The 144,179-nt window shown below is 37.8% G+C and overlaps 1 protein-coding gene across 1 annotated transcript; it reads right to left on the bottom strand.

Annotated features, from left to right (window-relative positions):
• Positions 1 to 127,744: 127,744 nt before the first annotated feature.
• On the bottom strand, positions 127,745 to 130,581 carry LOC145010622 (protein FAR1-RELATED SEQUENCE 5-like). Its single transcript, XM_078969142.1, has 6 exons — positions 130,425 to 130,581; positions 130,068 to 130,153; positions 129,357 to 129,502; positions 129,021 to 129,279; positions 128,471 to 128,818; positions 127,745 to 128,149 (listed from the first exon to the last, which is right to left on the bottom strand). Exons 1-6 carry the CDS (start codon positions 130,579 to 130,581, stop codon positions 127,745 to 127,747), a joined length of 1,401 nt encoding a protein of 466 aa, XP_078825268.1.
• Between the last annotated feature and the right edge of the window lie 13,598 nt (positions 130,582 to 144,179).

Below are 144,179 nucleotides of genomic sequence, written 5' to 3'. Positions count from 1 at the left end.
ATCAATCGTGCGAATGTATGTTATACATTCGCTAAAGTTCGTTACATCAAAGGTGACCTTTTGACATAGGCTCATCAAAGTGAATAAACTAGCAGCAGCGTTGTTAGCGTTCGACATCTACAATAGAAAGGACAAAGATTGATTAGAATGTGAATCCCTAATTATCACCCAATAAGAAAAATTAGGGCCAGGATCCAACAACAATATTTACGCATTAGAAAAGGGGTGTCATAATCTAATATGCAAACAATTTGAAGCTAAGTGAATGACGATTCACTAATTCTCCACCATGAAAAACATAACTTTAAGTCCTAAATGTATTGAGAATTCCTAGGTTCATTGAAACTTTTCAATGGCATGTTTAAATCTTGATATGCCCCTCTTGTTTGTGACTGGGATACCGACGATCACAAAGCGGGTGTGAATTACCATGCAAATTCACATGGTGCCTTCATTGTAACGATCACCTATTTGATGTGCCGGTAAACCAAACACACTCCATCGAACTATGATAAACAATGAATCACCCTTTGCCACCTTCGCTTAGAACCAACTAGTGTGCCGGTAAACCACACACACTCCACTAACTTCTTAGCAAGGTGCAAAGTGTAATTTCATTGGATTGCATCAATTCACTTTTCTTAAAGTAACTAAGATTGGGAAATTTTAAGAAAACATGTAGCTACATTGTATTTCTTATTATACTTTTAATGAGAGGATGAGGTTGCCCTATCCTAACCGTTCGGCTAACGACCCTCCACCGATCAAGCAAACGGTGGGTGTGAGTGTACACCCATTAAGCGCCATTTTATAGGCCGCAACCTTATACCCACCTTATACATCGGCTTCATGAATGAGGCCTACTAATGGTAAGACTAGCATTTAAGTTATACATATATAGATATTAATCTTGTAATATTATATTAGTATAGGGTTGGATTTTAAACTTGTAAAATTCTAGGGTTTGAAATTTAAATTGTCTAAATTAAACTTTTAATCACAAAATATAAATTTCAAAACTACAGGGTAAGTTTTAAACATTTAAAACATAAAAGGATCACATAACAAATAATTCAAATTAACAATTAATCACATAATTATCCATATTTGATTTATTTATGATTTCTTGAAAAACAATTTACCAATTTAATCAAAATAATTAATAATTATCATATAAGGAAATTAAATATTTTATTAATTGATAAATATCTTCAATTAGATTAAAAATATAGTCATATATATCATAAAATCGGATTTGGGTTGATCTAATATGATTAAGGTAAGTTTCCATAAGATTAATACGAAAAAATCCTGTTTTTGGCTCTTCCTGACGCTCGGACTCGCCGAGTACCCAAACTGGACACGCCGAGTTAGGCCAACTCGTCGAGTCCACTATGGGACTCGCCGAGTCCATGACTCAGAACCACAAAAATCGAATTTTGCAGTTAACATTCAAACAATTAAGCATCAATTTAATAGAAACCAATCTAGGCTCTGATACCACTAATGGGTTTTGTACATAAGAACGTTTCTATGTGCGCATACAAAACCTAATTCTTGGATCTAGGTTTCTCTAATTAAACACGCATTGAATCCAAGACTCCTAATGGTTAATTAGGTATAAGAACAATACAAAACTAGAGTTAGAAGCATACCTTGAAACACTTGTTTGATCTTCTTGTTCTTGGAGCTTTAGAAGCACAATTGTCACTCCTCTAATGGCTTACAAACACTAACTAGCAAAGAGAATTATTTGAGAGAGAGGAGAGAGGAGGAAATCGGCCAGGGTATCCTTGCTGTAGAGGAGGTGCTGATTTCCCTATCCCAAGGGGTGTATTTATACTTGTAAGGCTCCTAGGGTTTCACCCTTAAACCCTAATTGGATAACTTAGACTCTAGGCAATCCTAATCCTTTCCATAGATAAGCCATGGATGAATTTTGAGGCTATCCCAAGCCCTAGAATTCATCCAACCCATATCCTTAAAGGATTTACAGCCTAAAGTGTAACTATCAAACAATTGACAGTTTATACCCTGTTATTTAATTAATCTCTTTAATACTAATTAATATATGGCTTATATTAATCAAATAATAATATTATTATTCATTATATTATTCTCATAATATATTAATGATATCTATTCTCTCATAATAAATCATCCTACCAAGTTGCTATGGTGAAGGCAACCCAAAAGGACCATGCACAATCGGGTCACATACTTGCCTAATATAGTTGCAGCCTTAGACACTATTCCAACAAGTTCGGAGGACAAGAAAGAGGAGTCTTACATTTGGGGGTTATCCTCTTGATCCAGGTGATGGTCAAATCTGCCAACCCGAGCACCCTCGATAGTGACATGTGCCTGGCACAAACTCTTGTCACCAGGGAGTTCGCCAAGGCATCATAACCCCTACGCCAGAACAACAAAAAGGAGGTGACAACAAGAGGATGTTTTAGAACAAAACGAAAGGACAACCCGCTCAAGACCCAGAAAAGAAGCAACAACCTGTGGTTATCCATGCCATCACCACCCCTACCACTCCTACCGCCCCTGCGCCAGCCAAGCAATATGTTGGAACACTTTTGAAGTGTGACGAGTGCAACTACCACCTCCGTGGACCCTGTTGAGAAATGTTATGTAACAATTGCAATAGGAAGGGGCGCACACTCTATTTCTCCAAAGCACCTGGACAACAAACCAACCAGGACGCTAATGATGGGGTGAGTCGCGCATGCTACGGTTGTTGTTAGACCGACAATTTCATGAGGGACTGCCCGAAGGCACAAAATAGAAATAGCGGAGGTGTATGAAGAGTTCTGATGATGGGACATGAGGAGGCCATGAACGATCCCAAAGTAGTTACTGGTACACTCCTCCTAAACGACTCATATGCATGCATACTATTTGATAGTGGTGCGGAGAAAAGCTTCGTGAGCCACCAGTTGAAATACTTACTCAAACAGAAACCCCAAATAGTAAACGAAACATTCACCATAGAAATGGCCAACGGAACTACAGAAAGCACTAAAGATATATTTGTAGGATGCACACTAACTCTAAACAATCATTCCTTCTGAATCGACCTTATGTCGGTCAGAATCGACCTTATGTCGGTCACAATAAGTAGCTTTGATGTTATCATTGGTATGGGTTAGTTAAGTTCTCACCATGTTGATAATCTGTGTTACAAAAAGGTCGTTCACCTTAACCTACCAAATCACGAAACCCTAGTTATTTATGGCGACAAACCCGATGCAAATCCAAAAATCATCTCCCGCTTCAAGGCTCAGGAATATATGTGCAAAGAATAATACACCTTCTTAACCCACGTAGTGGCTGAGAAACAAAAGGTGAAAGACATCAAGGATTGAAACACCCCAACTTTCGTATTTATGAAAGACCCAAACTTTCATACTATTTCAAAAGATTTCTTAAGTTACTTCATCAAAACATGCTACATGCATATTTATAAAACAATATTTTATATATTAATAAAGTGATTACAAAGGATTGGATACAAACCGAATAAGTTTTATTACATTTAATATCTACCCAGGAATCTACTATTCATATACATACATGACCATTAAAATACAGAGAAATAGTATTAACTATTCTAAGTCTTTCAGCAGTATAAAACTATATTGGATACTCATCACCTGCAATTGTTAAACATTGATAGGAATAAGCGATAACGCTTAGTGAATTCAATAAATAGATACAGTATAATCTTATGACTTACATATACCAATATGACAGAAGCAGAAGGGAACAAGAAGACATATGTGAAATCATGTGACAAGCGTTCATATAAATCAAAGACTTTATTCAAAGATATATTTTTCAATGAGACATAACGATTTCAATACTTGATATGCATCAATAAAGCTTTGGCCTAAATGCACAGAAGACATATAATTTCTGATTATCAATTTGATAGATTTCAGGTTTTCACGCCCTGCTTATCATTTCAGTATATTTCAGGTTTTCACGCCCTATTTAATCATTTCAGTAGATTTCAGGTTTTCACGCCTTGTTTAACCATTTGCTAATACCATAGAATAGAGTTCAATTCCCTTACGGAGTCATACTCTACATGGTCGGAGGCTACATACCATTTCTATCTAACTTTCTGCCAATGTCATAGCATAGAAGTCATTCTCTTACGGAGACATGTTCTACATGGCCAGAGGCTACGTACCAGTACCAATGTGAATCTACGTCCTTTCACTGATCACATGGTCAAAGGTATTATATTTGCTATAAACATAGCGAATAAAATAACACGGGAGAATAACTCAGAATAATAACACTGAGAAGTACATAGCACATATAACACATAACATCCAATTTTTCCTATATATTGAACTCACCTTAAGGTAACCGGGGGTTAAAATAGTAATTTGGACAGCATCTCGGCTTTAAATATGTCTTTCTATGTTGAAAACTGGGAGCTTAATTCAAAATCGGGCTTTGCGAAGGTAGGGCTTCAAAACCAAAAAGATAAAATTTTCGGGCTTCTCGGGGGTCTCGGGATGTGTTTCGGGTGCTAAAATTGATACCGGGGCTTCGGGAAAAGTCAAAATGAAGAAAATATGGAAAAAGGGGCCAAAAATGGAAATTTTCTAAAATTACCCGGAAGATCTCGCAGGCTTCTATTTATAGGGCGTGTAGCTCGGATCCGAGGGCTGAGATGAAAACACGTCGTGCCTGCAAGGTTCGGTCAGGAGGGAGAAGACGTGGCAGCTGCGAGCTTTGGACATCTGGCAGGAGGAGCGAAGGCCACGAGGCCGCTGCAAGGCTCGGACATGGCGTCTGCGAAACCGAGCATGTGGCTCGCATGCGAGATGGGTGTTGCGGTGGCGAAGCAAGGTTCGGACACGTATAGAGGCAGGTGTCACTGCAAGGCGAGGCCACGTCTCTAGTGACGCACCTGCTTCGTGCGAGGTGACGTGGCTGCTTCGTGGCAGTTACTGTTCATGCAAAAATCTTTGGATTTTGAGCCCCGAACTTCTAAAATCCATAACTTTCCCATACGAGCTCCGTTTTTTACGTTCTTTATCTGCACGCGTAGCTAAAATTACGCTCTATAACTTTCGTTTAGACTTCGTTGGCTAATTTTGACTTTATTTTTAATATTGTTATTTTTAACAGACCGGGACAGGAAAATCCGTTAAAAATTCATAACTTCTTCATCCGACATCCGTTTTCGTCAGACTTTTTACCGTTGTACTACATATGACGAGACATTCGATTCTCGTTTAGGATGTATTGGTCAAATATCGCTTGACCTAAAATTCGAGTTTTTAGCTGTCTACTGCTAAGTTGAAACTTCGAAAAATCATAACTTCCTCATACGAAGTCAGATTTTGGCGTTCTTTTTATTGAATTTCTCGGTTTAACGAATACTACAACGTTCATTTAGATTTCTAAGGCTAAAAAGTAGTTTATCAAAAACTCACTTTTTATGTCATTCGGCGCCATGCCGGTTTTGTCGTGGATCTTCGGTTGGTCATAACTTCTTCGTTATAACTCGGATTTCGACGAGGTTTTCGTCTACAAGTTTCTAACAAGATTCTCTACCACATCAAATAATAAAATTTTACTTATTTAAGATTTTATATTTTTGCTAAATTTCACTATTTGGCTATTAATTGGAATCTCATAAGACTTCCAATATTTTATGAGTGATTCTAAACATAATTTTACTTCATTCTTAGTAAAAACTATCCATTAGAACTCAACACTCAATTTCACAAAATATTATTCTCTTTTATAATTTACTATACACAATTTTGTCCCCGAAATTATAACGATTAAGACAATTAGGGATACTTCACTTTTATTTCATTCTTATTTTTCCCAAGTATAATTTGGGACTCCATGGTGTTTCCACTTGAGAAGCACCAACTTCAGTTCTTGATTACGTAAATTAGTCGTTCTTTCATTTACGATCTCTTCTACTTATTATCCAGTTTCACCTTGGATAATAGAACAATTTCATCATATATGCTTAACCTTTACACAGATAGCTCACATGAAATACTTCATGAATATCTGTCAAATCTTCAGGCAATTCCAAGCAGTATGCTTACTTACCAACCATCCTTTCTTCCAAAGTAGTATAACGTCTTTTCATGAAATACCTTCAGTATTACTAAATCATCCACATGGAATTCTATGGGTCGTCTTCTCTTTTCTGCATAGGGAATTTATCGATCCTGGGCCGCTTTCATTCTTTCTCGGAAAATTTGTATCTTTTTAGTGATGTCTTGAATCATTTTAGATCCTCTAAAGATCTTCCGTCTTACGTCACGCCAACATATTTGAGTATTACATTTATGCTCATACAGTACTTTATATACGTTCAGTATATTTTCTATTGTTCAGATTCCTCTCTTCTTTTGATCATTTGTCTGAGGATGATAAGTTGTACTAAGAGCAACTCGAAATCCTAATTCATGCGTCATTCTCAGCCAAAAGTGAGGAGTGAAACGGCTATCACAGTCAGAAATAATCTATAGTGGTGCTTCATGACTTGCCATAATTTCGTTTAGGTAACTTACGCGTATTTCTCCAATGGATTCGTTTCACAGGTGGCGAGAATATATGCACTCTTCATCAGCCGGTCGATAATTATTCAAAGGTTATCATTCACAGTTTTCGTCTCCTCTTTCAAGGTATTAACTGTATAAGCCGGATAAGTAGAATATCCCTTCGACATAATTTACGAGTTTTTAAGAATGAATTTATTACTTTCATCGTAGACATAAATAGGGTCTTCCCTTTAGATAGGGATGCATATCATCTCTTTCTAGATCAAGAGCTTTGTGTGGTTCTTTAACAACCAATCCATGTCGAGAATAATATCAAAGATAGGAATTAGGTTAGTAGGAATATTAGAACTTTCAATTCCTATAACACTAACTCTATAGGCTTTATCAGCAAGTAATGATATATTTCTTATGTTATCTATATGAAATGATTGGACAACTGCGTAACAAGCAATTTAAAAAAAGTATGCGAATTTATAAGGCACGAAAGACTTTGAGGCATTGAAATCAAATAAGATGTGAGTAGATCTAGAGTTTACAAGAAAATTACTAGTCACAACATTCGAGTTATTAACTTACTCCCTTTGTGATAATCTTAAATGTACGATATTTAACTTTTAGTTTACCAAACGATTGTCAAATTCTTCAAACTTCCTAATTACTGGCGTTGTTCAAACTTGCACCCACTCTTCATTCTCTATTGAACATTCAATCTTAATCTTTGAGTTAAAACTCAATTCTCACTGCAGATTCCTGCTCCTTCTTGGTTTATATGCTAAACCCAAGATAAGGTCTTTACTTTTGCTATAACAACAACTCGAATGGTCATATTCTAATGACCTTTGATTTTATCTCGCACAAGACACAAAACGATCCAAACTCTTGTATTAGAATCAGATCAAATAAATCGAGCTGATAGAATAACGAAAACAAAAAGAGTTGGATCAATACGTAGATGCTTTGGAACAGAAAGAATAGCACCACGTATCTCTAATTTGTGCTTTCGGACCTACACATCTTTTAACTTTTGGCACCTCCTCCTTTTTAGTTGGAGTACTCTTTGATTGTTGAATGACAACTTGACTTCCCGCCATTTGACTAGTAAGAGTAGGGCAGAAACATTTCTTGTGGTCAGTAACACCACATAGCAAGTCTCATCTCTGGCTAATGATTGCTCAATTCTTTAATGAAGATTGTTATATTTCTATCGACTATCTCGACCATTTACTTCTTCAGTATTCCTACTGAAGTTTTATCACTATATAAGACATGGTTCTCTGAACCAATCAACTCCTTTCGCGGATTTATACTAATCGGACTCGATTCCTTATGACATTAAAATTTGAACGATAATTATCTTCTTAGTCATTACCGCAACGAAGGTAACGACACACTTGAATAAAACGAAATCATTAACTAGCTTCTTGGTAACCTTGTGACTTTTCCTGATCCAAGTGTGAGTCCTGTGCTTCCAGTAGTATAGGCCTCTACTACTATTCACACCTACTCATACTCATCCCAAGTATTGTCTCGCAGTTACCAAGTCACCAATCAAAAGTTTTCACAAAGCAACTTATCACACATGAACGTGTTTAAACAAATACATACAACAATTTATCCTAGACTCAACTAGGGTTTTCATGTTTCTATCAAACATATATTGGATTACCTATACTCGCCTTCTAGGATTCTTCTCATGCATATGCTTGATTTAATATATCCTAATACTTTTCCATAGGTCGACAGAAATTTTACTTCCATTTCTTCATACTAATTCTTTCTTGAATAGTGTCTACTCTACAAGACACACTATTCCAAAATTTACTTTAGCAGCATGGAGATAAATGGTCTTCTACTACCTGCATCATCTTCTAACTCGTGCAATCCATCATGTACTTTTGTTCATTTCATTATTCTTCCTTGACATCGTTATTCTTGTATCTGAGTAATTCTAAGTCTACTTCATAGGAGTCTATCCTAAGAAGTCTGCCTCTTAGCTGCATCTCAGCAGGCTTTACTAGCTTCAACTTGGTTCTATGTCATTCCTGACTACAACATCTCTTCATACGATACTATGGGTGTATTTCTTCTTCAATTAAGCATTCTTCCTTACTTAAACAAGTAAGTTGCTTAACCATTTACCACTAAATGACTTAATTCACCATCCCAATCTTATATGTTAAAGTCGGCTTAACACACAATGGAACTTTATATCACAAAGTCTCGGCCTATTGAGTTTAAAAACTTCATTAGCCTTTCTTTTGATCTTCATTTAATTCTTCTAATATTGTACCACATCAATTGAGATACTATTGAAGTATTGATCGCCATCTTCGGTTCTTTCGACTTTCTAAACACTCACTGCTTCAATCTGAACAACGGTAGAACAACTTCGTGGATTTGTACCAACACATTTATCTTGCCCAAACGTGTTTCAAACGCACATCTTTCTTCCAAAGATGTTATTATAAATCAGACATACTTTAAATGTATATTACCACTCTATTGGTATTAATACACTTATTACGATAACAATTCATATTATTTCACGATATCTCGCGATCGTTTATTTATAAACTTATCGATGTCGACTATCATAAGTCTCTTTATCACTCCGAAAAATTCTATTATGAAAATTCTTAAAATTTTCTAAACCATGGTCGGCAACAGACCTTAAGCTTTCTAACATAATAGAGTATAAGGCATATCTCTTCTCTATATTCATTTATCATTTAGCACATAATAGAATATAAGGCATATCTCCTCTTAATATTCTAATGCGTGCCTCCATTAGGTATTCAACCTAAAATATATCATATCATCTTTACCTAATAATTCTTGTTTAAGTTTAGAAATTCTTAAAATTTCTAGGTCACTTAAACTCATTTTCTTAAAATTCTGAAGTAACTTAATATCTTAGTATACTAGGGTTTATCATTACCCAATCCCCCACTTAAATATTTCCTATGGTTTGTATCCATATACTTATTATGAATCAGCTCATATATCGAGCTTCCAACAGTTTAAGTCTAAATATCAATCCATGATATTTAGTTCACTTAAACCATTGCTCTGATACGATGATTGAAAGACCCCAACTTTTGTATTTATTAAAGACCCAAACTTTCATACTATTTCAAAAGATTTCTTAAGTTACTTCATCAAAACATGCTACATGCATATTTATAAAACAATATTTTACATATTGATAAAGTGATTATAGAGGATTGTATACAAACCGACTATGTTTTATTACATTTCATATCTACCCAAGAATCTACTATTCATATACATACATGAACATTAAAATACAGAGAAATAGTATTAACTATTCTAAATCTTTCAGCAGTATAAAACTATATTGGATACTCATCACCTGCAATTGTTAAACATTGATATGAATAAGCGATAACGCTTAGTGAATTCAATAAATAGATACAATATAATCTTATCCCTTACATACACCAATATGACATAAGCAAAAGGGAACAAGAAGACATATGTGAAATCATGTGTCAAGCGTTCATATCAATCAAAGACTTTATTCAAAGATATACTTTTCAATGAGACATAACGATTTCAATACTTCATATGCATCAATAAAGCTTTGGCCCAAATGGCACAGAAGACATATAATTTATGATTATCAATTTGATAGATTTTAGGTTTTCACGCCCTGCTTAGCATTTCAGTAGATTTCAGGTTCTCACGCCCTGTTTAATCATTTCGGTAGATTTTAGGTTTTCACGCCCTGTTTAACTATTTGCTAATACCATAGAATAGAGTTTAATTCCCTTACGGAGCCACGCTCTACATGGTCAGAGGCTACATACCATTTCTATCTAACTTTCTGCCAATACCATAGAATAGAAGTCATTCTCTTACGGAGACATGTTCTACATGGCCAGAGGCTACGTACCAGTACCAATGTCAATCTAAGTCCTTTCACTGATCACATGGTCAAAGGTATTATATTTGCTATAAACATAGCAAATAAAATAACACGGGAGAATAACTCAGAATAATAACACTGAGAAGTACATAGCACATATAACACATAACATACAATTGTTCCTATATATTGAACTCAGCTTAAGTTAACCGGGGGTTAAAATAGTAATTTGGACAACATTTCGGCTTTAAATATGTCTTTCTATGTTGAAAACTGGGAGCTTAATTGAAAACCGGGCTTTGCAAAGGTAGGGCTTCAAAACCGAAAAGATAAAATTTTTGGGCTTCTCGGGGGTCTGGGGACGTGTTTTGGGTGCTAAAATTGATATCGGGGCTTCGGGAAAAGTCAAAATGAATAAAATATGGAAAAAGGGGCCAAAAATGGCAATTTTTAGGGAGAGGGGCTCGGATCCGAGGGCTGAGAAGGAAACACGTCGTGCCTGCGAGGTTCAGTCAGGAGGGAGAAGATGTGGCATCTACGAGCTTTGGACATCTGGCAGGAGGAGCGAAGGCCACGAGGCCGCTGCGAGGCTCGTACGTGGCGTCTGCGAAACCGAGCACGTGGATCGCATGCGAGATGGGTGCGGTAGTGGTGAAGCGAGGTTCGGAGACGTGTAGAGGCAGGTGTCGCTGCGAGGCAAGGCCACGCCTCCGGAGACGCACCTGCTTCGTGCGAGGTGACGTGGCTGCTTCGGATTTTGAGCCCCGAATTGTAAAATCCATAACTTTCCCATACGAGCCCCGTTTTTGACGTTCTATATCTGCACGCGTAGCTAAAACTACGCTCTACAACTTTCGTTTAGACTTCGTTGGCTAATTTTGAATTTATTTTTAATATTATTATTTTTAACAGACCGGGATAGGAAAATCCGTTAAAAATTCATAACTTCTTCAACCGACATCCGTTTTCATCAGACTTTTTACCGTTGTACTACATATTACGAGACCTTCGATTCTCGTTTAGGATGTACCGTTCAAATATCGCTCGATCTAAAATTCGAGTTTTTAGTTGTCTACTACTAAGTTGAAACTTCGAAAAATCCTAACTTCCTCATATGAAGTCAGATTTTGGCGTTCTTTTTATCGAATTTCTCGGTTTAACGAATACTACGACTTTCATTTAGATATCTAAGGCTAAAAAGTAGTTTATCAAAAACTCACTTTTTACGTTATTCGGCGTCGTTCCGGTTTTGTCGCGGATCTTCGGTTGGTCATAACTTCTTCGTTATAAACTCGGATTTCAACGAGGTTTTCGCCTACAAGTTTCTAACGAGATTCTCTACAACATCAAATAATAAAATTTTACTTATTTAAAATTTTATATTTTTGCTAAATTTCACTATTTGGCTATTAATTGGAATCTCATAAGACTTCCAATATTTTATGAGTGATTCTAAACATAGTTTTACTTCATTCTTAGTAAAAACTATCCGTTAGAACTCAACACTCAATTTCACATAATATTCTTCTCTTTTATAATTTACAATACACGATTTCAAAACGTGTATGTTACAAGGATATTCCCGAGTTCTGTAACTTCCCCGATGTATTTCCAGAAGACCTTCTGGGAATACCCCCAAACGCCAAGTCGAGTTCAGAATCGACTTGATTCCATGAGCCGCACCCATAGCCAGATCCCGATACCTCTTAGCACCTGCCAAAATGCTGGAACTGTCCAGCCAATTGAACGAATAGCTAAGCAACAGATTCATTCGAACGAGCTTCTCACCTTGGGGAGCACCGGTCTTGAAACTGAAAAAGAAGGACAGATCATTCCGCATGTACATAGACTATCGAGAACTCAAAAAACTCACTATAAAAAACCTTTATCCCCTACATTGAATCGACGACTTATTTGATCATTTGCAATATCGAGCTACTTATCAAAGATTGATCGATGGTCGAGGTATCATCAACTACGAATTCAGGAGGAAGATGTTCCTAAACAAAATTTAGAACTTGCTATGGTCACCACGAGTTTGTAGTGATGCCTTTTGGTTTGAATAATGCACCTATAGTGTTCATGGACTTAATGAACCATGTGTGTCGACCTTAGTTGGATAAATTTGTGACAGTATTCATCACCAATATACTAATCTACTCACGAAGTAAGGAGGAACATAGTCAACATCTACAACAGGTCTTGGAGACGTAAGGGCCAAAAAGCTATACGCAAAGCTCTCAAAGTGCGAGTTCTGGATTCGAAAAGTAGACTTCTTGCGACACGTAGTGTGACATCCCATTTTCACGACCAGAAAAGACCGATTTTGTTTATGCTTTATAAAAATCAGAGTACTTCTTTTAATAAAAATTTTTTCCCAGAAAAACATGATAAATACGTTATCAAAGCATATTCGAAGAAATGTATTTTTATTCATTTAAAACATTTGGGATGTCATCGTCAATACAGAAACATAAGCATAAACAGAACTTACATTCATTTACATTAGTGATCTACATCTCTTTTAAATCTCTCAGTGCAAAGTAGCTTCATATCGACACCTGTGATAGAAATAAGCTGGAGTGGGTCAGGTTGGGAGACTTGGTGAGTACATAGGGTTTTCAACCCACAATAATATAATTATTATATTTAAACATCAAACAATCAACCCGATTACCCATCCCCATTATCTTCTTTGATATTCCTTAAAGAATTATCTTAAGGGTCATCTCCTATATCATATTTACCTCTCATCTTTTTACCTCACATTTCATTATATGCTCATTCCTAAGGCATGAATACGTAGTTACAATGTCGCCTGAACTCATAATTCATAGTAAGGGTTAGAGTATCATCACATGAATATACAGTCACAACATCACCTGGACGCGTAATTCATCACTTACAGGTTATAAGTCCGCTGGTGTTTCCACGGGTTGTCTAGAATAGTCCGTGGTCGCCATCTATACTTTAGTAAATGACTGCATCTCCAAATTGCCGGACAAGGTTATAGTATCTTTCATCCTACATCACCGATTCATCATCACCTAATTATCATCACCTTCCTATCATCACCTATCTCTCATCATTTTTTTCATCACACACCAACTATTTCATCTACCCATGTTTTATCGCAACATATTTGTATATATAAAATAAATATATATTTAAATCATTTAAAACATGTATAAAATCATTTATCCATCATAGACAGCAAGTATTCAGATAATATGCACACATAGCACGTAATTTATATAAAATACTTCATATATATGTGTAAGATGAAAGGGACCATGCACTCATGTGAAAAGGTGGTGAATTCGAACTCAGGCAGCGCTTCGCTTCTTAAAAATAATTTCCTTCGACGAAACCTAGTATTATTACCATTAGAGTTTAGTCTATTATTCGCCGAGACTAATTAATAGTTTAGATATTATTACTATTATATAAGTGTTAAACAATACTTATATAAACCATAATAATAGCCCAAGTACTTATTATAAGTTCCTAAGAACGTTACTATAATTAAATAAACGATATATTAAAAATAGCGTAGGCGTAGCTCACTTATAGCGGGTTTTATAGAAAACCAGGCTTTGCTTGGAGCATCGTTCTCGAGCCAAAAATCTCTTCTTCTTGGAGCGGTCGAGCACTCCTGGGCTTCCGTCTCGTGCTAGGGAGGTTCCCTAGGCTTTTCGGGGGGTTTCGGGGTTAGAGAGAGGTTCTAGAGAGAGAGTAAAGAGAAGAAAGAATGGGAAATGTGTGAAGAAAATGAGGGTGGGAGAGGTTCTATTTATAGGGGAAAATGGCTGAACTTGGTACCACATGTCACCATCTAGTGGCAAGACTTGGGGAGAAAGCAATGGCTCAGATTGTGCAACATCATCCATTTTCGCACAGCACACTTCCAACTTCTAAAATCCGTGACTTTCACATATGACCTTCGTTTTTGACGTTCTTTATATCCACACGTAGATAAAAATAAGATCAACAACTTTCATTTTGACTCCGTCAGCTAATTCTCGACCGATCTTAAATTTAACAGTACGAGGAGATTATAATGTTAAATGTCCGCATAAAATTCATAACTTCTACATACGGACTTTGTTTTCATTTGTATTTTTACCGTTGAGTTCCTATTAATGAGATCTTCAATTCTCATTTAGGTCGCGTAGGCCAAAAACCGCTCAAACTAAAATTCGAGTTTCGGGCCGTGCACTACTATGCCAAATCTTAGAAAATTCATAACTTCCTCATACGAAGTCAGATTTGGGTGTTCTTTTTTTGTATGTTCTCGGTTTAATGTATACTACAAATTTTATTTAGATCACTAAGGCTAAAAATTCCTTTACAAAAAATTCACTATTTACGTTTCCCGGTGTCGTGCCGGTTTTGCAATAAAACTTCGATGGGCCATAATTTTTTCGTTATAACTCGGATTTCGGAGTTCTTTATATGTACAACATGATGGGTTTTAGGTAAAACAAATAAACTAGAAAACAATTCCTAAGTTCACATGCAACCTACTTTGGATCTATGTTTTATCTATTGAACATACAACTTTGAATTGCAAAACAAGAACCCTAGAGGGGAGAGGCTATAATTGAAATTTACAAACTAGGTTTTAGTAATTACATACCTTTCAATTGTTATAGTAAACAATTGATGATTCCCTTGACCTTGATCTTGATCTTCTTGGAAACTTAGCACCACAAGTGTAATGCCTCTAATGGAATCACACCCAAACTAGCAAGAAGGATATTAGAGGAGAAAGGGAAGAGGGAGTATGAAAAATTTTGGCCCTTAGGGTTTCTTCAAAAGAAAAGAGTGACCAAAACATGAACCAGGAGGCTCCTTATATAGATGAGGGATCTAGGGTTTAGGGGAAACCCTAGTTATCTTTTGGTTAGGGCCTAAGCAAACCCAAGGGCCTTATCCAAGCCCCTATGGACGAAATTATTAGGGCTTCCCCTAAAGAGTTCGCCCACCCTTATCCAAGGGGGTTCTAGAGCCTTCCACTCAACTATTAGATAATTGCAAACTAGTCCCTGCACCTTATAATTAATTCTTTTAACCCTGAAATTAATTCTAATTAATTTCTGGCTAACAACTAATTAAACAAAATGATTTCTTATTAATATATTAATCTTTTAACATATTAATAAATTCATTTATATTAATTTATTAATCTTATAATAAATTAATATCTCTCCTTTCATAATTTCCTTGTCCGGTTGCTAGGTTTGAGGGCAACCCAAAAGGACTGTGCTGCTATCAATTCAAGTACATACCAATTATAGTTATGGGCTTAGACACCTAATCCAACAGTCTCCCACTTGGATAAGTCTGTAACTATAATTGCTAGTATGCCTTCTAAATTTGACCAGCAAATTGTAGCTTCCAAAAAGCTGCTGCCGAACTCTGACCCAGTCAGTTACGTGTCCTAAGATAAGTGATCATATAATCCTTCGTTCTGCTAGATATCCCTAGACAAAAGACATGGAATGCAATCAACCTCTTTGTCCAAAATCTATGTTTCCCAATTCCTGATTAGTGATGATGTAGGACTTCTAATTGAACACATCAATTTAGCCCAGCACATAAGTCAACACCAAATCATCGAGGGGCCTACAGATATCGCTTTTTCCCATTAAGGAAAAAGGAACGAATAAACATTGACTCATATGCTTGTATCTTTTACTCATCAAACCATACATGACAATACGTTTTATAACACCAAGTTACTGATGCGTTTTTGTATTACCAATGCATAGCCGACTTGCAAATTACAACTCATATATCTCCGTTTCAAGATTATAAGATATTATCGTCTCTGTATTACTCGTGATGAATTCCATGAAGTAATAATCTGAGCGAGGGTTTATCCAATACTCAAATCTCAATTTCTGAGTACTCATGAACATTGCAGCAAAAACTATTTCCATGTCTATCCTTAGACAATCTACAATCCAGTTCATGACAGTCTTGATTCACTACTTACTTCCAAAAGTACGAGTGCCTGTGGGGTTTGAATAATCTTATTATTCGAGAAGTAAAACATGCAAAAATGAAACACAATAATAAACAATTGACAAAAGGTAGAACCCAAACTTATAAATAATACTTTATTATTTAATCACCAAAAGTCAATTACATTTATTTTGTTACAAGTTTCAGAACAAAACTAATCTAACTACTAAAACTAATATCATTTTTCAGTCCTATGCTCCGAGCATGCTGAATATGCTTAGCCCTACTCAGACCCTTTGTGAGGGGATCTGCTGGGTTATCTTCAGATGACACCCTCTTCACTATAAGATGGCCTTTTTCTACTCTCTGTCTGATGAAATGGTACTTTCTGTCGATATGTCTAGTTTTACAATGATCTCTTGGTTCCTTTGTCAAGGAAACCGCTCCGTCATTATCGCAGAACAGTTCCATAGGCTCCTGGATGGTTGGAACAACTCCGAGATCCCCGATGAAGTTCTTCAACCAAGCTGCTTCTTTCGACGCTTCACTTGCTGCTATGTACTCTTATTCATAAGTAGAATAACCCACCGTATCTTGCTTGGAACTCTTCCAAGTAACTGCTCCTCCATTTAATAAGAATACCCAGCCTGACTGAGAACGGAAGTTATCTCTATCCGTCTGAAAGATGGCATCACTGTAACCATCTACTCTCAAAGTATCATTGCCACCAAGTACAAGGACCCAGTCCTTCGTTCTTCGCAAATACTTGAGTATATTCTTCACGGCTATCCAATGAGCTCTACCTAGGTGTCCCTGATAGCGACTGACCATGCTCAAAGCAAATGCCACATCAGGGCGAGTACATGTCATAGCGTACATGATCGATCCGACAGCGGAAGCATAAGGTACACGGCTCATGTCATCTATTTCCTCATCTGTACTCGGGCATTGAGTCTTACTCAATTTGGTATTGCTCTGGATAGGTAGCTTTCCCTTCTTGGAATTTTCCATACTAAACCTCTTTAGTACCTTATCCAAGTATGTGCTCTGACTAATTCCAATTACTCTCTTCTTTCTATCTCTCAATATTCTAATCCCAAGAATATAGGTGGCTTCTCCTAGGTCTTTCATGGCAAAACACTTTCCAAGCCAAGACTTAACTTCATTCAAGATTGGAACGTCGTTACCAATGAGTAATATGTCATCGACATATCACACCAGAAAAGTTACTATACTCCCACTAGCGTTGATATACACACAAAACTCATCTTCACTTCTAGAGAAACCAAACTCTTTGACTTTCTCATGGAAGCAAAGATTCCAGCTGCGAGATGCTTGTTTCAATCCATAAATGGATTTCTAAAGCTTGCATACTCTATTAGGAAACTTTGCATCAACAAAACCCTCTGGCTGACTCATGTAGACATCCTCAGCCAACTTCCCGTTAAGGAAGGCAGTCTTGACATCCATCTGCCAGATTTCATAGTCATGAAAGGCAGTTATGGCGAGCAATATCCTAATAGATATAATCTTAGCCACCGGCGAAAAAGTCTCATCATAGTCAACCCCTGGGGTTTGAGTGAAACCTTTTTCAACCAGTCGAGCCTTGAACGTATGCACATTCCCATCCATGTCTGTCTTCTTCTTGAAGATCCATTTACACCCAACTATCTTCCAACCTGGTGCACTATCAACCAAATTCTAAACTTGGTTGCCATACATGGACTTAATCTCGCTGTCCATTGCTTCTTTCCACTAGGAAGCCTCTGGGCCTGCCATTTCTTCCTTATAAGTGACTGGTTCATCTAAGTTTACCAGTGTTCTGTCACTTATGAATGTGTCACCATCTGAAGTAATATGAAAACCATACAACTCAGGTGGCACACTCACCCTAGTGGATCTTCGAAGCGACAATGATTTATCAATCGGTTCAACAGGAACTGTTTCCTCTGGTTGAGTGCTAGTGTCATCTAAGGTTCCTTCATTGGTTGACTCTTGAATCTCTTCAAGGTCAATGGTACTCCCACTGTCCTCTTTGAATATGAGCTCTCTTTCCATAAAGACTCCTCTTCGAGCTACAAACACCACGTTTTCACTAGGTCTGTAGAACAAATATCCAAAAGACTGCTTTGGGTAACCAATGAAAACACATTTCTCACTTCTAGCTGCTAGCTTGTCATGAGTCTCTCATCTTACGAAAGCTTCACAACCCTATACTTTAATATGTGCTAACGAGGGAACTTTCCCTGTCCACATTTCGTGAGATGTTTTGGAAACCTTCTTTGTAGGGACAAGATTGAGGATGTGGGTGGCTGTCTCTAAGGCATACCCCCAGAAGTGAATAGGAAGCGAGGCACGACTCATCATAGAACGAACCATGTCTAACAAGGTTCGATTACGCCTCTCAGCTACACCATTTAACTGTGGTGTCCTAGGAGGAGTCAATGGTGAGACTATCCCACATTCTTTCAGATAGTCGTTGAACTCGGTACTAAGATACTCCCCGCCTCTATCGGATCTAAGTATCTTGATCTTTCTGCCTAATTGATTTTCGACTTCATGCTTAAACTCTTTGAACTTTTCAAAGGTTTCTGACTTATGTTTGATTAAGTAGATGTAACCATATCTGCTATAATCGTCAGTGAAAGTCACATAGAATCGATTAGCATCCCTTGTGGTTGATCTGAAGGGCCCACACACATCTGTGTGTATGAGATCCAACAGACCTTCACCTCTTTCACAAGACCCTGTGAATGGTGATTTTGTCATCTTTCCCAAAAGAGAAGATTCACACATATCATCTGATTTTAGGTCAAATGATTCCAACACTCCATCCTTTTGGAGTTGGGCTATTTGTTTCTTGTTAATGTGTCCAAGACGACAATGCCACAAGCATGCCTTGTCTACACTATTAGACAAGTCAATATTAAGTACACTATTTCCTAAGCTATCAACACAAGTCACTGTTTCATACACACCATCACAAGGTAAAGCTTCAAACACAAAAACACCATTCTTATAAACAGAAATTGAACCATTCAAATCATTAAAAGAATATTTAAAGCCTTGTCTGAACAATGCATGAAATGAAATAATGTTTCCCGTCATCTCAGACGAATAGTAACAATTTATTAAGTCTAATCTAACATCATTACTAAGCAATAGTTGATAAACTTCGATCTTGGTCACTGGTGAAGACTTTCTGTTCCCCATGATCAAGTTTATCCTCCCATGCTCTATCTCCTCACTTTCCTTTAGCCCCTGCAAATCAGAACAGATATGAAAACCACATCCTGTATCAAGGACCCATGAACGAGAAGATAATGAGTTATTAGCAGAAATAGAGTAAATACCTGCCGAGGATGGCTTCACTTTGCCATCCTTGATATCTTGCAGATATTGTGGGCAAGATCTCTTCCAATGCCCCTTTTGATTGCAGTAAAAGCAAATTACCTCTTTTGGATCAGAAACATGGGGAGTGGAACCATTGGGCTTAGCCTTCGGGCCATTACTAGATGACACAGCTTGAGCCTTGCTCTTCCAGTTTTGCTTGGGAGGACCTTTCCTCTTCTTCCCCTTTCCCTGTCCAATGGCCAAGACAGGGGCACTTGCAGGTGTGGAGGGTATACTTTTACCCTTCATACCTGCCTCAGCTGTCTGCAACAAGTTGTGCAATTGGGCCAAAGTCTGCTCGGTGTTGTTCAAATGGTAAGTTAAGATAAACTGACCATAACAATCAGGCAACGAGTTCAAGACCATGTCAATGGTCAATTCCTCATCAAAGTGAATGTTGAGCTTGACCAAACGCTCTATGTAGCGTTGCATTCTTTGCACATGAGATACAACTGATTCCCCCTCTTTCATCTTGCAAGCCATGAGTGACTTGACTACCTCAAACTTTTCTTGACGAGCTCGCTTATGGTAATTTTCCATAAGGTCCTTGTTCATCTCAAAAGGCCAGTAGTCTTCATAGTACCTCTGCAATTATGGGGACATGGTTGCAACCATGATGCATGCCACTTTGGTAGCATCATCATAGTGTTTCTTGTAGGCAGCATACTCTTCGGGAGTGGCTTTTGACTCATCAAGTTCTTTGAGCTCCTTTTCAAGGACATACTCTTTGTCCTCGAATCTAAGCGCCATCTTGATGTTACGCATCCAATCGTTATAGTTGGAGCCATCCATAATGACTTTGGAGCAGATGTTTAGTAGAGAGAAGTTGTGGCTGGAGGATGATGAAGCAGAAGTGTTTCCAGGAGTAGACATCTGAAAAGAAAGATAGTTTTAGTTAGATTCCAAGATACCTCAATATAATAACCCAAAGATATCATATCAAGGCTAGGACCCAACTATGATGATTTACAACTTAGAAATAGGATGCCGAGATCCAAGTTCAAATGTCATAAAGGTGGGTGAATGACGATTCACCAATTCCACCATTAGACAAAATAAACGAAGTGAAATTCCTAATTCTTTTGAGATACATTAAAACTATTTAATGGCATGTTTTAATCTCGGATTATGCTCTACTATTTGTGACTGGGATACCGAGGATCACAAACTAGATGTGAATAACCATGCAAATGTGCTTGGTAACCTTATTGTCTTTATCATTAACTATTGATGTGCCGGTAAACCACACACGCTCCATCAAAATGATAATTATAAGATACCCATTACTACTCTTTATTAGTGCCTTTTAGTGTGCCGGTTAACCACACACGCTCCACTAACAACAAATAAAGCATAATGTGAAATTTCATGGATTAGCATACTTTTCACATTTTTCCTAAAGTAACTAGAGTTGGGGTTTTGAAAAATAGTGTTCTAGTACTTTCTTTAATAACATTATACTTTTAATGAGGAGTAGTTGTCCTATCAAATCCGTTCTGCTAACGACCCTCCACTAATCAAGGAAGCGGTGGGTGAGAGTGGACACCCATTCAACTACCATTTTATAGGCAGTTTCCTTATACCCCCCTTATAGACTAGCTTCGTGAATCAGGCATACTAGCGATTTGACTGACCATATTCTTATACATATATAATGTTTAACTTTTAATTATAATATATATATATATATATATATATATATATATATATATATATATATATATAAGGTGTGTTTTAAAACATTTTAAAACTCCAAGGGTTTTTATAAATTTTTGAAATTTAAACTATTAAATTTTAAATTTAAATAAACCAATCAATTAGATTTAATATTTATCTATTAATTAACTTTTAATTAATTTATTAAATCTTGTAAGGATTATCTAATCAAATTAATCAATTAATTTAATCCTAATCCTTATCCCTCTAAATTTCGAAAATTATGGGTAAAGGATAATTATCCAATTAATCTAATCAAGTAATAATTATCCAAAACAAGAAACCCTAAAATCTCTACGATATTTCGAAATTCACAAGGGAGGAGGCTAGGGTTTTCAAAACCCTAACCCTAATTTCGATTAGGGTTCTTTGGAGGCTAGGGTTTTCAAAAAAACCTTTGATCCATAATCCAAAAAAATCGAGAAAATGGCCTTTAGGGTTTAATAGCTAAAAACCCTAATTTGCAATTCAACAATTATGACAATTCAATTTAAAACAAACAATGGCTCTGATACCACTGATGGGTTTTAGGTAAAACAAATAAACTAGAAAACAATTCCTAAGTTCACATGCAACCTACTTTGGATCTATGTTTTATCTATTGAACATACAACTTTGAATTGCAAAACAAGAACCCTAGAGGAGAGAGGCTATAATCGAAATTTACAAACTAGGGTTTAGTAATTCCGTACCTTTCAATTGTTATAGTAAACAATTGATGATTCCCTTGATCTTGATCTTGATCTTCTTGGAAGGTTAGCACCACAAGTGTAATGCCTCTAATGGAATCACACCCAAACTAGCAAGAAGGATATTAGAGGAGAGAGGGAAGAGGGAGTATGCAAAAATTCGGCCCTTAGGGTTTCTTCAAAAGAAAAGAGTGACCAAAACATGAACCAGGAGGCTCCTTATATAGCTGAGGGATCTAGGGTTTAGGGAAACCCTAGTTATCTTTTGCTTAGGGCCTAAGCAAACCCAAGGGCCTTATCCAAGAACCTATGGACGAAATTATTAGGGTTTCCCCTAAAGATTTCATCCACCCTTATCCAAGGGGGTTCTAGAGCCTTACACTCAACTATTAGATAATTGCAAACTAGTCCCTGCACCTTATAATTAATTCTTTTAACCCCGAAATTAATTCTAATTAATTTCTGGCTAACAACTAATTAAACAAAATGATTTCTTATTAATATATTAATCTTTTAACATATTAATAAATTCATTTATATTAATTTATTAATCTTATAATAAATTAATATCTCTCCTTTCATAATTTCCTTATCCGGTTGCTAGGTTTGAGGGCAACCCAAAAGGACTGTGCTGCTATCAATTCAAGTACATACCAATTATAGTTATGGGCTTAGAAACCTAATCCAACACAACATCCTTGATACATGTTCTACAACTTGGTTAAGATTATTTATTCTAAATAATATTTTGTCAAAAAGTCGTTTTCGACCCCTATTATCTCTAAATTGACTAGCTCGGATCTGCGGGCGGTACACGTAGTCAGCGAGGAAGGGATACACATGGACCCTTCTAAAGACAAGCCGATCGAAAACTGGGCAACACCAAGAACACCGACAAAGATCCACCAGTTTTACGCCTTGCTGGATACTACCGAAGATTCTTAAAAAACTTCTCCAGGATTGCAAAGCCACTCACTACCTTGACCCATAAGGGAGTGACATTCAGTTGGGGGAATAAAGAAGAAGTCACCTTCCAAATGCTTAAGTAAGCTATATGCAACACTCCAATCTTGTCTCTCCCTGAAGGGACCGAAGACTTTGTGGTCTACTGTGATACCTCCAAGCAGGGCCTAGGGTGTGTGCTTATGCAACGAGGAAAGGTAATCGCCTATGCCTCAAGACAACTTAAGACACATGAGGTAAATTACACCACGCACAACCTTGAATTAGGAGCAGTGGTGTTTGCCATGGAGATCTAGAGACACTACCTGTACGGTACCAAATGCACCATCTTCACAGATCATAAGAGTCTACAACACATCCTCAATCAAAAGGAGCTCAACATGAGACAACGACGATTAGTTGAGCTGCTAAATGACTATGAATGTCAAATTCGTTATCATCTAGGCAAGGCCAATGTAATAGAAGACACCGTAAGTCGAAAGGAATACTTGGGCCACTGAGTAAAATCATTAACCATAACAATCCACTCTCACCTGTCTTCGCGTATCAAAGAGGCTCGGTGGGAAGCCTTGATACTCGAAAATGTCATAAAAGAAGCCTTGTGAAGAATGGATAAAAACCTTGTAGTCAAGGATGAAGGAGCTTACCGCCTCATGGATCGAATCTGGACACCAAAGTTTGGTGGGTATAGAGACATTGTCATGAACGAGCCTCACAAGACAAGATACTGCATTCATCTTGGCTCAAACAAGATGTATCTAGACATGAAGAAATGCTATTGGTGGCCGAACATGAAAGCTGAGATCGCTACCTATGTGGGCAAGTGCCTGAAGTGTGCCAAGGTCAAGGTAGAATATCAAAAGCCCTCAAGTTTGCTTCTACAACCGAATATACTTGAGTGGAAGTGGGAGCGGATAACCATGGACTTCATAACAAAGTTGCCGAAGACAGCGGGTGGACTTGACACTACATGGATGACCTTTGATAGGTTAACCAAATCCACACACTTCCTACAAGTTAAAGAGACCGACAAGATGGAGAATCTAAGCAGGACGTACATTAAAGAAATCGTGCGACTACATGGGATGCCAATATCTATCATCTCCAACAAAGATAGTAGGTTCACCTCATGGTTCTGGAAGTCTCTACAAAAGTGCTTCGGAACCAAACTCGACATGAATATAGCTTACCACCCTCACACAGATGGTCAAAGTGAGACCATTTAGACGTTGGAAGACATGTTGAGAGCAAGTGTGAATTGCGATAGACTTTAGTAAGGACTGTTATACCCATTTACCACTCATTGAATTCTCATACAATAACAACTATCACACTAGCATCAAAGTCGTGTTGTTCGGAGCCATCTACGGACGAAAGTGCAGATCACCTCTGTGGTCAGCTGAAGTGGGTGACACACAACTAGCAAAGAGGAAAGTGCCTAATAGCACACTCACCGTAATGGAGATCATACAAGAAGCTACGGAAAATATCATTCAGATATGTGGACGATTAAGTGTAACTCTGGATCAGCAGAAGAGCTATACTGATAAGCGACAAAAACCCTTAGAGTTCTAGGTCGGTGACCGCCTATTGAAGGTCTCGCTGAGGAAGGGAATGATATGCTTTGGAAAACGTGGGAAGCTAAATCCAAGGTATATCAGGCCATTCGAGATCCTTGCTGGGATCGGCCCACTGGCTTACAAGCTTCGAATGCCACAAGAACTCAACAATGTACATCCTGTTTTCCACGTATCTGTCACACCCCAAAACCGGAATGGCGGAAACGTTCTAGGGTGGATGATGTCATGTCAAGTATCACAACACATGCATTATAGTAATCAAAGTACAACAAAACATTGAATTAATAGTAATAGTTTTACATGGTTTACAATACATCAAAGTAATACAAGTAATGAAATAAATACAGCGTAGTACTAAGCTATCTTCATCAACAACCCCTGCAATGTACCTGTCTAATGCTAACCTAAGAAGACAAGTTATTTGAAAAGCGAGTATCAGCATTTTTACAAATGTTGGTGAGTTCATAAGTAATTAGTGACATTTTATTCAAATAACTTTATAATGTAGTAGTTTAATAGTTTACAGTGTATTAGAGTTCTTTCCAGAAAATCCTATATTTTCTTTAATAGAAGAAGCCTTCTACCAAGACTAGACGGAGTTATGTGGTAAAAAGTAGTTTTCCCTTAATCGCTATCATTATCAAAATACTGAATTTGATTATGAAAGGAAGCGAGAGAAGTCAGGGAAATAAGATATGTCTAAGCAGTGAGGACTGCTGACTAAGGAGAAGGAATCATAGACTCCAGGAGAGTATCGAACGAACGTCAGGCCTGGTTCCGTCTAACAAATGGAGATACAGACCCCAGAAGGTACCAATATGAAAGGTACAGCTGGTAAGGTCTAAAATAGAGAATACAGACCGCAGACAGTATCAAATGAAAGATGCATCTTGCAAGGTCAAAACAGAGAATACAGACCGCAGACAGTATCAAATGAAAGATACATCTTGCAAGGTCAAAACAGAGAATGCAGACCACAGACAGTATCAAATGAAAGATACATCTTGCAAGGTCAAAACAGAGAATATAGACCGCAGACAGTATCAAATGAAAGATACATCTTGCAAAATCAAAACAGTGTGACTCTAAAAATGAGTTACCAGCATAAAGTGTAAATTTCTGGTGAAATACTGTTATATAATATGACATTTGTCACCCCTTGGCTTGGTGGGCCGTGGACTGTAGCTACCAGTCAGGGTGCGGGGGTGTTAATCCCGTATAGATCTATACACACAATGTCCGCTCTCCTTACAGGAGACTCTGGTTACCAACTAGACGACGAAGAAGGCTGTGTCCCGAAGATGCATCCCAAATAGTGGGTAGTGGGTTTCATATGCAAGAGCTGAACTAGGGGTAGAGACTCATAACTGTACTGACTAATGTAAACCTATATGTCTATACTCGTATACATAACATACAACAAATGAACCAAACGACCTTCGGACGGCCATCCGATCCCACCAGACCACATCTCAACGAAGAGAAGGAAATAGGGCGGACAAACCTTCCTAAGTCCTTCAATCATTATTTATATGCACCTATACAAGTACAGACATACATCTAACTACGATTGAGTGTGTAACAAGTCCAAACACGTCGTGATATATAATTGGGTCGCGGTGTGTAAATGTACAGAGTGGAATAACCGAATCGTGATGTATAATGTACAGTGTGAGTGAATAGTGTGGAATAACTGAATCATATAGTGTGAGCGAATAGTGTGGAATAACTGAATCATACAGTGTGAGCGAATAGTGTGGAATAATCGAATCGTGAAGTATAAGTGCAACAAGTATAAGTCTATCACGAAGTGGAATCGACAACTAATGAAGTAGAAGCGTCTAACAAGTATAAGTGACTACAAGTATAAGCGAAATAGAGGCAATAACAGGTATAAGTGTATCAAGAAGTGAAAGCGTTATCAAGTAGGAGTTTACAATAAATGAAAGCGAAGCAGCGGTAACTAACAAGTATAAGTATACGACGTGAAGGAGAAATTTGACAAAAACCTTGGAAAACCTTTATACTTAGGAAAATCACATTTTGGTATTCTTTGGTAAAATAAGTTTGAAAACCTGTAGAAATCTTTGGAAACTTTCATAAACTAGATTAAAGTGAACATTGATAAAACAGTATAAGTAAGAGTGATGAGCAAGTGAAAACATTTTAGAAAACCATTCATAGCATCCTACTCGGTAAAACAGTTTACAGTATGGTAAATTCTTGTGCATGCGGGTTATCAATCACATGTGATTGATATGATAACTGGCATGTTTAACTTGTATTCCCCCCCCCCTATAAAACATGTAAAAATATTTAAAAGGTTCATTCATGGGTATGAACTCACCTGGTGTAAGTAGGTCCGACGGAGGTGCCGGTTGGGTGTTCGGTGTCACGTAAAGACTCGAACACACTCAATGACCTATTTAACATATGATAACATATGTTCACACACAATTAGTATATTTAATACTAATTAAGATGTATATGCACTCAAAGGATCGGATAACACTCTGGTCAAGTGTTTGGGGTGTCCCGGGTAGCGTCTAAAGGTGTGTATGGCTTAGGAATGGAGTTTACTATCCGAGAGTAAACTCTCAATACTATGTTTATGGCCCAGGGACATCTCACCATCAGTTTACAGCTGTAAACTCATGGTGAGGGGTTCTAGTGTGTTTTAAGGCTTCTAACTTGTTCATGGAATTATTCTAGGTTCAAATCTATATAGTATGAATGGGTTTAAGGTCTTTAAGGGCATCATTAGGGAGTTCACGGCCCATGACCCATCCCTAAGGGAGTTCACGGCCGTGAACTCTCATTCCTTGAGTTTCTTGAAGTTTAAAGCCCTTAATACCTTCCTAGCATTTTATAGTAATAGTCTAAGGCCATTTGGGGAATAAAAACCAACATTTTGGCATGTTTGAAGGTGTTTGGGGCATTTTGACAAGGTTTAGATGTGTTTACAACCAAAGCATGTGCTTGGGCCGTAAACTCTCTTTTATGCCCTAAAATCCTATGTTTTAATGATTAAACACTCCTAGACAAATTCCTTAATTGGTTCCTAGGCTCAATGGGACAAGTTCGGGTCATTTTGGCCACATTTAAGGGGTTTACGGCCCTAGAGTGTTCCTGGGCTGTAAACTCCTCTTTGACATCTTATATGGTCGAATTTTGGGGTATAATCACAAGTCATAATGTTTAGAATAAGCTAGGGTAAGTGGACTTACGATTTGGAAGCGTTTGGTTGCGGATTCGGGTCAAAAACGAGTCTAGAGCTAGAGGGTGGAAAAGGCTCAAATGGAGTTTACTCCCCCTTATATATGGGTGGGAGTTGGAGCTTAGTAATTTTCTGCCCAATACTGTCGTTTAATGGGGCATTTGGTCACACCCGATTTAGTGGTTGGAATAATAAAAACTAACTTTTTCCAATTAAATGGAAATGTGTATTATGAGTTGTTATTTCTCTTATCACGACTTAACGACATAAATAAATGAAATATTTATTTAGTTGGCGACCTCTGATTAACGGAACTTTATTACAGTGGAATATTTCGTTAATGCTAACGGGGTTATGTAACGGAATAACTTTGGGTTGTCACATCATCCCCCCGTTAGAGGGAATTTCATCCTAAAATTCAGGTCTAGGCAAGGTAATTGGTATGAATGACCGAGTAGACACAGGAGGGTACTTCCTATTCGGTTTTTCCTTGCACTCCCAAGTGAACTCTGGCTTGTGTTTGTCATTCCAACAGACCTTCACGTACGGGATGCAGATTTCGACTCGTGTAGCTAGTGGGTTCCAACTGGTGTATCTACGAGGTTAGAGTTCTCAATGGTTTCTATTAGGATGAGTGGGGTACGGAGAGTAACGTCGAGTAACCACGTATCAGGTCTAAGAAGTGGATCGATCGGGTGTGAATCTTGTGGAATATCCGAAGGTAGTGGCGGCCTAAAAAGGGTTGGACCAAGTCTTCATGAGGATTCTCATATGGTCCTAAGCTCTCGAAATGGTAGAGCTTTTTCCGTACTCAGAACATAGTGTACTCCTATGGCGAAATCATCACTGACGTGATTGCCATTACGAAGTTTCTAACGTTCTCACTCGTACTGAATGTGTAGTCCTTCAGGTTGGTTCTTAGAAATCTCGGGTTGTCTTTGGTCTCGTGCATCCTGTCAATTGGCTTTTAGAGGCTTTCTAGGTCATCGGATGGGCTGCGTATCTACTCAATGACCTATTTAACATATGATAACATATGTCAATTGGCTTTTAGAGGCTTTTTAGGTCATCCAGTTTGTCGTCTAGGTCATCGGATTGGACACTTCAAGAAGGACTCCTGTGTCTTTGGTCTCATGCATCCTGTCAATTGGCTTTCAGCAGTCCTTCTTGAAGTGTCCAATCTCACCACATAGACGACAAACTGGATTGGCTGCCAAATTAGTGGTTGATGTAATGAACTCAATCGGGGTTCTGCAGATGCGGGCATTATGCCCCAACATGTGCCACCTAGCACAATAGAGTTCCCAGCATATACCATGATGATGCTAGCTGCACTTGCTGCAATGGGGAAGGTTTCCTAGGTATGGTCTTTTTGAAGTAGGGATGGAAGAGTTGGCAGGGATATTGACTTTCTCAGCTCGTTGCCCTTCGGAAGGTCCTTGAGTCGAGGTACTTCCCTCCTCGATCTTGATCTTTCTCTTCAGTGGATTTGAGTGAGGTTCTTGGGTGGCTGGGTATGAAGGTGTTGGTTGCTGTTGTCCATTGCTAGGATCGGAAATCCCGATAGGCACCTTGCTAACATTGGCATTGTTAGCATTCAGGTGAGCCATGACAGCTGCTACGGCTCTTGAGACTGCAACATGGAACGTAGCTTCATCGAATAAGAGTGTAGGTTTCTTTTTTGTGGATTGGTTACGCTTCTTCGGAGGCCTGGTTTTCCTACACGGAAAGGAACGCATGAAAATGAGAGACGATGGCTAAACCCTGGACATATCTGTCCTAACTGTATTAGGCATAAATTTTTCCCATGCCTAGAGTACTGGTTGTCTGAGTGTCGACCTACATCCCTATGATGTAGTCCTGGTGTACAAGGTAAGAGTGTGAGTACAGGAAAAAGGCCATAAGATGCGAGTCGTTCGTACTACGTTTCCTTTATACTGGGAAGGTTTCACTCTCCGTCCTGGAAAGATTTAATAACAGTTCGGAACGAACACCGCGGAAAGAGAGGCTCATGAAGACTTATGGCTAAACAACCTCAATAGAGGTGTGGGGGTCCACTCTAATCGTGTTACTGGCAACGGGAAACGATGATTTACCTAACACATAGTGTGAGTAGTGCAACCAGTAACTCACTAAATTGTATTATTTTAAGGGTGTATTGGCGTGACGAACACGAGGGTAAGATTCTTCTTGGGTTCCAGGTACTGGCTCCCTCTGTCTGCCTCGTAGCTTTGACTGGAATCGGCGTTGGTTTCCTTCGGGTAGCTACCTAGGGTTCTCTCCTCGTATGGACATATTGCATTTCTACTCCGCCTTCCTTCTGATTCCAACTCTGGGTGTCATCACTTCATGATGGATGACTGGAATCTCGGAAGTTTAGGCGAATTTCTTCAGTGGTGTCCCTAAAAGATATAGGCACTTGGTGAATTCAATAGTCTCGACCTAGTTCATTCGTTTCTGAGTTGGAAATCTTCTCAATGAACTTCTTCGGGGTTGGAATCAACTCTTCTATCGAGTATTGAAGTGGATAGCGTTTTCTACAGGGTTCGTGCGAGAATGGAAATGTCTAAAGAATCCTAAGAGATTATTAACATTTCACTGAGTGATCCATACCGAGTCCTTCTACGATTACATAGGGTATACAAATCATATATAGCTTAGATCCGATAGGCCTTCGAATATGTGATACTAGTCTAGATCCACATCCCAACGAGGAAAAGGAAATAGGGCGAAACCACACATTCTTAGCCTATGGGATCCTTATTATATATAACCTTGGAAGTATACTCTCTGTAATTGTAGGTATATCGATAAGGATCATTTTAGTTCTTCACATAAGGTTAGTTATGGATCCTAAAATACCCCTATGGTATTTTAAATTTCTTGTTTGTTTCTTATCTTCTGAATATGATTCTAGGATTAGTGTGAGTCTTTTAGTATTCCAAAATACTCCTAGAGTATTTTAAACTTTATGTTTGGTCTAGAATTCCTAGTTGGTAAGTTTCAGACCTCTTGTAACACCACTATCACTCCCAAGCACACGTTCATCGCATCTCGAATAAATGTAGTTGATCAGGTTACATTTATTCCAGCGTACGATTACATAATTGCCCAGGTTTGACTGTAATGCTCAACATCCGAAGACTTTTATTATTGTTCTTCTTGTGATACTTGTGTTCAAGTGTTTAGATTCTGGATGTTAATATACTTTGGTAAAATATTGTTATATTTTAAAGTATAATTCTTGGTCAGAGTGTTTTATCCCTTGTATTTATAGGCTGTATATCTTTTATGAATTGATATACTTAGCTCACTATAAACAATGCTCTAATATCAATCTATCACACCCCAAAACCGGAAGGGCGGAAACGTTCTGGGGTGGATGACGTCATGTCAAGTATCACAACACATGCATTATAGTAATCAAAGTACAACAAAGCATTGCATTAATAGTAATAGTTTTACATGGTTTACAATACATCAAAGTAATACAAGTAATGAAATAAATACAGCGTGGTACTAAGCTATCTTCATCAACAGCTCCTGGAATGTACATGTCTAATTCTAACCTGAGAATACAAGTTATTTGAAAAGCGAGTATCAACATTTTTACAAATGCTGGTGAGTTCATAAGTAATTAGTGACATTTTATTCAAATAACTTTATAATGTAGTAGTTTAAGAGTTTACAGTGTATTAGAGTTCTTTCCAGAAAATCCTATATTTTCTTTAATAAAAGCAGCCTTCTACCAAGACTTGACGAAGTTATGTGGTAAAAAGTAGTTTTCCCTTAATCGCTATCATTATCAAAATACTGAATTTGATTATTAAAGGAAGCGAGAGAAGTCAGGGAAATAACATATGCCTCAGCAGTGAGGACTGCTGACTAAGGCGAAGGAATCATAGACTCCAGGAGAGTATCGAACGAACGTCACACTTGGTTCCATCTAACAAATGGAGATACAGACCCCAGAAGGTACCAATATGAACGCTATAGCTGGTAAGGTCTAAATCAGAGAATACAGACCACAGACAGTATCAAATGAAAGATACATCTTGCAAGGTCAAAACAGAGAATGTAGGCCGCACACAGTATCAAATGAATGATACATCTTGCAAGGTCAAAACAGAGAATACAGACCGCAAACAGTATCAAATGAAATATACATCTTGCAAGGTCAAAACAGTGTGACTCTGAAAATGAGTTACCAGCATACAGTGTAAATTGCTGGTGAAATACAGTTACCTTAAGGCCATGAATTATAAGGCAACCTGGGATACTCGTAACAATACTAACCGAGACTAGAGTACCTGACGCCCTACAAGCTTCTATATAATATGACATTTTTCACCCCTTGGCTTGGTGGGCCGTGGACTGTAGCTAGCAGTCAGGGTGCGAGGTGTCAATCCTTTATAGATCTATATACACAATGTCCGCTCTCCCTACAGGAGACCCTGGTTACCAACTAGACGACGGAGAAGGCCGTGTTGTTGCAATCGTCAATCTAGAGTCAAGTCAATTCATCAAGTCAAACCGGTCAACTTGATTAAACCTTGTGTATTAGGGTTTGTGTTATGTACATACTATATAACTTGCTATATTAATGGAAAAACATCACTTGGGAAAAGTTCTTGTGTTAAAATTTCCTGAGCCTTAGTGCTAATCAATGAAATAAACTGATAAAACCATCTTGCATACTCATCGGGAGTGTGTAGGATCCTTAATCATGACTGAACGGGGCTCAAGAACCTTGCGTTGCGGAGCCAAACACTCACAATTGTCACATAAGGAACCTCTCTCAATCGTTTTCACTCTATGTCTCTCTATGTCAAATCTCTCCCAAATCTCTCCAAGTATGTGAAATCTCAAATATCTCTTTGTATGAGGAATCTCTCCAAGAATGTCAAATCTCTCCCAAATCTCTCCAAGTATGTGAAATCTCTCTCAAATATCTCTTTGTATGAGGAATCTCTCCAAGAATGTCAAATCTCTCCCAAATCTCTCCAAGCATGTGAAATCTCTCTCAAAAGTTTCTTGGACTTTTTATAGTCTTTCGGGCCATCCCGACCCTTAACCAGGTCAAAAACGGCTTAAAACGGGGTAAAAACGAGAAAAATGGACCTTAGGAACCGAAACCTCCTTATAAGAGCCGAAGCCTCTTAGGACCCGAAGGTCCTCTTAGGGACCGAGACCAAGGAGGAGCCGAACCCGAGACCAAGGAGGAACCGAACCCGAGACCAAGGAGGAACCGAACCCAAAGGTCCTCTCAGGGTCGAACCTCGCCCAGGAAGAACCGAACCCGAAGGCTACTGTTCATTCGGCTCATTTCGGTTCTGACCATCTTCGCCTCTTATCTCCAGACCGAGCCTTCCCTTCGCTTCCTCGCCTCCTCTCGCTTCCTCGCCTCCCTTCGTTTCCGGCTCAGCATCAGCGAGGACCGAACCTCGGCCTAGGACCGAGAGGTCTCGCTGGGAATGCTTTTCTTCCCGGTTTTCGCGTAGTTTTGCGTTTAAGGCCCATTTTTAATTATTTTAACGCGGGATTTTCACCCAAAATTATATTTTAACATAATGAACCCTAAATATTCACAATTTAATCATATTTTCATGAAAATCTTTATTTAAATAATAAAAGTTAGTGGGTAAAGTACAAAGAGGTGGAGTGTTGACTTTGCTTTACCTTATGACACAAGCAACCACTCCCACACCCACTCTATGACTAGCCACACCTCCCCACCTTACCTAGGTCACATCAATATCCCTTACAATCAATTACCACCCATTTCCACGTTTTTGAGAGCTGAATATTCATCCTCTCTCCTCACTTCTCTCATTTGCTCTCATTTCACCAAGAATCAAGCACCACTTTTCTCTCAAACTTCTTCTCTCCATTTAAAGTCTCCAAGGCTGATTATCAAATTTTCATCCACTCTTGGTAAGTATAATTTATCCTCCTTGTGATTATTACACTTCATTCTACTCAAATCATTGATTGCTTACACAAACTCCATAAACTATGATGTTAGATTCTCGAAAATCTTCAAGGCATCTCCAAGTGTTCTTGAGTTAAACACTTCCATTCTTCAACAATCATATACTGAAATCACTTAAGGTGAGTTCATACCCCTACATTTTCATGTTTTCTCAAGTTTTTATGGGGGGGGGGGGGGGAATACAAGTTAAAACACCAAGAACATAACTAAGTTTTTCTAACAGCCTTCATCAGAAAAGTTCAACTCTATTCACGGACTGTTTTGGGCAACTTAAACATTTTTGTTTTCAAAACTGTATAAGGTGAAAATAGTTGAAGTTCTTAGCTTTAAAATGACTACTTGCACATCTCCATACGATTTTTCTACAATTTATGGTGAGTTTTACAAAACTGCCTATCATTTCAAACAACAATCCGGACCAGTCTGTGATTTTTCGACTTCGTATGATTTTTCGACTTCGTATGATTTTTCTATGATTTTTCCAAAACAATGCAGAATGGCTAAATTTAGCCAACATCATGTAAATATCATAACACTTTGTATTATGTTGAGCAAAGTGTATAATCATAAGTTCTAATTATTGAATATGTTTCTTTGTCAGTTTATCATCATGAACTGAAACTAAGTCATTTATATTAAATATTATTCATTCATTTTAGAACACGTATATTAAACTATAAAAAGTATAGTTTAATGAATTCATAACACTAATACATTTCCATAAAAGAGTTCTTACATATTACAAACGTTTTAGATAAACCATAATAGGTATAGTTTATGATATATTGCATAACACACTCGTACTAAAAGGGTACATTCATACAGAAAAGATTTACACTCACACACCTTATACGTAAACTTGTTCCCCTAAATTGTGAGACAATCTCTCTTTCCGTACGTCTGAGTGCGGAATATAATTCCTGGTAGTTATAATCAGAGTCTCCTAGAGGGAGAACATGATACTTGTATATAGATCTATATTGGGTTTGACACCCCACACCTTGCTGCTAGCTACAGTGGGACCTGCAGGTCTACGGGTGACAAATGTCATTTCATTTTCGCGACGCCTGAGAAACGTCGTGGCAGGTTCACATAGTCATAGTATGATTATAGCGACTCACATAGGGAGATAACACTTCATAAAGTTTACCGGATTTCATAAAACCTAAGTAGGTTTTAGGTTGATTTAAATTCACTTTTTATATCAATTCAAACTGATGACATTTCTACTAAGTAAGAATGATTTCTTATACATTTTGGTCTTTGGTCATAAGGCTACATTATACGGATTTCAAGGAAAATATCGGATTTTTATGAAACAAACGCGACATTTACATGAGAAAGACTTCTATTAAGTTTTATAGCAAAAACTTATGAACTCACCAACCTTTGTGTTGACACTTTTCAAACAACTTGTATTCTCAGGAAATCACAAAACAGGTAATCAAGTGCTTTTGAGGATAGGACGTTAAGGCGTCAAACTTTTCATATTTTGTCAACATATTGTAATTGATTTTGAAACATGTAATTCGTACAAATGATGTAAAATTTTAAATTATATATATGTTGGTTGTGTTTGCTTAAATTACTATTGAAATTGTGGTTATGATACTATACATGAAGTCCTCCACCCCCGGACGTTTCCGCCATCCTTGGTTTGGGGGTGTAACACGTGTCCCGAAGATGCATCCCAAATAGTGGGTAGTGGGTTTCATATGTAAGTGCTGAACTAGGGGTAGAGACTCATAACTGGACTGACTAATGTAAACCTGTATGTCTATACTCGTATACATAACATACAACAAATGAACCAAACGACCTTCGGATGGCCATCCGATCCCACCAGACCACATCTCAATGAAGAAAAGGAAATAGGGCGCACAAACCTTCCTAAGTCCTTCAATCATTATTTATATGCACCTATACAAGTACAGGCATACATCTAACTACGATGAAGTGTGTAACAAGTGGAAACGCATCGTGATGTATAATTGGGTCGCAGTGTGTAAACGTACAGTGTGGAATAACCGAATCGTGATGTATAATGTACAGTGTGAGTGAATAGTGTGGAATAACTGAATCATACATTGTGAGCGAATAGTGTGGAATAACTGAATCATACAGTGTGAGCGAATAGTGTGGAATAATCGAATCGTGAAGTATAAGTGCACCAAGTATAAGTCTATCACGAAGTGGAATCGACAACTAATGAAGTAGAAGCGTCTAACAAGTATAAGTGACTAGAAGTATAAGCGAAATAGAGGCAATAACAAGTATAAGCGTATCAAGAAGTGAAAGAGTTATCAAGTAGGATTTTACAATAAGTGAAAGCGAAGCAGCGGTAACTAACAAGTATAAGTATACAACGTGAAGGAGAAATTTGACAAAAACCTTGGAAAACCTTTATACTTAGGAAAATCACATTTTGGTATTCTTTAGTAAAATAAGTTTGAAAACATGTAGAAATCCTTGGAAACTTTCATAAACTAGATTAAAGTGAACTTTGATAAAACAATATAAGTAAGAGTGATGAGCAAGTGAAAACATTTTAGAAAACCATTCATAGCATCCTACTCGGTAAAACAGTTTACAGTGTGGTAAATTCTGGTGCATGCGGGTTATCAATCACATGTGATTGATATGATAACTGGCATGTTTAACTTGTATCCCCCCCTATAAAACATGTAAAAACATTTAAAAGGTTCATTCAGGGGTATGAACTCACCTGGTGTAAGTAGGTCCAATGGAGGTGCCGGTTGGGTGTTCGGTGTCACGTAAAGACTCGAACACACTCATTGACCTATTTAACATATGATAACATATGTTCACTTACAATTAGTATATTTAATACTAATTAACACGTATACGCACTCATAGGAGCGGATAACACTTTAGTCAAGTGTTTGGGGTGTCCCGGGTAGGATCTAGTGTGTTTTAAGGCTTCTAACTTGTTCATGGAATTATTCTAGGTTCAAATCTATATAGTATGAATGGGTTTAAGGTCTTTAAGGGCATCATTAGGGATTTTACGGCCCATGAACCATCCCTAAGGGAGTTCACGGCCGTGAACTCTCATTCCTTGAGTTTATTGAAGTTTCAAGCCCTTAATACCTTCCTAGCGTTTTATAGTAATAGTCTAAGGCCATTTGGGGAATAAAAACCAAGATTTTGGCATGTTTGAAGGTGTTTACGGCCTTGTCACATGTATGGTCCGTAAACTCCTTTTTCCCTTTCAATTCATGGAGTTCAATTGATCTAAACCCGAAATAGCAAGCCCCTAATTCATGTGTTAAGCCTAAGGGTGTTTTAGGAGTGTGTTTGGGGAATTTTGACAAGGTTTAGATGTTTTTATGGCCTAAGCATGTGCTTGGGCCATAAACTCTCTTTTATGCCCTAAAATCCTACGTTTTGATGATTAAACACTCCTAGACAAATTCCTTAATTGGTTCCTAGGCTCAATGGGACAAGTTCGGGTCATTTTGGCCACATTTAAGGGGTTTACGGCCCTAGAGTGTTCCTGGGCCGTAAACTCCTCTTTGACATCTTATATGGTCGAATTTGGGGGTATAATCACAAGTCATAATGTTTAGAACAAGTTAGGGTAAGTGAACTTACGATTTGGAAGCGTTTGGTTGCGGATTCGGGTCAAAAACGAGTCTAGAGAGAAAGTATAGAGAGAGAGGGTGGAAAAGGCTCAAATGGAGTTTACTCCCCCTTATATATGGGTGGGAGTTGGAGCTAAGTGATTTTCTACCCGATACTGTCGTTTAATGGGGCTTTTGGTCACACCCGATTTAGTGGTCGTAATAATAAAACTAACTTTTTCCAATTAAATGGAAATGTGTATTATGAGTTTTTATTTCTCTTATCACAACTTAACGACATAAATAAATGAAATATTTATTTAGTTGGTGACCTAAAATTAACGGAAATTTTATACAGTGGAATATTCCATTAACAGTAACGGGGTTATGTAACGGAATAACTTTGGGTTGTCAGAGTATCCAACCTGAAGAAGTGTTTGTCCGATGAGACTCTGGTGGTCCCACTCGATGAGATCGAGGTAAATGAGAGTCTACACTTCATAGAGGAACCTGTGGAAATCATGGACAAGGAAGTCAAAAGGAAGAAATAAAGCCATATACCAATATTGTAGGTCCGTTGGAACGCCAAGCTAGGGCTCAAATTCAATTGGGAACGGGAAGATCAAATGAAATAGAAGTACCCACAACTTTTCCTTTAAGATGCAAGAACCTATTGAAGATGCAAATTTCAGGATGAAATTCCTTCTAACGGGGGGATGATGTGACAACTGGAAAATTTTGAGTAAAGCAAAGTCTAAAGGGTTGTGTGTATAAGTGTAGCCACAACTTATATATGTTGCATTAAAAATCATTGAAAGCCAAGAAAGCATCATTTGTGTGATTTAAATATATATTCTTTGAAAATCATATTTGTAATAAACACTTGAAATTTAATAAGATAGACCACGAATTTCAAAAATTCCATTAGAACTTAAAGTGTTTTAAGCCTACAACCGAGAACCCTCCCTATGCCGAGAACTCCCTTGGCCGAGAACCCTAAACCGAGTACTCACAAGACCGAAGACTCTAGTGTTCTCGATCTCTATTGGACCGAAATCCCTACATGTTCTCGATGGAACCTAAGGGCAAAAACCCATGTTCTCGGTAGAGCATAAAAGGTTTTCGTAGGGAGAGAAAAGGGAGAGTTGACTTTGTGAAGTGATAAATGCCTTGGATTTCCCATAAAAATTATTAACCAACATATAACCAAGTTATTATCCCTCATATAACAATTTAAACATCCCATCCACCTTCACCCATTTATTTTCGGCCGAATGCACTTCACCCACCATCATCTTCTTCTTTCATCTTCATTCATCCTTTTTCTCTCAAGAACAAGCTCAAGTTCTTCCAAGATCATCACCTCCAAGTTGGTTCTTAGCATTTTTTGTAAGAAATTCGTGATAATCTAGTGTTTTAATACTTTTTCATGTCAATTTCATCTTATTTACACACATTATTATGTGTTAAAACCCTTAGGATAATATCATTTCCAAGAAGTTCATCAACTCCATTCAAGTGTTTAGGCTTGAAATCTTCACATCATCTCTTAAAACAACTCACATATCCACTCAAGGTGAGTTCATACCCCCATATTTTGAAGTTTTTCATGCTTTTAGGGAGGGGAGGGTAGGAGGAATACAAGTAAATTTAGATTTTACATAAATATTTGTATCTTTCATCTCTATGATAAATAAGATAATATTTGCATGAGTTATGGTTGTTACTAGTTTTTATACAAAATACTTGTGATAAACTAGTTTTCATATGCAAAAATAACAAGAACAAAACATAATCTATGTTATAAAAATCATAAAAAAAATTATGATTTGTAAATCTATAAGGTTTTTGGAAGTTTTTTACTAAAAATATAGCTTTTCTAACAAAAAGGAATGCATTCTAGTTATTTCACTATTTTGTGGGTTATCACCCACAAATATGATGTTTAACCTTACATGCTGAAACTAGACAAGATGACTACTATGTATTTGTATAAAAGATTATATAAATAGTTTCGACAAACAAATATGATAAACGAATTGATATAGTTTGGGAGTCACAAAACTACACTATCATTTCGGAAGAAACATACAATTATTTAAAGTTATAATTATTTCATTTACAAGAAAAAAAAAAGAGTATTTAGTTCTCGTAAATCAATTGATACTGGTTGTGAGACATTGGCTTCACCGTACCTAATAGAGTACACAACTTAGATCTGCAATATAACCAGAGTCTCTTATAGGGAGAACGTGACACTTGTATATAGATCTATACAGGATTAACAACCACGCACCTAAACTGTTAGCTACAGTTAGACTGGCAGGTCCGGGGTGACAAATATCGTAACAGTTTCGGCGTCCGAAGCGCGTCGTTCAAGCCACTAGTTGCATTAGTATCGTTATAATAACTCACATAGGATATCGACAACACGTTTGATTTAGGGTTAAAATACATTAAAGTAGTTTTATATAAAGATAAAACTTGATAACATTACTTTACAGTACATCATTACTTACATTTTTAGTCTTTCGATTAAGACTTACATGTAGATGTCAAATTTAGCTGTGAGGTGTCGAATCTTGTTGATAGCTTCGTTATTTTGTAATCTTATTACAAGGGCATTTTAGTGTTCAGAGTTTAGCGTATTAGTCTCTTGTATTTTTTTTGTTCACTTTCATCTTTCCTATAAATATGGAAGTGTACTAGAGTAGATAAGAACTTCACATTTGCTCATTCATGTAATCTTGTCTATTCTCTTTGTACTTGTTGAAAACTAATTAGGGCCAAACATATTATATTTACTTATTGTGTTCATCAATCATACTTTACTCTGATCTTGTTATTTAATCTCGATTTCTTTGCAACTTCATTACAACTCAGTGATAAAGAAAATATTAGATATCTGGAAGTATACACTATCATTTTACACAAAACAGTTACAAATTTTTCTCATACAAACCGGTTATGAATTCACCAACTTAATTGTTGATACTTTTCAAAATCACTTATATTTTCAGGAACTTAGTAAGCAGCTAATCAAAGCGTTTTTGGAGGATCAAGCATCGCCGAATCACCGCATCACGTTATTCATTTTTTTCATATGCACTTGATGTTATGTAAACAGTACTTTGAGTACGATGTAACTTACTAAATATTCAATACAATGGTTGTAATGCTTTGATCTTTATTATTTAATTGTTATGATATTATACATGAAGTCATCCGTCCCGAGACGGTTCCACCGTTCTGGTTTGAGGGTGTGACACCCAAAACCAAGACCTTGCTAAATTATTATGGATTTTGACTATAATAATATAAAATAGGATATAATTTACATATCTGGGTTTTAGAATTTATTATTTATTAGCTTATTTTATTTTAATTTCAAACGGAGTGCTACAATAATTGCCTCGGATATACATACAAACGGTGTGCTACAATAATTGCCTCGGATACACATAAATGCATACTTTTTGCCTCAAAAGTAATTTTCTCGGATATACCATTCATTAAAGGCACTACTAATGGTTACACACGTAGGTACTTCATAACTGATAACGATTAAAAAAGTACTGACTATAATAAATAATAATGATTTGATTTTTAATAATTTTAAAAATTATTGACTATAATAAATAATAATCAGTTAATTTTACGATAAAGAGTTTTTGAAGTTATCAAGTTGCAAACACTTGAGTATAATACTTTAGACAATTTTTAAACACTACGACCTGTATGTTTATGGTATAGTTTAGAAAAATATAGACAAATACTATAAAAACCACAACATTTTCACATGTAATTGGAAAAAATTCTATTATCTTTTTTTGGTTGGTTCTAACAAAAAATGGGACATAGAGTTATCACTCTAGCTCATTTAACCGGTTTAATGGTTAACATTTTTTTTTTTTTTTTTTTTTTTTTTTTTTTTTTTTTTTTTGTAGAATTTGTCTTAAAATTGGTTTAAAGTTCAGATTTGATCCTTGTAGTTTGCAAAAACTTACACAGTATGTTTAAAACTCGATTTTATGTTTTTTAACTTTTTATTTTAATTTCTTTTTTTATTTTTTAGTCAAAACTAAACTTGTTATATATATATATATATATATATATATATATATATATATATATATATATATATATATATATATATATATATATATCTTTTGTATTTTTTTGTGTTTTTTTTTACATTTTTCATATTTTTTTTTATATTTTTTTCGTATTTTTTTTAAAAAAAATTTCGTATTTTTAATTTGTCTCTTTTTTCGTTTTATTTTTCATGAATTAGTTAACTTTTTCTTGAAAATAAAGAAGTTAAAAAAATATAAAACCAAAAAAAAAAAGCAAAATGTAAAAAAAAAAACATAAAATATATGAAAAACTATGAAAAAAATAAATACGAACAAAACCAAAAAAATACGAAAAACGTAAAAAAAAAAAAAGAAAATATGAAAAAATACGAAAAATATTAAAAAATGAATATATATATATATATATATATATATATATATATATATATATATATATATATATATATATATATATATATATATATATATATATATATAAAAGCAAGTTTAGTTTTGACTAAAGAATAAAATATAAATGAAAATAACGAAGTTAAAAAACATAAACTGTATGTTGGACATGTGATGTATTGTTTTTTGCAAACAAGTATGATTAAATTTGAACTTTAAACCTAATTTTAATTTTGCAAAAAAGATACGAGTTAACTATGAAACCTTTTAAATAGACTAAAATGATAACCCTATATCTCATTTGTGGCTAGAGCCAACCAAAAAAAAATATGATTTTTTTGAATTACTTTTTGAAAGTGTTGTGACTTTTACTATGTTTGCCAAAAAAATATATCACAAAACTGATCCATTTTAACTAATACACCCATTTATTACATTTTTGTTTCTTTATCTAAATAACTCTTTTTCAATTTATCAGTTAATGGTTTTGGTTCATGCTTACATATTTGTCTACACCAAGGGGCTGTTTGTTTTTTTGTTTAGATCTGCACTACCATTTTTGTCTGCGCCGTGTAGACAACGCGCAAACATATGTAATGACAGAGTGTTTGTTTTTTGAAAATGCGCAGAACAAAAAATGTCTGCGCGAGATCTTCCTGATGCAGATACGAGCTACTGTCTTCAAAGGTTTTCACGCCTCATTTTAACCTAAACAAAAAAAATGTCGCGTATCTTTTTTGCTGAAAATGACATTTTTATGTTTATGAAATGAAATTAAGTTTGAAAAATCAGTTTATTTTAATATTTGCACATGTTAGATAACAAACAGTCTTTTTATTGCAGACTGCGGATATTTGGTCTACTTCTTCTACTGCAGAGACTTACAGATATGGTCCGCAGACGGTAGACATGTTTAGACAAAAATAACATGAATACACGTACGTGATTGATTGTAGTCGGTAGAAACACAATCATTTAATCAAAAAGAAAATAATAAATAAATAAATAAACTAAAATCAACCTAAAGTTACTTTAAAATTTAAAGACACCCTTCCTAATCTTTTTTTTTTCTTTTTTTTTTTTTAATTTTATTTTTTATATTCCGTTTTCTATTTATCTTCTTTTATTCTACGTTTTTATAAATTTTTGCTAGTGTTTATTTTTTCTTTGTGTTGATTTGGTTCCATTTTTAGTTTGATTTTAAAGATGAAAATTGGTTTTTAGAGGATTAGGTTAAGTTAAAGGCATGCTACCAAAACGTAAAAATAGATGATATTTACTTATTTAGCATTTTTTTTTTGAACGGCCGATGATAAGCTATTCATCATCTATTGCTATTCGCTTAATAGTTATAAAAATCGGGCACAATTTAAACATCTTATCCACAATACTTAGCACACCATCTTCAACTTCTATAATCCAATCTTAACTTTCTTATATTAAATATTCTACTATTGCAAATGGGTAAGAAAATATATAGGAATAAAAATAAGAAGATTTAGTTTCTAAAACAAAAACTTTGGAGTTCAAACCTATTTTTCATATTTTTTCATTTTACAAATATCATGAGTGGAATTATCTCAAATAATGTACCAAAAAGTGGATCATCAAAAAGCACATACACAATGGAATATGCATGTAACGATAGTAATAACACAATTTTAAAATAACATTAAATTTTTGAGGTTCAATGGTAAAAATGTTGGAAATATGTTCATGATTACAACATGTTAGTAATATTTATATAAATAGGAAAGTTCTTTTAGGTTACACAAAATATAATTCAAGCATAACATGAAAAATTAAATGATCAGTTTATTAATTTATATGAGTTAATTAGAAGTTAGTAAAGCCATGTGGTTAAACTGTAATTATCCATAATTTTAAATTTGGATGAAGATAACACTTTGGTCTAGTCAATGATAAGGAAGATAAGGACTATATAAATAAGAGAACCCAAGCCACTATCTTAGAAAACCGATCACTCTTTACCTATCTTTTCTTTTTGCTATTGGTTTCCTATTGTACTCTGTACGTAACATATGTTTTTCTGGTTAGTAATTTTAATTATTTAATTTTGAGTAGATTAATTTAGGTTTTTTTTTATTATAGCGGCGCGACCGAAGGGTCTCGGCACATCAACTTCATAACACAAAATTTAATGAAGCTCGCGATGCGATGGGTCTTCTAGGCCAAACCCCAGAGGTTTCGAGTTTTGGGTCTATTTAATGTCACAAACCCCTAGGGTTTCGTCATCCACTGAACCTCCGTCTCAGAGAAATTTCCCATGCAAACCTTAGCCTCTTCTTGAGTTTTTAAAGTGTTTTTCTTTCCTTTGGTGAAGCTTGAAGGTGTCCTTTTGTTGCAAAAAGTTATGTGCAAGCCAAATCTAATAAGAATCAACCATTCTACCTTGATTATAACCTCTGTGAGTATTTAAGTTCCATGCTTTACGTTTCATGAAGGATATATCTAGGTTTTTGGATTGGTGTTGGTTCTTTCTAGTTGTTTGGGTGGAGTTTGGAAAAATCCTAGTCCAAAGGTTGAATTTTGGGGCCTTCTGGACCCTTTGTGACCGATTGTTATGTTTCTTATCATACATTTGATCCCACACAAGGTTATGAGCTCATTTTGGTCCCTTTTAACCTAAGTTTAGAGATCTTGGCAACTAAGGCTTCTAAATGCATAAATTTGGAACTTTATCCATTAATACAAGGTTTTAGTAAGTTCTAGAAGTTTAGACTTTGATTCTTGAAGGATTAAGACCTTAGGGAACAAGTGGTTGCTAATTTTTAATTAGCGGTACGACTAACATGAGCTCACATAACTACCTTTAGGGTTTTCTCAAATTTCTCATTTAGTGGTCACGACGTGACTAGTAACTGGTCACAACATGATGGTTGTTGACTTTTGTTGACAGTTAACTTTTTGGTCAAATTGACTTTTGATCAAACATATGGTTTAAGGTTATAGATTGAGGTTTGACCTTTGATTGGTTTAGGTGGTGCATGTCTCTGATCTTATGTAGGACACTAGGTGGCATGATATGCTTGTTTTCTTTGTGACTCTTGCTTTTATTATGATATGCTCATTGTATTGGGCCGTTGGGTTGGGAGCGCTTGGTTGAAATATACCGTTAGCTAAGACCCGCTATGTTGTATGGTATGTGGTATCTTGGAGAACTCACTAAACTTTGTGCTTATAATTTTAAGTTTAAAATATTTCAAGTTATTCTAGTAGCAAGGAAAAGGGCATTACTTGATTGAATCACATCCATTAGAGATTTATGTACTATATGAATCTTATGTTTATTATTCTAATGTTGGTTTTTGGAATTTCAGAATTGTGCTTTTTGGTTATACACTTATCTTGGAATGAAATTGGGATGGTTTTGTTATTATTAAATATGAAAAAGTTTGTTCTATGTTTTGGGGACGTTACACTCTCGCCTTTCTCTCATACTCAAACTAGGGTTTCAGTTTTGGCCTAAAGGAAGAAGGAGAAGTCATTTAGCTAGCTGATCATCGACTTGGGGTACTACTATAAGAAAAGAGTTTTATTTGGGCTCTAAAAACATTAGAGAAACTAAGAATTTTGATGAAAAGAATGGTATTCTTTTGATCTTCACTTTTTAGGGTTACTTTTGTTGCATGAAATCCATAAACTTGTGATCATGTGATTATTGTTTTATACTTTACTTGCATTGATGTGTTTTAATTTTATAAAAGAATCACCAAAATTTCATAGTGATATTAAAGCCATCAGTTAATCTTTCTTGCACAAAAGAGTAATCATTTTGTATGTGTAACGACCCAATTTTCACGTCCGAAAATTTCGTTTTAAAACATTACTTTAGAAAACATTAATAATTAAAAGCATTGTTTGATCACACCACAACACAACGTAAACCATGTTTAAAAAGTCAAACCATACAACCCATCAAAATATCAGAGTACAAATCCCAGTGAATCTCGTAAATACGGAAACCAGAGTGTGTGCATGATGTGCCGCTACCGCGCCAGCTCCTTCCCCTTCGAAGAAGAGGTACCTGAAAACAAAACTGTAAAACGTAAGCATAAAGCTTAGTGAGTTCCCCTACTATACCACATACCACATAATCACATAACATACGTAAATTTGTCAGGCATATCTGGGTGCCCGACTTACCCCTTCGGTCCTCTCGACCGGATACTGCCTAGCATATCTGGGTGCTGGCCTCCCCTTCGGTCTTTTCGACCGGATACTGCCTAGCATATCTGGGTGCTGGCCTCCCCTTCGCACCTTTCGACCGGATACTGGGGACTATTTCACCCCTACTACTACCACATAACACATATATCACATAGTCTATCTAGCATGGCTGGGCATAACCGCCCCTTCGGCCCTATCGACCGGTATTCTGGGGGACTATCTCCCCCTACTGTCACTAACACTTAACATAACACAGTAATAGCAACCCTAGATGAATATCACAAAGACAATCATCAAATCACACATCTCCTACTGGTGGGTCGGCATTGTGGCCTTAGACCCACCGCTACTGGAAGGTAACTCACCTCAAAGTAGCTGCTGAACTGATCGAGAACTGACTCACTGCTGCTGCTGCTCCGGAAATCCTCCGACTGCAATTCCCACAACATACTCAATCACACACTACTAACTGTCCTTTGGGTAAAAGGACCATTTTACCACTGGTCTAGCCCTAAGTCAAAGGCAGAGTCAACTTTCAGTTGACACGACTCGCCGAGTTGGCTCTCCAACTCCCCGAGTCCCTATCCAGACGATTGTCCTGAGTCCTTGATCCTACTCGTCGAGTTAGGCTATGACTCGACGAGTTCTTCTTCTAAACTGACATTGAAGTTCTTCGTCCTACTCGCCGAGTTGTATGAACAACTCGTCGAGTTCATCTTCATCCGATGAACACTCATGCTTAGACTCGCCAAGTTGTATGAACAACTCGTCGAGTCTGTTCTTGATCTATGAAGATTGCCTTGGACTCGCCGAGCCAGGCCATGACTCGCCGAGTCCTACCATGGGTGAGTTCAGCTTCCAACTCACCGAGTCACACCCTGTGACTCACTGCTCAAACTCGATACATCATAAAGGGACAAATTCGGTGACTCGCGAGCAGACTCGCCGAGTCACATGAACGACTCGCCGAGTCGTCGTGATGCATCCATTAAATACACCGATTTGTTCGATTTCAGTCCATGACATTCATAGATCTGGGCTTCTAAGACACAAATCACACGTAAAGTTTCCAACTTTACGTGTAGATATTCACCAATATGAATTTCAGGGTTCAAAATGCTTCAAAAGATTAGATCTAGGATGAACAAGCCACATGGGTCCATAAAGCTAACAGATCTGAGCTCCTGGAGCTCAATCTTGCCTAGATCTAGAGGCCACTCAACTTATTACGAAGCATTATGCACATACTAGCTTGGGGAATGGCTCAAGAATGTCTTAAATGAAACCTTAAGCATAGAAATAGGGGGAAAATGGGATATACCTCAATGAAACTGCTGAAAAACACAATGATGCTTGGATGGCTCTCCTTCCTCTTGATCTTCTTCCCCTTCTTGCCTCAAAGCCTTCAAGAACACACACAATAGCCTCAAACTCTGAAGGAACAAGCTTAGAACGAGGGTTGGAAGCTCTGGGGGTGAATGGGGGCTGGTAAGGGGCGGATATGAGGTTTAAATAGGGTGCAAACCCCTGAAACTTAGGGTTTCATCCAACAGTGGTGACTCGCCGATTCCAGGATATGGACTCGCCGAGTCACCAACTTAAACGTGTCTAGGGTCTCGTCCCTACTCGGCGAGTTGGACCTATGACTCGCCGAGTGCAAGGCTAAAAATGGAAAATACTCAAATAAGATTTACATACCAGGAACCAGGTGCTACAAATCTCCCCCACTTTTTTTAGGCTTCGTCCTCGAAGTCTGCTGCTCGATCCTGAAACAGCTCGGGGTAATGCTCCATCATCTCGTCCATCGGCTCCTAAGTCCATTCCGAACCCTTGCGGTGCTGCCATTGCACCTTCACTAGTTCTACCCTCTTGTTCCTCAAATCCTTCGACTTCCTGTCGAGAATTGCAACTGGGCGCTCAATGTAATTCAGGCTGTCATCAACCTGAATATCCTCTAACGGTACTACCGCTGAATCGTCCACTAGGCACTTCCGCAGCTGAGAAACATGGAAAGTGCAGTGGATCTAGCTGAGCTCGGTTAGCAGCTCCAGCCTATACGCCACCTTGCCCACCCGGGCTACAACCCTGAACGGTCCGATGAATCTTGGGCCCAACTTGCCCCGCTTCCTGAATCGAATGACGCCTTTCCAAGGCGACACCTTCAGGAGAACCATATCCCTGACTTGGAACTCCAGGTCGGATCGGCGCTTGTCGGCGTAACTTTTCTGCCGACTCTGAGCAGTCTGAAGTCTGCTCCGAACCTACTGGATCCTCTCAGTCGTCTCGAGCACCACCTCGGTGCTTCCCATGACTCTCTGGCCAACTTCACCCCAGCATATCGGGGTTCTGCACCTCCGCTCGTACAACATCTCGAATGGTGGTCGGTCAATACTCGCATGGTAGTTGCTGTTGTATGAGAACTCAACCAAGGGAAGATAGGTATCCCAGCTACCACCGAAATCTAACACACATGCCCGCAACATGTCCTCCAAAGTCTGGATGGTCCGCTCACTCTGACCATCCGTCTGCGGGTGAAAGGCGGTGCTAAAATGCAAGCGGGTGCCCAACTCATCATGAAACTTCTTCCAAAATCTGGAAGTGAATCGCACATCCCTGTCCGAGATCACCGATACCGGCACCTCGTGCCGCGCCACGATCTCCCTGATATAGATGTCGGCCAATTTCTCGGCCGATATGCTCTCCTGAATCGGATTAAAGTGAGCACTCTTGGTCAGTCGATCCACGATGACCCAAATCGAATCCACTCCACGTGCGGTCCTGGGAAGCTTTGTAATAAAATCCATTGTGATATCTTCCCATTTCCACAGTGGAATGTCCAATGGCTGCATCTTACCATGCGGTTCTGATGTTCGGCCTTGACCTTCCTGCAGGTCAAGCACTGCTCAATGTACCATGCCACATCCCACATCATGCAGGGCCACCAATAGTCCAGACGGAGATCCCTATACATCTTCGTCGCCCCGGGATGAATAGAGAATCGGGACTTGTGCGCTTCATCCATCAAAATCTGGCACACGCCCCCGTGATACGGCACCCACACCCTATGGTGTAGTGTCAAAAGTCCCCGGCTATCATAATCAAAGGAGGATACCTGACCCACCACGCGCTCGCTCTTCCGATGCACCTCCTTGATAGCCGCCTATTGAGCCTCCCGAATTCGCTCCAATAGGGGAGTCACTATGGTCATCCTCATGCATACGTCCCTGATCGGCGCCGCCTTGCGGTTAAGCGCATCGGCCACCACGTTGGCCTTCCCCAGGTGGTAAAGGATCTCGGAATCATAATACTTCACCACATCCAACCACCGAAGTTGCCTCATGTTCAGATTCGGCTTATCCATGAGATACCTCAGACTCTTGTGGTCCGTGTAGATGGTACAACGAACCCCGTAGAGGTAATGTCGTCAAGTCTTGAGGGCGAAGACCACAGCCCCCAACTCCAAATCGTGCGTCGGGTAGTTCGCCTCGTGAGGCTTGAGCTGCCTCGAAGCGTAGGCAATGACATGCCACCTCTGCATCAGAACTGCGCCCAACCCTGAAATGGACGCATCACAGTAAACCACAAAATCTTCTACGCCCTCTGGCAGGGCTAGGATCGGCGCCTCGCACAATCTCTGTCTCAGCGTCTCAAATGCAGCCTGCTGCTCGGGTCCCCACCGAAAGACCACGACTTTCTTCGTCAGTCGCATCAGGGGTACGGCTATCTTGGAGAAATCCTGGATAAATCTCTGATAGTAACTCGCTAATCCCAGGAAACTCCGAATCTCAGATGGAGACTTCGGAACCTTCCATCTCATCACGGCCTCGACCTTGACCGGATCCACCAGAATCCCGTTCTGGTTGACGAGGTGCCCAAGAAATTGCACCTCGCGCAGCCAGAACTCACACTTGGAGAACTTGGCATACAAGCTCTCCCTCATCAGGGCCTCCAACACCTCTCTCAGATGCTCCTCATGCTCCTCCTGAGTCTTGGAATAAACCAGGATGTCATCGATAAAGACTATCATAGACCGATCCAGCAACGGTCTGCATACGCGGTTCATGAGGTCCATGAACGCGGCAGGAGCATTGGTGAGCCCAAACGGCATCACCACAAACTCATAGTGGCCATAACGTGTCTGAAACGCGGTCGTCTGCGTATCCTCCTCCCTGACTCTCATCTGATGATAACCTGAACGCAAGTCAATTTTGGAGAACCAAGATGCTCCCTGAAGCTGGTCAAAGAGGTCATCAATCTTCGGGAGTGGGTAACGGTTCTTCACCGTCACCTTGTTCAACTCCTGGTAATCTATACACATCCGATGCGACCCATCCTTCTTCTTCACAAATAGAATCGGGGCTCCCCAAGGCGAACTGCTCGGACGAATGAATCCCTTGTCTAGCAGCTCCTGCAGCTGCGTAGACAACTCCTGCATCTCGGGAGGAGCCAACCGAAACGGTGCTTTGGCTATCGGAGCTGCACCGGGGATAAGGTGAATCCTGAACTCCACCTGTCACTCCGGAGGTATCCCAGGTAGCTCCTCCGGGAAAACATCTGCAAATTCTCGAACCACCGGAACCTCGCTCACTGTCGCTTTACCCGCCTCCTGGGTATCCATCACATACGCGACATATCCTGTGCATCCCTGCTGAAGATAGCGCCTAGCCCTCGCTACTGAACATACAGTGGGTCCACACTGTGGACTTTCGCCATGAATCACTAACTCTCCCCCGCGTGGGGTCCTGACTCGCACTATCTGCTGCGCGCAATCTATCACCGCCCCATTAGGGCTCAACCAATCCATGCCAACAATCACCTTGTTCCCACGCAATGGAATGGGAACCAAGTCCACCAGGTAACGCTCCTCAAACAGTCGCAGAACGCAATCTCGAAACACCATCGATGCTCGCACTGATCGATCATCAGCAATCTCTACCTCTAAAGGGCAATCTAACTCGCCTGAAGTCTCATGAAACCTATTACTAAGCGCAAGAGAAACGAACGATCGGGATGCACCCGATTCGAACAATACCTGAACTGGGATGCCGTTCACATGGAATGATCCTAATGCATATATATACACACAGAGCACATATCAATATCATAACATCATAACACAAAAGATAGAAGGAAAGAATCATACCCGTCACCACATCGGGTGCGGCGCGTGCCTCCTTGGTAGTCAGCTGGAATGCTCGGCTCCTCACCACCGGTGCCTCTGCCTTGCCCTGTCGGCCATCCGTGATCCGCAGGGTCGCTGGAGCTAGCGCCTTCACCGACGCTGAAACTGTCAACTGGGGGCAATTGGCCTTCTTGTGGCCCCTCTGGTTGCAGTGGAAACACAGCAAATCCGATGTCTGAATAACTGCTGCAGGAGCAGTGCAACCCCTGCTGATGTGCCCAAACTTGCCGCACTTGTAGCAGCCTGATGATCCCATCCTGCACGCCCCCTCGTGTGCCTTGCCGCATCTCCGGCCGTGTCCCCGTCCCTGTTGCCCTTTCGACCCCATATCCGATCCCTTGGGCTTCTTTCCCGAATCCCCTCCTATCGTCCCTCCTCTAATTTCCGTTTCCAGATGTGCTCCAAATCTATCTCCCTGTCCCTCGCCCTGGCAATCATAGAGTCCAAGGTAGGGCAAGCCGAAAAGCTAACATGCTCCTGGATGTCAGCTCGAAGCATATCGTGATAACGAGTCCTCCTCATATCCTCATCACCAGCATACTGGGGCACCAACAAAGCCCTCTCTCGGAACTTGGCGGTGATCTCCGCCACAGTCTCCGTCGTCTGTCTCATATCCAGAAACTCCCTGGCCAGCTGCTGAAGCTCGACAGCCGGCGCAAACACTGCCTTGAACCTGGTCACAAAATCTGACCAGGTCATAGTCTCGATAGCTGAGGCTCCCAATGAGTCACCCACTGACTCCCACCAATCCCGGGCTCGGTCCCGTAACACCCCGCTGCATATCTCACCTTCGACCCCTCGGGGCAGAAGCTAGTATACTGTGCAGACTCGACGTCTGCAATCCATCGCCTGGTAGCAATGGGGTCCTTTACCCCATGGAAATTTGGTGCACCACTGCCCCTGAAGTCCTTGAAGGACAATGTGCGTGACCCTGACTGGCTAGAGGCCAAATCACTCCTGAATGCCCGCAGGTGATCCTCCATCAACTCCATGATCCCTTCCTTGATCGACCCGAAGATAATGGGAGTCGACTCAAGGATACCCCTGGTGATCTCTGACGCGATGAACTCACGTAGCCCCTCATCTACCGGCTCGGAACCTGATCCCGAACCTGATCCCTCTCCAGAACCGCCATCCACTGGCCTCGATCGAAGTACCACCATTCTGCAATACATCACAACAATCACTAGATATACTGATGCTTCCTGAGGGATCACAGCTACTTACAAGTTCCCTGGTCTTGTCTTGGCCTTCCTTGGTTCGGGTACAAATCCTCTGCTTTCAGTAGTATGGGCCCATACTACCTTCCACATCTATCCATACCTTCTTCAAGAACTGCCTCGACTCCACCAGGTCACTTACGCTAAGGCTGGTTACTACTATACTCATCCTAGGCTCACCCTAGGGAAATCTCCGGCTCTACTGGATCCAGTCCTCAGCTGCTGCAGCCGTCCTCGTAATGCCAATTAGCCATCACCCAAATACCATCACATGCGACGAGACTCAGATAATCCTTTGAGTACCCGACTCGTCCCTACAACGGTTGGACTCAAACAAGAGCTACATAGTAGGATCAAATCCGGTACTCTAAGATTATTCAACTCTGATCACATGTGATGTGACGTATTCGCCTAATGGCTAATTCCCATTATTCGGAGTCCCACGTAGCACGAAGCAAGCAACATTCAGACGAGGGAAACAACGTCAAGCAATTCCGCTCTCGTAGAGAAAAACTAAACTAGCACACTGTGCTAACTCATACTACCAGGCACACCCTAACAGGATACCCTTCTGCTGTCTACTCTATACTAGCATGCAATTCTCATATAGGTGGAACACATAAGGCATCATTCCTAGATCATTAGTCCTATTCTAGCATGGTGTTCTACAAAAGCTGATAAACATAATCATACACTTGTATGGGTACTTTGGGGAATACTTACTTGAGCTCGACCGGTTGCGCACATCACACACACTTTTGTTCTTTCTTAAACTCTTTTCTCCATTTTAGAAAACATCCTCTTTTAAAAATCTTTTAATCCCTCGATTTGAGTTCAGACACCCCCGAAGGTAATTCCGATTCCCTCAAACCAGGGCTCTGATACCAACTTGTAACGACCCAATTTTCACGTCCGAAAATTTCGTTTTAAAACATTACTTTAGAAAACATTAATAATTAAAAGCATTGTTTGATTACACCACAACACAACGTAAACCATGTTTAAAAAGTCAAACCATACAACCCATCAAAATATCAGAGTACAAATCCCAGTGAATCTCGTAAATGCGGAAACCAGAGTGTGTGCATGATGTGCCGCTACCGCGCCAACTCCTTCCCCTTCGAAGAAGAGGTACCTGAAAACAAAACTGTAAAACGTAAGCACAAAGCTTAGTGAGTTCCCCCACTGTACCACATACCACATAATCACATAACATACGTTAATTTGTCAGGCATATCTGGGTGCCCGACCTACCCCTTCGGTCCTCTCGACCGGATACTGCCTAGCATATCTGGGTGCTGGCCTCCCCTTCGGTCCTTTCGACCGGATACTGCCTAGCATATCTGGGTGCTGGCCTCCCCTTCGGTCCTTTCGACTGGATACTACCTAGCATATCTGGGTGCTGGCCTCCCCTTCGGTCCTTTCGACCGGATACTGGGGACTATTTCACCCCCTACTACTACCACATAACACATATATCACATAGTCTATCTAGCATGGCTGGGCATAACCGTCCCTTCGGCCCTATCGACCGGTATTCTGGGGGACTATCTCCCCTACTGTCACTAACACTTAACATAACACAGTAATAGCAACCCTAGATGAATATCACAAAGACAATCATCAAATCACACATCTCCTACTGGTGGGCCAACATTGTGGCCTTAGACCCACCGCTACTGGAAGGTAACTCACCTCAAAGTAGCTGCTGAACTGATCGGGAACTGACTGACTGCTGTTGCTGCTCCGGAAATCCTCCGACTGCAATTCCCACAACATACTCAATCACACACTGCTAACTGTCCTTTGGGTAAAAGAACCGTTTTACCCTTGGTCTAGCCCTAAGTCAAAGTCAGAGTCAACTTTCAGTTGACCCGACTCGCCGAGTTGGCTCTCCAACTCACCGAGTCCCTATCCAGACGATTATCCTGAGTCCCTGATCCTACTCGTCGAGTTAGGCTATGACTCGACGTGTTCTTTTTCTAAACTGACATTGAAGTTCTTCGTCCTACTCGCCGAGTTGTATGAACAACTCGTCGAGTTCATCTTCATCCTATGAACACTCATGCTTAGACACGCTGAGTTGTATGAACAACTCGTCGAGTCTGTTCTTGATCTATGAAGATTGCCTTGGACTCGCCGAGCCAGGCCATGACTCGCCGAGTCCTACCATGGGTGAGTTCAGCTTCCAACTCACCGAGTCACACCCTGTGACTCACTGCTCAAACTCGATACATCATAAAGGGACAAACTCGGTGACTTGCGAGCAGACTCGCCGAGTCACATGAACGACTCGCCGAGTCGTCGCCACGCATCCATTAAATACACTGATTTGTTCGATTTTAGTCCATGCCATTCATAGATCTGGGCTTCTAAGACACGAATCACACGTAAAGTTTCCAACTTTACGTGTAGATATTCACCAATATGGATTTTAGGGTTCAAAATGTCTCAAAAGGGTAGATCTAGGATGAACAAGCCACATGGGTCCATAAAGCTAACAGATATGAGCTCCTAGAGCTCAATCTTGCCTAGATCTAGAGGCCAATCAACTTATTACGAAACATTATGAACATACTAGCTTGGGGAATGGCTCAAGAATGTCTTAAATGAAACCTTAAGCATAGAAACAGGGGGAAAATGGGATATACCTCAATGAAACTGCTGAAAAACACAATGATGCTTGGATGGCTCTCCTTCCTCTTGATCTTCTTCCCCTTCTTGCCTCAAAGCCTTCAAGAACACACACAATAGCCTCAAACTTTCAAGGAACAAGCTTAGAACGTGGGTTGGGAGCTCTGGGGGGTGAATGGGGGCTGGCAAGGGGCGGATATGAGGTTTAAATAGGGTACAAACCCCTGAAACTTAGGGTTTCATCCAACAACGGTGACTCGCCGAGTCCCGGATATGGACTCGCTGAGTCGCCAACTTAAACGTGTCCTGGGTCTCGTCCCTACTCGGCGAGTCGGACCTATGACTCGCCGAGTGCAAGGCTAAAAATGGAAAATACTCAAATAAGATTTACATACCAGGAACCAGGTGCTACAGTATGAATATTATGAGGTATAGATTGTAGAAACTAATTATAAATGTCATGGTTTTTAAAGGAAATGAAAACATTGGTTTCAAATTATTTTTTTCTTCAAACCTTTTGAAGTATATCACCCTTTGATGTATATCATAATTTTGATTTGTTTAACTATAGTTACATTAATAGAGTGATATATATATATATATATATAGAGAGAGAGAGAGAAAGAGAGAGAGAGATTTAGATTTATATGTAGATGGACAACTATTGTGTGAACTTGGGATGTGTATGGGTCTGTTTTTGGATATATATAGATATATATATATATATATATATATATATATATATATATATATATATAATTTAACATTCATAAAATTCTTGAAAATTTAAAATCTTTTAAACAAACCACAAACCATCATTGTTTCCAAATTGTTTTCAAAATAAGTTCTATATTAGAAAAATCCACAAATTGTAAAACAACACATGAATAGGTGCACGATCACACCTTCGCCTTCTCGCGATCCTTTGAATTACTTGGAACATAATCGAAAACTATAAGCCCAAAGCTTAGTGAGTTTCCCCCAAAATACCAATACATAACAAATAACGCGTATATAATAAGAACATACTATGGGTCCAATCAATCATCGGGTTGAAATGCCAATATACTATGCGTACAATCAACCATCGGGTTGGAATACCCCTGGCCCTCAACTATCGGGTTGGAATGCCAACATACTATGGGTCCAATCATCTTTGGGATGGAATACCCTAGGCGCTCAACTAGCGGGTTGGAATGCCCCGACCTGTTGCCTTATGCACCAAGCAGTGAAGCCTCAGCCACCAACCAATCATGTACACATAATACATATAACCATACTATTAACCAACTAGCAAACGAATAAACAGATCTTACAGATCACAAAGCATAGCATCATCCCAACTATCAGGATACTGATCTACCAGATCTCTATAGCATAACATGCATAATATGATGTCAATCCAAGGGCCGGCATTGGTGCCTTCGACCCTTAAGTACAGTGAGAAAGGCCCCCTCACAAGCAGCTAAACATATAATTCTCTAACTCTGGAACTCAGCTTCCGACTCGAATGCGTATAACCACCATGTGACAAATTTCATCAAAATCCTGTAATACCTAAATTGCCCTCAAAAGTCAAACATGGTTAACCATGTTCAATGTAACGCCCCGATTCTCAGGTATTGTCTAAATACGAGTTTTTAGGTTAATCCCTACTCGACGAGTCGATTGATCTACTCGTCTAGTAGCAGTGGGAAGGATCGCGGGTTAAGTGACCTACTCAACGAGTCCATATCGGCACTTGGCGAGTAGGAGCTGGCAGCTGAAACCCTAAATCCCGGGGTTGTGCACCCTATTTAAGGGAATACAAACCTCTTTCATCTTCTTTTGCAGTCTCTTATCAAACTCTAATACATGTGTGTGTGTGTGTACATTATGTGTTTGAAGCCTTGGAAGGGGATTTTGGTGAAAAGAGCTTGGGAAGCATGTGGTTCGAAGCAAGGAGCTTGGGGGAAATCCATATCTACTCCATCTTTCATCTCTTGGGAAGGTATCAAGCTGTTATCCTCCTTCTATTTCGTTCTAGACCTCCTTGGTTGGAGATTAGGGTTCTTGGTTGGATTATAATGTCATTTTCTAGAGTATGAGCCAAGATCTGTAGTTGTAACTTTAGATCTGAACTCTCTGAGGATTAAGGGACCGTAAAGTTATTAGTTTTGGCAAGTTTGAGCCCCTCCCTATGTGTAAAACCCCATTTCAAGCATAGTTTGGGCTTTTTGAGACATTGGAGCCTTGCATGCACGTAAAGTTTGCAACTTTACATGATAAGCTGGCCTAAGGAGGTTGGATCTACAATTTTGGGTCTTGCCATGGCTTAAAAGTTGTCTGCATGATAAAATTACTGAATAAACTCAGAGGGCGCACAGTTGACTTGCCAAGTCACATGAAGATGGTCGTGAACTGGACGAGTTAGAAGAACAACTCGGCGAGTCCGATGAAGATTGCCATAAGACTCGATGAGTTGAAGAACAACTCGGCGAGTCGGATGAGTTTTAACCAGGACATGTTTGCATGTATGACCGTCGAGTTCAAGGAGGGAACTCGACCGGTGGCCTTAAGGGTTGATCGAGATTCGAAGGGACTCAACGAGTCACTCCGATGACTCGAAGAGTTGGAATGTGCTTCAGAGAACTCGACGAGTACCCATGTGTACTCGGCGAGTTAAGGTCAACATGGATTGTTGACCTTGATTGGGGACTTTGACTATGACCAGGGGTTGACTAGTGTTTTATGGAGCACCTTATAAGGTGAAGAACTTATGAGCATGTCATATTATGGTAATATGTGACAACCCGAAATTTATTCCGTCACTGTAACCCGTTTCCGTTTATAAAACCCGTTTGTAATTCAATTTTTCCGTTAACTTTTGGATTAGGTTAATTAAATTGAGACCTTTATTATGACTTCATGAGTGTCCAAACACATTAAAAACACGTGAAAACACCCTCGATATTCAATTGGAAAATTTTTAGTTGCAACCATGTCGGGTTACGACAACTTAATTGGGTATGACCATAAGCTCTGTTTAACATCAGTATTGGGTAGATTTTCACCGGGCCTCAAACTCAAACCCTATATAAGGGTGAGTGGACTTCATTTGAAGATTTTTCACTCTCACTCTCTACTCTCTATCTAGAATCCAAATCTTTATCCAAAATCACCCATTTCAAGCTCCAAATTGGTAAGTAATCCATCCTAGCTTACAGTTTAGCTTGTTTAGCATTCAAATCCATGTTTAAATCATCCAAATGTGCCAAAAACTTGTGTTTACGGCCCAGGAACAACCTTAAACCGCAAATACCCATAAATGGGGTTTTGAAGCCCCAAAACCATTCTAAATCACTTATGGTGCTTAGCCATGACTTAGGGGCTTACATGTATGTGACATCCCCAAAATCACGGCCAGAAAAGACCGACTTCATTTATGTTTTTTAAAATAATTTAAGAGTAAATCGTTTTGATTTAAAAGTGTTGCGGAATTTGTTCCCAAAACAAAACATGATAAAATAATATTTATCAAAGCATTTCATCAAGAGATGCATTTTCATTATAGAATTAAAACTCGGGGTGTCATGTTCCGATACAGACCATAAAGCATAAACGATAACATTACAAGTCATTCAACAAATATATACACATACAGACTTGTAAAAAAACAACTCGATGATTCATCCATCTTACGCCCTTGCGCCACTTCCTGTAATACAAATAAAACTAAGTGGGTCAGGCTTGGGAGCCTGGTTAGCATATAGGGTTTTCAACCCACAATAAATAAATTATATTTAATTTCACCAACCAATCACTATCCCGATTACCCATGCCCGTTATCCTCACTTTACGTCCCTAAAACAACATCTACTTCAAGGGACCTAATCTAGGATTTTCATCGGGACAGACATTACTGCTAAGGGGTTTCCTCAACAATAGATATCCTAAAGGCAACCATGAGGGGGATAGAGTACACCGGTGAACACATCGTTCACAACACCTACAGGTTATGAACCTGCTAGCGTTCCACGAGACTGTCTAGAAGGAGTATGTGGTCGTTATCCATACTCCGCTGAATAACTAGGTCAAAAACAGCAACATCGAGGCCTCTCATCTGTTTATTACACACCAACTATCTACCCATGTTCTACCCAACATATTAGTAGATAAAAATATATATTTTTATACATAGTTTAAAACCTGTATAGCATTTTCATCCAATACATATTTCACATAACAGATGAGGCATACCCACATAACACGTATTTTATAGAAAACAAATCCGATTTATTAGATTGAAGAGAGTGAATATACATTCACGTACATAACAACAAAATTATACACATAACACGTATTTCATATAAAATACTTCATAATTATGCGTTAGAAGAAAGTAACTACACACTCACTTGATCAGAAGATGATCGGACAGCACTACGGCTTGTAGAAGTAGTAATCCTCAGTAGATCTGGAAGATCTCTACAAAAATCGAACTTCTCGCGGACAGAGCTTCGGCTCGGAAATCGCACTTCTCGGGATCTTCGGGGCTTCGAAACTTGCTTCGGGGCTCGAGAATATTATCGGGGCTTCGGGGTACAAACGGCACGCAAAAAGAGGTAAAACGGGAGAGAGAATAGAGAAAAATAGCAAAAGAACTCGGCAGCCTCGCATCCTATTTATAGGAGGCTGGAGCCTCAGAGTACGCGGGGTCATAACTTCTTCGTTATAACTCGGATTTCGGCATTCTTTATATCTTCGGAAACCTTGTTTCAACTACTACAACATTATCCAAAGATATCAAGTTTATTTTATACTTAAATTTTGACGCTTATTTTTATTCTTAATTAATCAAACCAAATAATTAAGCAATTAAGCACAAAACACATAATACTCAAATAATACGCTCTTATTATTTCAAAACGGGTTACAAAGGTTAACCTAGACTATTATATCAACATTAATGATAGGCCCCGAAACACAGGCGTTACAATTCTCTCCACCTTAGAATGATTCCGTCCCCGGAATCACACATCCACAAACAAATGCGGATAGCAACCCATCATGTCACTCTCCGTCTCCTAGGTGAGATTCGGCCCATTCGTGTGTTTCCATCGGACAAGCACTAACTCAACCATCTTGCATCGCAACTTCTTAGTGATTCGGTCAACGATTGCCTCTGGTTCTTCAATCCACCTTTTGTTCTCATCGATTCTCAAGTCCGAAAGTGGAATCATGTCGGGAACTTCCCCCGTGAACTTCCTCAAATAACACACATGAAAAGTGTTATGAATTCCATTCAGTTCTTCTGGTAGTTCGAGCTTGTAAGCTTGGTTCCCAATCCTCTGAAGAACTTTAAACGGTCCAATTAACATTGGACTTAATTTTCCCCTTTTTCCAAATCTTATAAGTCCCTTCCACGGCGAGACTTTAAGCAAAACCAAATCCCCAACTTCAAAAGTCATCGGTCTTCGCTTTTTGTCAGCATAGCTCTTTTGACGATCCTGAGCTGCTAACATTCTTTCCCTAATTATTTTCAACTTTTCAGCAATTTGATGAACCATCTCCGGTCCCATAAACTGCTTTTCCCCAGCCTCAAGCCACCAAGATGGCGTATGACACTTTTGTCCATACAAAGCTTGGTAAGGTGCCATCTTAATGCTCGAGTGGAAACTATTATTGTAGGAAACTTCTACCAACGGTAAATGTTCATCCCAGTTACCTAGGAATTTCAAGGTACATACTCTTAGCATATCTTCAAGCGTTTGTATCGTTCGTTCGCTCTAGCCATTAGTCTGCGGATGGTAAACTGTACTTAAACACAACTTGGTACCCATTTCCTCTTGTAGACTTTTCCAAAACCTCGAGGTGAAACGGCTATCACGATCCGATACAATCATTAACGGAACACTGTGAAGCCTCACAATTTCCTTCACGTAAGAATTTGCAAGCTTCTCGATAGACCATTTCTCCTTGGCTGCTGTGAAATGCGCACTCTTAGTGAATCGATCAACGACCACCCAAATCATGTCGTGACCATTCTTTGTTCTGGGCAGTTTAGTGACAAAATCCATAGCAATGTCTTCCGACTTACCCATAGGAGCAGGCAATGGTTCTAAACTCCCGTACGGTTTCTGATGTTGTGTCTTAACCCTTGCACAAGTCACACACTCAGCCACATACTTTGCAACATCAAGCTTCATCGTCGGCCACCAGTAGTAGGGTTTCAGGTCCCTATACATTTTAGTGCTACCGGGATGAATCGAGTACATGGTTGTGTGAGCTTCTTCCATCAGAAGATCTCTGATTCCTCCTGTCTTAGGTATCCAAATCCGATCTTGGAACACCTTCAGTCCATGACTGTTTACACCGAACACCAACGTTTTGCCCAAACGTTCCTCCTTTCGGTCATTATTCTCAGAAGCTTCACTTTGAGCTTTCTTTATACTTTCCAAAATAGTCGAGAAAACTTCAATTCTCAACGCTCTTGCCCTTTTTCTCTCAACATTGACTTTCTGACTGAGAGCATCAACAACAACATTAGCTTTACCGGGATGGTAAAGTATCTCACAGTCGTAGTCCTTGAGTAACTCTAGCCAACGTCGATGCCTCATATTTAACTCTTTCTGATTGAAGAGATATTGGAGACTCTTATGATCAGTGAAAAGTTTGCACTTCGTGCCATAGAGGTAATGCCTCCATATCTTCAGAGTGAAAACTACCGCTGCCAACTCCAAATCATGAGTCGGGTAGTTCTTTTCATGCTCTTTCAGTTGTCGAGACGCATATGCTATCACCTTATCTCTTTGGGTCAAAACACAACTCAATCCAACACTAGACGCATCGCTATAAACAGTGAAGTCTTCAATTCCATCGGGTAGAGAATGTATCGGTGCCTCACATAGTTTCTTCTTTAGCTTCTCGAACGCTTCTTTATGCTTATCACTCTAAGCATAAGTAGCTCCCTTGTAGGTCAAAGCTTTTAATGGACTAGTGATCCAAGAAAAACCTTGGATAAACCTTCGGTAATATCCGGCTAATCCCAAAAAGCTTCGGATCTCCGTGGGACTTTTCGGTTGTTCCCACTTCATCATAGCTTCGATATTCGCTGGATCAACCATTATCCCTTCTTGGTTGACCACGAGACCCAAGAATTGGACTTCACGAATCCAAAAATCACATTTGGAGAACTTCGCATACATCTTCTCCTTCTTCAAGACTTCCAACACTTCTCGCAAGTGTCTGCCATGCTCCTCCTGGATTTTCGAGTAAATCAGAATGTCATCTATGAACACTATTACAGATTTGTCAAGGAACGGATTACAAACTTTGTTCATTAAATCCATGAATGCTGCTGGAGCATTGGTTAGTCCAAACGACATAACCAAAAACTCATAGTATCCATATCGGGTTCTGAATGCAGTCTTTTCTATATCCTGCTCTCTTACTTTCAACTGATGATCCCCTGACCTTAGGTCGATCTTCGAGAAATAGCTCGAACCTTGTAGTTGATCGAATAGGTCATCAATCCTCGGCAACAGATATCTATTCTTTATTGTTGCCTTATTCAGCTCTCGGTAATCGATGCACATTCTCATACTTCCATCTTTCTTCTTCATAAATAACACCGGAGCTCCCCAGGGTAATGAACTAGGTCTAATGAAACCTTTGTCCAATAACTCCTGAAGTTGCATCATTAATCCTTCATCTCCGTCGGTGCTAATCGATAAGGTGCTTTTGCAATTGGCGTTGTTCCTGGTAACAAGTCAATTCTGAACTCCACTTGTCTATCAAGTGGTAATCCAGGAAGATCTTCAGGAAATACTTCCGGATAATCACACACCACAGGAATACTCTACATCACCTTCTTTTCCTTCTTAGCATCAATCACGAATGCTAAATATGATGTACATCCCTTGGTCAAACACTTTCTGGCTTTCATTAGGGAAATGATTCCAGAATTCACTCAGCCTTTGTCCCCATACACCATAAACGATTCCTTCCCAGGCGGGTTCACTTTCACTATCTTCTTCTTGCACAAAATCTCGGCGTCATTGGCACTAAGCCAATCCATTCCCAAAACGATGTCGAAACCGTTACGTTCGATAGGCAATAATTCCTCGTGGAACCTATTCCCATTCAGATCGATTAAGATGTTTTTCATACGATGGCTAACAGGTACAAACTTGCGACTAGCAACTTCGACTAATAAAGCATTATCTGGTCTATCAACAAGCAAAGCTAGGTTTCTACCAAATTCATGCGATATAAAGGAGTAGTTGGCTCCAAAATCAAATAAAATTTGGGCAGCCTATTTGTTTACGAGAAAGGTACCTGAAGCGACATCAGTTTCATCTTTAGCGGCTTCCAGTGTCATCTGGAATGCTCTCGCCTTTGGCTTTGGCAGAATGTAGGGTCTAGTTGCCTCCTTCTTCTTCGGGCAGTCCCTCGACATGTGTCCCTCCTCACCACAACCATAACAAACTTTCTTAGTGAGGGTACATTCATTGGTATAGTGACCTGGCTTTCCACACTTGTAGCATGTGGCCACTATCTCACATTTTCCATGATGCTTCTTCTTACATTTGTCACACCATTTCGCTTCGCCTCCACTTCCCCTCGAACCAGACTTCGAGAACTTTTTTTTCTTATTGGACCCTGAAGTTCCATCGAACTTCCTCTTTTCACCAATTTCTATCCTTTCCAGACCCTTTTCCTTCTGCTGGGCCTGCACATTCTTAGCTGCACGAACAACCGTTTTCAGAGTAGTTGCCATCTTGACTGTCGGACCAAAGTCGGCAGGCAGTCCATTAGCAAACCTCTCAATCTTGGAAAGCTCTGTTGGCACTAGGTACGGAAATAATTTCATTTTCTCAGTGAATGTTGTAGCATAGTCGTCTATGCTCATCCTCCCCTTCTTCAAGTTTTGGAACTCATTGTTCAGATCAATCAGATCTATCTCTGAACAATACTGCACCCTTAGTCGTTCCAAGAACTCCTCCCATGACATTTTCAGGGCTTCTCCTCGTGGCATAGTATCTTCCAACAACTTGCACCAACTCAAGACTCCAGTCTTCAGTTATCTAACTGCAAAGACGGTCTTCTGTTTGTTGCTACAGTCGCAACTTTCAAAAACCATCTCCATTTCAGAGATCCAATCCATTATTTCAATAGGCTTTGAGCTCCCAAAAAGACTTGGCGTCTTGGCGCCCAAGAAGTTTTTGTACATTTGCCCATCCTTGTTGTTTCTCCTTTCCGGATCGTTCCTTCGTTCTCCTTGAGTCCCAACTTGACTCATAATGCGACTATTGTTCCCTTCCTCCGATTGCTCGGGAATCAATTCGGGTTCCTCAATAGGTATGATAGGTTCGTCCCTATTATTATGCAACATTTGTCGCATCTCCTCTCTTTGTTGGGCTAACATAGCCCGAATCATGGCTTGCACCCCAACCATCGTTATTAGTTCTGGTGCTGCTGCTACAACAGGTATTTTCTCAATCACTGGCAGTTGATTCCTGTTTTCATCCGCCTTTCCAACGCCACTCCTTGTTCTCACCATTTTTGATCTACACACTGAATAAGGTGAAATTTAGATCTTCATTCACGATAGATTTCAAATCATCCTTATCACCCCAAAACGATTACATGATAGTTCTAATATCGTATACATACGCTTAGAATCCTAAACACATAAACCTTCAGATCCTGTTGGCAACAAACCGTAGATCCGGACAAATAATATCATATATGGCAACATATAACATTTAGCACATAAAATCATTTTAGGCAACTTAGCATTCTAACTTTAAGTTTAGAAATCCTACAAATTCCTAGTTCTCTTAAACTAATGCTCTGATACCAACTGTGACATCCCCAAAATCACGACCAGAAAAGACCGATTTCATTTATGTTTTTTAAAACAATTTCAGAGTAAATCCTTTTGATTTAAAAGTGTTGTGGAATTTGTTCCCAAAACAAAACATGATAAAATAATATTTATCAAAGCATTTCATCAAGAGATGCATTTTCATTATAAAATTGAAACTCGGGGTGTCATGTTCCGATACAGACCATAAAGCATAAATGATAACATTACAAGTCATTCAACAAATATATACATATACAGACTTGTAAACAAAACAACTCGATGATTCATCCATCTTATGCCCTTACGCCACTTCCTGTAATACAAATAAAACTGAGTGGGTCAGGCTTGGGACCTGGTGAGCATATATGGTTTTCAACCCACAATAAATAAATTATATTTAATTTCACCAACCAATCACTATCCCGATTACCCATTCCCGTTATCCTCACTTTACGTCCCTAAACCAGCATCTATCTCAAGGGACCTAATCTAGGATTTTCATCGGGACGGACATTACTGCTAAGGGGTTTCCTCAACAATAGATATCCTAAAGGCAACCATGAGGGGGATAGAGTACACTGATGAACACATCGTTCACAACACCTACAGGTTATGACCCTGCTAGTGTTCCACGAGACTGTCTAGAAGGAGTCTGTGGTCGTTATCCATACTCCGCTGAATAACTAGGTCAACAACAACAACAACATCGAGGCCTCTTATCTGTTTATTACACACCAACTATCTACCCATGTTCTACCCAACATATTAGTAGATAAAAATATATATTTTTATACATAGTTGAAAACCTGTATAGCATTTTCATCCAATACATATTTCACATAACAGATGAGGCATACCCACATAACACGTATTTTATAGAAAACAAATCAGATCTATGAGATTGAAGAGAGTGAATATACATTCACGTACATAACAACAAAATTATACACATAACAAGTATTTCGTATAAAATACTTCATAATTATGCGTTAGAAGAAACTAACTACACACTCACTTGATCAGAAGATAATCGGACAGCACTACGGCTTGTAGAAGTAGTAATCCTCAGCAGATCTGGAAGATTTCTACAAAAATCGAACTTCTTCCGGACAGAGCTTCGGCTGGGAAATCGCACTTCTCGGGATCTTCGAGGCTTCGAAACTTGCTTCGGGGCTCGGGAATATTACCAGGGCTTCGGGGTAAAAACGATATGCAAAACGAGGTAAAACGGGAGAGAGAAGAGAGAAAAATATCAAAAGAACTCGGTAGCCTCGCATCCTATTTATAGGAGACTGAAGCCTCAGAGTACGCGGGGCGTACTGCTCCGAAATGTCATTGCTTACATATCCGAAGTCCTCGAGTGCGACTGTCGACATTCCTCGGTGTACGCGGGGCGTACACGAGTATGCCGGGCGTACTTCGGATGAGTCCGATGACTCGTCTTTGGATAATACCGGGATTTAATAATTAAATTTAATTATTAATTATTTAATAAACTTCGAAAATTTGTATCTTCTTCATACGAACTCCGTTTTCGACGTTATTTATACCCACGTGAAGGTGAGACTACGCTCTACAACTTTCATTTAGACTCCGTTGGCTAATTTTGAATTTATTTTTATTATTTATTTTTAATAGGCCGGGACAGAAAATTTCGTTATAAATTCATAACTTCTTCGTTTGACATCCGTTCTCGCCTAACTTTTTATCGCTTCGATACTAACAATGAGATCTTCGATTCTCGTTTAGATCACTAAGGCTAAATATCGCTCTAACGTAAATTTCTCTTTTTACGTCATTCAGCGTTGCCGGTTCTGTCGCGAAACTTCGACAGGTCATAACTTCTTCGTTATAACTCGGATTTCGGCATTCTTTATATCTTCGGAAACCTTGTTTCAACTACTACAACATTATCCAAAGATATCAAGTTTATTTTATATTTAAATTTTGAAGCTTATTTTTATTCTTAATTAATCAAACCACATAATTAAGAAATTAAGCACAAAACACATAATACTCAAATAATACACTCCTATTATTTCAAAATGGGTTACAAAGATTAACTTAGACTATTATATCAACATTAATGACAGGCCCATAATACTCAAATAATACACTCCTATTATTACAAATGGTATCAAAGTCAGGGCACGGGTCGATGTGTTCGACGAGGACGTCAAACCTTATAATGTGAGGTGAAAGTGGGTTAGATCTGATCCCACATCGGTTGGGAAGGAGAATTAAGCATTCCTTATAAGGGGTGTGGATACCTTCCCTATCACAACGCATTTTAAAGTTGTGAGGGCAGCAGATCCTATAAGAAGTCTGCAGTTAAGGGTGCTCGGGCGGGAGTAGTACCAGGATGGGTGACCCCCTGGGAAGTCCTCGTGCCGAGTGGCCCAAAACGGACAATATTGTGATACGTGACAGAGGGGATGTTACAAATGGTATCAGAGCCAGGGCACGGGTCGATGTGTTCGACGAGGACGTCAAACCCTATAATGGGGAGTGAAAGTGGGTTAGATCTGATCCCACATCGGCTGGGAAGGAGAACTAAGCATTCCTTATAAGGGGTGTGGATACCTTCCCTATCACAATGCTTTTTAAAGTCGTGAGGGAAGTCGACCGCATAAGAACTCTGCAGTTAAGCGTGCTCGGGCAGGAGTAGTACCAGGATGGGTGACCCCCTCGGAAGTCCTCGTGCTGAGTGGCCCAAAGCGGACAATATTGTGATACGTGACAGAGGGGGATGCTACAATGTACGAACTTAGAACACCAAAAAAACTTGATATTTGGGAAGTAAACATGAGTTTACGGCCCAAGATCATGCTTGGACCGTAAACCCTCCTTCATAGGCCGTAAACACCATTTAAGGTCTTAAATTACCCCTTAAACACCTCCTATGGCTTGGAATAATGTCTAGAACCAACCACCATTGCATTAGGGACCTTAAACTTGAAGGAAACCATGTCCTTAGGAGATTACGGCTGTAAATCCCCCAAGGAATGGTTCCTTGGCCGTAAAATCATCTAAAGTGGTCAAATGGTGCCCTAACTTCCTTCCATGGCTTGTATATTGGACTAGAATCATTTGTGCTTAACCTAGGACCATTAAAACACAAAAGGAAAGGGCATGTAAGACTTTACAGTTGTAAACTCCTTGTTTACAGCCGTCAACTCCTTAAAATGGTCCATTTGATGATTTAATCACTTCCATTTCCCTAGAACTGAACCTAGCCTAATTCCACAAGTGTTGTAAGACCTTTAAGCATCCAGGAACACACCACCCATGAGTTTTTGGAAATAAAATCATGAGGATATGGTCTGTGGGGCGTAATCACCCATAGGAGTTTACTCTTGAAGAGCAAACTCCATATCTAGGCCTTACACCCCCTTAGATGCAACCCGTATCACTCCTAACACTTAAATTAAAGTGTTTCCGCATCCCAGAGTGTATTATCTCAATTAATTAGTGGTTCAAAGTCTAATTAGATACAATTATGTATCTCTTCATATTACATAGGAACCTCGCGTGTATTCAAGCCTTGAACTGACACTTAGCATCCTAACCGACACATTTCTCGATTGGTGAGTTCATACCCCTACACCTTTTTCGTGTTTTTCAATGTTTTCGGGGGGGGATATAAGCAAAAGTACAAGGAAATCTTGTACTCAAAATTATTATTTCATTTGAAATGTTTCATATTACATATGCTTTTAACACTGGAAACCGTATTAACAAACCATTTAACTTGCAGAGTTACTTTTCAAACTATTTGTGAAACTCATTCTAAAATGCTATATTTCATATTTCACAAATGATTTTCCACATCATTATTGTTAAAAGCATGAACCTTAGAACTTTAAAAATGTCCTTGATAACACTCCCCCTAGATATGAGAGTGAAGGAATAATTACATTAATCATAGAACTTTACATACGTCCTTGATAACACTCCCCCTAGATACGAGAGTGAAGGACCAATAACATTAAAAACTTTAGACACATCCTTGATAAGACTCCCCTTAGATACGAGAATGAAGGACTAATAACATTAAACTTGGAACTTTAGACACGTCCTTGATATCACTCCCCTTAGATACGAGAGTGAAGGACCAATAAAACAGAATTTTCCGTATTATTATTTTTAAATTCATTAATCTTAAGATTGGAGACACGTCCTTTGTAACACTCCCCCTAGATACTAGCGTGTAGGACTACCCCTGTAACTAGAATCTTCTGGAGGGAGAACGTGACTTGAGTGTATAGATCTATACGGGATTGACTACCCCGCACCTGGCTGCTAGCTACAGTCGGACCGACTAGTCCACAGGTGACAAAAGTCATAAAACGATTCTAGCCCCGTTACGAGCCTTATGTAGTCTATTGTATGGTTATGGAACTCGCTACTTAGATTATGAAAACTTTTCGACTTACTTATTAGTTTTATATACGTGTTAAAACTATCGTACTTTTCAAGGATAACCAGGCTTTCAGAATACTTATCTTAACACTACAAGTATGGTAGATACTTGTCCACTACATTCCGAATCGATAACCAATCACAAACTTTTAAGGAAAATAAGGGTTTTTCCGAGGATAAGTTAACTATTCTTAACCAGACTGTGTAACAAATGGATAACTAAACTTTTCTTATAAGAAAATATGGGATTTTCTTGGATAACGACTTTTTCAGAAAACCAAAGGAAATTTGTTCTTTTACCAGAAACAAACCACTTATGAACTCACCAGCTTTATGATGATATTTTTAAAAAATGCTTGTATTCTCAGGTCCTCGTTAGACAAGTATCTCACAATCTTTTGGAGCAAGACGGAGCATATAGAATTCTCGTCTCTATTTTGTTATACTGTTGTACATGTAAAAATGTATTACCTTACTTTCAATCTAATGTAAATATTCTTATGTAATGTAATGGTTGTGTTTACTATGCTTACTATGTACATTGGTTGTGATACTTTACATGACGTCCTCTTCCCCGGAACGTTTCCGCCTTTGGTTTCAGGGTGCGACAGATTTGTATCAGAGCCCTTGTTTATAGTGAACTAAGTATACCGAACCTTACATGGTATATAACTATAAACACTAAGGGGCCTAAATGCTCTGAACTAATAGTATACTTTAAAATATAAGTATTTTTCAAAAGTATACAAGAATACCTAAACGCTAGAAACCGCAACCATGAGTAGAAAAAATCATAAGTAATTGGGTGTTGTATGGTGCGGTTAAACCTGGCTAGTTATGTAGTCGTGTCTAGGGTCAATATAGCATGATCAACTATATTCATTCGAGACACGGCCAACATGTTCTTGGGAGTGACTGTGGTGTGTAGAATGCCTAAAACTTACCAAATATCCAAACAACGAGTCATCGTTGCAGCAGAACATAAAATACTATGGGAGTATTTTCTAGAGCCAACTTCGTTATAGAAATCCAAGTTCAAGTGTTTCTACTCATTCATTCCGTAGCGATAAATTTGCTTGCTTTGGTAGCTTTCCTGTATATTATTGCATAGTAGAACACTCTATCTGTCATAATGAGATATCTCTTGTTCCATATCTCTTGATTCAATTTAGAGGACTTACTATCCTCTCTTTCCTGACCATTTTAGATCAAGATGCCTCCAAGGAAAAGACCCAACTCAAAGAACAACAATCCTCCTCCACCACCACCTCCCTCTCCTTTTGATCCCGCCATGTTCCAAGCAGCTGTTACTGCTGTTGTGGCTGCTGCCATGTCACAAATGAACCCTGGTGGTTCAGGTGAGCCAAGAGGTGGTACTCAGCCCCAAAACCTGGAAGGTAGTCAGGGACACCAGATGGAGTGTTCCTACAAAGACTTTATGAACGCAAAACCCACACCGTTCAATGGAACTGGAGGTGTCATTGCCCTAACTCGATGGTTCGAGAAAATCGAATCTATTTTCGAAATTTGTGCCTGTTCAAAATCTGATAAGGTGAAGTTTGTTGCCTGCGCTTTCACCGATAAAGCCCTGACTTGGTGGAATGGCCGAGTCAAATCCTTAACCCTGTCTGTAGCCAATGCTATGGGATCGGAGAACATGAATGGGCTTCTGCTTGCTGAATACTGCCCACGTGGCGAAATGCAGAAGCTGGAGCACGAACTCTTGAACCTAAAGATGAAGGGTTCCGATATCGCCGCTTACACTTCCATATTTGATGACTTCGTGCTTCTCTGTCCGGGAATGGTTACCCCAGAAAGTAAAAAGATTGAAAGATTCATCTGGGGGTTGACCTAGCCAACCAAGGGTAATGTGTTGGCTGCGAAGCTAGACACCTACGATAGCGCCAAATGCCTAGCGCAAACTCTGATTGACCATGGTGATGATATCGAGGAAGTGACCACCACTCCTGAACCGGCTAAAGGGAGTAGTGAAAAAAAGAAGAAATCCTTAAGCAAACGGAAGAGTCAGAGTTCGCAAGGATCTTCCAAGAAGCAGCACACTGTGGCAGTCCACACTGCTACTACCCCCGTTACTGTTTCTGTCGCTGCTTCTACAGCTCGAGCACCTACCAGTAGGTATGCTGGTACCCTCCCTAGGTGCAACAAGTGCAACTATCATCATCTCACTTCCAACCCATGCCGGGAGGTGCTTTGCAACAACTATGGCAAAAAGGGCCACACTGCGACAAACTGCAAAACACCAACCCAATCAACCAATCAAGCTTCTGGAGCAGGTGTCGGTCAGGCCTGCTACGGTTGTGGTGAAGTCGGGCATTTCAAGCGAAACTGCCCCAAGGTAGAAACAACTGGAAACACTGGGGGAGTGCTAACTATGGGACAAGATGAGGCAATCACCGATCCCACCGTTGTCTCGGGTACGTTCCTTCTCGACAACTCTTATGCTACTATCCTTATCGATTAAGGTGCTAAAAGAAGTTTTGTGAGCCATTCATTAAAACATCTTCTTAAACATAATCCCCAACCATTAACCGAAACATTAACCATCGAGATGGCTAACGGTGAGAAAGAGAACGCTAACGATATATTTATAGGCTGCACCTTTACCCTGAATGATCATTCTGTTCTCATTGACCTAATGCCAGTTTCCATAAAGAGCTTTGATGTTATCATTGGCATGGATTGGTTGAGTCCCAATCATGCTGATATCCTTTGTTATGAAAAAGCCATCCGTCTCAATCTCCCCTATGTCCAGACTCTCATGATCTACGGAGATAAACTTCGTTCCAATCTTCGCATCATTTCATGCATCAAAGCTCAAAAGCTCCTGCGAAAGGAGTGTTACGCATTCCTAGCTCATGTAATCAACGATGAACAAGAAGTTAAAGACCTTGAGAGCATCCCCGAAGTCTGCAAATTTCCTAATGCCTTTCCCGAAGAGCTCCCGGGAATTCCTCCCGAACGCCAAGTCGAGTTTCGCATCGACCTAATTCCAGGAGCAAATCCTGTAGCCAAATCTCCATATCGCTTAGCTCCAGCAGAAATGTAGGAGTTATCCAGTCAGCTCAATGAGATACTCGACAAAGGGTTCATCGGACCGAGTTCCTTGCCCTGGGGAGCCCTAATATTATTTGTGAAGAAGAAAGATGGATCCTTTCGGATGTGTATAGACTACCGCGAATTGAACAAACTGACCATCAAAAACTGTTATCCTCTTCCTCGAATAGACGACCTTTTCGATCAACTTCAGGGAGCTAGCTACTTCATGAAGATAGACCTTAGATTAGGGTACCATCAACTTCGTGTTCATGAGAATGATGTTTCCAAGACAACATTCAGGATTTGATATGGTCACTACGAGTTCATAGTGACGCTCTTCGGTCTAACCAACGCACCGTAGTGTTCATGGATCTGATGAACCGGGTGTGTCGCCCCTTTCTAGACAAGTTTGTCATCGTGTTCATTGATGACATACTTGTCTATTCCAGAAGCGAAGAAGATCACAAACAACATTTGAGGTTAGTGTCGGAAACTCTTAGAATGGAGAAGCTATACGCGGAATTCTCCAAATTCGAATTTTGGATTCGAAAGGTAACTTTCCTTGGTCACGTGGTAAGCGAGGAGGGTATAAACATGGATCCGTCCAAAATCAAGGCGATAGAGAATTGGTCGGCACCGATGACACCCACAGAAATCCGTCAATTCTTGGGTCTCGCCGGCTACTATCGTAGATTCATTTAGAATTTTTCCAGAATCACCATACCCCTAACCACTCTGACACAGAAAGGTGTACCCTTTTGTTGGAGTGAAAAGGAAGACCCTGCATTCCAAACATTGAAGCGAGCCTTGTGTAGCGCACCTATCCTGTCCTTGCCCGAAGGGACAGAAGATTTCGTTATCTATTACGATGCATCAAATCAAGGCTTAGGCAGTGTGCCTATGCAGAGACGAAAAGTTATTGCTTATGCCTTGAGACAACTGAAGGCACACGAAGTTAACTACACGACTCACGACCTAGAGTTAGGAGTAATGGTATTCACACTGAATATTTGGAGACATTATCTCTACGGAACTAAGTGGACGATCTTCACCGACCATAAAATCCTACAGCACATCTTTAATCAGAAGGACTTAAATATGAGGCAACGACGATGGGTAGAACTGCTCAATGATTATGAGTGCGAAATCCGCTACCATCCTAGCAAGGCCAATGCCCTTAGCCGAAAGGAGAGTTCAAGCCGCAAAGTGAAGACACTAACAATGACCATGCATTCCCACTTATCCGCACAGATCCGAGAATCCTAGTTGGAAGCCTTAAAACCAGAGAACGTGTTGAATGAAGCCTTGAGGGGAATGGATAAGAAACTTGAGATCAGAGGTGACGGAGTCTACTATTTCATGGATCGAATCTGGACCACAAAGTTCGGAGGTTTCAGGGAAGTTGTCATGAACGAAGCTGACAAGACCAGATACTCTGTTCACCTAGGTTCGGATAAGATGTACTTGGATCTTAAGAAACAATACTGCTAGCCAAACATAAAAGCCGAAATCGCTACCTTTGTGGGCAAGTGTCTGACTTGTGCCAAGGTAAATGTCGAATATCAGAAGCCCTCGGGTCTGCTCCAACAGCCCAAGATACCTGAGTGGAAATGGGAGATTATCACCATGGATTTCATCACCAAGTTACCCAGATCTGTGAGTGGGGTACGATACCATTTGGGTAATTGTCGATCGTTTGAAAAAATCCGCTCATTTCCTTCCGATTAAAGAATCATTCAAGATGGAAAGACTTACACGAACCTACATCCAAGCGATAGTCCGATTGCACGGTGTGCCTGTGTCCATTATCTCCGATCGAGATAGCAGGTTTACCTCAAGGTTTTGGCAATCCCTTTAGAAAGCTCTTGGAACTAAGTTGGATATGAGTACAACTTATCATCCTCAGACTGACGGGCAGAGCGAGAGAACTACCCTGGCCCTGGAAGACATGTTGAGAGCATGTGTCCTCGATTTCGGAAAGTCGTGGGACACCCGTTTACCCTTGATCGAATTCTCGTATAACAACAGCTACCAATCCAGCATCAAGGCTGCCCGTTTCGAAGCCCTCTACAGTCACAAGTGTAGATCCCCTCTGTGTTGGGCGAGGTATGGGACACGCAGCTAGCTAACGGTTGAGTTCCCGACAGTGCTCTCACTTGTCCTGAAATCATCCACGAAACCACTGAAAAGATCATCCAGATCCGCGAACAGCAGAAAGCTTCACGAGACAGACAGAAGAGTTACTCGACGAAAACCCTTGGAATTCCAGATTGGAGACCATGTCCTGTAGAAGGTCTTGTCCTGGAAAGGTATGATACGCTTTGGAAAGCGCGGAAAACTTAACTCGAGGTACATAGGACCTTTCGAGATCCTCGCTAGGATCGGTCCTGTAGCCTAGAAACTCCGACTACCTCAAGAACTTAGCAACATCCATCCTGTCTTCCACGTCTCTAATCTTAAAAGGTGTCTATCCGATGAAACCCTTGTGATCACTCTTGATGAGATCGAGATCAACGAAAACCTGAACTTTGTGGAAGTACCAATCGAAATCATGGATCGAGAGATCAAATGTACGAATCAAAGCCGCATCTTGATAGTGAAGGTTCGCTGGAATGCCAAGCGGGGACCCGAATTCATTTTGGGAGTGTGAAGACTCGATGAAACAGAAATATTCGCATCTCTTTCCAAATCCATGATTTGTATCTTAACTCTAAATTTCGGGACGAAATTCCCTCTAACGGGGGGATAATGTGACAACCTGAAATTTATTCCGTGATTGTAACCCGTTTCCGTTAATAAAACTCGTTTGTAATTAAAATTTTCTGTTAACTTTTGGATTACGTTAATTAAATTGATACCTTTATTATGACTTCATGAGTGTCTAAACACGTTAAAAACACGTGCAAACACCCGCAATATTCAATTGGAAAATTTTTAGTTACAACCACGTCCGGTTACGACAACTTAATTAGGTACAACCATAAGCTCCGTTTAACGTCAGTATCGGGTAGATTTTCACCGGGTCTCAAACTCAAACACTATATAAGGGTGAGTGGACTTCATTTGAAGCTTTTTCACTCTCTCTCTACTCTCTCTCTACAATCCAAATCTTGATCCAAAATCACCCATTTCAAGCTCTAAATTGGTAAGTAATCCATCCTAGCTTATAGTTTAGTTTGTTTAGCATTCAAATCCGTGTTTAAATCATCCAAATGTACCAACAACTTGTGTTTATGGCCCAGGAGCAACCCCAAACTGCAAACACCCATAAATGGGGTTTTGAAGTCCTAAAACCCTTCCAAATCACATATGGTGCTTAGCTATGACTTAGGGGCTTACATGTACGAACTTAGAACACCAAAAAAACTTGATATTTAGGGAGTAAACATGAGTTTACGTCCCAAGATCATGCTTGGACCGTAAACCCTCCTTCATAGGCCGTAAACACCATTTAAGGTGTTAAATTGCCCCTTAAACACCTCCTATGGCTTGGAATAATGTCTAGAACCAACCACCATTGCATTAGGGACCTTAAACTTGAAGGAAACCATGTTCTTAGGAGATTATGGCTGTAAACCCCCCAATGAATGGTTCCTTGGCCATAAACTCCTCTAAAGTGGTCAAATGGTGGCCTAACTTCCTTCCATGGCTTGTACATTGGACTAAAATAATTTGTGTCTAACCTAGGACCATCAAAACACAAAAGAAAAGGGAATGTAAGAGTTTACGGCTGTAAACTCCATAAAATGGTCCATTTGATGATTTAATCACTTCCATTACCCTAGAACTGAACCTAGCCTAATTCCACAAGTGTTGTAAGACCTTTAAGCATCCAAGAACACACCACCAATGAGTTTACGACCGTAAACTCTTGGGGATATGGTCTATGGGCCGTAATCTCCCCTAGGAGTTTACTCTTGAAGAGAAAACTCCATATCTAGGCTTTACACCCCCTTAGATGCAAACCATATCACTCCTAACAATTGAATTAAAGTGTTTCCGCGTCTCAGAGTGTATTATCTCAATTAATTAGTGGTTCAAAGTCTAATTAGATACAAATATGTATCTATTCATATTACATAGGAACCTCGCGTGTATTCAAGCCCTGAATGACACTTAGCATCCTAACCGACACATTTCTCGACTGGTGAGTTCATACCCCTACACCTTTTTCCGTGTTTTTCAATGTTTTCAGGGGGGAATACAAGCAAAAGTACAAGGAAATCTTGTACTCAAAATTATTATTTCATTCGAAATGTTTCATATTGCATATGGTTTTAACACTAGAAACCGTATTAACAAACCATTTAACTTGTAGAGTTACTTTTCAAACTATTTGTGAAACTCATTCTAAAATGCTATATTTCATATTTCACAAATGAATTTCCACATCATTATTGTTAAAAGCATGAACCTTAGAACTTTAAAAATGTCCTTGATAACACTCCCCCTAGATATGAGAGTGAAGGAATAATTACATTAATCATAGAACTTTACATACGTCCTTGATAACGCTCCCCCTAGATACGAGAGTGAAGGACCACTAACATTAAAACTTTAGACACGTCCTTGATAACACTCCCCTTAGATACGAGAGTGAAGGAATAATAACATTAAACTTAGAACTTTAGACACGTCCTTGATATCACTCTCCCTAGATACGAGAGTGAAGGACCAATAAAAAAAAATTTTCCGCACTATTATTTTTAAATTCATTAATCTTAATATTGGAGACACATTCTTAGTAACACTCACCCTAGATACGAGAGTGTAGGACTACCCATGTAACCAGAATCTCCTGTAGGGCGAACGTGACTTGAGTGTAAAGATCTATACTGGATTGACTACCCTGCACTTGGGTGCTAGCTACAGTCGGACCGGCTGGTCCATAGGTGACAAAAGTCATAAAACGATACTGGCCCCGTTACGCGCCTTATCTAGTCTATTGTATGGTTATGGAACTCGCAACTTAGATTATGAAAACTTTTCTACTTACTTATTAGTTTTATATACGTGTTAAAACTAATATACTTTTCAAGGATAACCAAGCTTTCAGAATACTTATCTTAACACTACAAGTATGGTAGATACTTATATACTTCATTCCAAATCGATAACCAATCACAAACTTTTAAGGAAAATAAGGGTTTTTCCTGGGATAAGTTAACTATTCTTAACCAGATTGTGTAACAAATAGATAACTAAACTTTTATTATAAGAAAATATGGGATTTTCTTGGATAACAACTTTTTCAGAAAACCAAAGGAAATTTGTTGTTTTACCAGAAACGAACTGCTTATGAACTCAACAACTTTATACTGATATTTTTAAAAACTGCTTGTATTCTAAGGTCCTTGTTAGACACATATCCCGCAATCCTTTGGAGCAAGACGGAGCATATAGAAGTCCCATCTCTATTTTGTTATACTAATGTACATGTAAAACTGTATTACCTTTCTTTCAAACAAATGTAAATATTCTTATGTAATGTAATGGTTGTGTTTACTATGCTTACTATGTACATTGGTTGTGATACTTTACATGATGTCCTCCGCCCTGGAATGTTTCCGCTTTGGTTTCTGGGTGCGACATAATAGGTGGTGGAGTCTTTGACAAGTGATTGGGGAGCTTTGATTATTTACCGAGTTGACATCTACGAGGTGAGGTATCCTCATTATACTATGGGGTCTAAGGCACCAAGGCTGTCCCATTGGATTTGATATCCCAATATTTGTTGATATGACAAGTTGAGTCAGTAATGTATGCCAGTTGATATGCTAGTCGGGTAGATTTGTAGGACTGCCTGTGACATTGATTGATTATATGTATGTGTATTTATCATTACATGTCGACATGTTATGTGGGGTGGGTTGAGGTTGTACTGCTTCCTGCAGTAGCCAACAAACCCGAGAGTATTCCAGATATAAGCTGTGGGCCCGGTAGGCATTCCAGACTCATAGTGAGGACTCGGGAGCATTCCAGATACGAGCTGAGGGCCCAATAGGCATTCCAGACTCATACTGAGGGCTAGATGGCATTCCAAATACGAGATGAGGGCACGGTAGTCATTCCAGACTCGTACTGAGGGCCCAGGGGGTAATCCAGCTTGTAAAGTTGTGGGCCCAGTGCATGTTTTTTTGTTTTATTGATATGATATCCTAATGATGATATTTCTATGTGGACTGTATCGGTATCGGTATTTGGGGGTAACTCACTAAGCTTTCAGGCTTACAGTTTCAGTTTATTGTTTCAGTTACATCAGAGGATCGCGGCAAGACGAAGGCGTGATCGTACTGCTCCTCCTATTATATTTATGTTTCTGGGAAAAACTCTGGTAACCATCATTTTGAAAACAAAGTTGTAATGTTTTGATGAACTTGACATGTATAAAAAGTTTAAATTGGTTTGAAATTTTTGGGTGTTAAAAGTTGGTATCAGAGCCATGGTTTGAGTGAATTCGAGGAACATTCGTGTGAATCCAGTTTCAAATCAAGGTAAGATTTTCAAAATGGTTTTCAAAATAATTAAATGAGGATGAGAAGTGTACAATCAGTCAGAGCTAGTATGTAGACCCCAAAATACCACACAGTTATTTGATTATGTGATATGTTAGAATAGCATGCTAGTACTAGGCTAAGGATCTTCAGGAATCGCATGGTAAAATTGCCTAACTACATGATGCCTGCTAGCCTAGGGTTTCTCGTATATGAAATTGATATCATTACTATAGTTGTCTAGTGTAGGCATCACAGTTATACATAACTAAGATCTTATAGCCTGAGAATGTTTGATTTGGCCTTATGTTCTGTTCTTGTTTGATTGGGAGCTTAGGGTCAGATTGAATATTCGAAAGTCTATAGGGTGCAACGTTATGTATGGCTAGCATACACTAGTGTTGCATGCTTGGTGGAAGTTTCACGGATGGATAGCTTGTTTAGGAGGTGTCTACCGACTTCGAGGCACTTAGCCTTCTTTTAGGGGTGAATTTTGAGTGCTCGATGTGATTATGTGTGTTGTTAGGGATTTATGATGATACTTGGGACAAATATGGGTAGGTGTGGAAGGTAGTATGGGCTCGTATGAGTTATCTTGTTTGGGAGGTGTCTACCGAAAGCACAGGACCCATATGCGTAACAAGGAAGTCACAAACCCTAGGGTTTTATCAGGGGTTGGTCCCCAGTTATTTGTATGAGTTATCTGATGCCTTGTGTTATGTTTCAGAATGGTGGTGACCATGCGCTTTGTGACTGCATCCGATTCGGGATCAGGATCAGGATTAGGAAAGGGCGGACAGGGGGAGCTGACAGCACCCAAGATGATCGACCAGATGAGGCCATATGAGATGGATGACAAGATACGAGCGATCCTTCACGATGAGGTTGCTGCATTGTTCCGGGCTGAGTTTCCGGAGATGTTTGGGTCGATTAAGACCGCCATGGTGGAGTATTTTGATGAGCGCTATGCAACCCTCACAAAGACAGCCACTGCAACAGCTGCATCAGCTGTATCTACGGCAGGGGGAGGAGTTGGTAGGGGTTTTCAGTACCGGGACTTCGACAACACGAAGCCCCCTACTTTTGATGGGACACAGGATCCCATCATGGCTATGAGATGGATTTCAGATGTGGAAGGGTGTTTCCTTGCCTGCTCGTGTCCTACTGACCAAAAGGTCAAGTGTGCTATGATCCTGCCTAGGTCCGGAGCCAAGGACTGGTGGAGACTTGCAAATGGGGCCTACACTGATAATCAGAGAGTTGATGTTACTTGGAAGCAGTACAAGGATATCTTCCATGCTCGTTACATTCCGTGAGTCGAGCATGAATGTTTGGTACATGAGTTTCTAAGTTTGAGGTAGGATGGAGAGTCGGTGATGGAGATCACTGAGCGGGCGATGTTCTACCCAGAGTTTGCTTCCGAGCGGGTGATGTCACCGACCTGAAACTTCAACTCAGATTGGTGTCGGTCGAAATAGCTCTTATGTTGACTTTGAGCAGTCTAAAACCTCTTTCTGATCTGTTGAATCATCTATGTAGTCTGTAGAACCACCTCGGTCTGACCCATGACCCTGTAACCAACCTCACCCCAATAGACTAGGGTATGAGACCTCCACCCATAAAACATCTCAAAAGGCAGTGTTACACCCGAAATTCAGAAGGCTAATTAAGGAAAGAAAAATCTTCAATTAACAGGCCAAATCTTCGAGTTCAAGGGTGCGAGCTCAACGTGTTTGAATAATTGGGCACGATGGAATTTAAAGACCAATCGAGGAGTTTGAAAGGACCAACTCAACAAGTTGGACAGGATTTGGGAAACCCTGGATCTTGGATTTTGCACCCTATTTAAACACCTTATGCTTATGGGTTTGGCCATATCTCTAGCCTCCACTGTCTTAACCCTAGACCTAGAAACCCTAATTCTATTGTGAGTGGTTGTGATCCATTTTGAATGTTCTTGTGGGTGTTTGAAGCTCTTGGAAGGAAGGAAAGTTTGAAGGAACAAGGAAGACTTGCTAGATCCAGAAACTTCACTCCATTTTTGTTACTTTCTAATAATCAAGTCTCAAACTTGCCTAACAGTTGATTAGATCTCATTTTTAGCACCTTTTACTTGTTTTTGGTCCAAAGGAGATGAGTATTGAGGATTTGGACATCCCAAGTGGAGAACACTTCAGATATAGGGTCTTGAGGGGCTTTTATGGCATAAAGGTGCCAACTTTGTGTCCCTAGAAGCCCCATGCAATATCTATGCTCTTCTTTTGACCTTTCAAGCTCCAAATGGTCATGCATGTGGACAAAGTTGAAGACTTTACGTGCGCTTCTAGTCTCTGGAGTACATATCTATGTTCTGATGCCCTATTTTGATGTTTTGAGGACTTTTGGATTTAGATTTAAGCCTTTTTGGAGTTAGGGTTTAATGTTAATCTCTTTTTAGAAGGATATTAATAGGTAAAGTTGGAAACTTTACACTTCTAGAGGTATTTCCATTTTGGATCTGAAGTATGGGGTTTAGATTCGAAGAAAAATGGCTTAATGAGTTAAGAAGGGGTTAACAGACTAAGGAAATCGACGAGTTTATATAATAACTCAATGAGTTTCATAGAAGTGTTGCAATTAAATTTAAATAGAAGAACTTGATTAGTTTGGGGAAAACTCAACGAGTTGATGCGAGATATCGTAATTGTGCAATTTACGGGAACTCAACTAGTTGAAGGAATGACTCGACGGGTTGAGTCAACTCGGAGCATTGACATTGAGTTTTACTTTGACCTTAACTTGACTTTGACTAAGGTATGGGAGGATTATGAAGTATGGATTGGATTCATAAGGGTTGCGCCATGCAGGATTGATGGGTTTTATGGATTTTATGGTTTTTGGCCTGGGCCTTAATTATGAGTCTTGTTGGACTAGGGGTGAAACGGTCATTTAACCCCAAGTGAGCATTATGGATTACAGTGTGGAACCTAATGGTTAATTAGGTGATATTTTTCATGGATAACTCGGGGATTCGGTAGGACTACAACTAAGGATTTTTGTAGTGAGATTCAGCGTATGAGGTGAGTCTCATTACTGTTTGTATGGGTCGAAGGCACCAATGCCGACCTATTTGGTTTATGTATAGTAGGAAGACCTGGGGTTAGCCATAGGCATTATGTATGAAAGACCAGGAGGCGACTCCTGGCACACTGTATGCTAATTAGCTAAGTAGAGTAGTAAGTATGCTAGTTATCTTTGTGATGCTTGCAAGGAGGACCAGGAGGTGGCTCTCGGTACTTGTCTGTAAGATCCAAGTGTGGCCTTGGGCTTGACAAGAAAGGCCATATTGCAGGTGGCATAACAACAAGACTATGTATCAACACATAGCATCTTTATTGATTCTGAATGATATGTATGGCTCATGGTTATGTGTAACAGTATGTGATATATGTGCTTATATGCTAGACAGTATCCGATTGAAAGAAACTGAAAGGGTAGGCTAGCACCCAAATATGCTAGGCAGTATATTGATTTTTACAGAATGTGGTATTTGGAGAACTCACTAAGATTTGTGCTTACTGTTTTCAGTTTTGGTTGTAGGTATCTCTAGTTTTTAGATAAAGGAGCTCGGGACGGTTACAATGGATCCACCTATGTTTTCCGCAATATGTGATTTGTGGGAATGAACTTTGATAAATGTGTTATTTGAAATGATTTTCAATGTGTGAACCAAGTTACAAATATGTTTTAGTTATATTAAATGAAAATTTTACCCTGAAATTTTGGGATGTTACAAGTTGGTATCAGAGCCATGGATTTCCTAATTATATGTGCCTTCAAATTGCATGCTAGTACAGTTTCTTGATTAGAGGATAAAATGGTTTGATTGGAGTATGTTGGTTAGATTTTCCATTGTCCGAATGATTCTTGCTTTGTGCTTTGTGGGACTCTTAGCAATGTGAGTTAGCTACTAAGTGAATATGCTAAGTCACATGTGACACCAGTTGGATAATCTCAGAGTGATTGACTTGACCCTATTGCACAACTCCCGTCAGAGTCCAACCGTTCTAGGGATGAGTCTTTTACTCTAAGGATTATCTGATATTTGTTGCATGTGGTTATATTCATGAGGTAGCTAGTTGACATTAATCGGAATCCTTCAGCAGCTGAGGACTGGGTGGGTTCGGGAACCTAGGAAAGCTTAGGATATGCTGTAGTGGGTTGGTGGTATGGTTCAGTGAGTACTCGCATAATCGTTTGAAGAAATGACTGAGAGGATTCAGGAGGATTGCTGAGGAAAATATGGATAGGTGTGGAAGGTAGTATTGGGCCTATACAACTAAAAGCACATGATCCATACTCGAATCGGTGAGAGTCTTGGAGAATCTAAGAAGCTTATGAGAGGTGGATTCTTGTATATGTTCTAATTTTTGGATTGACTGTATTTCAGTTTGGAGATGAGCTATCAGGGAGATGGTTCAGGTTCGAGTTCCGGCTTAGGTGCAGGTGCTAAGCCAATTAGCGAGTAGTTGTGGAAGTTCATTTCATCATAGATCTCTCGTTGTATTTCAGAGATAGTGGGCGAGCGCTTGGGCGCATTCCATGCAGAGTTTATGGCCATCATTGGAGCTCATACACCGACTTTCCAGGATTTATGTGCTTGTGGAGCTCATGTGTTACATGGGAAGATAGACCCTATTGTTACTTGGAGCTGGTTAGCAGATATGGCTAACGCTTTCAGGACGATTTTCTGCACTGAGGAGGTGAAGGTCAGATATGATTCTTGCCTGTTGAAGGATCGGTTACATGATTGGTAGGAGGAGATCGCTAGTTTGTTGGGTGATGATGTGGCCGATTCTATGTCATGGGGTGACTTCTCGACTAGGTTCCAAGCTAAGTTTGCATCGGTGATTGAGGTGTAACAGTTAGCACAAGAGTTTCTGGATCTCTGCCAGACTACTGAGATTGTGGCAGAGATCATTGCCAAGTTCTGGGAGAGGGCTTTATTCGTATAACAATATGTAGAAGACGAGGAGATGAAAAATATAAGGTATCATGATATGTTGTGGGATGACATTAGGAAATTCTTGAGTATTTCAGGGTGCGAGACCCTAAATGATATGATCTTTAGAGCCCGAGAGCGAGAGATTAATTTGGAGCATATTGAGAAGAGAAGGTCGGATCACGTGCATACTTTAGAGGGTCCTGCGAAGAGACCCATGACTTCTAACCAACATTCGAGATGCCAATAGGACTAGAGTTAGTGTATCACGTACGGGAAGCTGCACGATGGGGCTTATCATTCCAGGGGTCTAGGTTGCTACAAGTGTGGTTGGGTTCGCCACGTTAGCATGGACTGTCCTTAGGGAGCAAGTCTCTTATGCTTTACCTATGATCGGGTGGGCCACAAGATGGTCGACTGTCCGATGTTGAGGGGAGGAGAAGTGAGCGCACCTGCTTTGGCTTCTTTGAGGATCATCGATGGACGAGATAGTAGGAAAGGAGCCCCAGCAGAGAGGAGTTGAGCTCTACAGCTATGTGTCTTTTACCTTATTTCATGTTATTTATATTTGTGTTTATGGTTGTTAGAATATTGCATTAGTTTGGGTAAGCATATATTTGGTTTATTTTTCTGCTTGTGTTTGGTTTATGTTCTCAAGAAATGTCATATGCCAATTGCATATCATGAATCATTAGTGGTTTGTTTAAGGTTGTATCCGTTTTGCTAGCTTGGGGTGTTCAGGATTATCTCGAATTATAATTGATCTCTGTTCAGGGGCATTACGTGGAAGGTATGATGGTCAGGTTTCAATAGGATTATTATCAATCTCGTCAAGATTTGGAGGATTCAATCATTGTGCTCAAATTGACTCTTGGGGTCGCTAAGGGAAGTGGTGTATTACCGAGGTTTTTCACTTAGCATTTGTTAACTGGGTTTCAAGATCTGAGTACGTTATCATTTCATGGCATCTGCAGTTGTCAGTATTGTTCAGATTTAGAAAGTGTTCATCTAGTCTTCAGAGCTTGTATGGTATTTTAAGTTCGGGTTGTAAGGGATCGTTAGCATTAGTAAGCACCGGTTTTCAGTAGATCAATCATTGGAAGGTAGGAAGGATCGAAAATCCTTCCACTTCTAGTATGCCATGGAGACTTAGTTGGATGGATGTGGGGGAGAACCATTCAGATACGCGGAACAGAAGCCAGTGTGAAAGTGGGATGAGCTCGTACCTCCATCAGGAGAGGAATTGTGGCCCAAGTGGCTGCCTAAATGGAGGATAGTGTAAACGGGAAGTCCAGGAAACTCCCAGTCTTTGGGATCACATCTGATTGATGTGTAGCATACTATGGGGAACCAGGTTGAGGATACCAGTCAGGGCATGCGTTTATTGTGGGATGTTAGACCTTGTGCGTGATCGACTTTGGGTGTGTTCAGATTGGCAATCAGCGGTAAGACCATGGTTAGTGGTTGAGTTAGCATGGAAGGTGTTGTAAGACTGTGGGATAGACGTAGCACTCACTAGCAGCGAAATAGCATGGCGAATGTGGTAAGAATCTAGGGTGGCACATAGAATTAGTCATCAGACAATGTAGAAGTGTTGTAAGACAACAGGGTGGCCCTTAGCATTCACTAGTTCGAAGGTAGTGTAGAAGTATTTTAAGACTTCGGTATAGCCCGTAGCATTCACTAGTTGGCAGATAGAGTACATGTGTTGTAAGACTGCGGGGGTGGCACGTAACATTTACTAGTATTCAGATAGTATGTGAGTGTTGTAAGTCTGTGAGGTGGCTCGTAGCATTCACTTAGATGATTTAGGTCAGGGTGGGTCAGCCACACAAATGTGAGTAGGCCACAATATGATCAGATTTGTGAAACGGTAGGTCGTTGGAGACCAGGTGTGATGTAAGACTACAATGGTTCTGGTAATATTCACTTTTCATATTAGATTCGATGGAGAGAGGCAATCAGACTGTTATGATCAGGATGATCAGAAGGAATAATGGAGCCATGAGTGGCAACATGGTTAGGATGGGTTTAGATAGCTGAAGTACTCTTCAAAAGTTGTGGGGAGCAAATGTGAGGTTGCTATCTGACTCATCAATCGGGTAGGATTACGATATTCCAGATAGCGACAATCATTCAGGATTTTGCGTAGATTCGCTTGTAGATAGGAAGGGGCTAAGTCACTTGCAGTTGGATTAAAAAATATCAGAGTAATTGATTTGACCTTGTTGCGCAACTCTCGTTTTAGTTTAACTGTTTCTGGGATAAATCTTCTATTCGGAGGATTATTTGAGCATCCTGTTGAGTTAAGTGTTCTTTAGCGATATATGGTCATTGACCTTGTTTCCATTGAGATGCAATATAGTTGGGGATTAGAAGCATTTTGTGTGGTGTGAGACTCTATGAGGATGGCTTGGTGGTAGTTTAGTGTGAAGTGTCTAACAAGGAGTAAGATCACCGAGACTTAGGTTTCGGATTTTAGGTAAGTCGGGTCGGTTTCTATTCGAGAGTTGGAGGATTCGTTCTTCATCAGGTTCGGGGAACTATTCCGAGGAGGGTTCCACCAGATTGGGGTAGATCATTGTTGGAAATGTTATGATTGATCGGCAATTCATCGAACATGTGGCAAAAACTGGTTTTAGCATGGGCGAACTATCGGAAAATCAGGTGATTATAGATATTAGGTATCAGAAGGTAGATGTGGCTTGCAAGGATTGAAGTTTTGGGTGTTATTTCAAAGATAGGTGTCTTGGTTGCCTTAGGAAAGCCATTGATTGCGTGGGGGCGATGGTAGTACCCTCAAGATGGCGAGTGTTAGTAGTCGTCGAAAGAATCAGTTGGTTCATGGCAATTAGTGGTAGCCGCGGGCATGACACATGAGCTATAGCCAGGGTAGGTGACTGAAGTAGACTTCGAGGACGAAGTCTAGTATAAGTGGGCAAGACTTGTAACACTCACAATTCAGAAGGCTAATTAAGGAAATAAAATCTTCAACTAAGAGTCCAACTCGTTGAGTTCAAGGATAAGAACTCGATGTGTTAGAATAAGTGGGTACGTGGGAATTTAAAGACCAACACAATGAGTAGGGGAGGACCAACTCGAACAGTTAGACAAGGTTTGGGAAAACGTAGATCCGGTATTTTGCACCCTATTTAAACACCTTATGCTTTTGGGTTTCGCCTTATTTGTAACCTCCACAGTCCTAAACCTGTACCTCGAAACCCTAATGCTATTGTGAGTGATTGTGAGCCATTTTGAGTGTTCTTGTGGGTATTTGAAGCTCTTGGAAGGAAGGAAAGTTTGAAGGAACAAGGAAGACTTGCTAGATCCAGAAATTTTACACTATTTTCATCACTTTTTGGTAATCACGTCCCAAACTTGCGTAATAGTTGATTAGATCTTCTTCTTAGAACCTTTTTCTTGTTTTGGTCCATAGGAGATTAGTATTGAGGAGTTAGACGTCCCAAGTGGTGAACACTTTAGATCTAGGGTCTTGAGGGGCTTTCATGGCATAAACATGCCAACTTTGTGGCCCTAGAATCCCCATGGAACATCTAAGCTCTTGTTTTGAATTGTCAAGCTCCAAATGGTCATGCATATGGATAAAGTTTAAGAATTTACGTATCCTTCTAATCCATGGAGTCCAGATCTATGTTATTATGCCCTATCTTGAAGTTTTGAGGGCTTTTGGATATGAATTATAGGGTTCAGTTGTGAAGAATAATTGCTTAATGAGTTAAGAAGGGGTTAACAGACTAAGGTATTTGACGAGTTCATAGAGGAACTCGATGAGTTGACTCGAAGTGTCCTGAATCTATTGAAATAGAAGAACTCATCGAGTTTAGGGAAAACTCGGTGAGTTGATGTGAGATATCGTGATTATGCTATTTAAGGGAAATCAACAAGTTGAAGGAATGACTTGACGAGTTGAGTCAACTTGGAGTGTTGACTTTGACTTTGACCTTGACTTGAATTTGACCAAGGTTGAACTGTGACATCCCCATTTTCATGGCCAGAAAAGACCGATTTTGTTTATGCTTTATAAAAATCAGAGTACCTCTTTTTAATTAAAATGTGTAGAATTTGTTCCCAGTAAAACATGATAAATACGATATCAGGGCATTTCCGAAAAAAAGTATTTTTTATTCGTTTTAAAATATTTGGGATGTCATCGTCAATATAGAAACATAAGCATAAACAAAACTTACATTCATTATCACTAGTTATTTATATCTCTTTAATCTCTCAGTGTAATGTGACTTCATATCAACACCCGCGATATAAATAAACTGAGTCGGTTAGGTTGGGAAACCTGGTGAGTACATAGGGTTTTCAACCCACAGTAAATAAGTTTATTAACTTTATCAAACCAAAAACACCCAATTACTCATTATTGTTATCCTCACTTTACGTCACTAAAACATCTAACACAAGGGACCTAGTCTAAGGACTTCCATCAGGGTGACAACACATGCTTCGGGGGTTCCTCAGCAATTCATGTCAAATAAGGCAACTATGTGGGGGATGGAGTATTGCTGGTAAGCACACAGTTCAAATAAATACCTACAGGTTGCGAGCCTGCTAGCTTTCCAATGGACTGTCTAGAATAATTCGTGGTCGTCATCTATACTCCGCTAGATGATTGGATCATCATAACATCTATATCGAGGCCTCTCATTATTTTATTTGGTCACACAGCAAGTATTACATCTACCCATGTTTTACCCAACACGTTTTGTAGATATAAAAAACATATAGAATTTAAATCATTTAAAACGTGTATAAAAATATTTCACCCAATATAGACAAAAAATATTCAGACAATATGCACACATAGCACATAATTTATATCAAAATACTTCATATGTATGTGTAAGATGAAAGAGACCATGCACTCACTTGATAAGGTGGTGAATCCGAACTCAGACAACGCTTCGCTTCTTAAAAAAAATAATTTCCTTTCACGAAACCTAGTATTATTACCACCAGAGTTTATTCTATTATTCACCGAGACTAATTAATAGTCTAGCTATTATTACTATTTTATAAGCATTAAACAATACTTATATAACCGATAATAATATCACAAGTACTTATTTTAACTTCCTAATAACGTTACTATAATTAAATAAAAGTTATATTAAAAATAGCGTAGGCGTAGCTCACTTACAGTGGGTTTTATAGAAAACTGGGATTTGGTTTGGAGTAGCATTCCCAAGCCGAAAAGCTCTTCTTCTCGGAGCCGTCGAGCACTCCGGGGATTCCGCATCGTGCTAGGGAGGTTCCCTAAGCTTTTCGGGGGGTTTCAGGGCTAGAGAGAGGTTCTAGAGAGAGAGTAAAGAGAAGAAAGAATGGGAAAGGTATGAAGAAAATGAGGGGGAGAAAGGTTCTATTTATAAGGTGAAAAATGGCTGAACTTGGTGCCACATGTCACTATCTAGTGGCAAGACATGGGGAGAAAGCAATGGCCAAGATTGTGCCACATCACCCATTTTCGCATAGCACACTTCTGACTTCTAAAATCCATAAATTTCACATACGACCTCCATTTTTGACGTCCTTTATTTCCACACGTAGGTAAAAGTAAGATCTACAACTTTCATTTTGACTCCGTCGGCTAATTTTCGACCGATCTTAAATTTATATGTACAAGGAGATTATACTGTTAAATGTCCGTGTAAAATTCATAACTTCTACAGACTGACTCCGTTTTCACCTGTCTTTTTACCGCTGAATTCCTATTAATGAGATATTCAACTTTCATTTAGGTCGCGTAGCCCAAAAACCTCTGGAACTAAAATTCGAGTTTCGGCCGGTGCACTACTATGGCAAATGTTAGAAAATTCATAACTTCCTCATACGAAGTCAGATTGGGGCGTTCTTTTTATGGACGCTCTCAGTTTAACATATTCTACGATTATTTTTAGATTAGTAAGGCTAAAAAGTCCTCTATCGTAAATTCACTATTTACATCTCCCGATGTCGTGCCGATTTTGCCGAAAAACTTCGACGGGCCATAACTTCTTCGTTATAACTCGGAGTTCAACATTCTTTATTTGTACAGAACCCAGAGACGTACTCTACAACTTGGTTAATATTATTTATTCTAAATAATATCTTGGCAAAAAGTCATTTTTGACCCCTATTTTCTCTAAATTGACTAGCTCGGATCTACAGGCGTTATAAATATCTCCCCCTTCGGATGATTACGCCCCGAAATCATCAATGAAACAGGGCTCACATGATCACTCCATACATTTTCTCTTCATCCTAAGTAATAACAGTAACTTTGATGTTTGTTCGAACGAATATCTAACTTTAAGACTTCCTGATTGTAGGTGGTTCTCGATCTTGCACTTGCTACCTATTTCACGTTAGACTCCAAATTATGACCTACAAGTCACAATCTTGATCCTTACTGGAGACTACTTCTTCTTCTTAACAAACTTAAGATAAATTATTTTATTACTAAAATGGACCGATGTGTAATATTCTAATGACTTATCATCGTATGTTCCCACGCTTAGACTCAGGTCTCTTAGAGTCTTCTAGAACAGACTATGCATTTCTTCATGTTCTAATCACATCTTAAAAGGTAGCATTTCTAGTTACAAGCAACTATCCCAATACCTCTATCGATCTCTTTAATTATCTTTTATTTCAATCTTCCAACTTAAGTAAGATGCTACATCAAACTTGGTTCTCTGAATCATGTAACATACTTATCGTAGTCGGAATCAATTCGATATGACCACTAGGGTCGGAATAACAATCATCCTCTTAGTCATTACCGAAATGATGGTAACGGCATATTTTAATAAAACGGTATCAATTACTAGCTTCTTGGTAAGCTTGTGACTTTCCGTGATACAAGCATGAGTCTTGTGCTTCCGGTAGTATAGGGCTCTACTACCATTCACACCTGCTCATACTCGTACCAAGTATTTTCTCGCAGTTCACCTAAGTCACCATACAATAAAATCACATAACAACTTGACACATTAGATAACAAAACGAAGGTTTTATTATTATTCCTTGAAACGATTACATAGGTGTTCAAGTTTAACCTATACTATGCGTCTATTAGGCTATACCACGTGGTACTATATACACGACTACTTCATAGATCCTCATTCGTGATCCCTTTAATTTCCATCTTCTTCGCCAAGGATCATATGGAACGCTCTTGCAATCGGTTTCAGTGGAATGTTTGTATTACCACCTCTTTCTTCTTCGGCTAATCCTTAGCAACGTGCCCTTCTTCACGGCATTCATAACACACGTTTTTGCTAGAGGTGTACTCGTTGGCGCAATGTCCGGTCTTCCCCACTAGTAGCAAGTCACTTCCTCGCTACATTTCCCAAAGTGCTTCTTCTTGCACATCTCGCACCATTTCACTTTGTTTCCTCCTCCGCTAAACTCCTTTGAACAAGATTTGATCTTCTTATTAGGCCTTGTAAAACCCTCAAACTTCCTTTTTTCGCCAACCTCAATCTTGTTGGCAGCTCTTCCCTTAATCATATCCTTCACTGACTTGGCAGCCCATATAGCTGCCTCCAGAGTAGGTGCCTGACGCACTGGCACCGCGTACTCCCATGGAAGTCCCTTTGCGTACTTGTCGATTTTTGTTAACTCATCTGGAACAAGACCTAAGGTGAACTCCATCTTCTCTTTGAAGTTGTTGGTGTATTCAACAATTGACATGCATCCTTTCTTCAAGGTCAGGAATTGGTTTTATAGCTCGAGCAGGTTTTTGGCTGAGCAGTACTTGCGTTTGAACTTCACCAAAAACTTTGCCCATGTCAGTTTTAGGGGATCATTGGGGCTCAAAGTTTTCCCTAGGGTATTCCACTAGCACACAACACCTCCTTGGAATTTACGTACTGCAAAGGTGGCATGTAACTTGCCTCTGCAACCACACGTCATGAAAGCTAACACCATCTCCAAGATCCAATCCATGGCTCCAACCAGATCTTCCTTTCTAGTGAAAGTCGATGGCTTGCAAGTCAAAAAATCCTTGTACTTGCAACCATTCCTCTCAACTACGTCATACTGGTTGTTTTGTCGTACTATTGGTGGGTTGGATTGACCAACGGTCCCACTGCAATTCCCTCCTTCTGACTGCCCGTCGTTCAATTCGGCATTGTAGGTTCGTCCTTATTTTCATGCAACATTTTCCTCAACTCTTCCCATTGTTCAGCCAACATAGCCCGTATCATGGCTTGTACTTTGGCCATTGTAATTGGATCGAGAGGATTTACTACAATAGTTATTTGTTCAATCATGGGTGGTTGATTCCTGTTCCCATTTTTATTCCTGCTCCACTATGGGTTCTTTCCATTTCGATCTATATACCAAATCAGACGTTCAGTGTGCAATGATGATAATTAATATAGGAAAGATTTTATTTACGATCGACGTGTAATTCTTCCTATTTCTCTGAAAAGTTATATGCTGGTTCTAATACCGTAATTAAACGTTTAGAAATCTGAACACATAAAGTTTCTAGATCCGGTAAGCAACAGTCCATAGATCCGATCATACAATTCATATCATAAATAGTTTAGCACATAAAATGTGACAACCCGAATTTTTCAATTGTATAATTTCTACAGTCTAACACTTCATTGAAAGTCAAATTCATTTATGCTATTATTTAGCACAATTTAGAGTCTATTTGAGCATTCCGAGCCTTGTACACTTAAGGAATAAGTGTTAGAAAGCAACTGTTAAAGCCCCAACACAAAATTCATGCCTTAAACTCCATGAGATGGAGTTTATGGCCGTAAACATGGAGTTTACGGCCGTAAACTCATTCAGGCCATGAACTCCCACCTATAAAGGTGAGTCTTGATCATTTCTAACCCTTTCTCACATTTCCAACCTTAAGAACACCAAGTTTTCTCTCAACTATCATCACACATTTCGTCAAAATCCGCCAAAAACATAAGCCTTCCTTCCTAGATTCATTCATACAACACTTAATCTAGTGTTTATACATAATTTCATCCATGAATTCTTGTTTTTTCTTATATCTTCAGGTGTTATTCAAGAACACCAAGAACACACACTAGTGTTCTTGGGTCCAAAACACTCTTACAAGCTTCCTATAATTAAGTATACTCTTCCTAGCTATTTATTTGCTTAGTGTGCTTATAAATCCATGGAATGATCACCAAAAACCCCAAGAACATGAGTTTACGGTTTGGGGATCTCCTAAAACCGTAAACACCCCCAAAGGGTGTTTTTATGCCCCTAAACACCATCTAATGCATGGACAAGGGGCTAGGAACTTGCATACATAATCTACAAACCACAAAACACAAAAAGAATGAAGTGGCCAAGAGTTTACGGCCGTGAACTCAAGGGTTTACTACCGTAAACTCCCATGGAGTGTTCCAAAGGCCGCAAACTCCATAGGGATGGCATTTCGAGCACTAACCACTTCCTAAGCCTTTGATTCAACCCTAGAGCACTTCCTTGTGAAGCATGAGGCCTTAAAGCACATAAATACACCATTCCCATGAGTTTAAGGCCGTAAACTCATGTGGGAAATGCTCCATGAACCGTAAACACCCCTAAGGACCACCATTTGAGGAGTAAACTCCAATATGAGGCCATACTCTCCTTAGATACAACCCTTAGCACTCGTAGCACTTGAATCAAAGTGTGTTCATTCATTAGAGAGTCTTTACTTACTTAATTAGTGATTAATTAACTAAATTAGATATATTTATGTATCACTATATGTTACATAGGATCCGAGTGTGTGTTCAAGTCCTCACTTGACACGTAGCATCCTACTTGGCTCTTCCATCAAATCCACTCACTACAGGTGAGTTCATACCCCTTAATCAACCTTTTAATTGTTTTTAAATGCTTTTATTGGGGGGGGGATACAAGTTGAGTCAAACAAGTTATAGTATCAATCGCATTTGACTTATAAGTTGCAACCAAAAAGGATTTTCTATATTTTTAACTGCTTTTCCAACCAAACAACTTTAAATGTTTATCAAATTCATTTTCATGTTAAATTGTTATAAAACTATTCCCAGACTCTTTTAAAACTTCTTTTGTTCCTAAACCATATCTACACCAATATATTTTAATAAGTAAGATTTGAAGGACTAAGAACTGATAGCTCACCTTACTTCCTTTTCTTGTTTGATTGTGGACTTAGGGTATATTGTTATCGGTCTGACCTTCGTTGATTTCTTAGGTATATATCATATATATTTGGGATAGATATAATAGTCCTCGCTTCAACTCATTACCTTTATATATCAAAGATATGAAATCAATATTTCTATTTAAGTATAATAGGTATAGTTAAGAATTACTACTCATTTCTACTATTACCTTGATACCTACTAGAATCGGTACAGTTGTGAGTGAATAAATGAGAAATACTATACAAAGAGAATACTATATACTATACAATAGAACACTTGAAACATTATAACAGAAGATACATTATATAATATACTAGAGAATATACTGTAATTAGAATGTGACATACTACTTCCCGATACGACACTTCATAGTGGTATCACCGTGTAACCAGAGTCTCTTGGAGGGAGAGCAGACATTGTGTGTATAGATCTATACGGGACAGACACTCCCACATCCCGACTGCTATCTATAGTCCGAGCCGCCTAGGCCCAAGGGTGACAGAATGTCACTATTCCACATTTGACTCGGAGGGTCATTAATTATTCGATCGTCAATCAGCATGGTTACATACGCGTTCACATTCAGACCTTAATTAATACATTAAGAATTAAAGGCTACACAGATTTCCCCAAGGTGCATCTTACACATAATGCTACCTGGAGTCTGCATTTTTATTAAACCAGTTGTATCACTGCTGGGAGTAAAACATTATTTTCCCATTTACTTTATATAAATGAAGTCTAAAACTATATTTTCGTACTGATAGTTTCACTGGGAAATCTTTTGCTTTTTCAAGTGGTCAAACATATAAACAACCGGGTCTTGGTAGAAGACTACTTTTAGTGGAAAAAGTGGGATTTTCGAGGAGACACACTAGTTCCAAACATTTATATAAATTTTTATACTATATGGTTGTAAAGATTTCTATACAAGCAATAACACTAAATACTTATGAACTCACCAGCTTTATGCTGATACTCGCTTTCAAAATAACTTGTATTCTCAAGTCATCAGTAGACAGGTACAGATGCAACTTTTGTGAAGATGGAGCACATACAAGACCCATCTTTTATTTTGATTATACTTTTGGTGTCGTACAAACTGTATAGAACACACTTGTATTACAAATTATTATATTAATGCAATGGATGTTGTTGCTTGTCTTTACTATTATGCATTGTTATGATATTGTACATGACGTCCTCCAGCCCAGAACGTTTCAGTTGTTCTCGGTTTTGGGGTGTGACATAAAAGCATGTTAGGCATTTTCCCTAAATTAGCTAGTGCTTGTGTCTATTCAGGTGCTTTACCTAAATTTTATTAGACACACTCCTCACAAGCCTTGCTTAGCATTCTAAGTTTAAGTCTAGAAATAAATCCATATTCCTAGTACGCTTAAACTAATGCTCTGATACCAACTGTGACATCCCCATTTTCACGGCCAGAAAATACCGATTTTGTTTATGCTTTATAAAAATCAAAGTACCTCTTTTTAATAAAAATGTGTGGAATTTGTTCCCAGTAAAACATGATAAATACGAGAGAAGGGGATTTCCGAAGAAAAGTATTTTTATTCATTTAAAATATTTGGGATGTCATCGTCAATGCAGAAACATAAGCATAAATAGAACTTACATTCAATATCACTAGTGATTTATATCTCCTTAATATCTCAGTGTAATGTGACTTTTATTGGATAAGGTGTCTAAGTCCACAAGTATTTCTGGTACGTACTTGACCCGACCCGACATGGTCCATTTGGGTTGCATGGCACCATACATTGGATAAACTAAATGAGAGAAATAAAACTTATGGTTTATTAATATATTATAAGTTTTGATATTATTAATATATTATTTAATTAGTTTGATCGATAATTATTTATAATTAATCACGTGATCAAAAGATAACTGATTAAATATATGGGTTTATTATGTAAATCATCCATAACTTATATAGTGGGCTAAGAGGCTCCATGGATTATCAAGTTGGGTTCCACCCATAGGATGCTCCATGGGTTTAATCCATGGATTATGGAAATGAAGAGTCATGTTACATTAGGATTTTACCTAATGCAACACACTATATAAACAATGTGACATCTCCCAACATCGGCTATGCATGTGTACTTGAGGGCTACAACTGATTTTTGAGTGTTATACTTTCTCTCCAAGTTTACTCCATAGCATTTGGTGTTGTGTGAAGCATTTGAGGCATAACACTTGGGGTTCTAGGCTCACAAGGTTTCAAGGAATCAAAATCAACAACAAGGTATGTTATTGTATCTATCATTTAAGTTAAAATGTTCCCCATGTATGCTAGATAGGATCATGAACCTTGGAAATGAATTTCGCATGAATCCTAGAAAAACATAGATCCAAAGTTTATTAGGGTTGCATGTACACTTAGGAAGTGTTAGAATGCTCAAAACCCATCATTGGTATCAGAGCCTAGGCTTGTTTTTTTTGTTATTTGTGCAAAAATGTGTTAAAAATTGAAACTGGTTGCTATCTTAGCAGTGGACTCGCCAAGTCCATGGGGGGACTCTATGACTCCAAGTGAAAATTCATCCTACTCATCGAGTAGGTTTATGCACTCGACGAGTAAGAGGCCCTGACAGCAGATTTTCGACTTTTTTTTGCCGGAAATGGACTAGAAATATTACCCTACACTGTTTTGGTGTTTTAAATCTTGTTTTAGGTGGTGTAATGTTCATGCTAATCCATTTACAATGGCAATTATAAAAAAATTACAAGTTTTATGAGTAATTTATGATTCTTGAAATGTTCATATTCATGTTCTTGAACTTATGAAGATTAGCTGATCATAGGAATTGTTTGTAACCTACTTGGTAGTTTAATTCATGATCACTATGTATTTTAATGTATTCCATAACTTGTCCTCAAGTTATGGAAAACCAAAGGTCACACATTAATAAAAACCATTAAAAGAACACAAGGGTTATAAAAATGAAGATTCTTCATTTTTAATACTTAATCAATTCATAAGTTATAAGAAATGAAATGTTTTGAAAGTTTACAAAACTTTCCCTCAAGTATTTGAACAAGTAAAGTCATGATTAAAACTTTAGTTCCAACCCTTCAAATTTTCAAAGTAAAAGTTCAACCCTTATACTTTATAATATTATAAGTTAATAATATATATATATATATATATATATATATATATATATATATATATATATATATATATATATCTTTGTGTGTGCGTATAAGATCAAGTCGTCTTACCGCAAGTACACCTCATTCACGAAGCCGATCTATAAGGGGGGTATAAGGTTGTCGCCTATAAAATGGCAACTTAATGGGTGTCCAATCTCACCCACCGCTTCCTTGATTGGTGGAGGGTCGTTAGCCGAACGGGTAGGAGAAGGACTTATAAATTTTCATTAAAAGTATAATAATAATTATAAATTAACCAAATGTTTTAATTAAATTCACACTCTTAGTTACTTTAGGAAAATGTGAATAAGGTTCTAATACATGAAATTACATTTTACACTTTGTTTAAGTCGTTAGTGGAGCGTGTGTGGTTAACCGACACACTAACTTGAACATAAAAAGGTAGGTAAAGGGTGAATTAAATTTTATTATAGGTCGGTGGAGCACGTGTGGTTAACCGACACATCGATTGAGTAATAAACATTGAGGGTACCAAGTGGTTTGCATGGTTACTTCAAACCTCGTTTTGTGATCCTCGGTATCCCAGTCATAAAACTTGGAGGGCACACTCGAGATTGAAACATGCCTCTGAAAAGTTCATTGAATCTCAAAAGAATCTAGTAATTGCTAAGTACCATATTAAAAAAATTAATATATTAATATTTCGTTTTTGGTGGAGATTGGTGAATACTCATTCACCTATCTTTCAAATGTGTTATTACTAAGATTACGTCATACCTCTTCTAAGTATAATATATTGTGATTGGGTCCTAGCCTTAATATTACATTTGGGTGTTTTATTAAGGAGTATATTTATATCTAAACTAATCTTGTCTTTTTTCTTGCTCAAATGTCTTCAAACAATGCTGCTTCTGGCTCTAATCGTAATGGCTCCTTTACCCTTATGAACTTGAGTGGGAATGTGACTTTTAATGGATCCAACTTCAATGAATGGATCAGAAACATCAGGATGATTACCCGCTACGAGGACAAGGAATATCTCCTCGATAAGGAGCTTAAAGAGATTGATGAGACCACTGCAACTCCCCAGGAGATCGTTGACTTCTGGGCACATTAAAGGCATCCCACCAAAGTGGCATGCATCATGATAGCCACCATGACAATAGAACTCCAAAAGTCCTATGAGGACTTCTACCCTTTTGAAATGCACCAAGACTTGATGGAAAGATACCATCAATGTGCCCGACAAGAGAGGTATGAAATCCTCTCCTCCATGATAACAACCCGAATAAAGGATGGTCAACCCATCACGAGTGACATGCAGAAAATGCAAAGATTTGTGGACCGTCTACTGAAGCTTAATGTTAACTTCCCCGAGAAGCTTACAATAAATATCATTTTGCACTCCTTACCCTCGTGTTATGATTAATTTCGCATGACATATTACATGAATAAGGAAGAGGTCACACTCAGCAGATTTCAAGGACTCCTAAAGACCGCAGAAAGTGGTCTTAAGGGTAAGTCGGTTGTTACTCCTACTCCTATCAACTCCGCCCTTGTCTTGGCAATCGGGAAAAGGAAGGGTAAGAAGAGGAAGAGTCTCTCGAAGGGTACCAAGGGTAAGACCCTTGAAGGCTCCTCTTCAAATGGAACCAAGAAAGATTTCATCACTCCTTCTGCTAACCCAAAAGAGGCTGAATGCTTCTATTTCCATGAAAAGGCACATTTTAAGAGAAACTGCCCAAAGTACGAGCAAGATGTGAAGGATGGGAAAGTTAAATCCAACAATGTAGGTATTTACACTATCTTATCTGATAACTCACCCTATTCTAAATCTTGGGTCCTTGATACCGGTTGTGGTATTCATATTTGTTCTGGTTTGCAGGGACTAAGAAGAAGTGAGAATGTGCAACATGGAAGAATAAACTTGATCATGGGGAATAGGAAAGCTTTACCTGTTACCAAGATTGGAGTTTATACTTTATCGCTAAGTAGTGGGTTTAGTTTAGATTTGAATAAATGTTGTTACTCGCCAGAAATGGCAAGAAATATTATTTCCTTTCATGCATTGTATAAACAAGGCTTTACCTTTTCATTTGATAATGAAGTTGGTTCGATTAATGCTTTCTTTAATAATGTTCTTTATTTTAAAGCATTACCTTGTGATGGTGTATATGAAATTGTATATATGTTGTACATAACTTAGAAAATAATGTATTGTGTATTGATTCTGTTAATGATAAGTACTTGGATAAAGCTTCATTATGGCATTGTCGTCTTGGACATATAAGCAAGAAACGCATAGGCCAACTCTAAAAGGATGGAGTCTTGGAATCATTTGACCTAAATTCAGATGATAGTTGCGAATCATGCTTACTTGGAAAAATGACAAAGTCTCCCTTCACTGGTTCTTGTGAGAGGGGTGAAGGTTTGTTGGATCTCGTACACACGGATATTTGTCGACCTTTCAAACATGCCACAAGGGAAGCTCATCGTTATTATATAACTTTTATAGTTGATTAAAGTAGATATGGATATGTCTACTTAAGCAAGCATTAGTCAGATACACCTGTTATTGAGGCACAGCAGCTTGCTAGGGAGTTCCAGGATCTCCAGCAGACGACAGAGACGGTGGCAGAGATTAACGCCAAGTTCAGGGAGAGGGCTCTTCTCGTTCCTCAGTACGCAGCAGATAAGGAGATGAAGAAGGCTCGTTTCCATGAGATGTTGATGAGTGATATCATATAGTTTGTGAGTCATTCCAGCTGTAAAACGTTGGATGACATGATTGTGAGGGCTCGTGAGAGGGAGATCGATTTATAGGTGGAGAGGAAGAGTAAGCCAGAGGTGGTATCTGGCACGGGGAGTTCAGGCAAAAAGCCCAAGGTATCTGATCACAGACCTTGGGGACAGTAGATCCATAGTGGGTGTGGAAAGTGTGGGAGGTTGCACGTTGGAGTGTGCAAGGCAGGGAGTTCCGGTTGCTACAAGTGCGGTCGAACTTGGCACATGAGCAAGGATATCACCGCTACTACCACTATGACTCCCACCCCAACACCTGATCTAATTTGCTTCCATTGCAATCATATGGGACACAAGAAGTCCTAGTGTCCGAGTTTAGCATCAGTAGGACCGGTGGTGGCACCCGCTCCTGCTACCCTGAGGATTACAGACGGCCGAAAGGGTCAGGCTGAGACACCAGTGGCGAAGACCAGAGCATTCCAATTGACAGCCGAGGAGGCTCGAACGACTCTCGATGTGGTTACGGGTATGTATCTTCTCCATCATCCCTTTATTATTATTGTCTATTGCTTATGGTTATGTGTTTTTCTATAGGATCGTTCCTAGGGAACGACATCTCAGCTTTAGTATTGTTTGATTCGGGGGCTACCCGATAATTTGTGTGGCTCGTGCTTAGTAAGTGATTTAGAAGAGCTCTGGGGGAGCTGGATTGCCCACTTGATGTGGAAATAGCTGATGACAGGACCATCAGGGTCGCAAGAGTTCATAGAGGATGTACACTACAGTTATTTGATGAGTAGTTCTTAGTAGACTTGGTTCCTATTCCCCTGCGAGGGAATAAATTTATAGTAGGTATGGATTAGTTGAGCCCCGATGGGGCACTGATTGATTGCGAGCTATAGTTAGTGAGGGTTCGCACACGTAGTGGTGGAGAGTTAGTGATTCAGGGCGAGAGGCCACAACGCGGACCGATTCTTTGCTCTATGGCGAGAGCGAGGCGCTATTTTTACCAGGGTTGTGTGGGGTACGTCGCCTATGTTATGGATGCCTGGGAGAAGGGTAAGGCAACAGTTGGCGATGTATCAGTGGTACGAGAGTACCCATATGTATTTCCAAAGGTTTTTCCTGGAATACCTCCTGAGAGACAGGTTGAGTTTAGGATTGACCTGGTACCTGGTGCGGCTCCGATAGCCAAGGAACAGTATCGGTTGGCTCCTCCAGAGATACAGGAGTTGTCTACGCAACTGCAGGAGCTGCTAGACAAGGGTTTTATCAGACCGAGCAGTTCTCCCTACGGAGCCCCGATCCTGTTTTTGAGAAAGAAGGACGGGTCGCACCGCATGTGTATAGATTACCAGGAGTTGAATAAGGTAACGGTTCAGTGAAGAATCGTTACCCACTTCTGAGGATAGATGATTTATTTGACCAGCTTGAGGGGGGCCTCTTGGTTTTCCAAGATTGATCTATGATCCGGATATCACCGGATGTTGGTCAGGGATGAGGATGTTTAGAAGACCGCTTTTAGGACCCGCTATGGTCATTATGAGTTCGTGGTGATGCCGTTTGGGCTCACCAATGCTCCATCCGCGTTCATGCATCTCATTAACCGTGTATGCAGACCAATGCTAGATCGGTCCGTGATAGTATCCATCGACGGCATCTTGGTTTATTCCAAGACTCGGGAGCAGCACGAGGAGCACCTGAGAGAGGTGCTAGAGACACTGATAAGGGAGAAACATTTCACGAAGTTTTCCATGTGTGAGTTCTAATTGTGCGAGGTTCAATTCCTTTGACACCTCGTCAACCAGAAGGGTATACTTGTAGATCCGGTGCAGTGGGAGGTCTCGAGGTCTCTATCTGAGATTCAGAGCTTCCTTGGTCTAGCAGGGTATTATAGGAGATTCATTCAGGATTTTTCCAAGATAGCAATACCACTCACTCGATTGACTAAGAAGTCAGTGGCGTTTCAATGTGGTCCTGAGCAGTAGTTAGCATTTGAGACGTTCATGCAGTGATTGTAGTCTACTGCGAGGCACTGATTCTTACCCTGCCAGAGGGAGTAGATGACTTTGTAGTCTATTGTGATGCCTCGATCATAGGTATGGGAGCAGTGTTGATGCAACGAGGGCATGTGATAGCTTATGCCTCTAGACAGTTGAAGCCTCACGAGGCTAACTATCCGACACATGATTTAGAGTTGGGGGCAATGGTGTTCACCGTCAAGATTTGGTGATATTACCTCTATGGGGTCCAGTGACATCCCTATTTTTATGGCCAAAAAAGACCGATTTTATTTATTCTTTGTAAAAAAATCAGAGTACTTCTTTTCATGAAAATAATATATTTATCATGTTTAGTCATCAAACAATTAACCCAATTACTCATCCCCATTATCCACTTTATTCCTAAGTACCCTCCCTAAGGATTTATCCTAAGGTTCATCTCCTACATCATATTTTACCTCTCATCTCCTTACATCGCATCTCCTTTTATGTTTGTTCCTAAAGACTTTCCCTTAGGATCATCGCCTACATCGCCTAGACAATATTGACTCAGAGATTACCCCCTCAATACGTGCCCACCAAGGGTTAGGGTATCATCGCATGAATACGTAGTTACAACATTGCCTGAACTCGTAATTCATAGTAAGGGGGTTAGACTATCATCGCATGAATATGTAGTTACAACATCGCCTGAACTCGTAATTCATCACCTACAAGTTATGAGCCTGCTGGTGTTTCCACGAGGTTGTCTATAATAGTCCGTGGTCGCCATCTATACTCTGGTAGATGACTACATCTCCAAATTTTCGGACAAGGTTGTAGTATCCTACATCACCGATTCATCATCACGTATCTATCCCCACCTAATTATCATCACCTTCCTATCATCACCTATCTCTAATTATTTTATTTGATCACACACCAACTATTTCATCTACCCATGTTTTACCCCAACATATTTGTAGATATAAAATAAATATACAGTTTAAATCATTTAAAACATGTATAAATCTTTCATTAAGCAAAGACAAGAAGTATTCAGATAATATGGACACATAGCACGTAATTTATGTAAAATACTTCATATCTATGTGTAAGATGAACGTAACTATGCACTCACTTGAAAGGTGGTGACTCGGCACTCGGACAACACTTCGTTACTCTTAAAACAACTTCCTCGACAAAACCTAGTATTATTACCACTAGGGTTTAGTTTAATATTCACCGAGACTACTTAATAGTCTAGCTATTATTACTATTATATAAGCGTTAAACAACACTTAATATAACTCATAATAATAGCCCAAGTAATTATTTTAAGATCCTAATAATGTTACTATAATTAATTAGAAGCTATATTAAAAAAAAGCGTAGGCGTAACTCACTTACAACGGGTTTTTCGCAAAATCGGGCTTCGCTGGAGCAGCGTTCCCAAGCCGAAAGGCTCTTTTCTCGGAGCCGTCAGGCGCTCCAGGGCTTCCACCTCATGCTAGGGAGTTACCCTAGCCTTTAGGGGGTTAAGGAGGCTTAGAGAGAGAATTTAGAGAGAGAAAGAAGTGGGGAAAGGTGTGGGAAATGGAGGAACCCGACACCTCTATTTATAGGCTAAATTCCTGATGGACTCGCCGAGTAGGAGGACCTACTCGCTGAGTTGGGGTATGTGGCAGCCTTCTGGTGGTGCCACGTGTCCAATTCTGGTGGTGCCACGTCACCCCTATCGCGTATCAGCCTTCAAACTTAGAAAAATCATAAATCTCGCAGATGAGCTCCGTTTTCAACGTTCTTTTTTCCACGTGTAGGTAAAATCAAGATCTACAACTTTCATTTAGACTCTGTTGGCTAATTTTCGACCGATCTCAAATTTAACAGTATGAGGCGTTTAGACTATCAAATGACCGCGAATAATTCTTAACTTCTTCATACGGAATCCGTTTTCATCTATCTTTCTACCGTTGAGTTCCTATTAATGAAATCTGCAACTCTCATTTAGGTCGTGTAAGCCAAAAACTGCTCGAACTAAAATTCAAGTTTCGGGTCGTGCACCGCTGAGCCAAATCTTAGAAAATTCATAACTTCCTCATATGAAGACAGATTTGGGCATTCTTTCTTTGTATGTTCTCGGTTAAACATATACTACAACTTTTGTTTAGATTTCTAAGGCTAAAAGTCGCTCCATCATAAATTTACTATTTACACTTCCCGGTGGCGTGTCGGTTTTGCCGTGAAACTTCGACGAGCCATAACTTCTTCGTTATAACTCGAATTTCGGCGTTCTTTATATGTACGGAAACCTTGAGACATATTCTAAAACTTGTTGAAGAGTTTTTATTATAAATAATATTTTTCCAAAAAGTCATTTTCGACACTTATTGCCTCTAAATTGACTAGCCCGAATCTGCGGGTGTTACAGGTCCGTTGTACCATTTACACGTATCACAAGAGTCTGAGGTACCTTATGGGTTAGCCGAATCTGAACATGAGGCAGCATCGATGGTTGGACGTGGTAAAGGATTGCGACTGTGAGATCCTTTACCATCTGTGCAAGGCTAACGTAGTGGCCGATGCTATGAGTCGCAAGGCAGTGGCGACCCCCATCAGAGTTATATGTCTGAGGATGACAGTGCTTACTCCATTGCTGGAGCAGAAAAAGAGGCACAAGTTGAAGGATGAGAGGAAAAATTTTGAGAGAATCATGGGCCGAGTAGCTTCCTTCGATTATGACAGTCAAGGAGTGTTGACCCTGCATGGTAGGGTCTGGGTACCGTATTGGGGCGGGGTATGGTAGGTGTTTATGGACGAGACCCATAAGTCTTGATTCTCCATCCACCTGGGGGAGACGAAGATGTATAGAGATCATTGACCCAATTACTGGTGGCCTTGTATGAAGCAGGATGTAGCGTGGTATGTAGAGAGATGCCTGACCTGCAGGAAGGTCAAGGTAGAGCACCTCATGCCCCATGGCAAGATCTAGCCGATGGTTATTCCCGTGTTGAAATGGGAGGTTATCACCATTGATTTCATTACTAAGCTTCCTAGGACCATACATGGAGTTGATTCGATTTGGGTCATCGTGGATCGGTTGACCAAGACTGCACATTTTATACTGATCCAGGAGAGCATCTTGGCTGAGACTTTAGCCGATATTTATGTGCGAGAGGTAGATGCACATTATGGAGTGTATGTTTCGGTGGTGTCAGACCGAGATGTTCGGTTCACTTCCAAGTTTTATAAACGGTTTCATGACGATATGGGTACTCGTCTTCATTTCAGCACCGCTTTCCACCCTCATACGGACGGGCAGAGCGAGAGGACGAGTCAGACTCTTGAAGAGATGTTACGGGCATGTGTCCTAGATTTCGGTGGCAGTTCGGATACGTATCTTCCATTAGCAAAATTTTTGTATAACAACAGTTACCACGCTAGTATTGACCGTCCTTCCTTTGAGATGCTTTATGGGAGGAGTTTTAGGACCCCAGTCTGTTGGGGAGAGGTCGTTCAGAGAGTAATGGGGAGTAAGGGGGTAGTACTCAAGACCACAGAGTTGATTCAGCAGGTCCGTAGTAGGCTTCATACTGCATAGAGTCGGCAGAAGAGTTACGCTGATAAGCGGCGCTAGGACTTGGAGTTCCAGGTGGGCGATATGGTCCTCCTGAAGGTGTCACCTTAGAAAGGTGTCATCCGATTTCAGAAGCGGGGTAAGCTGGGCCCCAGATTCATTGGTCCCTTTAGGGTTTTGGCCCGAGTGGGTCGGTTTGCGTATCGGTTAGATCTTCCGGCAGAGCAGAGCCAGATCCACAACACTTTCCATGTTTCTCAGCTGCAGAAGTGCTTAGTGGATGAGTCAGCAGTTTTACCATTGGAGGATATTTAGGTTGATGGCAGCCTGAATTACATCAAGAGACCTGTTGCGATCTTGGATCGGAAGACAAAGACCTTGAGGAACAAGGTGGTCCAGCTAGTAAAGGTGTAGTGGCAGCACCAAAAAGGCTCGGAGTGGATGTGGGAGCCCCGAGGAGGAGGTGAGAGAACACTACCCAGAGTTGTTTGCAGAGATAACAAACTTCAAGGAAGAAGTCTAAGATAAGTGGCGGAGAATTGTAACGCCCCGTTTCTGGTACGTATTTGATCTGCTTTAATACCATTTATATTAGTGACTCGACGAGTGGCAGCCCTAACTCTTCGAGTAGATGCGAGGTTGGGACACGAGTTTAAGTAATCTACTCGCCGAATCCGCGCTTGGACTCGATGAGCAGGCCAGTCTGGATGAAACCCTAATTAAAGGGTTTGCACCCTATTTAATCAACATTATGAGCTTCAGGTCCAACCTCCATCACCTCCCGAGCATTACTTTCGAAACCCTATTTTCCTTTTGGCAAGCTTGAGCTTTCTTAGTGACTTAGGGGGTTTTTGGTGTATTGTGTATCTAGTAGAAGAATTGGAATGAAGAAGGATCGAGGGAGAAGGACTAGATCCAGTAGCAACATCAGTTTCTTTTCACTCTCAAGTAATCAAGCTCAAAACTTGACTTGTGGTTTTATATATTTTCTCCTTTTCCCCTTTATGGATTTTTGGGGTCAATAATCTTGACCCTTAAGACTTAGACGTCCCAAGTCGATTCACCTTCAGATATAGACTCTAGAGCCAAGTTCATGGCATAGTGATGCAAGCTTTATGGCCATATTAGCCCATACACCTCTTTAGACTGCTTTTTGGGTGCTTAAAGCTTATACTTCCACGCATGCACGTAAAGTTCATAACTTTACGTGTTAGATTGACCTTATAAGCCTAGATATACCTTTTGGATAAGGATTGTAAATCTGAAATTGAGTTATAGACTTGGACAATGGGCAACTCAACGAGTTGTTCTTGGAACTCGGTGACTCCGGGGCTTGAGTCCCTAATCTGTTGTGGTTCAAACGAGCCCAGTTGAGAGTTAGCAGAGGTTTAGAAAGGTCCCAAGGAGTGTTTCGAAGTTTAAGATTTATCCATAATTTGGAAACCATGGGACTCGATGAGTGTAAGAACACACTCGGTGAGTCCAAGGCAATATTCTTACCCACAAGAACAGACTCAACGAGTTGTTCATACAACTCAGTGAGTCGTAGACTGGACGTGTTCATATGATGAAGGAGGACTCGACGAGTTGTTCATACAACTCAGCGAGTCAGATGAAGGTTGATTTGATGTTATTGTAGAAGGATAACTCGTCGAGTCTTTGCTAAACTTGATGAGTAGAGTTCGGTTGGGGAATAGAAGAAAGGATAGGGACTCGGAGAGTTGGCGGCCCAACTCAGTGAGTTATGTCAACTGGCAGTTGACTTTGACCAGGATGATGACTTTGACCAGGGATAAAATAGTCACTTTACCATAATATTAGTATCCGTGTGTGACTAAGTGTCTTTGTGGAAATTGTAGTCGGGGAGTTCCCGGAGCAGCAGTCAGACAGTTCCCGATCAGGATTCCAGTAGTCAGCCTTACGAGGTGAGTTTCCTTCCAGTAGGAACGAGTCTACGGCCACAATGTCGGCCCGTTTAGGTAGCAGTAGTTCCGGATTTGCGGTCCAATATCGTGGTAGTCTCGAGAAGTAGTACAATATGCTTGATGTCTTTGTGATTTAGGCATGTCTACATGTTATGTGTTCTGGACTGCAGTCTGATGCAGTATGCAGTATATGTATTATTATTATATGATTGATTATGTTATGCTATGTTCAGTCACTTCTGGACTTCGGTCCGATGTAGTGGGCAAGGCCCTAGTTAGTTCCGAACTTCGGTCCAATACAGTGGGCAAGGACCTAGTCAATTCTGGACTTCGGTCCGATGCAGGGGGTGAGGCCCTAGTTAGTTCCGGACTCGGTCCGATGCGGTGGGCAATGTAACAACCCGAAATTTTGTTCCCTCGCCGTAACCGTTTCGTTAATAAAACTCGTCTTAAGCAAGTTGTTCCGATTTCATCTTCGAACTAGGTCAATTAAGTTAAAACTTTTATTTTGACCTTGTAAGTATCCAAACATGTTGGAAACATGTTAAAACGTCCCAAGCTAATAAATTGAAAAATTTTAGTTTCGACCATATCAGGTAACGACAACTTAATCGGGTGCGACCCAAAACATCAGTTAACGTCGGTATCGGGTAGGATTCCACCGTGTATCCAATTCAAACCATATTTAAAGTGAATTAAGACTCATTTGGAGCCTTTTCACTCTCTATCTAACCTCTCTCCTCAACTCAAGAATTTAGTCCAAAAATCATCCATTTCAAGCCTCAAAACACCAAGGTACTTTCTCTAGCTTGTTATGTAACCCCTCTAGCCTTCAAATTCTAATTCAAATCATGGAATAGGACCACATTCATGACTTTACGGCCCTAGAACAGTCCTAGGCCGTGAACTCATATAAAATGGGTTTTGGAGCCCAAAAACCCTTCCAATCGACCTTTGGAGCTTAGATATAGCTTAATGGCTTAATGGACTAGACTTACAATGCCTTTAACATGGATTTTGAAGAGTAAACATGAGTTTACTACCCAAGAACATAGTTGGGCCGTAAACTTATATATATGGGGTTTTTATGCCCTTAAACCCTTCCAAGCCACAACTAGACTTTAGATATGGATTAAGAACTTCATGAAATGAACCTAAAACACCTTAGACATAGATTTTGAGGGATTTACATGAGTTTAAGGCCAAGACATATGCTTGGGCCGTAAACCCCTCAAACATGGGTGTAAACACATTCCAAACATGTTAGAAAGCCATCCAACATCACCAAAACCCTTGGAATAAATCATACAACCAACCAAAAATAGTTTGGGGACCATAAACATAACAAAAACCCTACATTTGAGAGTTTACGGCCATAGCATATGCTCCAAGGCCGTAAAATCCTATATATGTGTCATTTGATGCCCTAAATTCACCCCAAGTCTTGTAAAATTGAGTTGAATCATTTGTGATTAATCATTGGCCTTCAAATCAATTAAGGATGATGTGGGTGAGAGTTTACGGCCGTAAACACTTAGTTTACTACCGTAAACTCATATATTGGTCCATATGGTTGAGTTAATTCCTTTGTAATACCCTAGAACCAAACCTAGCAACACCCCTCATTTGATTTAAGGACATTTAGCACATAAAACACCCCACCATGAGTTTATAGCCGTAAAATCATGGGGATGAGGTGTTTAAGGCCGTGAACACTCCCTAGAGTTTACTCTTAGAGAGTAAACTCCATATCCTAGCCATTCATGTCCAGAAAAGTCACCCGGGTCACTCCAAACACTTAATTTGAAGTGTTTTCGCGTCTTGGAGTGTAAAATCATATCTAATTAATGTTTTAAATTCTAATTAGATACCTTTGTGTATCATTTAACATTACATAGGAACCTCGCTCGTTTTCAAGCCTTGATCCGACGTCTAGCATCCCATTCGACACATTTCCCGTTCGGTGAGTTCATACCCCTACCCTTTTTCAATGTTTTTCACTGTTTTCAGGGGGAATACAAGCAAAGTACAAGTAATACTTGTACTCAAAACTATTTTATATGTGTTGTATTTCATACTACTTATGTTTTTAACACTGTTAATCTTAACACTGATAACCGTTTGAACATGCAGATTTCATTATCATAGTATTTGTGAAAAACGTTATAAATTGTCGTATTTTATATTTTCACAAATGATTTTCCTCACTTCAATAGTTAAAAACATAACCTTTAAACTTTGAACAGGAAACTTAATAAGTTGTTTTGTCCTCGGTAACACTCCACGGAGATACGCGAGTGGAGGATAGTAGATAGAACATTTGTAATGTCTGTAATAGGAAACACCTAGACTCGAGTGTAAGGGTCAGACACCATTAGGAAACACAAAACAATCGTATTGACCTTAATAAAACACCTGGGCTCAAGTGTAAGGATAGGCACCATTAGAATATAGTTATTCATAGATACTACTTCCCAGGCACGAGAAGTAATTAGTAATCTTAAAGATTGGAGACACGTCCTTTGTAACACGTCCCGTGGCACGAGAGTGGAGGACTACCCCTGTAACCAGAATCTCCGAACGTAGGAGAATGTGACTTGAGTGTATAGATCTATACGTGACTGACAATCCCGCACCTGGCTGCTAGCTACAGCCGAACCGAAAGGTTCAAGGGTGACGAAAGTCATAAAAAGGATACTGGCCACGACCCGAGTCATATCTAGTCTGAAGTATGGTTAAGGACTCACAATCAAGATTATTAATGCTTTACACTTATTTATTATTTTTATGTACGTAGTAAAACTAATGTACGTTTGAGGATAATCGGAATCGGTAATAGTTCACACATACACATTCAGGAAAACATGGGGTTTTCCTAGGGATAACATTGAACATAATCAGAATCGGTAACAGTTCATACACACGCACATTCAGGAAAATACGGGGTTTTCCTGGGGAGAACATTGAACATAATCAGAATCCGTAACAAGTCACACACACACATGTAGGAAAAATATAGGATTTTCCTGAGTATCAGCAGTACATAACCAGAAAAAGTATAGCAGGTTAGATAACTAAACTATACAATTCACAAGAACAATCATGTTTTCAGTATACATCTTTTACATTACCATTTGGATTTAGTATCTAACACTTAAGAAAATATGGGATTTTCTTGGTTAACCACTTTTTCAGGAAACTAAAGGAACTCGTTCTTTTCATAAAACAAACCGCTTATGAACTCAACAGCTTTATGCTGATTTTCAAACCGCTTGTATTCTCAGGTCCGCATTAGAAAGGTACCCGACGATCTCTTTTGGTGAAGACGGAGTGCGTAGAAGACTCGTCGTTTTTTTTTTGTTTAAACTATGTATCTATGAAACTTGTACTACTTTACTTTTCAACTGATGTAATGAAATTTATGTAATGTAATGTTTTGTGTTTTACTTTGCTTACTATGTACATTGGTTATGATATCCCCATGAAGTCACCTCCACCCCGAGACGTTTCCGCCTTCGGTTTCGGGGTGTAACAGGCAAGGCCCTGGTCAAATCCAGACTTCGGTCTGATGCAGTTGGCAAGGCCCAGTATGTGTTTATATGTTATTGTATGGTATGTGGTAGTTTATGGGAGTTCACTAAGCTTCATGCTTACAGTTTTAGTTTTTGGTTTCATGTACTTCAGCTTGCAAGGGGAAGGGCTTGGGATGCTGACATAGCACCCACCACAGTTTTAGCCTGGGAGTTAGACTCTGATATTTTGAAATGATTTGACATCAATTGGGATATGAGACATATTTTATGACATTTTGAGTCACACGACTTATGGTTTTTTTTATATGATATTATGATATTATGGTTTTAGTAATGTTTTCAAATGAAATTTTTGGCTTGTATTTTTTGGATGTTTCATTGCAATTAAAATATGGTATCAGAAAATGCAATTGTCAAGTATACTGAAGAGAGTCGAGTGACTACAATAAAAACATTCATGGAAATAAATCATATATATATATATATATATATATATATATATATATATATATATATATATATATATATATATATATATAGTGAGAGAGAGAGAGAGTATTCAGAAAGTGGTTGAAGGTTGCACTGTGTGATTCTGAATCCCTAATAACACATCAAACCTGATATGCCAAAAAAAACAATCTGAAAATTTGAGATCCTATTTTAAAAGTCATGAACTAAGAAGTACAAAAAAACTACCACCGCCATTGTTTACATAACATTTCCTGGTGACCCTTATTACCTAAAAATAAATATTAAGAATAAAGAACCATCAAATGTGGTTGTGTTATATGGCGGTTTTAGAGAGAGAGAGAGAGAGAGAGAGAGAGAGAGAGAGAGAGAGAGAGAGATACCATCGACAATCGTTTAGTGGTTGTGGTGTGGTGGTTTCTAGAGACAGAAAAGGAAGAAGAGTGATGGTCATGCGAAATTCAATATTAGGCCTAAATTGATGCTAAAGAGTGAATTCAAAATTTTTATGTAATGAATTACTAGTTTGTAGGGATTTGAAGTCAATGTTGCAGGGTATAATATATACAGAAATCTAAATGAATGAAGGGTATAAATTGGGTTTCACTTTAACAGACAATGGTTTGTGGTAATGCCACATTTCAAAAACTGATTCATTCTTTAAGGTAGGGATATTAAAGAAATACACCAATATGGCTTTCAAAAAAATAAAATAAAAAATAAATAAAAACTGAAAGGCGGTATTGCAATGGAAAAATGTGTCTTGTCTTTGTTGGTAATTACATTGTACATTTGATATTAATAACTAATATAGTGCAATACCAACTATATTTAATATCAATGCAAACTTCAATCCATATCAATATCAACTATGTTACATCAGGTGAAGAAAATACAATATCTGAAATGATTTCAATTATTAGAATAATGTAATATTACTATTAATACCAAAATTCTTTTGGATTACAAGCAACGATAAATTTAAGCAATTATTGACATGAGAGTTTATCGTGGATGTCGTTTGTTAATTTATGAGTGATTAATAAATTAATAGAAGTTCGTGACGCGTCTCCTTAATCCTCGTGACGGAATCCTAAACATTCTAGCGTTTTAGTATTTTGTGATACAAGGTGGCCGAGATAGGAAACCACCTCTTTAACAACTGCCAGTTCATCTTCAAAATTAGGGGTAAGTTTGAAACAAACAAACAACTTATTTGCTGAAAAATAGTCAAAATCGACATACAAAGGAACCATGGAAGATACGAAACATTTTTTGATGTTATTTTTTCTTGGAAGCGCAAATTCGGGTCGGAAGATAGCAATCATAAAGAATCTCATTGTCTGCTATAGAGAGAGATGAAACTGAAGCCGATGACATCTTATTTTTGAAGAAAACTACGCACCAACATTATTTAACCAATATATGAATTAGGTTACTGGTATAAGTGAGGGATAAGCCACCTATGATAACATTTTATTAATGATTATCCCACGTACGATGTTATATGAGCAAAACCTAAAGAAAACCGTTCATAAGGACTAAATATGTTCAAAACAATGATTTATTTTGCAAAAAAAAAAAACATTAATATCTAAATGTGTACAAACTTAGAACTTAACCTGCAGTAGCCGGTAATAAAAACTGAATGTATACAAAACAACAAGTTAAAAGATTTATTTTACACAAAAAAAAATGACTAAATGTATAGATAACCAAAAATACGTTACCCTATTAAAATCATTTTCCTTGTTGCAATTCAATTTGAAGGCTGCCATGATGAGCAGGCTATGATCCGTATTACTTAAGAAGAACATTATTTTCCATATTCCACACAGAGATATACCGATAAATAGTTGTTATCGTTATTCTTTTATTATTACTTTTATTATTGTTATAGTTAATTTAGTATTTATATTTTGTGTTTAGAGAAATGTAATATGTTTTATTTTAGGTTTACTTAAGAAAATGGTAAATGATTTTATAAATTTTCAAGCTGAAGTTACCTACTTAAGTACTCCTGCAATATGATTTTATCTGTTCACTTTAACATCCTATTATTTATATTTTAAGAAACATAACGATCTAAATTAAAAAGACAAGAGTTTAAAACGTATTTCCTCTTATAAAAATGATCTAAACTGTAACTTGAATGTTCTTTTAAAGTATACATACCAAATAGAAAACGTCGAGATCCTACAAACGATGATCATTGAACACCACGTATCAGTTATGTATGCCAAATAAAATGCGACATATTTAAGGAATTCTAAAACAAGCATATAACAACAAGAAAGGTTAGTGTCAAATGGATCTATATAATTAAATGGTTTGTGTTCTTATAAATGAAAGTAATTTGTATTCAAATAATACTTCCAAATACAAGTAACCAGAATACTATTGTCCGGATTCATCATTAAAGCCTGAATTGGTGTGTTCTTGTTAAAAAAACACATTTTTTTATGGGAATTGAGTAATCTAACAATTTTTTATTAGTATTTAAAAAAAATAACCATAAAAAAGTTAATTTGAAAAGATCATTCGGTCCGGAATGATTCTGGAACCATATTTCGTAATTGGTAAATGGGTAGGGTAAATAACACAAAAAATATTCAGTTTAGACCAAAATTCTAATATAATAATGTGTTTTTTTTTCTCAAATTTGACACTGTGATTTTCAATTTATTACAATTCTGACCACTTGACCGGTCAACCAGGTTACATGTTGATGTGATATGACGACTTGTCAGTTTTAATGATGTGACATGCTGAAATGATATGTTGACGTATCAAAATTGAATTTTATTTTCACAAAAAACACTAAGTTTTCACTTTTTTCGATTTTGACGCTACGTTAAATTTTTTCTTTCAATTTTGACACTATTTTTTTGTTTCAAATCGAACATCATTTATTATATTTTGTTCAATTTTGACCATTTTTCATTTGAAACCGTATAAATATATTTGTTTATTACAATTTAAACCGTATAAATATATTTCTTTCGTTTAAAACCCACATTTTTATTTAAATCAAGATGTTTTTTTTTTACATTCAAAGCATAATGTATAAACATGCATTAGTTAAACCATGATAATCAAACTAATCATAAGCTTCTAATAAGATGTAAAAATTCCATGGGTTGCAAACTTGATATCCGGGTTTTGATCGACTACACGTCTCCAAACCTCCAAACTCATTTTAAAGTTGCATATTTAATATCAAATACGATTTTTAAATAACTAATAAATATTTATACATAAAATCATGGTTTGAATGTAAAAAATAAAAAATAAATAAATAAATAAATAAATAAATTTTATTTATACAAAACTATGGTTTTTAATTGAAAAAAACATATTTATACGGTTTAAATGTATAAAAAAGATGTTTATACGATTTAAAATAAAAAAAATTGTCACAATTGAACAAAATTGAAAAAAATGATGTTCGATTTGGAACAAAAAAAAAACATAGTGTTAAAAATGAAAGAAAAAATTAAACTTAGTGTCAAAATCGAAAAATAAAAGTGAAAACCTAGTGTTTTTTGTAGAAAAAAAAATTAAATTTTGACACGTCAGCATATAATGTCAGCATGTCATGTCATCAAATTTGACAGATCATCGTGTCACGTCAACATGTAACCTCGTTGACCGGTCAAGTGGTCAGAATTGTAACAAATTGGAGAACACAGTGTCAAATTTGAGACAAAAAAGACACAGTGTCAAATTAGAATTTTGGTGTAAACTGAATGTCTTTTGGGGTATAAGGATCTGACCTGGTAATTTGGTTCCCCTATAAATAACATTTTGAACCTATTTTAGACTTTATATTGAACTCACTCATTTTGGACTTCAGTCCGAACAACATTTCGAACACCAATCCAACTGAAAGAATGTCTTCTTCTTGCAATGAAGCGGCTCATTTTTTTATATGTGTGTTTCGATTATCTTTATATTTATATGTCTTTATTTAAGATTATATGTTAAAAAGTAGATATATTTTTATTATTTTTTTATAAATTGTGCGATTACATAGGTATTATTTGTTTTCCTTTGATTTTTAGTAGTTTTTAGGCTATTAGAGGATTACATATGAGTATATGTGTGCATTAGAAGAAAAATTCTTAAGAGTATCCTAATTCTTAAAATTTCGGAACAACTTCGAAATACAAAAATCATGCCCGGAAGATGTAGAACACTTACAGAGTGCATATAATTTATCCAGAATGGTATACTAGAATGTTCATTCATGAAGATTTATCCAGGAAAAGATTACAACCTTTGAAGTCTTTAATTCTCATGGTAGATGAACGTTGAGGAAGTGATGCATGAAGATTTAAAGGAGAAGCTCTCTACAAGTATCTACCAAGCAAGGAAATAACATCAAAGATGTCAATTTTCACTTCTATATATGTTGTTCGTAATCCTTCAAAGTTTATACTAAATAAACCTTAAAGAGAGGCAGCATATGAGCTCTTAATCCAAGCACCAAATGCAAGAAAAAGATAGGTAATGGAGCTCCTAAATCTGGAAATATGGCAGACCCAATCAGAAAGAATATCAACAAAAGAATTACCATCTCTCTTAGCCAAACACTCCTTATATACATACCATTATGCATTAAATCAAGGCTAACATTAAATGAAATTATGGTGTAGTACTCTTATGACATGTAAGCATGTAAGAAGCAAAGCAACACACAAACTCTTCCTTAATGAGGAAGCTACGTCTTTGGTACAAGAAGTCAAGACCAAAGTGTGTGTTTTCCTCTTCCTTCAACCTAGTAGTTAGATTCTAACTAAATGATTACTCTAAGTGCCTAAAAAGTTGTACAAAACATTAATATCCGTACCATATGATATTTACTAGTTTTTTGGTCACTTTATTATATTTCATAGACACATTAAATCCCACTATGTTGGTAAAATATTATTTTTATAAAATATTTTTTTTCCGACTTAAATACAAGTGTTGATATTTCTTAATAATCAAATTTACTCTAATAAATGATCAATTAATAGTGACTTGCTATAAGGTGTGATGCTATAGGATCATATGTTATTAGCAAATATCATTCTATAATGACTCTAGGGTATAAAGATCTTTTAATCTCCCACTTGCACAAGAATCATCATAGATTAAGAAAGACAATGGTGAACGTCTAGCAACGTTACTTCCATTGATAACATACAATGAAGGATTCCATTCATCAACATCCAATTCTAAAAAGCTCAAAGCTACAGTTGATGTGTAAGGTAAGTTTATCAGTTATCCCATTGTTACTGACATCTTATTGAACATGAGAATAGCATCGCAATCAATCTCATTTGGTGTTCAACTTTAGGTAACGTGTGTTATATGTCTAGCTCTAAACACATAAGAGGAATAAATCTCATTTTGACTACATAAGCCTCTTGCATACTTTCACACTACACCTGATAATAGCTTTTATAACTACCTGGTTAAGGATCAATTTTTGACCACAACAAAGTATTGCACTCCCTACACTTAAGTCCAAGTATGTATTTCATGTATTAAGGACACAAATATAACACCTTTTTTAAACAAGTATCACTCATGATATCGATCCATGAGATAATCTTGATGTAGGTCTGTCCAATACCAGTTCTCTAACAAGTACCTATGAATCTTGGTTACAACCCATTGCCTAATTTCATCTGATGATAGTCAACCAATCCAATTCATATTAGTCTTACTTCATAATTGTTCCCACAATTATAACCGACTATGAACTTTTAGAATAATAAGATTATTCATGGATTAAACGCTTTAATAAGGAACACAACAAACATTGATGTGAAGATCATATCCTTATATATATATATATATATATATATATATATATATATATATATATATATATATATATATATATATATAGAGAGAGAGAGAGAGAGAGGGGGAGAGCTAGGTTCAGGTATTCAAAGTAATTATTGTGTTATTGTATGTATAGTTGTAGGCCAATCAAAATTAAATAAAAAATTAAATAATTAAATAAATCAATGAGGGTAATTTAGTAATTTGGTAAATCAATTCTATAAATAGTCCCTTTATTTTAGGGGATCCATTTCTTATTAACCCTATTAAAATTCACCTCTAGTTCACGAACTAAATCCACCTCTTTCTTCCTCACACTAACAATTGGTTTTTCCCCTTCCCTCTGCGTCGTAGGTCACCTTCCTACTTGTCTCCATAACCAATTAATCGTCCTCCTCGCCACTACACAATAGGTTAAGAGAACGATATGTAAGTTCCAGTGCTCTTGAATCTAGGGTTAGGTTATGCATACGACCTTAATCGTGTTATTTTTGTTCTTTAATTTTCAGCTATCGCAATGAAGATGGCGAGCCGTTGATGGATTACGATGACATATTTCAATCCGATCACGGTGATGATAACAACAATCAACATCAAAACCTCCTTGATCACAATCTCGATGATGAATTGGAACATAATGATTGGCAGAGTAATAGGCAGGAACGGTCTCGTCGGTTCACAACGAATCCGATTTGAAGTCAAAGCCCTGTAAAAGGTTAATCAAGAAGAGCAAGGCAGAGGAGACCTTTCTGGATTTCACGATTTGATGATGACGTGGAGGATGAAATGGTGAGTTTTGTCAAGGATGATTCAGATAGTGGCGGTGGGAAGAGGAAGAAGTTTTCCAGTGGCGGTGGGAGTAGTAGCAAGAAGAAGGAGAATAAGTTGAGTGCTTCCAAGTTCTCGGATAGAGGAGGGAGATTGAATGAGAAAGGTGGGTCAAAATTTAAGGTAAGTAGTAAAACGGGCGGGCGTTCTGGTGGGGATGATGCAGAATTTAAGATGTAGGATACAATTGTTGGTGGCGATTCAGCGGTACATTTTAGTTGCAAATTGGCTGAGTTCTGTGTGTTATCTCTTTTGGATTCCGTGGAGATAGTTTTACGAACACTGTCAAGTACATTGTTCTAACTAATCTAACAACACTGGTTTTATCCCAATATTAATCTATCTTGATTGTGCAACTCAAACATTTCTTTTTCTATGGCTTTTGGATGCCATGAACCGCCCTGCCACCTTCAATAATGGGAGGAACTTTGTTGTGTTTGACACTGTAATTTTTTTGATAGCCTTTGCTTGACTGATGCAGAATGACAAAGAGGGTCCAAGAATGCTAGATGACGATAACTTCATAGATGAATGTGGTGATAATAGAGACAAAGCATTTTCAATGCTCGTAGGCTTAAATTACAATTGGTAATTTCCTGAAAACCATAATGAAATTTTAAATATCTTCTAATTACTTTTTTAAGGTCATCTAGTTTTACTGGTATCAAGTAAGACCACTTGGAATTTTCACTGAACTTTAATTTTAAGTTGGATTATTAGTTTGATATTTCTTTTTGATTATCAGAAAAGGATCTGAAGCTTGGAACTGGTAAAGGAGATAAGCAAAAGCAAGGACTGCAAGTTTTCGTATATTAGATAAGGAGAATAAATGTGTTCTAATAGAATGGTATTCTTGTAGAATGTAATTCTCGTTTGGTATTAGTCTCACAAAATGTCATTTTCGTAAGAATGGTTGGAATCAATCGACTATGGACCATTGAAGAAGATCAATGGCATTTGTTCACGAATTTTATGGAATCACAAATTCCAATTCTGTTGGAATGGAATCATGAATTCTAATTCTGTTGGAATCTAAACTACAATTTGGTTTTATTTTCACAGTAGTTGATACTTGAAGAACGGACCACAAAATTGAAAGTGATTCTAAGCAACATTATTCTTTTAAAATGTATTAGTGTCATTAGATTTTGATGTTTTCTTTCCCGTTTTGAAAGTTTTTTAGTTTTATTTTTTAACAATAAATGTAATTCTTAACAATTGTTACTTGTCGTATTATATAAGAAATAATGTATTTTTTTATTCTTCAACTGATTGTTTAAAAATTTGTTATTCTACAAGAAGTTTTTAAAGTCATGATCAAGAAATAGGTTCAAGAATATTTTTATTATTTATGGTTCAAAAATATTTTTATTTTTGAATATACTCATAAACACATTCTGTCAGAATGTCCGAATTAAAAGAATCATAATTCGTAAAATCAAAATTTTAATATTAATAGAATCTATAATCCATTAAAATATTCAATTTTTCTTTATTAAATAGATATTATTTGACTAAAAGACCCTTGTAATTATATTATATGATATTTTTCATTTATACTTATTTCAATAATATATATTAATCACTTTCTTAAAATAAATAAAATTGATTGGTCCACATTCATGCATATAATAACACAATAATTACTTTGAATAGAATAACCTAAGCTATATATATATATATATATATATATATATATATATATATATATATATATATATATATATATATATATATATATATATATAGAATCCAAATCAAATACCATTTCTCAGATAACAAACTCTTATAGCTCAAGTGCAATCATTCATGCTTAGCTTAAGGAAAGACTTTATTAATGAGTCTAACTAAATTTAATTTGTGTGAGTTATGTGAATACAATCATCTCTATATTTAACTTTATTCTAAGTATAGTTAAATATCTTGGAGAATATGATTGGTGTTCTGATTTGATTTAGCGTCTCTTAGCTTGATTAAATATACTCTTGAAGCCACAAAAGATTTCTAGGTTGTCCGTGAATAGAAGGACTTAACCTAGGTTTTTAATAAACTTATTTATCCAATCATACTTAGTACAAATGATCAAAAACACGAAAATCATCATCCACAAAACGCCCATAAATGTTGGTATTTGTAGTCAAACAAGTTGCTACTAACTTATATTTGGTCCGACAGTAGCAAAAGTTTTGTACCAATTGTGATTGGTAGGGTACAAAGTTTATTGGAAAAATAAATGACTGATACCATACCAATTTCATCCATTGAACTAAGATTTGTTCCAGTGTTTTTTCATCAATTTTCAATTTTGGAGACTTTAGCCACAATGTCTTTGTCCTTTTTTTGAGGTAATGCCTTGTGTTATGAACTATTAAGTTAGAGAATATAATAATAAAGTTACAATAATAATAAGCATAAAACAAAAGATAAAAGGGGAAGAACGAACTAATAACCAGGATGAAGAGAATTTTTGTTAACTAATGAATTATAATTACACTAGTGATGTAATTTTAGTAAATATAAACAAATAAAACATCAAAAAAAATATTAAAAACTATTTGAACAAGACGTGAAAATATTTAATAATTTAATCAGATAAAACATAAAAATAAATATATAACGTTTTTTAAATCAATAAAAAAAGAATGTGTTTAGATGATAAAAGTTGTTGCCTATATATTTTTTTTCATTAACCTCCACAGAAGCAGTTTATGTATCTAATTTTCATAAAAAACTACAAAATGTTTTCCTCCTTTTTTTTCTTGTTGTCTTTTCTTTATATATATATATATATATATATATATATATATATATATATATATATATATATATATATATATATATATATATATATATATATATATATATATATATATATATATATATATATATATATATATATATATATAGGGTTAGGTTATAATGTTTTTGCTAAGTATTGTGTGCTTGTGTTATGCATTCTAGGCCAATCATTTGTGGTAAATTAAGAAAAAGGTTTTCTTTTAAAATTAAATGAAAAAAAAACATTTTAAGGGGGTTTCATTAAATGAGTGGGCACGGAAGGGTAAAATGGTATTTAGCATCGACAGTTACCGTCTTATTTATGGAACGGATTCCACCGATAATCCCAAACATTTCGCATAGAATCAAAATCAAACATCCAAAACTTTCGGAGTTTATAACATATTCTGATTTTGTGTAATCGTTCTTTAGAATCGGAAGATTCGTCAAAGAGTTTGGATATAAATATCGACAGTGAACCCTAGAAGACGGAATCGACATTTTAGCGTTGCTGTAAACTTGATTCTCGTAGAATGAGGAGTACACGATCGAATTCCTTCAAGTCCAAGTTCAAGAACACAGTGGAGACGCCATTAAATCTTGAAGATGATGTCGATGATTTCATTGCCGAAGCAGAAGGTAAGAATTTCTTGTCTTATGTCTTTGTTTTGTGTTTTTTTAGAATGTAGTAAACTGTTACAAGTATATTCAGAGACGTTTTTGTAGGTATGATTTGCGTTTTCAAAATGAATTTGTGATTATTATGTAATTTCTTAATAATACATGATGGGTAGAGTATTCAACGGTAGTAGGATAAAGTTAGTGATAGTAATCTAGTTGGAATAAGTAGTTTGATGGTTTTGTTCAGTTAGAATGGTGTATTTCTGTGAATGTGAAAATGTTTTTTAATCTATTAGAATTAATCATGGATTTCGTAGAAAGGTGTGGAAACATGATTTTAAATTCTGTTCGAATTGAAGTTCGTGGAAAAATTCTATTAGAATATTAATCATCATCTGATTGTAAGTATATTAATGGATTGTTTATTATATATTTTGAGTTGTAATTACTAAAAATTCTGGTTGAATATATCTTTTTAATTTTGTTTTTCTGCTGTTCTAGTTTCTTTAATGTGTATACTATGTGTATAGTGTGGGCATTAAAATTATAATATGGTAGATTTAAAGTTTGTTTTGTTGATTGATATATTAAATATGTAGTATATTCTAGTAGAATATGCATATGTATATAAATACCTCTATTTCAATCTCAATTGTAAAATGTATAGAATACATGAATTCAATGTTATGTGTTTGGTGTGTAGAATATTAGGAATTATTATTATGCTAGTAGAATGTATGGTATCATATGGGTATGTGTTTGGTGTGTTGAATATGTAGTATATTCTAGTAGAATATGCATATGTATATAAATACATCTATTTCAATCTTAATTGTAAAATTTATAGAATACATGAATTGAATGTTATGTGTTTGGTGTGTGGAATATTAGCAATTATTATTATTCTAGTAGAATGTAAGTATATAAATGTATTGTTGATTTAATTCTTTAGGTTGTAATGTTTGAGATTCTGGTGGAATTTGTTTTTTTAATTTTTTTTCTACTGGTATAGTTTCTATAATGTGTATATGATGTATGTACTTGGTTACTGAAAGTCTAATAATAGTAAATGTATAGTTTTTTGTTTATTGATAAAGTGCATATGTAATATATTCTAATAGAACATGAACATGTGTACGGATACATGTATGTCAATGTTCAATGTGTAAAAGAGGGATTTAGAATGTTGGTTGTTGTTATTTGTTTGGTAAATATTCCAGTAGAATAAATTAAACAGTTCAATAAAAGAAAATGTCTATGACTTTGAGAACCATGGTTTTGTTAATTGATACATTGTATATGTAATATATTATAATAGAATATGAATATATGTATGAATATATCTATTTTAATGTTCAAAATGTAGGAGTGGAATAGAAAAATGTTTTTGTTGTATTATGGTGGTGATTTATTCTAGAAGAATAAATTAAGAATCTGAATAGAAGGCATGATAATTTGGTAGTTTGTGTTATATTCTGATGGAATAATAATAAGTGCTAGTATTGTGTTTTATGTCATCACTTAATACATGTTACTACACATTCTTATATTTGTTATGTATTATAACAGAACAAGTACAAGAAGAAGAACAACACATAAAACGAGAAAAAAGATCAAAGAAAAAACTTGATAAGCTAGTTGCAGAAAAGAAAAGTCCTAAACCTCTAAATGTACTACTTTTTGAAAGGGAGATAAGATCAAAGAGCACACATGAGAGAGTTCCAATTCTAAAGAATATAAAGAATAAGGGAATTGATGAATCTGTGAATGAGGAAAAAGATCATGTTAGAAAAACAACTAACGAATACCCACCTGGATTAAGGAATCTGTCAACCAGAATGAAATGTGATAACATCACTGCAGTTGTTAGGGGCATGTCATCGGAACAAAAAAAGCAATATTAAGTATGGGTTTTGGGTCAATTCTGCAAGTGAATATAACAAGTTATCCTGGCCAACTATGCTACTACCTTTTAGATGTTTATGATGCTGATAGTAGAAGACTTGTCCTACAAAATTCTGTTATTGAGATCACAGAGCAAACTGTACATGATATGATGGGGTTGCCAATTGGTGGAGAAGACTTCAATGAGTTGCCATTGTGTGAAAAGGGGAATGAAATTTTGGAAGAATGGAGGGGACAATATACTAGTGATAAGTTCAATGGTGAGGAGTATTTAAGGAGAATTCAGGCCACATCAAAAGATAGTTTGATGTTTAGGCTAAATTTTTTAACTCTTTTCATCAACAACTTCATAGAGTCAATGTTGATGGGAACAAATCAAGTAAAAGTGGTAAGGAAGTTGGTGTTAGTACAAGACTTTTCAAAGTTAAATTAGTGTAAGTTTATGCTCAATTGTTTGGGATCAAGGAAGAGTCTATGGAAAAGAGATGACAAATCAAGCTACTATACTGGGCCTATTACACTCCTTCTAGTAAGTGTTCAATGGTCTGATATGATATTATAGATTGGTTGTTAATGTTTTATTTATATGTTTATTTAGTTAATGTTTGGTTAATTTTTTTTGTAGTTGGTGTACGTGTACAACATGAAGTATTCTATCAAGTTAGACAAAAGGGTACCTTTTATTGGGCATATAATTGGTGCCAATTTATTAGAGATTCAGCGATACAAAATCAGCTTGGGAGGGTTCGGAAGGTTGTTTCGCGATGAGCATGATGATGTCGATATTAATGTTGAAACAGGGGGTGAAGATCAACAGCTGGTCAGTTTTAGGAAGGATTTTGGAGATGAGGAGGTAAAATTATATTTTTGTGTTGCATAAATATTTAGTTTGTGATTATTACACTTTAAACTTGATCATACATTCTGATAGAATATATGTGAATATTCTGATAGTAAAATTGTTGAAATATTCTTGTAGTGTAATTAAAAAAGTAATAATATGTATTGCAAGCGTATGCTGGTGTTTTAGAGCATAGTTATGGGTTAATTCTAACAAAAAAAAGTACTATGGAGGTTGCGTTGAAGGATGGATTGGAAAAGTTCCCTGATAGTGTGTTGTTGAAACAGTGGTTAGAAAAGATGAATGAGCTTTTTAGGGGAAATCATGAAGGCACAAACAACACAAAGGTGAATGATTCAGATGGAGATAATGAGGTGAATAGGAATGATATGTTGATAGCAATGGAGATAATACTTCACCTGTTAGAGGATTGGTAATTAGTGAAGTTAATATAGAGAAAGATGTAAGTTATAATACCCGTGTTAACACCAATGATTTAACAATGAGCCAATTTCATCGACTTCCGGGAGTGAATGATGAAATGATTCAGATGTTGGAAGAAACTAAGTTACAGGTGTATAGAAGAAAAAAGCTAATGTTAGGATTGATGGGGGAAGATATGGTTGGAATAAATTTAGGAGAACAGGTTGAGAATGCTGCAGAAGATGCTGACATTGAAGTGAGGGAAAAATGTATCCCTAAAAAGGCAAAGATATTCCATTCCTCGTATATTGAAAGAATTGTTAAGGTTGGGGATAAACTGAGTAAGTATGAATCAGGAATTTGCAATTCAATTTTTGCATCTAATAGAGATGATGGGTAAGTATATATGAGCTATTTAATTTTTTTTTAATAAAACTGTAATTTTTTGAACATTGATTTTATATGTAATTTGTGGTATATGGATGAGATTTGGGACATTGGAACAGGTCATGTGTTGGACTAGGGTTTTGCATTTCAATTTAATCAAGGAATGTTTCTACATTCTAGAGTAATTGACTGTTGGGCTGGGTTTTTAAATAAAATGGAGAACTACAAGGATGAATCATCGCTGTCAAGATTTTTCTTCGATACAACTATTGTGGTATGGAATTTTTTTGTAAAGTATGTTTAAATTGTAGTTTAATTTTTTTAGAATAAAAATTTTGTGATGATGTGGATGGTTACAGACAGAAGAGATTCTAAAAGAATTAAAAACGGAAGATCTGAAATGTAGGCTTTTTGCTACTCTGTTGCAAATCTACATTAAGAAATTTGATGTGAAGCCAAGTTTCAGAGATGTTGCACTTATACGTATATTGTGTGTGTGTATTAATTGTTGATTCACTTAATGTTAATTTAACTTTCTTTTTTACTGTGTACAAGGTTTTCTTCCCAATAGTTGATGATGCAAAGTATTACCTACTAGTCTTTGATCTAAGATCAAGTTCTTACTACATAGTGGATCATGTTAAGAGAACAGGAATCTTAGATAGGAAATATGGAATGATACCAAATTTGGTGGTAAGATACTGAATAATATTATGAGCATTCTGTTTTCATTATAAAAAAATGTTTATAAACTATACTTGATGTATTCAATGATAGAAAAAACTATTCTGCAACTACTTAACATCACAACATCATCCAATGGCAAAAGCCTTATGTTTTAAGGTGGGGCGGGTGATGAACATATCTTGGCAGGTAGAACAGGTTGGAACAGATTGTGGAATCTACCTAATGAGGCATATGGAAAGTTACATGGGTGGAAGTGAAGGGCGTTGGGAGTGTGGGCTTATAGATAAAAAGGCGGGTGATTTGACTGTTATACTTAAGTTAAGAATGAAATACATGGCAAGATTGTTGACAGCTGACTTCAACAAGTGTAAGAGTATAATAGTTACAGATTTTGAAGCGTTTCGTAAGCTGGATATTTTGGAACAAACAATGATTCTACAACAGTCAGCTGAAAATAGGAAGAAAAAGAGAAAAACGAGGGGTCGTCACTAAGAAATTGAAGTTGTAGTTTGGTATTTTGAAGTTAGATGCTGACATGACATTAGTTTAAACCTTTTTTTTTATTTTGTGTTTTTGGGAAAAGTACTTTGTCTATCAGAAGGTTTGAACATTTGGTATCTATATGTTAGATTATATGTTCTAATGGAATGTTCGTTTTGGGTTAAAGGTTGTGTTGATGCATTGTATGCTGTCATGAGTGATTATGTTCTTAATTTTGAATAACCCATTCTGGTAGAAGTATCATTAGGTGAATGTTAGTTTTTTGGTGGGCTATTTGGAAAAATAAAATGCAGAATTAAATTGAGAAAAAAAAATTATGACTAGGTATGGGGGTAGTATTTTTTTTTATGCTGGTAGAATGGTTTTAATGTTATTATTCGATTAGAATATTTTGTAATATTTCATTTTCTGATAATGGGCTTTATATGGGGAATATAACTTTTGGTATAAAGGTTTCTTGTTGAAAATAAATGTGTGTGAAAATGTGTGCTTCTGTAAAAATCAGTATAAAAGTGTTTTGGAATTAATATGTTTAATTAGTATTTAGTATGTTTATACTTCATTAAGCAATAAAACATCTAGTTAACATGAAAATGAATTTGAAAAAAAAATGGAAAAAGTTGTAACAAATAATTAAAGGTATGAAAAGAATTAGTTTACTAAATATTTCTATTTCGGAATATTTTTATTTTTAAGAAATAAAAAAAACATAAACATAAGTATATTTAATGATCGGGGCATGTTTACTAATAGTGAAAGTGAATACTTTGTGACTAGGTTGTGGTTTATAATTTTTTGATGTTGATAGAATTGATTTACAATTATGATTATAATAGAGTATTTTGTAATAATTTATGATTTATTAATGGGATGTATATGGAAAATGTGCTTTTACGTATAATGTATCCATGTTTAAGTAAATATGTGTGTATAAATGTGTAATTCTGAAAAACTTAGTATAAAATTGTATTGGAATGAATATGTGTAATTAGAAGGGCATGGTCACTAACAGTCAAAGTGAAAACTTTATTCAAAGACATAAAAGATAACATTGACTGTGAATGACCAATGTAAAATGAAAATGTGATTTTAATAAAACTGAAAAACTAACAAACAAAGAACTATGGCGGGACGTTCTTTGAAGGACAATTTCTTTTGTCATGATGAGCCATTTGTTTACATATAGCACACGTTCTCTTCGGTTTCGAGATTTCTTTTTCAATCATTTCTTTTTTAGATTTTAATCTGTTCCCACGACTTCCACATCTTTTTTTTCCGAATATCTGAAGGATTCTGAATATCATTAACATCAAATACTACATCAGGAACTACCACGCCTTGAAGCTTGTTGAAATGTTCTATATGGTCGGTACTTCATGATTTGGACAATCATCAACAAAAATTTTTTCAACTTATTATGCTCGTCAATGTATAACTTCAATTTAGTTGCATCATGACAAAGAAAAGAAACACAACAGTCAACTGTGTTGAGGATATTAATTGCAGTCATGTCGGAATTAGAATCGTCAAAAGATTTAGTGAACCGTCTTCTAAGTAATTTTGTTGGAATAACCTCCCTGCGCCAACGTTTTAGAATGTACTTTTCAGGAAGTTGTTCGATGTCATAGTACTTAAACACACAGAATATGTGTCTACATAAGATCCCGACATGTTCAAAATGCATACAAGTACATTTGAATGAACCGTCTTTTGTTGAGTGTGTGACCTGTACAATGTAAGATGAGTAAGGATAAGTTTTTAGTTGTAGGTATTTAGAAATTAAAATCAAAGGATAAAATGTACTATTTTTGTGAAAAAGAAAGATGTACTGTGTATTCAGTATCTCTTATAAGACAATCGTAATTGTATTCCTCGTCTTTTTCGTCAACATCGACATCAGTTGGTTGCGTAGTGGTTATGTTGTTTTTTTCTCCAAAACGATAATTGTTTCCACACCGTTGGAAGAAATCACATTTTTTTGGAAACAATTATCTTCTGCTCTTGATATCTCCTTCTGAACTTGATAAAAAATCTTGCATGTATATACCTTTGAAGCATGAGGTTCATTCGGACTACAGGTAATGAATTTAGGAAAAGCTGTGACAGTATTAAAATCATTGAGAATTTGATTATGTATTTGTCGTTCCATGACTGAATCAAATGTCATCATAAACATGATAAGATAAGAACCGGTTAATGTAGTTGTTTGGAATGACCAATTCTGACTTTCAGACGGTGATGTAGTTCGCATAAGACCAGACATTGGAATGTGCTTAAAAAATGCAGCAATCCAATATCTTCGCAACCCATACATGAGATTCATCCAACTGTTATCTGTAATTTTAAACTCCTGTAACATCGTGTACCATAAATTTTCGAAGTCATGTGGTTCCAGCTTAGAATTCCAAATTATAGAGTGAAAATGCTTGCGAAATTTTTGATTGGTGGCTGCATCTTCAATTGATAAAATTTGTATAAATGTATATGTAACGAGAATGAGTAAAGTATCTTGTACAGAAATTGATTCTGTTAGAATTGAGGTAAATCGTAATATATCCATGACAACAAAGTAAGGATAATAGTCTTTATGTGCATACCTTATTTGGAAACTTCTTAGTAATATGCCACATACATAACCTATGATGTGCGGACGGGAAAACGGTATTAATAGCTTTTTTCAAAGTTGGATCTTGGTCAGATTTAACCAATTGAGGTTGTTTTCTAAAAGCTCTCAAAAAATCTCTAAGCAACCATTCATAAGAAACTCCATCTTCTTTACTTAAAAGTCCAGCACCAAATGTTACACATTTTTTGTGGTTATCAATGCCAGTGAACGGAACAAAAACCATATCATACCTATTAAAAAAAATATTATTTTACATATCTGAAAAAAAAACAAATCTATTTGTAAAAGTATTAAAGAATAGAAATACTTATTCATGCTAAGTGTGGCATCGAGTGATACAACGTCTCCGAAGGAATTGTAGTTATACTTTGTTGTTTCATCAGCCCATAATAGAGCATTCAATCTTTTGTTCAAGACTTTATACTCAAAAGTAAACGATGGGACATTTTCTTCCTGTCATTCATCTGTCAACAAGGAATTTCGCGTCCCTCCCACCTATGTAACAATTCAGATTTCTCCTAGCATTCTTGAAATCAGAAACCAATCCACCTCGAACCGCAGGACCGACCTGGAGAGCATTGTACAGTCTATGTGCTTTTACAGGACCAATATTTTTTGTTGACATATTATGAATGAAAATTTCCTAGGAATAATCAAGTTTTCTCTTTGAACGAGATAAATACATATTGTCGTTGCTAAACAGCTTGTGATTGTGTTGTTCGACAAAATCACTCACGACATATTTAAGAGTACCTGGAATTATATCTAAAACAACTTTCGCTTTACAATTCCTCCTAAATAAATCTTTCCTTCTTTGCATTTTATTATGCTGAATGTCTAGAGTATCTACTTTACTAGTATTTGGATTACCTTCCCGATTGCATACCAAATGTCTACATGTAATTATCTCGTTTTTTGTTTTTTTGACTCTTCCAAACCTGACATTAAAGCCACATTCTAATGCATAGTTTCTGTAATTTGCTAGAGCTTTGTCATATGAATCAAATTTTTATGTTACTTTTGGTTTGATATCGTCTAAAACAATTGGGGTCCAATACAATGTGCCACCAGGTGAAACGTAATCATGTGTATCATGTGGTTGTCCTGTTTAAAAAACATGAATAAAATAATTATTCTGACAGAATTAAAATAGTATGTAGTAATTTCAATATCCTGAAATGAATTTAGTAACTTTAGTGAAATCAATATTAACCTATATATCTTCATCAACCAAATGATTTTCGTCTTCTGCATGATTTGCGTCCCCTGTATGTTTAATCAATGAAAACACATTAACATTTAATGTTAAACATGTTTCAAAAAGTATAAACCCTGATAGACAATGAGAAATTAAATAAAAGATTCAAAACCTTACCTAGATTAGGATTACTGCTTTCTCCTATTTCAAACCCGCCATCATTTAATGTATCATTATCAGGAAAATCGAAATCTCCAGTTCCATCTTCATCATCACAAGCAAAATATTGTTCCTGATAAATATGAGTATTGACATCTGGTACTTCATCGCCCATAGCTATGGAATAAGAAAAAATAAAGTACGATAAACTGACATAGAAAAAAAATAGGGATAAACACGGATACTATGCAAATTAAAAGGCTTGATCCTAGGGATCATTTGATAAATAAATAATGATTCCGATTTGATTATGTTTTAAAACATACTAAAGATAAAAAATATTCATATCTTACTATATTAATTACTAAACAATATTTTTTATCTTAACAAAGAATATGCAAAACAATTTATCTAGTACATAATTCCATTAGAATATGTAAACATGGATTATAAAACTCTACATAGCGTAATGTCTGTATATTATTCTATTAGAATAATATGTATAAATGGCTAATAAAAGTCTTTAATATGTGATATTTTCAAATAATTCCACTAGAATGTTATATCAACATGGATGACTAAAAGACTTGAATTTTGAAAATGTTTAAGTTAAAATCGTTGTATTCTCATTGTTTACACAATTTATTGTTGACATTATGTGTTTTGATTTTATGAACCGTGAAAGATATTTTCTGAAATGTATTGAAGAAGTTTTTTTTTTTTTTTTTTTTTATATATTCTGTCGGAATGAGATATATGTAACTGTGTATGAATTTAGCCATGGATAATTCTAATTCTCTAAACAAACATATATCAGAAAAAGAAAAAAGAATGTAATAACTTAAATATATAAGTTAGACAAAGTAAAATTCATCAAACAAATTTTACTGAAATAATACCATGTAGTTCATCAAAAACATAATATTTAATCAAATCAAACATAATAATATCTAAAATCATCCAATGCTGATGAATTTCTTTTAGTTCCTGCTGTCATGACCAAATCCAAAGCATATTTTACATCTTCTTCTAGCATTCACATCAGAATTCACACGATTGTTCGGATCCTTGACATCACCCAGATCCTTAAGGGTATTCTGATCATCATTATCCTAAAAGATTAAAAGAGTTGATACATATGCATATGACAAAACATTAGAAAAAAAATTCAAAGAATAAAATAAAATAATTGCTTGCGACTTCCAGATTGATACTCCATCGATTCAAAGAATAAGCAGATTTGGTAGTCGACAATTGTTATTTGTGTGAAATACGGAATTTGGAATCAACAATTGGTAGTCGACAATTGTTATTGTGTGCCTGTGTGTGGAATACGTTTCAATCGGTATTAAATATGAAGATGATAAATAAAACAGGAATCATAAATCATTGCCTAATATAAAGGGATAAAAAATCAGACTAAATAAAGCATTAAAATGAAAGATTACATGATTACCCTTACATATTCAAATAAATAATAAATAAATTGCTAATTGTGATTGGTGCACACATGCACACAATACTTGTTGGAAACAATTGAACCTAACTAACTAACTATATATATATATATATATATATATATATATATATATATATGTGTGTGTGTGTGTGTGTTTGTTTTAGAAGGTAATAACAACAATAAAAAATGTTTTTTTTGTCATATCACATAGTGAGAGGAGAAAGAAATGTGAATACAAAGTTTTTACTTATTTATTTCATTTTCTTTTTTTGTGTGTATGTCTCATTTACCAAGAAGAAAATAAAATGAAGACAACCTAATCCTAGAGCTGGCAATAAAAATAACGAAAAGTCAATCAACATGTTACCAACTGAACCAAGAATATTGGTAACCAATATGTTTGGTAACCAACACGTTTTGTTGGTAGTATCATGCCAACTGTATAATCATGGTACGATAGTGATATAAAGTTTCACTATTACGGTAATACCATATCAACTAATTCAATTTATATATATATATATAGGGGTGACATCGGTTGGCAACTTATAGTTTTTGGAGAATCCGAGAACTAAAAGTGGAGTGTTGGATCAAAAGTAATTCATTAAGGACATGATCGTTATCTTACCAATCTCTTTAATGCTTAATTGTTTTTGGTGTTATTTAACATATATTAATATAAATGTCTAAAAATTTTCATTATAAATAAAATTTTCATATTTTTTTTGGAAATAGTATTTTTCATATTTTTTTTAAAATGCAAACTTTTTTTGAAATTGTTATAGAAAACATGAATTTTTAGAAAACAAAACAAAAAAAAAAAACACCTGAAAAAAATATTTGAAAAAAAAACTGCATTTTTTTCAAAAAAACTGCATTTTAAAAAAAATGCATTTCTAAATAAAAAGACTGCAATTTTTTCAAAAAAACTGCAAGTTTTAGTTTTTTTTTTAAAGTTACATTTTTCTTTTCAGAAAAACTGTATTAAAAAAAAACTGCAATTTTTTTTAAAAAAAGTGCATTTTTTAAAGGAAAAGTAAATTTTTTGGTGCATATGTGCATATTTTTTCAAATGCACATATTTATATTTCTTATACTATAATATTCGTAAGAAAATCACAACAAATTTCATATTTATTAATTAATCTATAAATGTAATATCACTAGTATTTTATTCGATACAAAATTAAATATAAAAAATAAAAAATGCTACAAATTTCAAAGCGTTTTCATGTCTGCGTGTCAATATTTCCTTATTTTCTTCAATTTAGATGGAGAAGAGAGCAGCAAGTGAGAATAACCAGAACAACAATCTCATCCATCCAGCCCTCCGACTACGATGAGCAGCTCATAATCCATGGTCACTATTATGATCAGCAACTTTAATTAGATCTAAACCAACAAGAACTTCCCTTCTCTACAATAACATTTCAGTTTTTCCTAAAACTAACCTCCTTCGAATTCATCTATACAAAATCATAAGATCTGAAAAAATTATCATACATCGAATCAATTTTCACTAACTTCACTTTAAAGTAAACATACACACTCCAATAATAATACAAATATAGCTATTACTGGCTACAAATCTTCCTTCCGAATGCGGATTTTGTTCCGAGCCCTAATTTCAGTATTGATTATGTGTGTCAATTTGTTGTTTTCATACTAAGGAACGAGAGAATCAAATTAACGAGTGGAAAGATTGAGGGGAAAAGGGATAATTCTCGGTCGTGCATCCAATGATGCGACAAAAGATGAACTTGAAAGTGCCTTTTTTAGAAGACAAATGTACTTTTATTATTTAGCATTTAGCAAGTGCGGTCTAAAACATGTATTTGACTCTATCATAGATTGGGTTAGGTAGGATATGGATCATCAGCTTAAAATGGACATTTGTTGGACGATTGAGATGACATGAAGGGAATATAATCGATCTGTCGATCCATATCACATTGTCGTTTTGTTGTTTCTTCGATTCATCATTGACGAGTTGGACATTAGGGAGTGTTAGTGGCCGGAGGTGGGATGAAGGTAGGAGAGAGGCTAGATGATGAGATAGAGAGAGAACAGGGGAAGGGGAAGGGCTTGACATTAGGTTATCTCTAAAATGCCCCCAATTATTGTGAAATAAGATGCTTCCGTCTCTTTTTTCCCCTACTTATTTACAAAAATGTCATAGATCGTCCTGACCTTCAATTATTTTGATCTAACGGCCTTCGTTTGGTTCTCGGGTTCTCGAGAAACTTTGAGTTCTCAAATGATCCTTCCTCTCTCTCTCTCTCTTACTCTCTGTCTGTCTCACTCTCTCTCTCTCTCTCTCTCTCTCTATATATATATATATATATATATATATATATATATATATATATATATATAGGGTGAGGCTCAATAAAGCATTATTATTAACAAGGAACCAATAAACCAATCTTGAGCATCGAAATCATAATGATCAACGGCCAATGGAATGGATTAATAATAGTTTCTCGATTAATAATGGTTCCTTGGTTCCTTGATTAATAATAGTTGATTGGTTCTTTGGTTCCTTAATTAATAATGGTTGATCGGTTGAGACATGGTCGACCATCGGAACACAAATAAAGTTTTTAATCAAGGAACGTGTTACAAGCAAGTGTTCAAGACAAGGTGGTTAATCTCTATTGAGACATGGTCGAACACAAATAAAATTTAAAAAAGCTTTAGTTTTAAAAAACTTCTTTGTTGATGCAATTGTCTAAATTACACAAAGCTTTACGTCTACAAGGAAAGTGTCTAAAATACTCTTCGTGGTCACTGTAAGTTCTTAACACATACATAAGTTTTACATACTACATTATGCACAATATTATACAAAACTTATGCTATTATTTCAACACATGATGTAACAAATAAGAAATCAAAAATGTCTTCATATTGTTTGTATTGTTCAAACATACGGTCCCACACAACTCATTATCTCATCCATACTCATAGCTTCAAATTGAAGTTGTTTGATGATGTTATTTTTTTAGCCAATATATGCTACCATATAACAATATTAGTTATTGTAACGCCTGAAGATCCGGTCTAGTCAATTTAGAGATAATAGGGGTCGAAAACGACTTTTCGACAAAAGATTATTTATAATAAATAATCTTAACCAAGTTGTAGAATATGTCTCAAGGGTTCCGTACATATAAAGAGTGCCGAAATACGAGTTATAATGAAGAAGTTATGACCCGTCGAAGTTTAGCAAAGGAACCGGCACGACACCGTGAAGACGTAAATAGTGAATCTATGACTGAGCTTTTTTTAGCCTTAGTAATCTAAATGAAAGTCATCGAATATGTTAACCTGAGAGCGTCCATAAAAAGAACGCCCAAATCTGACTCCTTATGAGGAAGTTATGATTTTTCGAAGTTTCGGCTTAGCGGTGTACAACCCAAAGTTCGAGTATTAGATCGAACGGTTTTTAGCCGACACAACCTAAACGAGAATCGAAGATGTCGTTATTAGTACCGTAACGATAAAAAGACAGACGGAAATGGACATCGAATGAAGAAGTTATGAGATTTTAACTGACCAATCCTATCCCGGCATGTTAAAAATATAACTTTAAAAATAAAGTAATTAGCCGACGGAGTCTAAATAAAAGTTGTAGAGTACGTCTCCACCTACGCATGAATATAAAGAGCATCAAAAATGGAGTTCTTATGAACGAGTTACAAATTATAATTGCATATTTACGTATTAAAATAAAGTATAAATCATATATACGTACACACACACACATATATATATATATATATATATATATATATATATATATATATATATATATATATATATATATATACATATGTATATATCATTAGAAAGGTATCAACGATGCGGTCATTATAAGAATAATGTTGAGTTGTTTCGACATTAGTTTTGTTCAAATATCATTAAATCCATTTAAAATAGTATTATAGAGGAGTGTTTAGTTGTTTATATAACTAAAAGGTAATTAAGTAATTATGGAGGATGGTTTTTGTAAATTCAATTACTATAAATAAGAGGCTTGGGTTCTCATATTTCTTGCACCGTTCTCTTGATTCAAGAGTCTTTCTCTCCTTATCCCCCAAGCATTTTGGTCCCTCGTGATTCGACTTTTCTTTCTGTAGTTTTTAGTATAATAAGGTGAGCGCTGAAGCACTGTACAAATATTTTTTAGAAAGATTCAGCGACGAAGGTCTGCCCATCCAGAGCCCGACTCCTAGCTAAAATCCCCTTGTAAGTAAGTTATAATTTCCCTATTTTAATATAGCTTACATTTAAAATTAATATTGTTATTATGAACTTATAATAAATATTTGACCTATTATTATGACTTATATAAGTATTGTTTAAACGCTTATATAATAATAATAATAAGACTAATAATTAGTCACACTAATTTTAGACTAAAATCTAGTGGTAATAATACTAGGTTTCGTCAAAGTAAATTATTTTGAAGTAAACGAGGCGCTGTCCGAGTACCGAATCACCACCTTCTCAGGTGAGTGCATAGTTACCTTCATCTTACACATAGATATGAAGTATTTTATATAAATTACGTGCTATGTGTGCATATTATTTTAATAAGTGCTGTCTATGTTGGATGAATGATTTTGTACATGTTTTAAATGATTTAAACTATATATATGTATTTTATATCTACAATAATGTTGGGGTAAAACATGGGTAGATGTAATAGATGGAATATGAGTTTGATAATGAGTTGAAAGGTGTTATAGACCACGAGGTGAAGGTGAAAGGTGGACGATGTGAGAAGCCTTTTCCCAAATGATACCCCCGTCATTCAGCAGAATATGGATGACAACCACGGACTATTCTAAACAGTCCAGTGGAACACTAGCAGGCTTGCAACCTGTAGGTGTTGTGAACGATGTGATCACCCGATGTACTCTAAGCCTTGGCAACCATGCAGACTTGGTGCCTAAAGCTTGGCGGTCATGCAGAATTGATGCCTAAACCCTGGCAACTATGTAGACTTAGTGCCCGTTGTGTAAACCTTGGCGATCATGCAGACTTGTTGCCTAACCCTTGGCAACTATGAAGACTTAGTGTCTGTTGTGTAAACCGTGGCAACGATGGACTTCATACCGATTCCTTAGGATGATCCATAGGAATAAATGAACGAGGAATAGTTGATTCTTAGGGTAGATCCTTAAGAATAAAGAAGATAATAGGGATGGGTAATTAGGTTGATTGCTTAATTCTTTAAACATAATAATTATATTATTGTGGGCTAAAAACCCTATGTACTCACCAAGTTTCCCAACCTGACCCACTCAGTTTATTTATATCATAGGTGTTGTTATGAAGTCACACTACCCTGTGAGATGAAGGACATATAAATCACTAGTGATAACGAATGTAAGTTCTATTTATGCTTATGTTTCTATATTGACGATGACTGTCACACCCCCGAACTAGATGGTGGAAACGTCCGAGGGCTCGCATGACTTAAATTGAATATCATCACAGTGAATATACATGAGTCATAACATAAACATCACCAGGCATCAATATATTACAACTGGAATTGATCACATCAAGTACATTGTTTTAACATTACATATCCATACATAAATTGTTTGATAGATATCATAAACAAAACACCCTAACATACTCGGTACTTATTCCTCGGCTTACCTGTTACCTTAGAATACAAGTTATTTTGAAAAACGGTCAACATATGAAATGTTTGTGAGTTCATAAGTATGTTGTGTTAAAATGATTTGTGTAGTTTGTAAACCCAGAAAATCCAATGTTTTCTAAAAAGACCATTGTTTTAAAAATTGTGTAAAGATCCGTACCATATGCATGATGAATTCAAAACATGTATAATTGAAGAACTTTAGTACTAATCGTCTAAGTGAAAATGTTGAACTTCCTCGGAAAACCCGATGTTTTCCAAATACATAAAATATAGTGATTTCCCAAATTGTTATACCGCCACAATGAATGATTTTGATTACTCTTCCTTGATTACTCGGGCGGTGTTGGATTAATTAAGGTTTGTGAGTTGTTATAATCATGCATTAGTAATGACTAGTTTATAACTATAGTTTACGAACGGTCCTTAAAGGCTTCGCCCATTATAACACACTTAATCCAACCACCTTGATTACTCTCGATTATCGCCTTGAATCTGTTTACAGTGATTACTCATAAGCCTAGCAAACAAGGAAAAGAGGAGTACAAATCCTGCTACTTCCGTGACTTTACTTGAGGCCGTCGGGGATGCAAAAGACACGATGGTCCAACTCGTATTTGATTACTTTGACCTTACTAGCAATACTAATGGGCCACTAGGGCCCAATAGCACATAAAAGCTATTGAAAGTCCTTTTATATGGAATTGGGTCATAGGAGGCCCAGTAACATATAAGCATAATCCCTTTGGGCCCAAAGATCATGTTAATGGACTTGCAAGGTCCAACAAGCATGATTTGAACCTTCTAAGCACAAAGTTTGAATAATTACTCATCTTAGGTTTCGCATATCTTTCGGAGGGTTCGATTTTTACGGTTGTTGTAATCGTATCGATTCGAGACCGATCGATTCGTTTGTAACGATATTTGGAGTTAAACGTGTATTCGTCTTTTGATTTTTCGGCAGTCGTGGTCTTTGTATTTTGACTCAATGAAACAATTTGTTTAAAAGTAGAAGTTTGACCCTTTTCACACCTTTCTTTTTATAAAAATAACAAATTTAGTCCTTTATATAAAAGAAAAGACATTTTTAGCCCTTAAAACATTTTCTTGACACCTTTGTATCATAAATTTGTTGAAATGATGGCTTTAACTCAAAATTTTATTTTGTTAACTGTTTTAGTCCTTTTAGAATAGTAATTTTCGGTTAAAACCCAACTTTTCACAATTTTTATAGTTTTGGCCCGAAATTCAAAAGCTTTAAATTTTTTTATCCTTTTTGGAAATAAAAAGCATATTTGACCCTTGAAATAGTTTTATAACCCTTTTTATCCCTTGTTTTGAAGAAAGTTTCATTTCAGCCCCTTTAGTTGTCATTTTTCGCTATTTTGGGCTTATTGGGCTAAAAGGCCCAAAATTAGCCCATTAAGCTAAAATTTTACATTTGAAGTCCTTTGAAAATTTTAATATTCAGAAAAAAATTATGGAAACTATTTTGACTCTTTTGGCCCTTAAGAAACCGTGACTTGGCAATTTTTAACCAAAGTTTTGTATTTTTGACAATCTAAGCCCAAAGATGGGTTTTATGTTGGAAATATGTTCATCATAATCTTATATGTTATAATTCTTGACTTGTCTAGTGTAAAATAAATTAGATCATGTTTGTTTCCTTTCTCATGTCATAGATCTCGAGGATCACCCCTTTTTGGTTACATGTTCATTATAAAAACACATAAAAAAACACACATACATGCATAAAATAACACATGACATACACATACACATAGATCTACACATTTGCTTGTATTCTCCCCCATAAAACACATAAAAACCTAAAAGAGAGGGGTATGAAACTCACCTTGAGTTGTGGTTTCGGTTTTGAAGAGGGAAATGAAGAAAGTTTCGATTCTAGCAAGTCTTCTTGGAAGATCTCTAATTTAGAGGCTTCTTAGATGTTGTATCTGTGGAATAATCTCATTGAAATCTTCCTAAATCTCAAAAATTTGGTGGAGAGTGGAGAGAGTTTCCTTTAGAGAGTTTAAGTGAATTGTGTGTCTGTTTGTGTTGTGTTCGACCGAGAGAAGAAGAGAGGGGAAGAAAGAGATCTTTGATGGGATAGTTGCATGGAAATATGAGATGAATGCATGGAAATCCAAGAGATAATGGTGAGGTGGCTATCCTAAAGTCAACTCCTTCCTTTCTTTTGTGATTTGGGCTGAGAATGGAGAGGGGAAGGAAAAATAATTAGGCCATGTATGCTTAAGCCCATATCATGACTTAATTAGATGATGTTTGGTCCAACATAAATCAAAGAATGATTTTTATCACCTATTAGGGCTAAGTTAAATTGGTTGTGACCCAATAAGGCCTAATAAAGGTTTTTATTTCATTCTAGGCCCTGTATGGCCCAAAAATATTAAAATAAAAGGAAGCGGGTCCATTTAGAGCCCATTTAAGAGTTCTAAGACCAAGATAGTTAAATTGAAAGCTTATTGGCCCATTGGGCCCAATAAGGAAATCCTAGTCCAAAATGGACTTAACCAGGATTTCTAGGGTTTCCAAGTCTTTGTTGACTATTTGCAGTTCTTGTATGAAGTGTTTGATTGAAGTTTTGTTGTTATTGCATAAGCATCATACCTGCTTTCACATTGTTGTTTTATAGTTGGTATAATTGTTTAATGTTTTCAAGGCATCAAAATTTCTAGTTGTGACATCATCCCCCCCTTACAAGGAATTTTGTTCCAAAATTCTTTTGAAAGAAGTTCTTTTGAAAGCTAGATTGGAGAATGTGAGAATAGGTGAGGGTTCTTCTACTTCATCTGGTCGTCGCATTCACATGTGAATTCTAGCCCACACATCGCGTACCACCGTACCTTCACAATCGGAATGTGACTTTGCTATGTACGCTTCACCTCCCTGTCCATGATTTCGACTGGTTCCTCAACAAACAGGAGATTCTCGTTGATTTCTATTTCATCAAGGGGAATGACGAGGGTTTCATCGGATAAGCACTTCTTTAGATTGGAAACATGGAACACGTGGTGTACACTGCTGAGCTCAGCGGGTAGCTGCAGTCTGTACGCCACTGGACCAATTCGGGCAAGAATATGGAAAGGTCCAATGTATCGTGGATTCAATTTTCCCTGTTTTCCAAAACGAATAACCCCTTTCCAGGGAGAGACTTTTAACAACACCCGCTCCCTGACTTGAAACTCTAAGGGATTTCGCCTTTTATTAGCGCAACTCTTCTATCGGTCGCGTGATGCTTGTAGTCGGACTCTGATTTGAACTATCTTTTATGTTGTTTCATGTATGATCTATGGTCCTGTTAACGTCTTGTCTGATGTCAATTCTTTCGCTAGTTGGGTGTCACCTACCTCAGCCCAACACAACGGTGATCTACATTTATGTCTATTCAGCGTCGCGAAAGGAGCAACTTTGATGCTCGTGTGGTAACTGTTGTTGTATGAGAATTCGACTAACGGTAACTGGGTATCCCATGACTTCCCAAAGTCTATCACACATGCGCGAAGCATGTCATCAAGTGTTTGTATGGTTCGTTCGCTTTGACCATTCGTTTGTGGATGATAAGAAGTGCTCATGTGGAGATGTGTTCCTAGAGCTTTTTGAAGTGATTGCCTAAAATGCGATGTGAATCAACTATCTCTATCTGAGATGATAGACATTGGCACTCTGTGGAGTCTCACAATTTCCTGGATATATATCCTCGTCAACCTCTCCATCTTGTAGGATTCTTTCATTAGCAGGAAATGAGCAGATTTCGTCAATCTGTCGACTATTACCCATATGGTGTCCAATCCATCTGATGATATGGGTAGCTTGGTCATAAAGTCTAGAGTAATCCTCTACCATTTCCACTCGGGATTTACTGGCTGTTGTAATAGTCGCTAGGGCTTCTGATATTCCACCTTTACTTTACCGCAAGTAAGGCATTTGCTAACATAGGTGGTAATCTCTACCTTCATCTTAGGCCACCAATAGTGTTGCTTAAAATCCAAGTACATTTTGTCTGAACCTGGATGGACGGAGTTTCGCGTCTTGTGGGATTCATTCATGACTACCACTCTGAATCCCCCAAGTTTAAGGACCCAAATGCGGTTCATGAAATAGTATGTTCCGCCCTCTTTCACTTCGAGATTCTTTTCCATTCCACGTAATGCTTCGCTTGTTTTGTTCTCTTCCTTCATGGCATCCGAATGGGCTAGCCTGATCTAAGAGGTTAAATGGGATTGGATGGTTATCGAGTGAGTTTTCACGCGATGATTTGAGTATTCTCTCCTACTCAATGCATCAACTACCACGTTAGCCTTGCCTGGGTGGTACTTGATTTCACACTCATAGTTTTTTAGTAACTCAACCCATCTTCGTTGCCTCATGTTCAAGTTTTTTTGATTTAGGATATGTTGGAGGTTCTTGTGGTCTGTAAAAATGGTGCACTTGTACCGTACAGGTAGTGCCTCCAGATTTTTAAGGCGAATACCCCAGTCCCAACTCCAGATCATGGGTTGCGTAATTCACTTCGTGTGTTTTTAGCTGACATGATGCATAAGCTATCACCTTCCCATGCTGCATAAGTACGCAACCTAAGCCCTGATTCGACGCGTCGCAGTATACTACGAAAACTTCTACTCCTTTTGGTAATGATAGCACCGGCGCACTGCAGAGTGCTTGTTTCAGAGTTCGAAATGCAGCTTCTTGCTTGTTCGTCCATTCAAAGGGCACATCTTTTTATGTAAGAATGGTAAGCGGTTTGGCTATCTTAGAGAAATTCTGGATGAATCTCCTATAATAGCCTACGAGACCCAGTAATTGGCGAATTTCTGTGGGTGTTGTTGTGACTGCCCATCCTTTGATGGCTTTGACCTTAGAAGGATCCACGTGTATTCTTTCTTGGCTAAAAACATGACCCAAAAAGTTCACACTATGAAGCTAGAACTCACACTTAGAGAGCTTCGTGTATAATGTTTCAGTTCGCAGGGTTTCCAGGATTTGTCGAAGATGTTAGCCATGCTCTTCTTCGCTTCGAGAGTAGGTGAGGGTACTTCTGCTTGATCTGGTCTTTGTGTTCCCATTTGAATTTTGGCCCACGCATCGCGTTCCACCGTACCTTCACAATCGGAATGCGACTTTGCTTTGTACGCTTCACCTCGCTGTCCATGATTTCAATTGGTTCCTCAACGAACAAGAGATTCTCGTTGATTTCTATTTCATCAAGGGGAATGATGAGGGTTTCGTTGGATAAGCATTTCTTTAGATTGGAAACATGGAACACGGGGTGTACACTGTTGAGCTCACCGGGTAGCTGCAGTCTGTACGCCACTGGACCAATTCGGGCAAGAATCTCGAAAGGTCCAATGTATCGTGAATTCAATTTTCTCCGTTTTCCAAAACGAATAACCCCTTTCTAGGGAGAGACTTTTAACAACACCCACTCCCCGACTTGAAACTCTCAGATCTTTCGCCTTTTATCAGCATAGCTCTTCTCTCAGTCGCGTAATGCTTATAGTCGGGCTCTGATTTGAACTATCTTTTCCATTTTTTCACGTATGATCTTTGGTCCCGTTAACGTCTTGTCTGATGTCAGTTCTTTCGCTAGCTGGGTGTCACCTACCTCAGCCTAACACAATGGTGATCTACATTTACATCCATACAACGCCTCGAAAGGAGCAACTTTGATGCTCGTGCGGTAACTGTTGTTGTATGAGAATCTGACTAAGGGTAAGTGGGTATCCCATGACTTCCCAAAGTCTATCACACATGCGCGAAGCATGTCTTCAAGTGTCTGTATGGTTCGTTCGCTTTGACCATCCGTTTGTGGATGATAAGCAGTGCTCATGTCGAGATGTGTTGCTAGGGCTTTTTGAAGTGATTTCCAAAAACGCGAAGTAAATCTACTATCTGTATCTTAGATGATAGACAATGGCACTCCGTGGAGTCTCACAATTTCCTTGATGTATATCCTCGTCATCCTATCCATCTTGTAGGGTCCTTTTATTGGCAGGAAATGAGCGGATTTCGTCAATCTATTGACTATTACCAATATGGTGTCCAATCCATCTGACGACATGGGTAGCTTGGTCACAAAGTCCAGAGTAATCCTCTCCCATTTCCACTCAGGAATTACTGGTTGCTATAATAGTCCCGAGGGCTTCTGATATTCCACCTTTACTTTAGCGCAAGTAAGGCATTCGCTAACATAGGTGGCAATATCTGCCTTCAAGTTAGGCCACCAATAGTATTGCTTAATATCCAAGTACATTTTGTCTTAACCCGGATGGATGGAGTATCGCGTCTTGTGGGCCTCATTCATGACTACCTCTCTGAATCCCCTAAGTTTAGGGACCCAAATGTGGTTCATGAAATAGGATGTTCCCCCTCTTTCACTTCGAGATTATTTTCCATTCCACGTAATTCTTTGCTTGTTTTGTTCTCTTCCTTCATGGCATCCGACTGGGTTGCCCTGATCTGAGAGGTTAAGTGGGATTGGATGGTTATTGAGAGAGTTTTCATGCGATGATTTGAGTATTCTCTCCTACTCAAGGCATCAGCTACCACGTTAGCCTTGCCTGGGTGGTACTTGATTTCACACTCATAATCGTTTAGTAACTCAACCCAT

This window comes from Lactuca saligna, chromosome 8, assembly GCF_052625555.1.
Source record: "Lactuca saligna cultivar CGN05327 chromosome 8, ASM5262555v1, whole genome shotgun sequence".
Taxonomy (NCBI): Eukaryota; Viridiplantae; Streptophyta; class Magnoliopsida; order Asterales; family Asteraceae; genus Lactuca; species Lactuca saligna.
The sequence above is the reverse complement of the archived record's forward strand: the minus strand, read 5'-3'. Positions and strand labels throughout refer to the sequence as shown.

Coding starts and splice junctions, on each gene's coding strand:
- LOC145010622 (XM_078969142.1), bottom strand. CDS start 130,581: ATGGGCGATGAAGTACCAGATGTCAATACTCATATTTATCAGGAACAA. Junction 130,154..130,424: donor AAGCAGTAATCCTAATCTAG/GTAAGGTTTTGA, acceptor TTTTTTAAACAG/GACAACCACATGATACACAT. Junction 128,150..128,470: donor ATGAACCTCATGCTTCAAAG/GTATATACATGC, acceptor TACATTGTACAG/GTCACACACTCAACAAAAGA.